General features: G+C 34.8%; 1 long non-coding RNA gene across 1 annotated transcript; it reads left to right on the top strand.

Annotated features, from left to right (window-relative positions):
* The first annotated feature begins 27,598 nt into the window (after window positions 1–27,598).
* LOC141278496 (uncharacterized) lies at window positions 27,599–111,226 on the top strand. The gene is made up of 4 exons (XR_012331257.1): window positions 27,599–27,832; window positions 55,008–55,053; window positions 107,053–107,102; window positions 110,421–111,226. It is a non-coding gene; the product is annotated as an uncharacterized lncRNA (long non-coding RNA).
* The last annotated feature ends 32,953 nt before the right edge of the window (window positions 111,227–144,179 follow it).

Consider the following 144,179-nt stretch of genomic DNA (forward strand, 5'->3'; position numbering starts at 1 on the left):
AAGACCCCACATGCCGCGGAGCAACTAGGCCCGTGAGCCACAACTACTGAGCCTGTGCGTCTGGAGCCTGTGCTCCACAACAAGAGAGGCCGCGATAGTGAGAGGCCCGTGCATCGCGATGAAGAGTGGCCCCCGCTTGCCGCAACTAGAGAAAGCCCTCGCACAGAAACGAAGACCCAACACAGCAAAAATAAATAATAAATAAATTTAAAAAATATATATATATTTATTGTCTTCATTTTTTGGGGACTGGACCCTTTTTAATGTCATCTGATGAGTATGTAGAATAAAACCCAAAATATCAGCATGAGCATTCATTTTATTAGTGAATTTTAATTTATTTTTATAAGACAATTTAAATTGTTCAAAATCAAAACTGTATAAAAATACAAACTAAGTCCTTCTCGCATCATTTTTATTTGTTTATTTTATAGACTTCCAATTTTTAAAAAGAAGAAATGGAGACTTTCTGGAAAAAAGATGATTGTCTTGAGAATGTGGGCTAATTTGTCCCTGATAACCATATTTTTGTATGTATACTTCTGAGAAGCTATGTACTAGAAAGTTCATAGTATTCTAATTTGAAAAGACATGACCCAATAGCTAATGGGAAAAGAAAGCATTATTGGGTTGGCCAAAAAGTTTGTTTGACTTTTTCTTGATGTTATGGAAAAACTCAAAGGAACATTTTGGGCAACCCAATATATACGAACTTTGTGGGGAGGATAGGGCTGGATTTCTGTTTCTGGATTTCATTTTCCTATGTCTCTTCTACTACTGAATAAGATAGTAGATAAGAAATAATCATTGGTTTAATTTAGTATCTATGATGTTTTATTATATATTATAAAAGAAAGTATTTTGTTTTTTTCTTAGACTCTTCTTATAAATCTTATAGGCCAGTGATTTCCTCATCTTTGTGAATTGCGTATTTTACCAGAAAGATAATGTCTAAAAGTCTATAAGTTTACAGAGTACTCTTTTTAAGCTCCTGCTTCTTCCAACACTCAGAGTAAGTTTATATTTTCATTACTAAAGAAACATATTTGCAAGGCAGTGTATTGCCTGCTATGACAATTATCCTTTCATTTGGAGGATGTAATGTTTCTGACTTGTGGTTGAAGCCTCAAACTGATACCAGTTACAGGACAATAGATACTGTTACTTTTAATGAATTACATTTAGTAACTGGGTTCTCTTCTTGCAGACTTGAAGCATGCGTTCACCTTTCAAATATTTTGGCCTGTCATTAGTCCAATGATTTCACCCTTTTTGTTCCCCTAGACAGGGTAATTTCATCAAAGTTTTCCCACATGGCCAAAGCCTATATTAGCTATTGGGTGTGCTATAAATTTAAAAGCCAGTAGTATTCCTCCCACGCCTTATATATACAAAAAACAGATGTAGTGATTACACTGTAATGTTCCTGGCTAAAGTAAATTTAGATGTAAGAATATAGCCTTTACATGTATTGGAGCAAAGTATGTCATTCTTTCTCATTTCACTTAAATGGATGTTTAATAAAATTGCTACTTATCAAAAGAAACTCCAGAGGAACACTAAATAAATGAGGTGATATTTTAAAAGTTAATGAATGAGGTGCCTTGATCTATGGCTCCATTATACTCTTTTCATTGAGTCACAGAGATCTTAAAACACAATATGTGATGTAAAGTGTAGGTAAGCTAATTTAAACAGTGCTTTAAAAAGTAGGCAGTGAAACACGTTTACCAAAGGGTTAAGAGTAAAAAGTCCTTTATTCTAAGATATTAAAAGGCAAAATATACTGTTTAAATTAATCTCCTTTTTTCACATAATTAAAAATTAAATTTGAATTGAACTGTGTTTAAAGTGAATAAGGCTATTAAAAATGTCTGGTGAAATGAAATACATTAAAATACTTTTAAAATTTACTTTAATTTTTACTCAGATGGTACAACCATATTTGCATTTGACAGAGATTGATTTGTGTTATATGTTCATGAGCATAGGTTTTTCTTTTTTAATTGAGGCATAATTGACACAACATTAGTTTTAGGTGTACAACATAATGATTTGATATCTGTATGTACTGGAAAATGATCAACACAATTCTAGTTAACATCTGTCCCATACATAGTTACAAAAAATTTTTTTGGCCTTGTGATGGGGACTTTTAAGATTTGCTCTCTCACCAACTTTCAAATATGCGATACAATATTATTAACTATAGTCACCATGCTGTACATTATATCCATATGGCATTTTTTATGAGCATAGTTTTATAATAAGTAAAGATCATGCTTTTAGTGCCAACTTATTTCACACAGGTGATTTTGAAAGTTCTTTCATTTATTTTGCATGTCTGTATAAATGATTTTAGCAGCACTACTAAAATATCTCAGACTTAGGACTCTTTGTTCACAAGTAAGCCAAGTTGAGCTATCATAAGCCAAAAATATAATTATTAAATGGCTGCTGGTTTGTTTTGTGCCATCTAATAGCAAGGAAGTGTCTTGCTCTTTAGCAGAGACTGGAAGTGGATCCTTAATGCCTGTTGAAATATTCTCTGTCTTCCATCTCTGCTTCTCCCTATGTACTTGTAATTTTTTCCTGTGCCAGACTGCTGATTCCAGTCTTCAGAGAAGCTGGAAGAGGGCCAATATACAGTCATGAGTTTACATTGATCTCCAAGGTCCTGGACTAAGCTAAAAGAATATTTACCAACACCAATTCTAATTTCCTGGGAGACAGAGTTCAATTAAGCCAGGCTGGGTCAAGTGTCCAACTATGTCAAATCAGTTAGGAGAGATAGTATCACTGAACTCCCAGGGACCCATCCCTGTGGGAGGTGAAGATAGTTCCAAGAGATGAGGAACTGACATAACATCCCAAGAAATGTGCATTTCAACCCTGTTAGATAAGTAGGAAGTGTAAATTTAATTTTTTCATTGTGCCAATTAGAGTAGGTACAAGAGAAAGACCACAGTATGTAAAATGTAAAATTAAGAAAGTACTTGTTCATTGAAAAACATTCTCTTTTACTGTATTACCCACTTCGTTACATCAGAAAGTTCTTAAATTCTTACAATGGTGTTCTTTAACTTGATCTACTGCTATTTATTTATTTATTTGTTTGTTTCTTTATTTTCTTAAGTATGCTTATGGACTGTTTGAGATGAACGAGAAAAGTAAATTTTGGACTTGGATTATCAGGTAAACTTATCCTAGTCCCAATATCCATAAAGTAATTTTAAAAAGGTATGAAGTAAACTATATAATGTATGGTACACAAGCCATTTTCTCAAACAAATTGTTCACAGTATGAGTATTTAAAAGGTGAATTAGGGGTTTCCAAGTCCAAAACGCCTTTATATACATATATGGTGATACCCAGAAGGGTAAAGTGGGATAAGAAGCCACATCTTCTGATTTTCAACCTTATATTAGCTACTTGTCCTATACTTATATTAAAAACGAATGAACAAATCTGTCATGCTGCTGTCAGTGAGATGCCCCTTTGAGGAAAGAGAATCTTGGGGTTTTAAGAATTAGTGCAGGGGACTCCCTGGTGGCTCAGTGATTGAGAGTCCGCCTGCCGGTGCAGGGGACACGGGTTCGTGCCCCGGTCTGGGAGGGTCCAGCGTGCCGCGGAGCGGCTGGACCCATGGGCCGTGGCTGCTGGGCCTGCGCGTCCGGAGCCTGTGCTCCGCGGTGGGAGAGGCCGCAGCGGTGAGAGGCCCGCGTACCAAAAAAAAAAAAAAAAAAAAAAAAAAAAATAGAATTAGTGCAATGTTTATTTTCATGTTAAAATTTAAACAATTGTCTGTTTTACTGATTCAACAAGTTCCTGATAAGTACTAAAATTGAGAAAGATATATAGAGCTATATTTGGCACATACCTATCTGAATTTGGAGTCCATGTTTTCAGCTCATTCACAGCTCTACATTACCTAAGAAAATTATGAGTATGCAGAAATGAGTCCACAGAGTGCCCAAAAGAAGTTTGTTAGTAAAATTCAGCCAAATGGCGATTTTTTACGGAAAACTGATATAGTAAGAATTATATTTAAAATGTACTTTTCTAGCTGAATTATTAAAATATGAGTTTCTTTTCAGGAATAATTATATTTTTGTTATGATTTAGATATTCGTAATTTCCTTTAACTGGGATTTTAAAGTCTTCCACTGTAGTGAGTTAATGAAGAGAATGAATGTAGCAATATTTTTCCTCACAAAGGTAAAAAATGTTTTCCCATCCATGCTCTTTATTTTGAGCACAAACGATCTGTGATAGTGGCAATGGTTTCCAGTACACATTGGCACTTAAGGGGTGGTATTAACACGTATGGTGGTCAGTAAACATTTTTCTGTAACATCAGTGCTGCTTAGAAATGTGATTTTGTCGATAAAGGTCTTGGACAGGATTTATTCATTTTTACATTTATTTTTAAAACTCAAATTATGCGCATGAGAACATTTAAGTGTCCTCATGTATAGGTAAGAAGCTGCACAATGGGGAAAACAACAGATTCTTAGTAATATATCTAACTCTCTCTTCTACTACATTTCTATGTGCCACTTAATAAAGTACTTTATTTTCCTAGGCATTATCGGTAAAGTGTAGAGGTTAAGACTCTTAGGTAAGAGACTAAGGTCTCTTCTAGTTCTAACCAATTATGTTTCTATGATAAATATTAATTACATATATAAATATAAATCCCAATTTATTAGATGAAGGTAAAAACTAAGGTCCCATTCTTTTGAAACTTCAAAAAAAAAAAAAAAAAGAACAAAAAGAATTGCTTCTGTGAAAACTAAATTGTTTTGGGAAAACTCCATAAAGGAGACTCTAAAAAATGGCTCTGAAGAATTTACCACTCACTACAAAATTATAACAATTATGGGTGTGGTTTATTTAAGAAAATCAAATGGTATAGACTTCCTTAAGAAATGACCTTGGTGTCAATGATTAGGGAATTAATGTATAAATCATGCACATTTTAAGTTAAAATAAAATATTAAGGTGTGCATAGTTTAAAAAATAATAAATAAGTGAATAGTTGTGTATTCCATTGCCTTCTATTGTAAGCTATCTCTATTCTTTCCTTAGTATCTTTCCTGTTGTGGAATTCCAGGAACTCAAGAAAGATTTTACAAACCAAGGATCCTAGAAACTATGATGTAATAGCTGCTCAGTTAATATTATATTCACTTCCTTCCCCTACTCATATTCATAGTAATGTTCTAACCTCCAAGCAAGCAGTTTAGAAGATTTGAAATTAAAAAGAAGAGAAAAGAGGAACATGAAACACTATTTTTAACTATGAGGAAGGCCACTATTTTTGAGGAGAAAATAAAGAGCTGACTCCCAACTTTTTAGGGCAGAGATGATCTTCCCCATCCCTCCCCTCCCCCAACTACTGCCCTTAAGATTTGGTTTTTATGAATGAGTGCATAAGAAATAAGCTAACACTACATGGCATTTTCAGGTTCAGCAATGAAAAGTAAGGCAAGAATGCAATATTGGAATGAACACTCAGGGCTTAGGAGATGGGAATTCCAGATGTGATGCCATCTACCAACTTTCCAGTGATATTTGTTAAATCTCTTTATTTCCCTACCTTTTCTTTCAATATCTGTAAATTAAGGAGTCTGAGCTAAATTTAGCTCACTTTTAACTATAAACATATTGCTTTTAGATGTATATCCATTATGTACATACAAACAGATATTTTTCTGCAAGTAGTTATTGTTTTTAATCCCCAAAATAGTTTTACCCATTATATTCTGGAATATGCTCAGGGAATGAAAATATTTCAGATATTTATTTAGGCAAACTACTGGGAGAAATGTAAACTTCCAGGTATTTTTTCTTTCTTGTGTTATTTGCTATCATATTATAAAGCATTATAAGCAAGATTTGCTTTTAAGATTACCACCCCAGTAAGTAAATTTGTACCTGTGAATAATTACAAACAGAGGAACGTTGCACCGTAAAATAAAACAAACAAAAACCATAAAGCCAACAGAAACAAAACAAGAAAACCCCTCATAAAAACCAAATTGAAGTAAAAATTCATAATAAGTAAAAGCTGTAGCATACACTTACACTCATGCAAAAACGATAGTACTATATGTCCTAGAGACACACAAGAAGGTGGACCTACTTAGTTTATTTATAAATTGTCAGCTTTTTTTTTCTATGCTTTCAATAAAATAAACTGTTCTGCTGAATAAGAGGGTAAAGAAGAGGCCTCAGTGAGTCACTTCAATTTGTTTCCACATTCTGACCAGTCAATAAAGGAATTTATTGCCTCATTAGACAGTTTCAGTAGATTTCTGGAAATCTGGGTGACCTAAGACAGAAAAGTAACCTGGTAAGATGTTTTAAAAGCAGTTGCAGCTGAATTTGTTTTTGAAATTGTAAGTTGCCAGTTAAACTGGAATGACATAGCGATTTGTTTCAAGAAACGGTGCCAGGCAGTGGGCTGGTTTCAAGGAGGAAACTGTCTGTTTTCAGCAAGTACTAAAAAGTACTGTAAATACTGGTACTAAAAAATACAATAAGATGACAGAAGCAGGATGATAGGAAGAGGGCAGTGGTCTCAGCAATGAGATCAAGAGTCAACTTCTGCTAAGTGAAAGCAATGAAATGTGGCCCCTTGAGACTGGATGTTAGTAAGTATATAGCCATAGCCAGAGATGTAATCATAGGTTGTTGCATCCTGATTTCTGCCCTTCTAAGGTCTTGCCCTTTGTTTAGCTGATATTTAGCTCTAAGTTCAAATGATACTTAAACTCAGACCTCCCTCAGACCAAGGTATCTGTAACCACTATACTCTGGTCGTGGGCTTCAAAGACTCATAAGTAGTCAAGCGAGGGTAGATTCCTTCCGCACACTTTACACTTGTAATGATCTTTCAGAGTTAGAGGAAACTTCTGTTTAACTTCTTTTAAAACAACTGAAAATTCGATTGGTGGAAGCTAAAGTATTTTTTTCGAACAAAAGAATGTTGAATTCACTTCAAAATGTAAACAATCCAGGAGGCAAAAACTTGTAGAGCAAATGATTTATTAGTAAGTAGGACGCAATGACTTGCTTGCCTAAACTAACTTTCTTTTCGTGTGTTTAGCAGATAAACACATTAATCATGATCAGTCTGCACTGTATCAATAGAGAATTTGATAAATTAATCAAATCAGCCATAAAATAAGGACATTTCAGGGAATTTTCCAGATAAAAAGAGTGGAAATATTTGTCTCCCATAATGAAAAAATAATGTGTGTATGTATGTGTGTCATATATATGACATTCTATTAACATATTTGCATATCCATAAATTTAGAGACTAATGGAATAAAAAGGAAAATAAAGGTTTAATCTGAACTCTCTTCTTGTTAGTCAAAAATCAATTTTTCATCATTGTTCTATGTTCTTCTTATAAAAGATTCCAACTTTAGGAGAGATCTTAGGATGTAAAAAGAAGGAAATATTTTCTCCACCATCAAATCTTTCAGTTCTCCCAAGTGACAATTCTCATGTCTGATGACTTGCTACCAGTATTTCATTGAATATCTAGAGAATAAAAGTTAAAAGAGAAAAAATATATGATGACAGGATACTGAAAGGGAAACACTGGGAGAAGAGACCTGTATTCCTCTCCCAGCTCTTCTCATCTCTCTGGACACAGTTCCCTCATCTGTGAAATGTGTAGGTTTTGGAATGAATGATTTCAAATTGCCCTTGAAGTTTTAAGAATATATGAGTCTAACTTGGTAATCTGGAGGAGATTAAAATCCACTTAAACTTGAAGGATGGAATTAAGAGCATCAAAATGGTGCCATTCCTCGTTACTCCTTTTCTAATTAACATTATAAAAATTCCAGATCTGAGACCCTGTCAAATTTAAAGGTCTGCTATTTTACATACAGTCTTCTACATCTAATTGTTTCTCCCTAAGAAAATATAATATCAGTTATTTTTTAATGATTATTGTTGACTATGATGTTCATTGAGGTTCTCATAGAGAGCTCAATTCAGCAAATATTTAATTAATGGTTATTATGTGTTGGGCAGTGAGCAGGCAATAGAGAATACCACCACCACTACCACCACTAGCCTCTTCCCTCCAAAAATGACAAAAAACAAATAGTCCTTGGTCTAGGGAACTTAGAGTGTGCCTGGTACATAATTGTTCAGCAAATATTTGTTTGATGATTGAATGAATGTACTGAAGGAGACATTTAGAGTATAATATTATACTCAATGTGTAATTTAGAGTATAATATATATAATATATATTTATTTAGAGTATTATATATATATATATATATATATATATATATATATAGCTATGCAGAGGAGTAGGAAAAGTTTGAGGAATCATGGAACTATTTAGGGAGTAGTTGACATTTGAGCTGAGTAGCAATCCACAAATAAGATTTCAAAAGCACATTTTAAACTGAGGTGGCATACCAGTTTATGGAATGTTTGGGATTACTGAACATACGTATTATGGGGAGTGGTCATAGGTTATAGGAAGTGAGGATAGAAAGGCATCTGGAGCAAAATTGCCAAGATTTTTTAATGCCAGGCTAAGTAGTTAAAACTTCATAGTATTAATAAAGGGTAGCATTTGTTTTGTAAGGGAAGGAACAAGATGACCAAATTGTTTTTGTGACTTGTGATTCTTTGGCATGCCCAGAGGATCTGGATTAAACATTTCAAGAGCTTCTCCAACATTTTCACCCATGCTTCAGCAACCAAACAAAGTCAGCTTTTACTTTCTAAAGTAATTTACTTTCCGTAAGTAATTTATGGATGTTTAAACTATAGCATTGAGCACACTGAGTAGGCCTTTGCAAATGCTACATCCGCTTGCAACTTTCTGGGGATTCTAACATCTTCTATCTCTTCCAGCCCCACCTCCCCCCACTCCATTTTCTTAGACTTGCAAATATACCATATGGGCCCAGATGCTGTTCATACACTAACACAAACCCTTAAGGGACAGAATTATAACCAATTTTATAAACAATAAAAAATAATATGGAAAGCCAGCAAACATTAACAAACATCTGGTTCAGAACTTGGTTTTGCCACTGACTGGCTGTGACTTGACCAGGTTACTTAAACTCCCTGCAGCTAGGTTTTGGAGGATAATGTCACCTTCTTTTCTAGGGTTGTTTTGAGGACTAAAAGACTTAATACAAAATATGACCTGGCGTATAGTAAGTGGTTCATAAATTGCTGTTGATATCGGTGTTGTTACTGTATAGTAGAGGAAGTTGGTACAATCTGTGTTCATCCCTTACAGTGCCTTCTTTCTCTCCCCATGGGTGATGCTGCTGCTTTTTTAGAATGCCCTTGAGTCCTTCTCAATCTCTACTACAAGAGAACAGTCTTCTCTTTGCCAATGCCTATATTTCAGTAGGCATCAATACCTGAACCTAAGAACACATTCAAATCACCTCACGTTAAAACACACTTCTTGTTCTAACCAAACTCATTTTTATTTTTATTTATTTATTTATTATTTATTTTTTTCTAACATCTTTATTGGAGTATAATTGCTTTACAATGGTGTGTTAGTTTCTGCTTTATAACAAAGTGAATCACCTATACATATACGTGTATCCCCATATCTCCTCCCTCTTGTGTCTCCCTCCCACCCTCCCTATCCCACTCCTCTAGGTGGTCACAAAGCACTGAGCTGATCTCCCTGTGCTATGTGGCTGCTTCCCACTAGCTAGCTATTTCACATTTGGTAGTGTATATATGTCCGTGCCACTCTCTCACTTCGTCCCAGCTTACCCTTCCCTCTCCCCGTGTCCTCAAGTCCATTCTCTATGTCTGCGTCTTTATTCCTGTCCTGCCCTTAGGTTCTTCAGAACCATTTTTTTTTTTTTTTTTAGATTCCATATATATGTGTTAGCATACGGTATTTGTTTTTCTCTTTCTGACTTACTTCACTCTGTATGACAGACTCTAGGTCCATCCACCTCACTACAAATAACTCAATTTCGTTTCTAATTATGGCTGAGTGATATTCCATTGTATATATGTGCCACATCTTCTTTATCCATTCATCCGATGATGGACACTTAGGGTTGCTTCCATGTCCTGACTATTGTAAATAAAGATGCAATGAACATTGTGGTACATGACTCTTTTTGAATTATGGTTTTCTCAGGGTATATGCCCAGTAGTGGGATTGCTGGGTCATATGGTAGTTCTATTTTTAGTTTTTTAAGGAACCTCCATAGTGTTCTCCATAGTGGCTGTATCAATTTACATTCCCACCAACAGTGCAAGAGGGGTCCCTTTTCTCCACACCCTCTCCAGCATTTATTGTTTGTAGACTTTTTGATGGTGGCCATTCTTACTGGTGTGAGGTGATACCTCATTGTAGTTTTGATTTGCATTTCTCTAATGATTAGTGATGTTGGACATCCTTTCATGTGTTTGTTGGCAATCTGTATATCTTCTTTGGAGAAATGTCTATTTAAATCTTCTGCCCATTTTTGGATTGGGTTGTTTGTTTTTTTGATATTGAGCTGCATGAGCTGCTTGTAAATTTTCCAGACTGCATTTTTATTCTATTTTCTTGTGCTTTCTATTCTTAAAATGGTAACTTTTCTCTATCTGCTTCCTGCCCATGCATTCATTCAAGGACCTTTTCTCAGGTTCCTCTTTTATGCTTGGCAGTCATTTCCTTATCTCAACATACTTCCCAATTTGAAAAAAAAATCTCTTTTATTAATGCTACTTCACATACCTTATTTTTAGAAGACTTTATTAATATTTATGGGTCTTTCTTCTTAGACTTAGTTGAGATTTATGCTTTCTTTTTAACCTGTGAAGACAAGATTGAGGTTCAGATAAATTAGAGAGATTGGAGCATGGCCTAGAACGTAGAGTCCTAGACTGGGTTGAGAGTTCTAGAAACGATCTTGGCCTCTATTCGCTGGAAAAGGTCATTTTGGAAGCCATTGCCTCATCTACTACAGCAGCTTTCTCCATCACCGACCGTGTCAGTGGTTTCTCTTCAGACCTATTTTGATGATGCATAAAATAAATCTAAAAAGTGCTTTAGAAGAGAAGTCACTGCAAAATGCAAGCTTTTCTTGATATTAGACTAAATTTAAGAATGATCCAGGATTTCAAAATCAAAATAAGAGTATGACAAAAACAAAACAGTTCTGTGATAGATTTATTATTTATTTTATTGAAGTGCCAAGGTCAACTGGATTTGAAATATTATGAGTAATATTAATATTATATAAAATAATGAGATATTAAGACACTGTTTGTTTTCCTCATTTTATAAAAGTTGTTTGTTTCTCCCCCCAACTCCCTCCACCTTTTCAATAAAACTAAGCAGTCAGGGACATCCTGAATAAATGCAAGAAAGGTGGATTACTATTATTAATTCTTCTGAACTGAGTTTTTAATATTCTTTCATTTAAGTCAGTGAAAGTAAGTTCTGTTTATCTGAGGTTTCAAAAATGAATAGCATTCTAGGATTGGGTAGACCCAAGGCACTTTGGTCTTATATTGCTCTGAATACCAAAATTCCTTTTTCTTTTTTTTCAGGATAGTTAAATCATCATTTGAAACAGAGCTGCGAGACTACATATGAGCTATAGATGATAATAGGTATCATACACCAAAAACAGAAAGGCACCATTACCTTAAATAGGGTGAAATTGTGAGATGAGGGGCAAAATAAATAAAATAGCCTGTTTGGAAGGACCTTTTTAAACTGAGTTACTCTTCCTGTCGAAAAATGTTGCAGATATATAAAATCAGTTCTTACTGGATAGTAAGTATAATATATGCTATTTATTTTCATTACAAAGGGTTTTTATTGTATCTGAAGAATTCCACAGAGGGCCATTAAAAATCTATTGTAGTGTTTTTAGTTAGTGATCTGCTCTGCTTCCCAAACCATGGTCATTTTATGAGTATTAGAGTTACACATGCATTTTTATTTCTTGCCTGGTCCAAATTCTGCATACTTACAAATAATTACTTGAGAGGGTTTTTGTTGCCTTGTTGGCCATTTCTTAAAAACACAATATAATTTATTTGAGCAAAATATAGTAATGCTCTTTAGAAAAATTTCTCTTATGTAAAAACTCAATTTAAACTTGAATGAAAGGTAATTTTTTTATTTGCAGTAATTGAAAGAAATGTACATTTCCAAAAGGAAAGGCTTCATAGTTAGAGTAGTAATAATTGAGTTTGATAACAACATTAGCATTTATCTCTGGGAAAATAAGTTCTCTGTGCCATGCTCAGGAGATTTCATTGCCTTTCCAAGATGTCCCCACTCTTCCACTTGGAATTCATGGTCCCATCCTCTTCTTACATTTTTACTTATTTTATACGTAATTAATTTTTTCCACATAAGCCCTTCTTCGTCCAGTTTTATCTTTCCACTTATGTGTATTTTCACCTTTACTTATATTTTTACTTTTTGGTAAACACATTTTACTCTCTCTAAACACTTTTTCTGTTGCTGCAATTTTTCTCCTGTCCTAAAGGTCCATTAAATTCCTCCTTTCTCTATAAAACCTTGTCTGGATGTGGCAGTCTTTTTCTTTCCAGTAAGATTAGACTCTGCTGTCTTGAACTAATACATCTTTGGGTAGAGCAGAAAGGGAGCGTACACCTGTTGAATGACCATAGTTTTCCATGGATTTTGCTAGGTGTTCTGTATAATATGTCTCATTTAATTCACATGGCAACCAGGGAATGAGGAACTACTGTACTTGTTGTAAAGGTGAAGAAACTGGGCAGAATGAATATAAGTAACTTTCCCAAGTTCCCTCTGGTAGAAAGCAACAGAGCATAGATTTATACCTTTCTCTCTTTTGCATCAAAATCTGTATTATTTGCACTCAGGTGTCTTTCCCTATATGTGTGTCTATTTCATTTTTTCATCTTTCTGACAGCAAGGACTGTATAATTTTTAACTACTAGGTAGCTGTCACATAGGTGACCACATAATGAGCCTCAAATCTGTATTTAAGTCCTTATGTAACTCAGTTGTCTTTTACAGTGTTTTTCTTATTTTACTCATTTTAAATGTGTAAATTTATAATTGGAAATAGTGTATTTTTTCCCTGTAAGCAAAAAATAATTCATACAAATAATGAAAGCTCTTTCAGAAAGTTTTGCTATAGTATTTTCAAGTTGGTTATGAACATAGAAGAGTTTCTCATGTTTCTCGAGTTTAATTTTTATTTAATATATTTTATTCTGTGCATGGCTGATAATATTTCTTAGTTTATAAGCTTTGTGTTCTCCTAAGACCTATTTTTCTCAGATCATTTGAATATTCATTGAGGAAAAATTAATCTTCAAAAAAGTACTTCAAAAACCATATCTAACTTTGAACTAAACTTAGGTGTGAATTTAGACATGCTTAAGAAAGTCAGTGTTTAATATATTACCTTGAATTTGGTATCATTTAAAAAGCAATTCATTTCTTAAAAATTTAAATGAAATAACATGTCTGAAGTTATTTTTCAGACCCAGCCTGCTCTTGTGTAGAGGGAACAAATTACAAAGAAAGTCTTTACTGAACTCATAAATATCCAGGTAACTTGTAGAATTACTGACAAGCAACTCAGAAGCTGCTCTGTAAATATTATCCATCTACTGTTTATCATTTATTCTAAGCCAAGCTCCTAAATAACTAAAAAAAAAAAAGCTTTAAGAGAATGGATACTATTTCTTCACAAGGTCTGCATAAATTTCTTTGTAACATGTCTTATAAGACAAGCAGGAGCCATCCAATATTACTTATGCTAAATGTTGGTTCTTTTGTCAACCATTACATATTAATTGTGTAAGATGAAGGCTCGAGCTGTAAGAAATTAAAACAGAAAACAGAAAACTTTGTTCTTGGTCTAATGGGATTTGCACTGTAACAAAGGAGACAAGGCATTGGCTTAAACAAATGGAGATACACTTAAAACATCTCAAGATAGCCTAAGATAACTGCGGAGAGAGCCTTAGATGAGTTCATTAGAGACTGCCATGATCTAGGATGGTTAGGGAAATAATTTCCAAGGAGGTACAGTTTGAGAGGAGTCTTTAAAGATGGGCAGGATTTTGTTAGATGGAAAGAAGGTGACACAGCAATTTGGGTGAGAAGAAAATTGAAAATCAAATTGCAGAAGTGCCTTAGAATGATGAAAATGAAAACTTTGTTCAAATAAAAAATATTTATTTTTTGTTTTTTTTTCTTACCTTGCATCTATCAGTTGACCACTGTTTTTGACTAGTACAGACTACCATGTTTTGATATCTCTTTTCTTTTATCAGTTGTAAGATATAAGCTTTGAATTCTTAGACACAAGTGACCCATTCCTTTGAGGGTCTGACCACTCAACGGGATCCACTGATCTTAGCTGCTAGATGGTTGATCACTTTGCTCACTATGAAACATCATCCTTTCAAGCTATGTCCTAATAGCATCAAAACCTTTAGCTTCTTGAGAAGCTAAAGTAGGAACACTACAGCTCACTTCCACGCATTCTCCAGCTGTGCCTGAACAGCTTGATTTCTCATCTATTTCATGGTGAAACAGAAATATTCTCAGACATTCTTTTTCCCTTTGAGCTACCAAGATTTTGGCCTGCCTTTTTATTGGTCATTTCCTGAAAGTGTTGGAGCATTTGACTTTCCTAAATCACTTTTCTTAGAACCAGCACATCCCAAAAATGGTCTGAGGGCTCTCCTTTGATTATGGGTAAGGATCACTTTGAGAGGAGTCAAAGAAGAGACTGGATTGAAACAGGAATCTGACAGGTTCCCTGTTGCATATTTTTAATTCACACACCCACATGACTACATCCAACAGAGGTGACCTGAATTTTCTCCTTTGATGTCGCATGCCATGAATTCCCATAGCAGGTCAGGAACAAAGAGGGCATTTTAAAGCTTTTTTCTAACATTGCCCTAGCAGATACTGACTGATTGTGTCCCAGGAACATGCTCCTGATTTTAGAATCATAAACAGCAGTAGGACTGAGTTGCTTGTAGAGTGATACAGTGACTTTGATTTCTCTAGGGTGGTCAAAACACAGCATGTGTGATATTTTTACAAACTGTGGTTCACAAAGCACATAGTTCTAGAGCATTTTGTTTTCATTATGTTCGTGTCAATGGAAACAGTTGTGCTTCCTGATGTCTTACTGAGATGACCTTTTTGGTAATTTTAGGCTCCTTTCCCAAGGATACTGCATGTTGCCTGACCCTTATTCCTGAGGAAATAAGTAAGATTTGGACTGACCTGTTGTGGATAATGTACTTTCTCTAAGAATGGCAGAAGGAAAAACATCAGACTAGGATGCTCTCCAGAAATAATAATGGAGAATCTCATCCTGTTTTGTAAACTCTTTGTACTTTGCTCTCTGTGTTTGGTGGGAATATTATTTTTAAAGGGCCATTATACTCTGAAAGACATAATTTTGCATTAAATTTGTTTTAGAGTTAAGGAAGATAAGTAAGACTTATTAACAAGTTTATAAAATTGGCACAGGTACACCTATAGATGATATGAAGATGGGAATGAATAACAATACTTAACTAGTGCTTCTCTTGAAGAAAATATTCTGGAAATCAGGTAAAAATAATACAAATAACTTTAGGAATGCATATTCCCTTTAAAAAAGAAACTGTTTTCTCTATCAAGTATGCTCTACAGATTCCTTCAAGAACTATATTTAATATCAAATTTAATAAATAATTTGTTTAGAAATATTACACTGTATCTAATATTTCATTTCTTTATGAAGAGCAGAATGTTTTACTAAAGCATACATCATACATTCATTCATTTAATAAAGTTATATTAGTAATATAATTACTTTTGTGGAAATATTTTAAAGAAAATAGAGAACATATTCCTATTTGATTTGACATAATTCTAAACAAAGGAGAGAGGATTAGGTTAAATAAGTTTAATATTTTTTTAAAAAAAATAACTTATTTTTATCAAATAAATATATGCACACATATTTAAAATGCAAATAAGTTTAAAGGTAAAACAATATCTAAAGAAATAAACCATTTTGCATCAGTGCAAGAGGGAAATCACTTTCAACTTCTTTAAGTTTTATTTTACTTCTATATTTTTTAAATAATGTGCATAGGTCTGCTTATGATTCCTCAACTTAGATCTTGTTGATTGACTTTTTACTGGTAAACATGAAAATTTAAAGTCTCTTAAAACTCCAAAATTTTTTTCTCTATTCTTCCATTATAGCTACATCACCATTTTAGTTTATTTCTGTCTTTTTAAATATGAAGACTGTACAAATAGAGTTTACTTCTGAGACTGGTGATAGGATATAATGATATTCCCCTCATTGTAGAATTTTTGTCTTCCCTTAGATAAGTACTTCATTTATTTTTCTTTTTTGCCCAGTTCCTCCTCCTCCTCTCTGTCTCCCTTCCTCATTCCTGCCCTCCCTCCCTTCCTACCTTCCTTCCTTTCTTCCTTTCTTTTTTTGCTGTCTTTCCCAAAGCTTCAAAATCTTTATAAAATGCTTCTCTATTCAATTTTCTATGTAGGCAAGTTGGTTAGATCATCTATAGCATTCAACAAGAATTTTTTCTTATTTTTTCCCTTGAAGTAATCCGTCCTGGGCCCTCTCCTTCCTCTTTTATCTTGTCTAGTTGCTCTCTAAAGTATCCTGCAAAAAGACGTCATTCAGGGTTTTTTTGGCTGTCATTCTGAAATTTACTTTTTTCGCTTTATGATGTTGTAGCCTCTTCTTTCTACAAATTATGTTCTCCTTTTACTATTTTTTTGTCTTTTTTTGCTGGAGCTTATGTTCTGGTAATCTTTTTTTACATATTTATTGGAGTATAATTGCTTTACAATGGTGTGTTAGTTTCTGCTTTATAACAAAATGTATCAGCTGTACATATACATATATCCCCAAATCCCCTCCCTCTTGCGTCTCCCTCCCACGCTCCCTATCCCACCCCTGTAGGTGGTCACAAAGCACCGAGCTGATCTCCCTGTGCTATGCGGCTGCTTCCCACCAGCTATCTATTTTCTGGTAATGTTTTGAAAGAGGTTCTACAGGTGATAAATGTTTTACAAGCTTGTACATTGAGAAATGTCTTTATTCTACCTGATACTTCATTGAATCTTTGGGAATAGAATTATAGATCTAAAATAATTTTCTCTCAGAAGTTTAAAAACATTTCTTATTACCTTCAAGCTTTTTATGCTATTGAGAAGACCAGTGTCATTTTGATCCTGATATTTTATATATCACCTACTTTTCTCACTAATAAAATTTTGAGATCTTTATTTCTGGTGTTATAGATTTTATCAGAATATGTTTTAGTGTGGGTTTTTCTTCATCCCTGGTCTTGGGACACTTGATAGATCCTTTCAATTGGGAGGCTCATGCTGCCAATTATGAGAAATTTCCTGGTATTATGTCCCTAATAATTTCTTCACTAACATTTTCTCTAATCTCCATATCTTGTATTAACATTTGTGAGTGCTGGATTATCTCCATTGACTATCTACTTTTAAAAGTCTTTTCTCCCCTCTATTTATTAATTTTTCTTTTTCAGTTTACTGTTCATTATCTTTTAACACTTTTACTAAATTTTACTTGTGATGCTCCTAGGTTAAATTAGTAATCATACTTCTTATTCTTTGCTTGTTTCTTTTATTTTTTTTCTAATTGCATCCTGTCTTGTTTCACCAAGGCAATATCTTTTCTCATATTTGGGGACATTGTTTATTATTTCTTTGAAATTTTAGTCTTCTCACTGCACATTCACTATTTCTCTGAGTTCCTTCATTCCTTTCACTTATTTTGTTTCCTGTTTTTTCCTTGATGGATTCCCAGCGATGATTCTTGACTTTCTAATCATATTTTTGAAGGTGGCACTGAAAACCTAATTAGAATTTTGTGCACAGGAGGGATGCTCGTCAGCAGGAAGGCTTCACTTTTGATCCATCAGGTTGGCAGTTAGCTTTTTTGGTGGGCAAGACACATTAACACCTGTATCTGATGTTATTTTTCTTTTGGCAGTTATTTACTCAAGAGAAGAATTCTTACTCTTTTGTTTGAGTATATAAACACCTTGGGACTTAGCTAGGGAAGGTTGGGGTTCAGAGTTCTCTGTGTACTTAGACTTTCAAGTAACCTTTCAATTTTTGGTACCATGTCTCTTTGCTGCCTTTTGTGTTATAGATTAGGACCGTTCCAGTCAATTTCTCCAGATACCATTTCTTTCCTTTAGAAGGGAGAAGTTAGTCCTCTGATTCCTTTATAGTGGATGTGTGACTATAGATAAGTGTCTAACTGCTCCTCTTACCGTTTTTCAAATAGTCTGTCTCTTTTCAAATCCTAGCCTCAACTCCACCTTTGACAATACCTGGATGTTTCAGTGTCTGAGCTTTTCTTGAACATTATTGTGTGGGTATGTTTGTTATTTGTAATTAGGATCTGCTATTTACCTTTGGTTTGTCTTTATTCCACTCTGTTAAATAAAATGCCACTGTTCCACCCACTTTCTGCCTTTATAGATTGTGGTTTAGAGTTATAAAAGTCCCTAGTCTTAGAAAGTATTTGGGTTTGTTTGGTAGACTGATAATGGCTTCCAAAAATATGTCCGTGTCCTTATTCCCAGAATCTGTGAATGTTACCTTATTGAAGAAAGAGTCTTTGCAGACATAATTAAGTTAAGGACTTGGAGATGTGGAGACTATCTCGGATTATCCAGGTAGGCCATAAGTGCCATCACAAGTGTTCTTATAAGAGAGAGGCAAAGGGAGATTTGACACACATAGCAGAGAATGTGATATGAAGATAGAGGTAGAGACTGAAGTGATGTGGCTACAAACCAGGGAATGCCAAGAAATATAGAAGCCACCAGAAGCTAGAAGAAGCAAGGAAAGGATTCTTCTGCAGAACATACAGAGAGAGCATGGCCCTACCAAAAATCTTGATTTTAGCCCAGTGAAATTGATGTTGAACTTCTGGTGTCCAGAACTGTAAGAACATTAATTTCTGTTGTTTTCTGGCACCAAGTTTGTAGGAATTTGTTACCGCAGTCACAGGAAACAAACACCGTTTGTATTAGAGTTTCTTTTTCTCCTTCATGCTTTGTGATGATTATTGAAAGAAGAAAGATGTAGGAAGATATTTATTTCACCTTCTTGAAACTGGAATCCTTTAATTCTTTAAGATAGTTTTATTTCTCATAATTCTATTCCTGCCATAAGGAGTATGCTCACTTTCAGAAGCATTGGAGCTTTCCCAGTTATGGAACTTTTAGCAGTGTCTTCATTTATTCCTCTCCTCTTATTACATAGTATCTCCTGTCAAATGGATATTACTCCTTTCCTTCTCTTTTCTTCCCTTCCCTTCCCTTCCCTTCATTGATTGTTTACTTGGTCTTGGGCATTGTGGTAAGCAATTAAATAGCAGTTAGGATCTGAAAAACAGCTCTTTATTGAAAGTTTTAGAACTGGAATCACAGAACTTTATCTCCCTTTGTGTTCAGTAGCCCATTGTATCCTCTTCTAATTGGAAGTTTAGGTTTGGTCACTGGGATTTAGGCTCAAAAACCTCAGGACAGTAGTATGTTGCCAAAGGTTAACTCTTTAGGATTATCTAAATCAATAGTCTAAATGTTAATAACAACAATCAGAGCTTTGGGTACAATATAACAAGGGTTTTAGAAGTTTCGTGGAAGACAATTTTTCCATGGACTGGGGATCAGGCAGTGGTTCAGGTGGTAATGTGAGCAATGGGGCTATGGGGAGCAGCAGGTGAAGCTTCGCTAGCTTGCCCGCCACTCACCTCCTGCTGTGCGGCCCTCCAGGGTACCCCTGGTGTATAGTAATAACTTGAATTTAGCACCACTAATCCTGGCAGGCTTGCCATTCTTGGCAATATCTCCTAACCCAGAATTTCCCCTGGGTAGTCCCAAATATCCTAGTCTAAAGCCTGAGAATAGTTGTAAAGAGGTGAAAGTAATCTTCATGTGTTCTGTATTTTTTTTTTTGGTAAGAGTTTCCACATATAGTCTTTCACCCATATTCGAATTAATGTCTTGGTACTATTGGAATTTTTGACATCAAAATCTCCAAGGAAGAGAAGGACAAACCAAGAAGAGCTACAGGAAAAGATAAGTTCGGGTAGGCTGGCCTTTTCACACCCCTCAAGCTGAAGCATGTTCTTCACGACCTGCTCATGAAAGTCCTGCTCTATCTCAAAGACATTCCTCTGTAAGTGCCCAATAGAGTCTCGACTCTAGCTCTTGCCTGAACTCTGCTACCCTGCGTGAGCCCTAATATGCTAGAGCACATCTGCCTAATGCTTCTAATTTCTTTTGCCTGAACTTGCTACTGCTCTAACTTCCTAGGTCTGTTTCTGGGGCCCAGGCAGATTTAGCTGCCAAGAGCTAGAGCAGTGATTTGACTGGATGGATTCTACTGACATAAAGGTGCATTGGGACTTCTCAGTATCCCATGTGTGATCCAAGACAATCTGAATAGAAGGACTGCAGTTCAGCCCTGGCCTCACAGAAGATCCGCCCCTGAGGAGCTCAGCACTTGCCTCCTATATATTTTCCCACAGAATCAGACTTCAGCTTTTACCTGTCACTAAGCAAGGCACATGACCCATCCCAATTTGTCCCAATCTGTGACTTTTCTCCATTTCCCTGTAGTTTTTAAATCTGTTTATTTTCTTTGATCTGAATCATACTCATACTTTCCAGCCACTTAGCTTTCTCAACCCCACCTGCCACTATCTCCAGTCCAATTAGACTATTTTCCACATTCTTTTCTAAAGCCTCTGCATATACTGATACAGCAACACATGTCAGAACCACTTACACATGCATTTCATATCACCTCTTCAGGAGCCATGTTTTCTCTTCCTTCCTAGTTCCTATTCTAGTCATTTATTTTTTTCACATTATACCAGTTCATCTCTTTCTCTGTCTCTCTCTCTTTCTCTCTCTGCTCTTTCTCTGTTTCTCTCTCCCTTTTTTCCTATTTCTAACCTCCACATTTTATTTCCTTTACTTGTTTTACTGTTTGTTTTTTTGTTTGTTTGTTTGTCTGTTTTAACAAGATCTTTAAACTATAGGGCCTCGACTTATTTTTTATATATTTATTGAAGCAACAAAAGTTGTTGAACTGGGTACTTTGGGCCAACCTGGACTCTTTTTCTTCAGCATGAGATTTTGCTTTTATGTTCCAATACCTCACTCAGCTTTCACTCTACATTAATGACCCATTTTTGTAGTGTTCTCTGTTCTCTTTGTTTCTTCCTTCCTTCCTTCCTCTCTCTCTTTCTTTCTTCTTTTACTTTTTCTTATTAAACAACCTCACTCAGCTCCCTGCTTGCTCACCCATTTTGCTACCCACATCCTAAACTATAGTAAGATTTCTTCTTGCTTTCCTGCTGCTGCCCCAATCCTTTGGGACCCATATAGATAGGGAGGGTCTCAGACACGAGTTATTTTAGATTGTCTGGGAAGATCTAATTAAGGGTCAAAGTAGTAGATGCTGTGAGAGGGCATTTGTCACTGAGTGAAGGAGATGACACTTGCCATATGCTCTCAAAGGAGAAAACAAAGGGTGTATACATACATGAATGTGATTTTACATATACTTTAAATTTTTTCCTATAGATTTAAGTAACAGGGTAGAAGCAGTGAGATGGAAGGGAAGGGGTAACTCTTCAATTTATTATCAAAAAGACTCCTTTCAAGTACTAACTGACTATATTTGAGAGAATAAATAATCCAAAATAAGTTGAAAGCTTCAAGGTTTGTGATAAAGGGAATGCTGGAGTATACCTAAGTTAGTAATGCCTGCCTCTCCTTTTGTTTAATTAATATTTTTCTTTAATAAAAGAAATACAGTTAAATTAAAATAATTTAGAAAAAAAGCAAAAAGTAAAACAATCCATGATTCTGCTATATAGAAATGACAGTTGTTATCAACATTTCAATACCTGATCCTTTTACTGTATTCAAAAACATTCACCTTACAAAATTGGAATCATATATTATCTGGAGTTTGTTTTATTCCTGCTTTTGTTTACTTAAGGTTCACAACTAAATAATAATAATATGAATAACAACTCCTAAAATAATGACTTTAAATGGCTGTATAAAACAAATTGATCTACTCTTATTTTCAGTTTTGCAGACAGTATAAACAACTTTATACAAAAATGTTGGTCTGTCTCACTTATGACTTTCTTACAAAAGAATCACTGTTATAGTACATCTTTAATACAATGTTACTGAGAATCATGTCTCAGCTCAGAGCCTTTTCACTGGCAGGTGCCTCTCTGGCAATGTTTTCTCCCATATATTATCATGATAGACCCCTACATTGTGTTCAGGTTACTGCTCTAACATTATCATATCAGAGAGACATTTCCCTGAGCATCTATGTAAAATGTCATGCCAACCATCTCCAAAATCATTCATTATCCCTTTAGCCTGCATTATTTTTCATGTTAGTATTCAACAGTATCTAACATGTTATGTTTACTTGTTTCTTGTCTCTCTTTACCTCTTAGAATCTAAGCTAAATGAGAGCAGAAATTCTGTCTATTTCGTTAAACACGTTCTCCCTACTGCCTCAGACAATGCCTGGCACATAGTAAGTGATCAATAAATATTTGTTCAATAAATAGATAAATAAAAAGAAAAAATGCAAGAATTTTGATGCATATAAACTAGTTGCTTTCCAGGAAGCTTGTTCCAGTTTATACATTCATAAGCATAGAATAACCCAGAATATTAATTTTAAAATTGTCAAATAATAGGAAAACTTTATACTATATCTCACTGTTGCTTTAGTTTTTTTTTTTTTTTTTTTTTGCGGTACGTGGGCCTCTGACTGTTGTTGCGGAGCACAGGCTCCAGACGCTCAGGCTCAGCGGCCATGGCTCACGGGCCCAGCCGCTCCACGGCATGTGGGATCTTCCTGGACCGGGGCACGAACCCGTGTCCCCTGCATCGGCAGGTGGACTCTCAACCACTGCGCCACCAGGGAAGCCCTGCTTTAGTTTTTATTTCTTTTATTTCTTCTTTGAATTATCTGTTGCTCTTCTTTATATTTTTCATTAAGGTTTTGGTTCCTTTAAAATAATGTGTAAGAGCCTACATGCATTGTGTTGTAATTTTTCATATTTTTATAGACATTTTCTCTCTTCCATAGCATGCTTTCAATTTTTCCTTATGTTTTATGACATCTTAGATAAAATGTGTGGAGTCAAATATTTCAGGATTTCTTCCAGAGAGCTCACCTACACTGTTGCTATAGACTTCAAACTTGTCTCCCTACCTTTTAAAGTTTGTCATCCTTATCACTCCTATGATTTTTTGGAGCATCATTTCTTATTTTCACTTCATTTTTTTCTTTATCCATTATACCCTCTTTTCTTTTTAAGAATGTATATTTCCATTGTATTTTCTTTGTCTTTATTTTAGGCCATTTCTTCCTTATAGGGGTCATGTCTTCAATAATTTTATTTAAAATGTCTGTTTTAATAAATGATGTATTCAGTCATTGCTCTCCTTTTGATAATGTTCTTTTCCCATTTTCTCTATCATATTTTTATATAGGCCTCCACTTTATGTTTGTTTTCTGTTTGCTCAACACTAAATTAGCCTAGATCTATCCAATGTCATGTTTACAACCAGATGACACCTGTTGTTTTCTTACCATCCACTTCTTGCTTGTTCAATCCCCTTCTTGTCACCCCAGCTTGGTGACAGGTTGCTGTGCAGATCTCCCAGCTAGTGACCAAGAAGCATACATGAAGTCTAACATTGCTCTCTTAAAAGTAAAGGTGTTCTCCTATGTCTCAAACCTTGTTGTTTCACAAGCAGGAAAAGCCACAGTTCTTAACATGGGCCTTTCTCCACTATCCTCCTACCTCTGCTACCATCTACATTGCTCTAACCAAATTTTGGAAAGAGTAAGGCATCAAATACCAGTCTTCTCTCTCCCTTCCAGTTTTCAAATACTAATGCCAAAATAGGAAAAGATGGTGCTGTGAGGATGCTACTCTATTTGTCCCAAGAAGTAGCACTTTCTTTTGATACCCAGTAAAATCACGGTAATCCAGGATTTTGGTAGAAAGAGCCCATGAATCTGAATACAGTTAATTAGGAAATGTTGAAATACTTTCTTGACTTTCCAATGAATAGGACTAGTCTGTCTAGTCCTGACACCTGTTGTTTTTTTCTTAGTCCAATATCATTAGCTTTAGAAGAATGGTAAAGAAATTCCCTCTATTAATCTTAGTTTTTAGGACTGTTGTAAGAGGTGTTTTTCTGTGTAGGTGTTTTAATAGAAAATTGGCTAAAACCACCTTATGATGGCAGACTGCTAATCAGGTATCTTGGAAAACTGGTAGTTTGATAGTTTTTCAAGCCTTTTATTTTAGTTCATCTCTTCCTCTCTCCAAAAGTGACTACCTTCCAAAGCATTGCAGGGAAAAATGCATAGATATAGAATAGAATTACTGTGGGAAATTTCAACACCACATAATTAGCGACTAATATTTTGTTCTTGTTATATAATGCTTAGAAATTGTCCTTATAACTTTATATAGAAATATTATATCCTATCATTTTTGAATGTTTTTTTAATTAATTGAAAGATAATTTAAAATTATTTTCATTTTTATTATGTATTCTAACTTAGTATCTCTAAATACAAATGATAAAGTTTTCGTGTTAAAGTTATCTAAGCTATTAAAATCCTTTACAAATTAGTTGAATTTGGCAAAAATTATCTGTAGTGTTTGATTAAATTGCCATTGCATACAGAGTAGTAGACTTTTTCTCCATAAAATGAAGATGCAACTGAGTAGGGTCAAGTTGACAAACTATTTTCAATAGTATTCTGGTAGTAACCTTTTTAATGTAAGAGACCACACTTTCACAAAGGGGATTCTTTTCCTAACCTGTGTGTAATTCAGAAACGTCTGTGGTTGTCTTAGTCAACTGGCCATAAAAGAAGACATTCTAGACTATGAAATCACCAAAGCTTTCAAATGCTGGTGTATGTTTTATGTTTTATATAGGTTACTAGTGACCCTTCTGCACTTATTAGAAACTCTTTTGTTTTGTGCCTGCAGAAACTCTGTTGCAAACGACACCAGGTCCTTGAGGTGATGACTGCAGACTTCTGCTGTTTAAGGCTGTTGACCTCGTTGACTGTTAGGAGCTAGTGGTTAGGTTTTTAATAAGGGAAAAAGAAAGTAAAACTTGTTCTTCATAACATATGAAAATAGAATATAGAATTACAGGGTGGCATTGAATCATAGAAGTTTTGAAGACTAGGTATCTTTCAAACAGTAATTATAATTCTTTTTTTTTGCCTTTAGAAATTAGAATTCTTGATTTTCTGCATCTCTATTGCCCACATAGCCCAAAATGCTCTAGAATAATGCTTGTTTTCAGTATATAAAAAAGCTGCAACTGAATCACTAAAAGGTGCCAAGACATTATTATCATTGTTGTTATTACTATTATTACCATCTAACTTTTTGTTTGTTTGTTTTTGTTTTTGCGGTACGCGGGACTCTCACTGTTGTGGCCTCTCCCGTTGCGGAGCACAGGCTCCGGATGTGCAGGCCCAGCGGCCGTGGCTCACGGGCCCAGCCGCTCCGCGGCACGTGGGATCTTCCCGGACCGGGTCACGAACCCGCGTCCCCTGCATCGGCAGGCGGACTCCCAACCACTGCGCCACCAGGGAAGCCCACCATCTAACTTTTTATTTAATTTTATTTTTATTACTACATGGGAGAAGAGTTTTGTGCAAGGTTTGATTTTTTTTTGAGATATAGTTGACATATAACATTATATTAGTTTTAGGTATACAACATATAATGATTTGATATTTGTATTAACTTATTTTACTTTTTCAACTTAATTAGAGGCAATGTCAACCCCAACCTATCAATGACTCTTATTGTGTATTGGAAAAAGTGGAAACCCGTTTCTGCCTTAATCCCCACCCAGAACTGATTTTAACATTCTAATTACTACGTTCTTTATTACTACAGTTTTCAAAACTGATCCTGCCCACTAGATACTATTATCTGATCCTGTTTCTCTCACCTGCTTTATTCATTCTTGCATCTTTGGTTTGTTTGTCTTATTTAAGTCAGACAATGTCCAATTTGAAGATAATTCCATTGGTCAACTAAAGGTTAATGGGATGGAAATGCTAAGTTTAGCATCTATATGCAGTATTGCCATTCCTATATAGGGCTGCACCAGATGATGCTTTGTGGCATCACCAAGTAAATAGGGTGAGAAAATGTGGTGTGGCGAATCCATCTTTGAATCATGGCTATTGGAGGGGGGCTGACTGTCTATAATTACTATAAAATATATGCTCTTTAATTGGATTGTACTATTCAAAAGGATGAATTTGATTTGAGATAAAATTCCCTGATATTTTTGTGTCACTAACTTACTGATAATGATGGTGGCTATTATTTTTAAAGTGTTTTCTTTGAGGAATATGCAAACAGTGTATGAAGTTTAAACAAACCTGTAGTTTTAAAAGATTGCTTTTCTCTTTAGTGTCTCACTTATTTTCTGTTATTTTGACTCTCATTCTATATATATTTTAAAGACAGGAAGCATTTTGTCTTAACTAGAGAACAAAACAAAATTCTAGTGAAAGTAGTTATGAGAATAAGAGAAATCATGCCATTAAGATAATATGTAATCTTGAAAGAGTTTTAAATAACTATTCCTATCTCCCAAAGTGGTAAGATTTCAATTTCCCTAAGCTTAGAGAACTTTGTTTATAGTAGTATAACTTTGCAGTTAGATATAATGTCAGTATCTTTAAAAAAAAGAAACTAAAATAAAACCTAGGAACCAAAGTGATTAAGTGATATCTGTGACTATGTGATGCCTTATTTTGTCATTTCTATATTCCCAGCTTGAAATTTAATATAAAAGAAATGCTTTGCTGCTTTGTTCTAAGTCCTGTTTGATCCAACATGGAAAAAATATATTGTTTTGAATTTCTTAATAGAAAAAAAAAAAAAGATCTTTGACTGAATTACTAGTTGCTCCTGCAAAAAGAAATTTGGAATTTACCTTTGGTCTATTTCACATCTTTAGCATGTTTTCTTTTAAAAATATTTCTAGGTACTAGTGTCTGCTTGATTTTGGTTATCTTAGCTGTAATAAGTAGCCTTGGGACCCCTGAAGGCACACCCCACACACTTATGCTGTGTGACCTAAGGTCACAAGTAATGGCTGCAAGCTAATTGATTGAGAAAGGCTTGTCTGGAGGGGCCTCTTTGCGTCCTCCCTTTACATTCCTAAGTTCTGTGAAAGAGTCACTAGCAGCTCAGCCTAGCAAGGAAGGAAAAAAGAGAGGAAGTTTCTCTGCGTTCTGATTACACTCTGAGTTCCCCTGTAGTGAGCTTACTTCTCTCCACCCACTTCTTACCAAGAACTCTTTCACTTGAAGGTGAACAACTTAAAGCCTGATCTCAGAGTTACCCAAAAAGTGATTTGCGTATTTATTGAACTGAAAGAACAAATTACCTACTTCAGGCTGTGCGAAGCGTATGGAAATTATATTAGAACTTCAGCAAAGTGCACAGCCGCATAAAACAGAAGCCGGGACTCAGACTGACAGGCAAATAAGCCAGCTCGTGGAAGGGGCCTCTGGGTGGCAGCTCTGGGCTATTGGGTGTTGGACAACTATAGGCAAAACTGAAATGGAACAGGGGCAGAAAATAGCACACTGTTACGCTACGCAACCGTTGCTTTCTCATGGTGAGTGCAGATTTAAGATATTATTTAAAGTATACTTTCTATGTTGTAAAACAAGTAAAGAAATCTTTTGTGCTTTGAGGGGAGTTATAGTAAGAGCATTTCTTAAAAGTTCTTAGGCGATTTGGTTTTGTTTCTGCTTGATCTCACATTAAACTTGGCAATGCTAACAGAAATACAATATTTGTATTGTCTTGCGTGTCCTTTTTCTTAAAGTTGTCCTTTTGTTTAAATCATGCTTCTCTTCAACCTGAATAAACATTGTTTTAGGCAAATCATGTGTGGAATAGATAATAAAGGAACAACAGTGTGACAGAATATATGTAAACATTTCATTTAGTCCAACTTTGTGTCACTTCTCCACGACTTCATGTTTTGCCGCCTTATCTCGGGAATATATAGCACAGTCTCTATGAAAAGAGCTTTGTGTGAGAATTCCAGCGAGTTAAAGGGTCAGGGCCTGTGTGTTATCTGACTGCCACCAAGACTCACTGGGGTGTCCTCTATTTTTAATCTAAAATAGGGGAAAAAGTGCATCTTTACATATTAAAAAGTAAGTGTGTTTTGATTCCAGCAGTTGCCTTCTTATAGTTTATGTGTGTTATTCCTGGCAAAGGATTGTTTAAGCTTCTTTTGAGAAGCAGCATGCAAACTTCTTTTGTTTCTTTTTGGCTTGTTTGCTCACATTTCACTGCAGAAACTTTGCACACAGTTTTTTGTTTTATGTTTTTTAATTTTAAATATCTTGAAACAATACTGAGTAGTTTTTATTTCAGTGCAAATATCTTGGAAGTTAGTAAGCTTGCTTTTTCTGGGAAAAAAAATACCTCAGAGAATAAATTGTGCTTAATTCCTAGTTTAGCCATACTTAAAATCCTGTTTTAAATGTGCTGCTTCTTAAAAAAAAATCAGAGTCTACAAGGAGTATTCCTAGAATGTTATAGACGAGATTCTTCTGCAAAAACTGCAAATTCAGTATTGTGAATTTAATAAGTGCCAAAATATTATTGCTATTGTTGACTTTGTTTAGAAAGCAGCTTTATTAACAAGGTGACTGCATTAGATGTTACCAAATGAAAGGTGAAAAATATGTCTTCCATACTGCTGATTTGATAGAATACAGAGGTCTGCATTGTTACTGTGTTTCATGCTCACTTAAACTTTTTAAAGAGCACCTCTGTAATACAAATTTTGAATAATAATTTTAAAAATGAAATTTACTAAAGTAAGCTCCTTATATTTTGAGACCTATAGCTTCTGTTTGATAAAGTAAATTAATAAATGGAAAAAATATATTGGAGTAATTGTGAAGCTGTAAAACTTTACAATAAAAGGAGGAAAGCTTTTAAGAAAAAAAGAATATGTTTTCACTTATGGGACAGTTTTGAAGTACTACTTAGCTCTTCTTTTCTAAAGACTTACGGAAAACTTAACTGTTGCAGAACTAAGTAATAGTCTTGACTTTTATGCTGTATATAAGAAGGATAATTATTTTTGATCTCTTCTTATGATTTGATACAAGCTTCTTTCAACAATTACAAAATGTGACTGACAAATCCCTTTCTAAGAGAACAAGTTCATTATGTTTGTCACCTGTTACATTCATTCTTTCTTTTGCCTACATACACAGCTCCTAGCTGTTTATTAGTGCTGCAGGAAGGTGAAAACCTTTTTTTAAGAGAAAAGGTTTAAAGGTTTATTTGCATGAACATTTTGAGGTTTCTAAAATTATATTCTCATCAGAATCACCCAGTGTTTTTAATAAGGTCTTTTGTTATGATCTCGATATGAATGGTCAGAACAGGAGATGTAAATTGTTTGAGTTTTTCTTTTAATACGTAAGTAAAGTTAAGGTGTGACTGAGGATTTTTGAAAGGCTTTGCCAAGACATAAGCCTTTTGAAAATTTCTCCCTTTGCTATAAAGACTGTAAAAATATGTTTACGCCTTACTTATTTCCTTCAAACCAATCCAGAGACCAAAAATTAAAGAGAACTTCATTATTCTCCTCAGTTATAAACTCTAACAACAACTCAGGAAGTCACCCTGCTTTGGGGAGGGGCTACAAAAGAATGGGGTTCCCTCTAATGGAAGTACCTAAATTGTGATAAACAAAAGATAGAAAGGTCTGCTGCTAAGTTTTACTCACACTTAATCTTAAACTACTATCTTCAGTCTTTTCCATTCATATTTACTTATTGATTGGTTGCTGAGGTGAAGACATCTTTTAAAAACTACTAGACCTAGAGTCTGTCATACAGAGTAAAGTAAGTCAGAAAGAGAAAAACAAATACCGTATGCTAACACATATATATGGAATCTAAAAAAAAAAAAAAAATGGTTCTGAAGAACATAGGGGAAGGACAGGAATAAAGATGCAGATGTAGAGAATGGACTTGAGGACACAGGGAGGGAAAAGGGTAAGCTGGGATGAAGTGAGAGAGTGGCATGGACATATATACACTACCAAATGAAAATAGAGAGCTAGTGGGAAGCAACCGCATAGCACAAGGAGATCAGCTCAGTGCTTTGTGACCACCTAGAGGGGTAGGATAGGGAGGGTGGGAGGGAAACGCAAGAGGGAGGAGGTATGGGGATATATGTATATGTATAGCTGATTCACTTCATTATAAAGCAGAAACTAACACACCATTGTAAAGCAATTATATTCCAATAAAGATGTTAAAAAAAAACTACAATTAACCATAGCATTATTTTAAAAAACATGATTTTAAGAAGGTATATATTTTCTTATATAAGGCTTAATTTTCCACAGATGTTTAAATTTTTTATTAGGTTAATAGGAAACAACGGAACTATGTTCACAAATTAATATACTGTTATGTCTCTTATTTCTATGTAAAACATATTGGTGATTCATTGTCCTTCCCTTACATTACTATATTACACCAGATTGCAGTGTGTGTGTGTGTGTGTGTGTGTTTTCACGTTTGCACTTATGAGGTCACAGACAGAGTGACAGAGTAGCCTGGACATATGCTAGGGTTATGACACTCTTTGACTTACTTCCTTAAATCTCATGGTCACTAAATATCAGGGTTTTTGCTGTACCCTGGTAGCAGTAGACATCTGTTGCAGTGAATTTATGCCTTCTCTATTGAGGATGAATATCATATTGGCTGTATTATTGTTTCAATTACATTCATCAATTTGCTTTTAAAGATGAATTATTCTATCAAAATATAGGGCAGAATTTATAGGATTAGATTCTGTCATCTCTGACAAATTATTTGTCCTCAAAGGCTTTCCTAGAGAGTGGCCGTATGGTTTTTGTTATTCTCCTTACAGGGAAGAGAGCATAGTGGTTGTTCATTTTTCTAGACACTTTGATCTTAGGACTCACATCTTTCTTAAATTATGGAAATTTTCAAAATTTTCTTTTCAAATATGGCTTCTTTTACCATTAGCTCTAATCTCTTTTTCTGGTACATCCTAGTATATATATGTTGAAGCTTCACAATATATCATACATATTTCTTAAATTCTCATTCATAATATATTATAACCTTTCTGTGCTACATTTTTTTTGAATTGCTCAAGAGATATCTTCCAATTTACTAATTCTTGTTTTGACTATATCCATTCCAGAATTTTTTTCAGCTGTATTTTTTTTTCCTGGTTATTCTAATTGATTCTTATACCACTTTTATTATTTCATCTCTACTTACTTTTTTGTACATTGTTTTGACATTCTTTCTTACTTTGTCTCTTCAAAGCTACTAACATGCTTATACTGAAATTCTGAAATTGACCTATTATTTTCATGTCATCTGGAATGACTTCATTGACTTTTAAAAAAAATTTTGCTGGAAATCTTTTTATATGATTTTACATGTCTTGGAATTTTGGTTTTCAAGCTTAACTTGAGTGAGAGAGATTTTAAAATGTTTTAAAAATTTCTCTCTCTCTTTCTTTGTTAGACCCACCCCACCCTTATTGTCATAGAGTAGGCCCTGCACACTCTCCATCCCCAGCTCAGAATCTCTGATAATGGGGATATCATGTATCTAGTCACCAAGTCAAATAGTAGTTTGTTCCAGTTGCTGACTGTCAGGTTATGGCTGCTGCCTTTGGCCTCCCTACTAAGCAGCTCTGTGTAAACCATGGGTCCAGGGAGGCAGTCAGTTATTCAGCTTCCTGTTATCTTGCACTCAGGTTTTAATCAGTAAACATGGCACTGATTTTCACTCCCTGTGGGGCAAGTGTGGCACTCTAGTTACCTTACAGATAGGGAAATGCTTGCCTCTTATTCCAACAACCAACTGGTGCATTGCAGCTCACCAGCTGGTGCGTTGCAGCTCACTTTCTATTTCTATTCTATCTCTAGTTCGCAGAAGGATTTGGCTTGGTTTTGATATCACTTTTATATGATCTCATTTATTACTGTTATATGTTGGAAGCGAAGGCAAGAGGTTCAAACCATATCTTGACAAGTTTCCCAACCCATGGGCTTTGGAATCAGAAAATGTGGGTTCAAATTCTGACTGATTTATTACCTTAGGAAAAGTCTTTAATTTCTTAAAAGTCTCCATTTCTTCCCATCAAAAATATTTATAGCAATGCTTGTCTCATAATGCCATTCTAAGCATTGAATGAGATAATGTATGGAAAGTAGTTAGCCCTGTGCTTAACTATATTAAATATGCAAATTCTAGGGAGTAAAAAAGCAACCAAAGCCAAAATAAAACCAGACTCTATAAATCATGAAGTGAATGAACGACAAAGGAAATGTAATTCTTGTTTTTTGTATTCTGAGTGAATGCAGCGTTATTATTTTTGATAGCTAAAGTTCTAAAGACGAATGCCAAGAGCGTGTCTAACAGATAGGTAAATATTCTGTTACAATATCTACATACTTTAGTAAGTGTAAGTGAATATATTTCATAGAATTTCAGTAAAGCATTTTGCAAAATGACCTTTTGGTATAGTTATTCTAAATCCAAAATAGAATTATTCTTAAGGACAGTAGAAGAGTGTGAGGTATGTGGCATGGGAACATGTTTTTGGATTGTTCTTTTGACTTTATTAACAGTTATATATAATACATGTTATATATATATGTATACAGTATACAAATTATACATATTATGTATGTATATAACAGTTATATATATATTACAGTTTCACCCAAGGATGGGTTTCTGTAATAGTGAAAAAAAGAAGGAAAGGGGGTCTTTTGTAAGGGTTTCAAAGTCTTGTTTTGTAGCTTTGTAGCCAATTCGTAATATTAGTATCTTTTCAAAACATCTGTTTTGATGGATTAGGGTTCAAATTGACTATATTGTCAAAGGGTATGTTTAGCTGGGTGGGAAATGAGTTTCTGAAAATCAAAAGGTTTTAAAAGATGAAGAAAAATGAGAATAAAGACAAGTGAGCCGCTCTTGGAAGTAGTCTTAGATTTTGAAAACAAAGAAAATAAAGACATGTTTCTAAGAAGCTATTGCCAGTATGTCCTCAAGTAGAACATTTATGAAATAAGCATTTTATTTTCCTTTCTTACCACTGTTTTTTCTCTATCATGTTAGTTCTCTCTTTCATTTCCATTTGTAGGAACACCTTCTGCTCATTTCTTAAATATTCATGAGCTTCAGTGCTCCTTCCTGAGCTGGCTTTTCTTTTACTATCCTCTCTTCTTTGTTCTCATCCATCACCATGACTCAGATACCATTACTAGCCAATCTCTAGCCCATTTCTCTCTCCCAAACTGTAAATCAGTATATCCAATTAGCCACAGGCACTTCATATTCAAAACATGTACAAATCTGAATCATCATCTCCCTGCCAAAACCCTTTTTGATCTCAGTCTGTCATACACCTGGTTGCCCAAAACAGAATCAGGATGTGAAAACCTGCCTTCCTTATACTTCTCTCTCCCACACATTTAAGCTTTATAAAATATTGATTCTATTTCTAAGCATTTCTATTTCTGATCATTTCTCTGATAACATCAACACATTTCCTACCATCTGACTGAGATTGTGAGCCACTTCGGAGTTGTATAACTCAAGGACGAGGAAGCTTGGGTCTGTCTCCAAAATTCTCATCTGGCATTGGTTGAGGGTTACTCCTGAGACCATTAACTCTAGAATTCCAGCACACCTCCTAACAGTTCAAGTATGTTCTTGGCTAGAGAACACCCTCAGGCAGAGAGTTTCAGGTACTTGCAGTAAAATTCCTTCAATGTGTAAAGTCAACATGAATGCCAAAGATATATGAGTAGTACAGCAAGAGCTTCTGCACTGTACACTTAGAGGCAAATGTGTTGCAAATAGCAAATCCAAATGTTTGCTATTTCAAACAGCACTGCACATAACATCATTTGTATGTGTCCCCTTGTGAGCATGTGGATTTTTCTTAGGGTCTGTATCCAAAAGTTAAATTACTGGACTGTGAGAGATATGTGGTCTCAATTTTAGGACTCTGCAAATTACTCTCCTAAATAGTAAAATTACTCTCTGAAGTTGCTATACAAATTTTTGCTTCCTTCAGCAGTTATTAGAGTACCCTTTAACCACATTTTTTTCAACCTTTAATATTGCCCAGTGTTTTAATTTTGGATATCTGTTGAGTAAAATGGTATGTTAAACTTCTTCAGTTTGATTTATTTTTATTCCTAATGAACTCAGAAAGATTTCCAATGAATTTCTGAAAGTAGGTGAGCAATGGAGACCTTGGCTATAAAGAGACTACAATACGCTACTCATTTTTTAATGTGAATGCAACTTTATTTATTGACAATTCAAATGCCCTCTTCGGTTAATTGCTTGTTATACCTTTGCCAATTCTTTGTTAGGCTGTTTGTATTTTTCTTGTAGACTTTCTGGCATTATTTGTTTATTGTATCCCATCTGCTTTACTCCTCCCCACCATAGGTACCTTTGCAGAGTGTCTTTTTGAATGTAAAGCAAATAAAAAACATAGATTTTTGTCCCATCTCATTATATACAGTACTTTAAACCATGCTTTGGTCATGTAATATACTGTGGAGTTATTTCAGGGTATGCAAGAAACTGTGATGCAAACTATGAGAGATGAAAACATGAACACAACACACAGTCTATCCATTGAAAACTTGGTCTTACAGGTGACTTTAAGAGAGTTATAAAGTGTTATGGGAATTTAGAGAGAAGATATTTATTTTCCCATTGAAAAATTAATATTTTTCAAAACAGTTGAGAATCATGCATCAGGAGATACAATTTATTCCTACGTTTTACCCAGCATCTTATATATCAAGTTTTCTATAGCTGTGGAAAGTTTGCAAATTTGTAATTAAAAAACATGTGTTTTAAGGGCCTACTGTATATCAACTGTGACAAGTATTAGTGGGGATGTAAAAGTGAACAAAGCAGATAATCCTTAAGTTCATGGGAAGTAGAAGCTGAGAACTAAATAACAATTAGGAAAGAGTGGATACAGTATAAAAGGGCATTCTGGGAGATATAGTATATTCATTGACAGGGCACCTGGGTTTCAGGCTGAAGGATGTTTGAGAAGTAAAGATAGCCAAGTAAGCATGGAGAAGGCTCTAGGCAAAGGAAAGGTGTGCAATATTATGAAATTGAGAATGTGGTGAGTTTGAGGAACTGCAAGTTCAAATTGGATGGAATAGAGTTCTAGGGGTGGTGAGTAGCTGAGAAGAAACTTTAGAGATAAGTACCGGCTCAGTTTTGAACAGCCTAGTTTGGATTCTATCCTAAGGACACTAGAGACCTATTTAAAGGATTTAATAAGGCTGTCAAAAGTCAGATATTACTTTAGATAGAAAAATATCCTGAGAGATTAGTGGTAGTTAAAACCATGACAATTGGTATATTTCTCAAGAAATTCCTTCATATGGCTACTATTGTTACTTAGAGGGTTCAAAACAGGTTTCAGGTTATCTGTAAATGGCCAATGTTTATATTCTGTGTATATATGTGTGTGTGTGTGTGTGTGTGTGTGTGTGTGTGTAATCTTCATTAAATTATCAAACTTGTCATTGACTAAAAAATTTAAGAATCACTAGGTTAAATTAAGAACCTAGTTGATTATTCAGTCATAAAAAAGTCAGAAATCCTGCCATTTGCAACAATATGGATGAACCCTGAGAGTATTATACTAAATGAAATGTCAAATAGGGAAAAACAAATACCGTATGATCTCACTTACATGTGGAATCTAAAACAACCAAACTCATAGAAACAGAGAACACATTGGTGGTTGTCAGAGGTAGGGGGAAGGGAGTGGGAGAAATGGGTGAAGGTGGTTATCTTCCACTTATAAAACAAGTAAGTCCTGGGGATGTAATGTATAGCATAGCAACCACAGTTAACAACAGTGTATATTTGAAAGTTGTTAAGAGAGTAGACCTTAAAGGTTCTCATTACAGGAAAAAAAATTGTTAACTATGTGAGGTGAGGTGATGAATGTTAGGTAAGCTTATTGTGGTAATCATTTCACAGTGTATACATACATAAATCACATCATTATGTTGTACATCTTAAATTTATAAAATGTTATATGTCAATTATATCTCAATAAAACTGGAGTAAAAAAAAAAACAAAACTGTAGTTGGCCAGAAAAGAACCCTTGAGAAAATCAGTATTTAAGGAACAGACAGCGGAAGAGAAGGAGTTCAAAGGGAAAAAGAAGAGTGGTCAGAGCAATAGCAGAGGCAATCATAGAAGTCAAGTGTGTTAAAGGCTTAGTAGCTATAAGAAAACGATTCCAAAATTAAGTCCTTTGAATAAAATAGAAGTTTATTTCTTTCATACTATAAGCCAGCCTATGTAGGCAATGGTGCTGTTCTGCTCCTCCAGGCCATTCAGGAACCCAGGTTCCTTCTGCCTTGTTTCCTTGGTTGGGTTGCAGGCATTCCTGAGCTCACTCAGGAAGAGATAAAGAACCAAAGTTCAGGGACAGCAGCCTGTCTTTAAGTTGAAGACAGCCTAGGAATTATATATGATATTTCTGCTCTGCTCATCTAAATTTAGTCACATAGCCACAAATGGATGTGAGAAAACTGGGAAATCTAGTTTCCACTGGGAGGCCATGAGATTAGGAAAAGGGGCAGAGTGAATTTTGGGAGAATAACCAGCAGTTGCCACACCAACTTTTTAAGTTAAAACAATACTTAGCGATTAGATTAGATTATCCATTTAATATGTTTATTGAGCAGTTCCTCTATTTGGTCATTATTCTATGCGGTAAGTGTACAGACATTTAAAAAAATCCGCTACCAAATAGCTCATATTCTAGAAAGGAGAGATAGGTACTAAACAAATTAACAAATAAATATGTGACATAATATTAGAAAGTAATAAGTACTAAGAAGAAAAAGTGAAAGGATAGAAGTGCTATTTTTAGCTAGACTAGCAAGGGAAAATCTATTATGTTAAAAACTGAAAAGCGTCCTTTGAAAGACAAAATATTGAGATCTCCCTCTTTGGGGAAGAATTTGCAGTTGAGTTGAAAGCCTAGAATATTGGTTGAAATAGGATGAGGATGGGGACATATGTATATGTATAACTGATTCACTTTGTTATAAAACAGAAACTAACACACCATTATAAAGCAGTTATACTCTAGTAAAGATGTTAAAAAAAAAGACATAGGATGAGGAAAGTTGCTAATTCAGAGATTCAGAGTTAAAGGAGAGTTATCTTTTTAAGGATTCGGGGGAGAAAATTGACCATGATTATAGCCTAACTAGAAAATGCATATAGAGATGAGGATATTGCATGTCCTAGTGCTGGAAGGGGGGGCATGATGGGCATGGGTGTAAATAGTTCGTATAGGATGACCTCATTTTTCCCAAGTAAGAATCAGGAAAGCTACGGAGAGTGAGAGCTTTGGAGGTTGTATCAGGTTCTTGATAACAATTATGAAAGTATGGAGTTATTGTGGGAAACCTCCTGCAAATATGAGAAGCCCAAATCTAAGAGAGAAGAATTGTGTCATGGGATTGAATCTGTGCCGGGTTTTTTCAGGGTGTGGGTAGTAGACAGGTCCACCAACCCTAGGTAAGAGAGGGTGAAAATGAGAGTGGTTTAAGTGATGAAGCATAACGTCTATTCCACATGGCAAGAGGAATGGTTTCCTTCAGGAGAGAATAACTAAGGAACCACATGCCCAGTTCTAGATTATGCCTGAGTTTGTAAAGTGACTGAGAAATGTGTTTCAGATTATATTTTTCAGGACAAGTTTCTTTTTTATTAACTTGCTATTCAAAATTCAGAATTTTTAATTTAGTTGACTTCCTTGTTTTTTTGTGTTGGATTGTTATGTAGGGTTGTAAATTCACTGTCACAGTTATGAAATTAGGAAGACAAGTCATAAAATTATTAAGAAATTAAAGCCTTAAGTGAACACCTATTGAATTATGTCATTTGGTTTTTCTTTAACATCTGCTGGTCCCTAGTAGAAATACTGTTTATACTTCATGGAATAACTAAGGAAATGGAAACTTTGGGGGAAAAAAAAACATGTAGTTTATAAGCTATTTATTAATTTACTAAATGTTTAGTATCATGTATGTCATCTTTCATATTCCATTAATCCACTGACTTAACCCATGAATTAAATCATAGAGCTGTCAGCCCTTCTTGGCAAGTGTATTTTTCTTGATAAGTTGATTCTATTTTTTTCCATGTTTTGTCCTTTATGTCTGGATATTTGCCTATGCCCACCTAAACCACATCTTTTTATCAGAAATGACATCAGTATAGAGAAATCATGGCCAGAGCTATCAGGATTTTTTTGCATTTTGAAAGTAATACCTTAACATTATGACATTTTCTGTTCTTTCAAGGCTTTTAGTTTCTTTTTATAAAACTATTTATAGTTTCTGTTAATTTTCTGGTTCTCAGATTAATCCAAGATATGTCTAATGTAGCCTTTTTGATGTATTGTTGTTTACTTGTCTCCAAGCAAGCCCATCTTCCTAGTATTTATTTTTCTATGGGATATTTTTTTTTAGTTTGTTTTTCCTCTAAAAGGGCACTAGAGTCTTTATGATTTTCTTCTGGCCTTTCAATTGCATTAACTTATTTTGTCTGGCTTCTCTTACCTTTCCTTCTGGAAGGTATAGCTGATTTCTGCATTCACACCTCATAATTTGTTACTTTGATATGAAATGCCTTTTTGCCTTCAGATCTCTGCACAATCTTTCATTACTCTGATTGTATTGCCATTTCTTGATGCTGTGAGTTTTTCCTACACTGTTCCCCGTTGCTGACACAGTCCACCACCCCTCAGCAGAAATTTCACACCAATTTCTGTAAAATACCTCCCTCAACAAAGAAGAGGTAAACATTTAAACCTCATAACTAAATACAGTATTCTTTGACATCAGTATTTTCTATGTTAAATTCTGATGTCTTATATATGCTGATAATTGACTTTCTTATTGTTCTCACCTTCTCAATATTTTCTTGTCAGTCAGATGCAAATTAGTAAGATTAGATTTCATATGTTCTTGAAGGCAGGATATCACCACAATGTAGCAAGATTTTTACAATCAATATTCATTTGTACTGTTTATGCACTAGAAATTACATAGGGGAAAATGTCACAGGAATATGGCTCAAACCATCTAGGTTTAGGACACTTTAATCAACATTTAGAATTCTTTTCTCCTGTGGATAGAAAAGATGATCAATGCTTGCTAAATGTTATTAACCTTTTAATCACTGTTATACATTTAGCAAATCAATTTAATCATCTATTGGGTGATTAGAAATGACTAGTTAGGGAGATCAGCTCAGTGCTTTGTGACCACCTAGAGGGGTGGGATAGGGAGGGTGGGAAGGAGATGCAAGAGGGAGGGGATATGGGGATATATGTATATGTATAGCTGACTCACTTTGTTATACAGCAGAAACTAACACAACATTGTAAAGCAATTATACTCCAATAAAGATATTAAAAAAAATGACTACAGACAGAAATTTAGAAAAGCAACATTGATGCTTGATACACATGTACAAACATACACAAGTAGATTGATAGACACACGTTATGGAAAGTTGTATTTTGTATTTATCTGCCTAAGTTACTGAAATACTTTGAATTAGATCAAGTCAAAATGAATTCTGTGATTTGGAAATTCCAGCACACACCACTAAAAATGAGGAACCAGAAGGTGTACTCCTTGGAATTTTTTTTTAAAGATTATTCATGAATCATGTAACTTTAAAATAATATTAATCTTTAGGAAAATTTGGGGGATTGACTTTCTTTAATGCTTTTAGAGCCAAGGGATTCAATTTTTTAAATAGGGAAAATTTTGCATTTATCATACATTTTGGAGCATCAAATCTTTCCCTCACTTGCTAGACACAGGGATGCAAAGGTAACTAAGACACAGTTGCCTCTTTCAAAAAGTTCTTGCATTTTTTAGTTCACTTCACTTTGCAGAAAGTGTGACTATTGTTTATAATGCTATTATATCCCATTTCTTTTTAATTGTTTTGCAATAATGACTACTGATATAGATTAACTTTTTGAGGGATTAGCCTAAATGCTTTAACTTGTTTTACTGGGAGGAGTGCTACGTGTTCCCTATCAGCAAACTAGGAATGGACTAGTTACATTCCCAATCTCTTTCCAGCCACTCTGGCAGGTACTTTGGGATCCACAGAGGAATATCTGACATAATTCCTGCTCACCAGTAGTTGAGTGGAATTAGGGAGAGTTAAGTAACAGAATTTCTTTGACATTTTTTAGAAAAGTCAGAATATAAAGACTCATTTAGAATATAAAGTGTTACCAAATGAATGCCATAGAAATACATAGCAAGGCGAAAACAGTCTGAAAGACTTGATAATAAATATTATGTAAGAGCACAGCACCTGCTAGGCCTTGAGTGATGGGAAGGACTGAGACATATGGCTATGGATTTAAAAGTCTAGCTGAATGGATTCAGTGATAGCAGGAGTGTCTGTAGACCAATTCCATACAGATGTCGCAACTCCCAGAAGAGTAAGTGTGTCCAAATGTAGAAACTGTTAGTTAGATCCAAGCAAAAGCTTGGGGATGGGTTCAGCACTGGAGAAAAGAAAAGATGGCCGTTCCACTTGAAGTAGGGTCATTCCAGCAAATCTATCCAAAAATAAGATCATTATGGCAATATTTATTATTTTTCACAGTAATAACTGGCTGATTAGTCTGCAGGCCTATGCTAGGAAGGCCACATTTGCTGACATAATAGATAAAGTCCCAGCATTTTAGAAGTTTAGGACTTACTCAGAGCATAGTCCAGGGCAGTACGCCTTGAGCAGCTTTCTGCTCAGGTTCATTCCTCTTGCAGCTCCACCAACATCGACTCCCACAGCCTCAAATTACGAGTTCACACATGAAAGGAGTTTACAGTTCTGACATGGAACATCAATCCTACCCACACTCTGCTCTCTTCAGAGCTCAGCCACATGGCCATCCATACCTTGTGCAAGTGAATCTGGGAAATGTGGTCTGTCTGTTCTCCCAAAAGAAAAAACCTCAACCGCTTATTCAAGTAACACACACTTCTATTGTGTGTACAGATCTCTGAGTCCGGTACTGTGGAGAGTATCTCTCAATAAGCAAGACATACCTTCTGCCTTCAAATTCTTAGACAGAACTATACGTAAATAAATGTTAATGCAAGGCCAGATGTATTGGGTTCTATAATAGAGGGATAAAGAACCTCTTACAAAGGAAAAACTTGCGAGAAAAGGCGAGATTTGAGCAGAGTTTGAAGCATAAATAGGGGCTCACCACCACGTAGAGGTGGAGGGTACGGCATGAAAAGTGACATGCGAACAGGCTGTATCAAATGGCTAGAGATGACAGTCTACGATAGGTACAGAAATAAAGATGTCTGAAAGATATTTGGGGACCACAACATAACAGACCTTAAACACTCTGTTTATAGTTCAGGAGCCATTGCAAAATCTGCAGCATATGCTTAGGAAAGAAAGCCGTGTTCAGCACACATTAGAATGGAAAGAAATTAGGGGTGGGAGTGGCGGGGAGCTATTTGAACTAAGGCAGTGGGAATGGAAATGAGAGAACAGTTAATGCAAAACATTTGAAAAAGTAGATTTGAAAAGACTTTGAGATTGTTTGTGTTGGTGAGTAAATCCAGTGATTTTTGCATTTCACTGACAGAGTGTTCTTGATGGTTAATCCTTGGGAATTATTTGATGAGTTCAAAGAGCACGTATAGTTGATCTCATTAGCTAAGGGAGTGTTAAAATCTGCCAAGGCAAGAACTTTGAGCAATGACATCTCTGGGGCCTTGAACTTGAGAGAAGTGCAACAGAGATATCTAACTTCTGTTGTAGCCACAAATTACCATATTTTGAAAAACAATTTCTGAACAAGAAATAATACAAGAATAGGTCACCTCCCATCCTTTAAGCCCTAAGTAGGCAAGTGTATGCCTTTTATCTCTAAGTAACTTCCCATGACCAAAATCCTCACTCCACATTCTCTTCTAGACTTACTGTCAGGATATAGATAGTTTTGAAATTATGCAGAAAGGTAAATAACTTTAGAGAGTTTGAAGTCTTCATCAGCCCTTTTAATTCTGTTATACTTCAGTGAAGAAGAGGGTAATACCAGAGCGCTTCTCAAGTGGCACATGAAGTCTCCTCTGTACGTTAAAGAATATTCCTTACTTAAAATGCTCTCTGGGAGTGAGGGCTTTGAGGGCCACTTCTCCCCATTTTTACAATGCAAGGGAAGTATTTAAATGTTTAAGGAGTAAAATAGCCTCTTCAACTCCCGTTAGACCTGCTAGCAACAATTTACCAGATGTAAAACATCAAGAAGTGTTAATGGAGAATATTTGAAGCCTGGTCTCCAGGTGCTCTGCCCTAAGAAAATTTTCCTATTAGCTACTGAAAATCTTAACCCCTCCAAGAAGACAGTCTAACCCTTGTTAAAGTCAAAACAGAAGATCCTCATCAGTTCCTGCAGAGAAGAGGTAACAAAGTTTAGATGACAACCATGGTGTTATAATTAATATGTAGGGACTTCCCTGGTGGCGCAGTGGTTGAGAATCCACCTGCCAGTGCAGGGGACACGGGTTCGAGCCCTGGTTCAAGAAGATCCCACATGCCACGGAGCAACTGTGCCCGTGCGCCACAACTACTGAACCTGTGTACCTAGAGCCTGTGCTCCGCAACAAGAGAAGCCACTGCAATGAGAAGCCTGCACACTGCAAGGAAGAGTAGCCCCCACTGACCACAATTGGAGAAAGCCCGTGCACAGCAACAAATACCCAACGCAGCCAAAAATTAAAAAAAAAACAAAAAAACCCTGTACTTAAAAAATAATAATAATAATTAATATGTAACTTTTAGATCGAAAATTTACTTTATTCCAAACTTCAGAGAAATAATCTTACTTCCATTAAGCAAATTATATGCTATGTTGAAAATAAGTTGAGACTACCAATTGGAAATACAATAGACTAGCAGAATTCAAATGAAAATGTATTATTATAAAAAATTTCATCTCATAATACAGTTTTCAAATGGGTTTAGTTACAGTAATTTATAGCATTTATGTGTTCTTAAAATGCTTTGATCTAATGTGTAGCTTTCCTTTTAATAATGGATAAATTTTCAAAATATTGAAGAGAGAGGAACAGGACATCCTAAAAGTGACTGAGATAACATTTGTTCATTCCTGTTCATTGACGGTATCCTTTTGATAAAGTGAGTGGAAAAGGACTGATTAGTTATCAGAAAATATGGGTTTAGCTTAGGTTACTCTCTTGTTGACCACAAAACTTGTTTGAGTTCTTATCCATGATAACCACTCTATCCACTGCATAGATTTACTCTGAGGACCAAATTATAATATTTCAGCATACATAGAGAGAAGTATGAAATACTCTTGAGGTCTCTCCAGTATTTTTATACTATGACCTAGCTCTACTGACTTAATCCCCATGTCCTATGTTGTGTCTTTTTGATCCCTCAAAAGCTCTGTAAAGGAGTCTTGGTACCCAGGCTACCAGTCTCAATTTTCACCACCTGGGAGAATGATACAGTTTTTGCATTTTAGTAAAGTAAAATACTGGGACAGTGATAAGGATAAAGAAAGAAAAAAATTGTATTCTATAATTGGTTGCTGCCATAGGGTTATTTTTTCCCACATTGCAATTCTTATTATATCATACCAGTCTACTTAAAACCATCCATTAATATTTTATAAATCTCTTGGCACTTATTTTGGTATTTCTTCAAAGTTATTTTATGAATCTGTGATTTGAGGATTAGGCTGAAAATGTGTAATGATTAGGTACTCTTCTTAAGGTTTGCTTGCTGAATTCAAATAAAACCACAATTCTGTTGTTTTTTTTTTTCTGATAAAATTTAAAGGCTAACTCCCACCAACTTTTAAATAATATGCAATTGAAGGAAAAAATTGTTTTGTTTGTTGATTTTTTTGGGGGGGAGGTATCCCTCAAAACCATTTCTCCCACCTTGTAGGATTGTACTACAAAGGGACTAACTGTTTAGGACACATAACTTATTATTTAAACAAAGCAACAAAAATTTTAAAAAAGGAAAGTTAGGAGTGAAAACAACTCTGGGGCTAAGTTTGTGTACGTAATAACTGGGTAAATCCTTTGGTGAAGTACATTGGGTAGTTATAGGGATTTGATATGTAAAATAGAGTGAATTTCATATGGACATGATTTGAACAGCCAAAATATTTATGATTAAATAAAACATTTCCCAATTAGGGGTTATGGGCATACGTTAAAGTAACAATAAATTTTGTCAAGTGTCTCGAAAGTCCTAAACGATTTGGTGGATAAGCAGTCAAAATATTAGGATGAATGAGTATATGTGAGAGTGTGTTTGGTTTGTTTTCCTATCCTTTTATATCTCCTTTAAGAGGTAAGATGTATCTTCTGGTTCTTTTACAAGGGTAGGATTTTCATTCACCTCTACTTTTTTTTTTCCAAAGAGAGAAACCTTAAGTTTCCAGATGTGTACAGAAAAGATTAAACATTTTAGCTACTATTTTATAATTTTTTCCTTGCTTGTCAAAAGCAATAATATTACCATCATTCAATGTGTATGATAATGTTGACAATTCAAAAGCTTTTGAGAACAAGCTTATTATTCATGGGAAATTTACAAATGACTGTTGATTCCCCTAGATTTCTAAAACAAAGCAAAATTAATTTTAGGTCCTACAGATCTAAGGTAACTGTCTGCAGCTTAATAAGCATCAGGAAGAAGATGAACTGAAAGGCAGGAAATGCAATCTAGCAGTGAAATTTGTTCAGTTATGGAGGAAAGTTCCAACGGAAATGGTGGAAGTACCGGCTTACCAGCACTTTGGATAAGTGAAATCCAGCTCGACAGAGGGCTAAATTGCATTCAGTAAGAATTTAATATTGCTCTAAAAATGAATGCCTCCCATATCGCTTATATTTATTTAATGAGTAGATTTCTGAGCTGAAACTTTGACATTTTACTGTCAGTTTTAAGTAAGTTGGGCAAATCAAGGTATGGAAATTGGACATATACCGTAAATGAAATTTTTTTCTCCCTGGTAGGATTTGGTTGCTTATGAATATATAGCAGGTTCTGTAATACCCAGAGGTCCTTAGTTCCAGTAACACTGAGGATGTAGTAGATGTTTAGCAAATACATGTAATTACTTAAATTGTATTGTAAATATGTATATAGTACAATCTTAAATTATGTTAGGAGAAGAACATGTTTGGTTTAGTGAAACAGATTTAGTCACAGTACAAAGCCTTAGAACTGGCGACTTAAAATGTATCTTTAAATTGGTAGAAATGCAGAAGAACATGCAGGTTAGAAATGATGGGATGGTAACTTAGATTTGATTATAGCAAGATTGAGCTAAGCAGCTGTTGAGATTGGATAATGATATGTGAGTTTCTCATCAGGCCTGTAACATGTTTCCACTAATACAGATTAAGAATGTCTGGATGAACTAAAATTTATCCCTGTGGCTTTTGCATAACATAATTAAGCCTTGCTAATGCAAGGTATTTTTATTAAGTGAAAAATGATGTTTAAAAAGTTATGGAAATGGCTACAAGATCAATTGAACTAAGGACAAACGTTGGCACTCATAAGAGTAATGCAAAAAAAAAAAATTGTCTATTTTTGTTATATAGAGTTTTCAGAACACAGAGTCTTGTTTATGTGACAGGCACATGAAGGATGGTTTCAATTATGCTGACCCTCTTGCTGGAGCTTGTGCACCAGGTGTCCAGACCACAAAATGGAAAATGCAATCTTTGTCTGCTTTACTTAAATACAGTACTGAGATCAGGCTGTCTTTTAAGTGCCTGATTGCTATTTAATTACAGAGAATTTCTTTTTAAACAGAACAACCCAACAACAACAAAAAGACAATACAGCACTCGTTTCAGAGTGGCCTGCTCCTTCCTTTCACATAGGAAGAATGTGATATATCTAATAACCTTACACTGCTGGGTTTATTAAGTGGTAGTCATTATCTGTTTTATAAAAGCTATCTTTAAAATATCTAATGGGAATATTTCTGTTGACTAATAAAAGCCAACTAAAACTATGAATGCAAAGTAATCATGTTCATTCTTACAGCGTTTTTATGTAAGGATTTTAAAGTAACCGTGATGTGGTAATAAAAACTGTTAATCTAGAGTGAAAACATGGGAATTCAAATTCCAGCTCTGAAGATGTGGCATGCTATCTCTAAGCAAGTTTGTTAACTTCTCTGAGCCTAGATTGATCATCAGTAAAATGAGGCTAATAATTCCTACCCTAGTGGGCTGTTGAGAGAATTAAATGAGGTGATTTATATGAACCGCCATCTTAAGAATATATTGATTGAATCTGAGTTTGAGAAATCACAAAAAGTCTCTCAAAGGAGGGAATATGAAATAGATTAAATGATATTTTTGAGAAAATACTACATTTGAAACTATCTTTTATTTATGATTGTGAATTTATCTTTAATTACAGAATAATCACTTCCTTTTCTTTTTATCTCCTTTAAGTGAATTATTTAGCTATCTCTTCTCTAATATTTTGAGAGAAGGTGAATATTTTTTAATATTTATATCATACTTCTAAAAGTATTTCTCATTTTTTTCTTAAGTCCTTTTTTGAAGATTTAGAAAAGCTTTTTTTATCTTTCATTGTCATATTAATTGCTTTTGAATAACCAGACTCATGGGCCCGTTTCCTTGCCCTTAATTTTTGTAAATAAGGACTGGCTTAGATATGTAGGTGATTAACAGGGCCCAGATATTTATATTACTAGGTGTATTATTTAAGAGAAGGCAGAAATATGAACCTGCCAATTAGCAGACCATCAGGACCCTTTTATCTCTTCTTCACCATCTAGCCCTTCTAGCACCTCCATGGAAAATAGATGCTTAAGATGTGGCTGAAAACAAGTGTGAGAACTGAATGGTTGCATAAATTTGATCAGTGAAACTTTCTTAACCATTATAACTTTTACCATTTTATTTCCTGTCAGAGGTTACAGTAATGTAGATATAGCACCAATATTTGTTTTCCACCATTCCACATTTATTTAGCACATTCCATGAGCAGGATAAGTAGGATAAGTTAGGTAAAGTGATAAAAAGGAAAGGAAGACCCATATCTTACAAGTATTTTATTTTATAGTATGACAATAAATATAAAAATAGAAAGCAAGATATGAACAAATGGCAAACATACTGCAAACTATTATCAGAAAAGAACTACTATTCTTTTCAGTAAGTTTTATACTTAACCAATTAAGATTAAACATTCATTTTGAAGTAAATTGTTTTACCTTTTAAAAATACATTAGTGCTGAATAGTGAATTAAGATGAACTCAATGTCACTAAAAAAGAGACTTTTTTTACAAGTGCTGTACTTAAAGTGCAGTGTTATTTAATAAATTATCATCCTTAACTAAAGACCTATTGTTCTATTAACCAATTGTCCTTACTTATTGTATAAATTAAGTTGGTAGGTATTAAAGAACTGAAATAAAATGTAGTTGAGTTCATCAAAGAATTATTGGAGGAGGAATTTTCATCATAGTTTTTAAACACATTTTATGAGTAGCTCTCTTTACCCTAGGTCTTTACACTGGGTGCTTTCATACTTAATTATCATTGTTATTATTCCAATTTGGAGATTGGGAAACTGAGGTTGAGAAAGATAAAGTCAGTTTTCTCAAAGTTAGTTTTCCAAGCCTAATGAACTTTGTAACTACACCCCAAGGGGGTGAGAGTTATAAGAAAAACTAAATCCTATCCTTTTCCAATCTGAAATCTACCAGAAATTTTTATTATCTTAAGAGTTTTTCTCTGACACTGAAGAACTTATAATTACTGATATTCTTTCACTAGACTTATTCTTGAGGAACATTGCTTAGAAATAAAGCTAAATTAATATTTCCAGAAGAATAAATAAATAACTTATAAGTACATAAGTTCACTACATTTATATAGTATGGGTATATCATAATATATTAAAACATTCCCATAATATTAGATGTTTATATTGTTCCCATTACTTCATTATTTCTAACATCCCTGTAAGAAATACCACTGTTTTTGCCATGTTTTGCAGAAGTGGAATTGCTAGTTAAAAGCTGAATTTTAAAATCACCCTTCAACAATTTTCTTGACAGTTTACACTTCTACCAACAAAGTCTTTAAGTCTCACTATTAAGAGAAAATGCAAGACATAGATCAATACATAGAATTAATCATATGTATGTTAAAAACCACATATGTAATTTTGTAACATAATAACTTGAATGATGTACACTAAACTCTTACCTCTAGAGAAAGGAATAAAATTGAAGAACAAGAGGAAGGGAAACTTTCTTATATCAAATATGTGTGTATTGTTTGAATCTTTTGCAATTAACATAAGTGTATACATAACTGTATGTATTTTAAAAATTAAAATAGAGACTCAAATGTAATTAATGTAGAGGTACAAAGTAAATTTCAGAGTTGTAATATGACGGCATTCAGATTCAAATATGTCTGGGCGTATTTTATGGTCGGAGACTTATATGTACTAGCATGTGAACTTATTTCTGTAGGTAAAAATGGTAAAATAATAAAACTATCTCAGTTTCCAGAACAAATCATTTCCATCTGTACCACTGGATAAGTGTAGTTCTGACTCAACCACATGAATAACATTACATATGTTTTGAAAAAACATTATGTGCTGAAGACCTGAAGCAATTCACATGCTTTGCCTATGGTTAGCTTTGGCAATAAGAAACAAGACAGCTAACAGAATTTTAAGCCGTATCTAGAAATAGTGCCAATTAAATTTAAGCTGAACATGCAGTTTATTTCGGTTGCTTTCCTTCTGCCTAAACTCTGAAGTTCAAAGTTTAACTTGGAGTTGTTTTCTCAAGTTTAGCTGTAGCCAAAGTCCATGAAATGGCTTATGTCTGTCAATAGTTGACCTAATAGACTTGTCCTGTGTTGACATTTTGTTCTTTTCATGCTAGACAGTTTATATAATATAGGTGTATTATTTTCAGTGAGCTCTACCTTAAAATGAGATTAGAAAATAAATCATGGAGAGTTTTAACAATTATTTGGAATATTAGGGGGTTTTGTAGAGTTTGGGGAGAAATCATTTTTACAGTAATTAATTCATTATTCTTCTTTATTCATTCCTGAATAGCATCAATCATTTATTGAACACCAACCATGTCAGTAGGGTTATCAAGACAAGACCAGTAGAGTGAGGTTAGAGGCATGAAATTAATGAATTCCATAAAATATTAGAGTTGCTATATGAGAACTTAGTACAAACAGGAGTAAAATAACCAAGAAGAATCCCTTCTACCAGGATGATCAAGGGATACTCATTTAAGTGGGGAAGGTCCAGCAGAATCTGGATGGTTAGAGAGATTATTCATGGTTAGAGATGGGGCCATATTTCTGATATAGTGCACTTTGAGAAGAGAAAAAAAACAACAACATCAAACAACAGGTCTGATATATGCTACTGCTAGAGCATGTAGGTAGGGTTTGGTGAGAGATAAGAATGCAGATAAGGAGATAAAGGAGGGGTCAGATCTTGGAAATAATCAGAAGCCACACTAAATTCCATGGACTTTTTCCTTTGGGTAGTGAAGGCCTTTTAAAGGGTTGTAAGCAGGAGAGCAACTGGGCTGTACAGTTTTGAAAGAGACCTTTGGAGGCAGTGCAGTGGAGGAATAGGGGAAGCACAATAAGAGGAATGATTCATTCAGGTAATGCTGAGACATAAAGCCAGAGCACATTGGGGGTGGAGAAGGGTTGATGCAGGATTTGTTAAGGAAGTAGTATTGACAAGAGTGGGTCAGTGATAAAATCTGGAAGATATGGAAAATGCAGTACCATGTGTTGATTCTCAGGCGAGTCATGAGTCAATGAGTGGACGGCGATGCTACCCACCACAGGAATAGGAGGGGAAGTTTGGGAGTGAAGATAAGGAGCTCAGTGTTCAGCCATGCTTTGTTTGAAGTGTATACGGGACAGCCAAGTGGAGATGCCAAGTAACCAGTTGAATATGTGGGTCTACAGGTCAGAATACAGAAGTGGATTAAAGATATAGATTTGTTGGTCATGAGCAGTTAATAAATGGAGTGTTAATATTACTCATGGTGTTGAGAGGATAAAGAATAAAATTAGCAATAGTGATGTGAAGAAACATCACATTTAAATGGAGGAGCCAGTAAAAACTTTTGCCGAAATAATCCATAAGATATCACAATTAAGAGTTTATTAGGGACCTTTGTGAGGTCAGTTTCAGTAACGTAGTGGAAGTGGAAACACCCACTCAGTAGTGCAGTAGAATTAAAAATAAACGGAAAAGTTCAAATGAACAAGTTCATATTCTTTTTTAAGAAGCTTAGCTGTGAAAGGGAGGGGAGGACATTAACTAGAGGGGCTCACAGGATAGAGAGATGTATTACTTGCCAAAATAAGAGATATATGAGCATTATTAATGATTTGTGGGAAAGGAGCTGGTAGAGCAAGAGGTTGAGAATATAGATATGGAATTACTCAAGAAGCACCTCAACACGATGCAGCAGAAATGGGAAGCTGGCTATTGTCCTTCGTATCAAGGAAACAGTGATTGATAAAGAAGAAATTATAGTATTTGACAGAACATCTTGTTTACCATGACTTCTATAACAAATTTTTTTTTTTTTTTTTTTTGCGGTACGCGGGCCTCTCATTGTTGTGGCCTCTCCCGTTGCGGAGCACAGGCTCCGGACGTGCAGGCTCAGCGGCCATGGCTCACGGGCCCAGCCGCTCTGCCGCATGTGGGATCTTCCCGGACCGGGGCACAAACCCGTGTCCCCTGAATCGGCAGGCGGACTCTCAACCACTGCACCACCAGGGAAGCCTTATAACAAGTATTTTTAAAGCTACGTAGTCAAATGGCCAAAATAGTAGTCTTTCCTCCCATTCTCCTTCTGCTCCACCACGCACAAGTATGTCTGTCTCTCCCTAGACCTGTTTTAAAAAAGAGCACTACAGTCTATCTTGTTACTCAAGCCAGAAACTTGAGACATCCTCTATTCTCTAAATAGTTAGTTCTCCAGACATCTCCACTGCATCTGCTTCTGTCATTTCCACTACTGCATTCTAGTTGAAAGCATCTATATGTTATGCTTGCACTGTAGATAGTCTTCTAATTTTCTCCCTGCTTCTCTAGAGCCATCCCACCCCAACTCCTGCGTCTGTTCTCCACTTAGCAGCCAGAATAATGCCATTGAAAGGTTAATCAAGTCATGTTCTTCTCTGGCTTAAACTCTCTATAACTCGTAGTGGGCATGGGTACATGATGACTACTGTCGTCATTATTAGGATTTTCCTTCCCCTTTCTCTTTTAGTGGCCCCTTTTCTTTCCTTTAACTGTCTAGCAAAGACATTATTGAAAGAAATTGGTCATCTTATTTCAAACATATAGTAACTGATAAACTTGTGGCAAATAGAGTTAGCATCAATGTGGCTTGTTTCTGTCATAAACACTTGGCCCCTAGTTAATGCCTTGTTTGAATGAATGGGAGTGAAACATTGTTTCTATCACCTGCTTTATTGGACTCTCCAATTCCCAGTCATAAGTAAGGTAATACTTAGAAAAGATAATCTTTGACATTTTTTTCTAATCAGACGACAGATAATATCAATGCATGCACCATTTGTTTCAAGGATATAAATAAGAATTAAGTTTTTAAGTAAAGAAAGAAATAGAACAAAAGAAGGATACTCTGATATTTTGAAAAATTCAAGTCTCACAACCAAGATTTATATAATGGTATTTATTAGGGATAAGAGCAGAACATAGGACAATAAGCTGTGAGGTTTTTCTTAGGAATGCACTAAATTTAATTCTAAAAGTGGAAGGCACTTCAGAAAAACCTGTAGAGATCTCATCTACTGGAAAAAGTTTACTCCAAGGAAGGTAGAAGCAAGTTGGCCAAAGTTAATGGTTACAAACATTGGTGGTGCAATTGATTATGTTTCCTAAATGTCATAATTCTGGAAAGATAGTATCTTTATTTCTAAAATTTTTATTATTATTCATTATTATTAGTATTTAACATTTTTAAATTTTATATTGGAGTATAGTTGATTTACAGTGTTGTGTTAGTTTCAGGTGAATCACAGCAAAGGGATTCAGTTATACACATATATAATCTATTCTTTTTCATATTCTTTTCCCATATAGGTTATTACAGGATATTGAGTTCCCTGAGCTATACAGTAGGTCCTTGTTGATTATCTATTTTATATGCAGTAGTGTGTATCTATTAATCCCAAATTAGGAGTTTGAAATTAAGATAGTATCTTTAAATGTTGGATGGAGTTGGTCACTAGAAGCAGAAGACACAGATTTCAAGTTCAGACAATTCTGTGAATATATATATATATTACACATGTATTCAGTAATAATCTATATTATTATAGTATTTTATATATTAGCATTTTATTTTTGTGATATCTGCCATAAAATGCCCCTTAGATGCTAAGTTAATGAGAATAAAAGAAACTCTTCTTAGCTTAGCTGTGAAGCTGTGGAAGACGTGGAACTAGTAATTAAGGGTATTAACCAACTTGGGTTGTAATCAAGTATGTGACCATGGGCCATGCTTTTGTCACCTCTTCTTTAAAATGAAGGGAACAGTTCTCCTCAGGCTTCCTCTGATGTGTCTGTTCTACAATTTGATTTTTTTTTTTTTTTGGCAAAGTGATTCACTAATTCAGTATATTGAATGTCATATTAAGGGAGTTTATGGGGAATCTGAAAGTTAACTGCTAAAACAGAAGCATTCTTAAGGGACCTGAGACAGTAGCCACATTCACAGACTGAGCTGTCTATCTCAAGGAAACCTAACCAATAATCATTTTATATTTAGTAAACATTCTGTATATATCTGTGTTAATTGTGTTACTTTTAGGCAGAACTGTAATTTTAGGCAGAACTTTGACTCATGTTTAGTACGTTATTTTGGGCTCTTTGTTTATATTTCCAAAGTCGTCAAGATAATGCAACTAAACAGGAAAGTAATTACTTATATCTTATTGGTAGGAGGCATGAAAATGGAGTAAGAAAGGTGCTTTAGTAGTCTAGAAATTCAATCTTTTATGCTTAAACTATGTCATCCTATTTTGCAAATGCCTACTATAAGCAGAACACTGAACTCATTACTAAATATGAAACAGTAGTTAAGAAATTATTTGCAGAACGGATCTCAAGGTCTTTATTTTGTTCTTCCATGTGGAATCTATTTACCCATTTGCACATGTGGAACTTTTAACTCTACAGCATGCTTTTAAGCTTCACACTGAGTCTGAAAGTTGAGACAGATTCAGATCAGTAAGCAAATAAAAGATTCCCTTTAAAATAGTCAATGGAAAAAATGTATTCTTTTCAATTTTTGAAGGATCTGTCTTTGCACAAAATATCTATCTGCATGTCAAAGATATTCAGATGTTTAGCTATGTATTTTGTGGGACAAATGTATTTCAAGGGTTATAAAAAGAATATTCATTGGAAAGCAGGCTTGCCTCGTAATAGAACTGCATTCTAAAATCTTGGTATCCTGGTTATATTTGCATTCTATATCACTTATATGGATGGAAATGTATATTCAGTACTTTAATGAGTCAATATAAGTAGAATTAAGTTTCATGAAGGCAGGTCCTTTATCTATCTTGTTCATTATACAGTGCCCAATTCAGTGCCTAGTATATATCAGACCCTTAATAAATGTTTTAAAATAACACCATGGAAAAAGATAACTAAAGCCTTGAGATTTAACATCTGGTCATTAGTACTGCCTCTAAGCTAAGATCTTACCCAAGCCATTTCTCCTTCACTGGGTCTCATTTTCCTCATCTTTTAAAAATAAAGATTTTTTTTTTTTTGCGGTACGTGGGCCTCCCACTGCCGTGGCCCCTCCCGCTGCGGAGCACAGGCTCCGGACACGCAGGCCCAGCGGCCATGGCTCACGGGCCCAGCCGCTCCGCGGCATGTGGGATCCCCCCGGACCGGAGCACGAACCCATGTCCCCTGCATCGGCAGGCGGACTGTCAACCACTGCGCCACCAGGGAAGCCCCAAGATTTTTTTTTTTTTTTTTTTTGATTGATGAGTGGTCTCCTGGTTTTATGAAAGTACCTAACAATTATAGTATATATCTGAATACCTTGTAATCCCTACCTTAAATATTTTTCCGCAGGTTATATAATTGCCAAACTTATCAATTAGCTCATGGATGTAAAAATTTCATAATATAGATTTTGTCCTATCACACTAAAACACCACAATGCAATTTTACCCCACAGAAAGTTTGCATTGAAAAATAAGAACAGAGTGGTGCAGTCTCTTGACTTTAAGTGAAATATAGACTCAGAGTCAGAATGAATTATTTCTCCAGGCAGCCTGGAGCAGTGCACTAAGGTGCATGAAAGGTGGTGTGTGAATAAATAAAAGGGCATGATACTTCCTGAGTTTAGACAATATTCATATTAAATGAAAATCCCATCTGGCTGCATCCTTGTGGAAATTTAGAACAGGTATACTCAAATATCATATGGAATTAATATATTATAAAATGATGTATAGAGTATGTGTTACTGATCCTCCTCAATTGCTCTCATTTTCAGATCTTTAGGAATTTTACTGGGATAATTCGAAGTATCTATCCAAATGGTAAGTAGAACTATTTATTATATCACCATATTTTTTCATCTGTAATTAATATAATTTTCTGAGTATTGAAATGAGAAATATGAATTACTATTCTTCACTCACATTTTAAGTTTATTTTTTTAAAAGGAGAATTGTGAAAGAACTTGCTTTTCTTTTTAAATTATCATATTGGAATGCAAATATATGGCATGTAAACTTGGGAACTATTTATAACTCTCCTCTAAAATCTGGTGTAAAGTAGTGTCTGGAAATTAATAGATCTGCTACAAGCAAATACAGATAGGTAGGATTGAATATAGAAATATATACATATAAAATTCTCTTTCCAGATAATTATGTTTATGTTCTTATATTAAAATTATAAAATATAATTGATGGGCTTAAATAGATGCATAAATTCTGTACCTCATTCATTTTGACATCTGAGTAAACTGGTCTAAACTTACTCTGGAGTCATCTTCATTAAGAGTTTATTTCCTCAAGTTTTGAGATTGGAGAAATGAAGTCATTATTCTTCTTGTTTATAAGCACTTGTCAGGAACTAAGGACTGTCATCCTTGAAACTTGCTTCTAAAGTTTGTGGTCATCATGGTGTCAGCCAGATGGGCTCTTAGTCCTTCCACACTATTGAATATAAGGGAGATGTCCAAAATGCAGATAATTTTACCTCTGACCTCATGACACAAGGAAAGTGCTTTAAAATTGCATTTATTATATTTTCTCATTACCCATGTTATATTTACAATGGACAGATATTAAATGAAGATAAATTTAAATAAGAACAAAACAACCATATTCATACCACCTAAGTATAACCAGTAACCCTTCGTATAAACCGTGAATGTTTTCAGTATGTGAACACACATTTTTTTGCAGGAATTTGAAAAGTGAGAGGGATAACAATGTAAAATTTAGGTTAACCCCATTTGCCCCCAAATGATTCTGCAACCTGGTTTTGAATCACTTGCGCTCTCTCTGCATGACTTTGGGCAAATTCTTATTCTCTCTGGGCCTTCCTTTCCTTATAGGAAAAAATGGAGCTAATAATCCATACCTAGTTGATAAGTTTGTCTTGAGGATTAAATAAGTTAATACAGATAAAGTGCTTAGAACAGTGCCCAGATGTTGCAAAATTATCCATAATATTTTAATTGTTTTCTTCTGCAAAGTCAGGTAGATGATATAAATTTGTACATTTTTTTTCTGTATCCTGATACTTCATTTAGCTCTTTATTAGTTGTGATTATTTTTCAGTTGGTTCTTTGTGGTTTCAGGCTGAAAATCATATTATCTGAAAATAGAAATGATTTAGACAGTTTATCTTTTCCTTTTTAATGTCTCACACACTTTTAAATTTCAAGTTCACCACTTATTGTCTTGACTACAGCTTTTAGTTCAATGTTAAATAACGGTGAGTAACTTCTTCCTAGTTTTATTGGGAATGACTCTCATGATGGTATTAAAGTATGATGTTGACTAAGTTTTATTCCTTTTCATGCTAAGAAGTTATCTTATTCTTAATGAACGAAATTAGATCATCAGAAATTTCTGTTGATGCTCTATAAATCTTGAGATATACAAATATTTTTTGAATCTGTTGAGAGGGTGATTTGGTTTTCCTTTCTTCATCAGGTGACTTGCTAATTTTATGTTATCCTTGAATAGCTGGAAGCTTATTCTTTTCTTACATACTTTAGTTCAATATTTTTTTAATTGAAGAGGGAATTTGAAAGAATGCTCAAAAGTGAGGATGGCCTATAGTATTTTTTTATTGCTTTTCTTCTTTTTGGTGCTGTTAAGGAAGTTACATTTACATTAGAATCTTTACAATATTCTCTGTGGATATATTTTCTCTATTCTAATTTGTTAATTCTGCTGCTTACCTAATCTATTTCTCATTCCATTTTTTAAATTCTGAGAATTATTTCTATCAAAATTTTTCTAAGTGTATCCTGGATTGTTTATAATAAGGTTTTAATATAATCAACTTTTTTAAATGTTTGGAGAATGTTTTAAAACAATATGTAATCCATGTCATATACTAAGTCAAATAGAGTTCTGTCAATTTAACACAAGTAATCCTATTGCTCAAATTTCAATATTCTGGTCAGAGATGGGGCTAGTTTGTGCAAATTCTACTGGACAGAGATGGGGCTAGTTTGTGCAAATTCTTAGAAAGCCCAAGTGATTCATTGGATTTACACTCTATGCACAAAGCTACCAAACATAAGCTGGTGAATTATATGATTCACACTTATTTAGGAAGGTGAGTCTTTCAGGAATGGGAAAGATTAACTACAATGGGGGTAACACTAGGGCCAGAGATAAGAATTAAAGATCTATTTAGATCCAGCATTAGGATCTTTTAGGAATCTGACTTTTAGAAATACTGTCTTGTCAAAAAAGGAAATGTTTAATATCCTTGCTCTTTCCCAAGGCTATTCCCTCTGTATTCCACTTTTCCTTCATCCAGAAAATTTACTCTATTAGATTTTCTTCTCAGTACTTTTTGACTCTCTATGACAATAACCTGTTAAATGTCTAGTATAATGGCTTTGTCTGGTGAGTTCTCTTATTGCCCTTCCCTTTTCTTTTTAACATTTTTACTATAGCTTGTAAAAGCCAAGATAAATTTCTGCCAGAATTTGATATTCAGTGTTTATCCAGCCATCCATCAAACATTTAGTGAAAATCAGCTATGCATTAGGAACTATGCTAAGAAGTAGAAAATGCTGTCTTCCAGACAGCTAGAATATTTAACCCCTACACTCAAGAGATCTTAATCTTCTGCTTGAACTCGCCAAGGTTCAGTATCTCCAGTTGGCATAGTATATTTTTAATTTGATAACCCAAAGATACCCAAAACTTCAATAAGCTCTGTCTTTCTAAACTGCACCTCCTACAGTTCATGTCCTTGTTGATTATAACCTCCTAGGCTCTTAATATATAATCTTTATTGAATTATTATTTTATGCTAAAGTCTTTGTCCTATCCCTAACTGACTTTCATCAAAATCCTATTGATCACATCTTTACATTTGTCCCAAACTTCTCTTTATCTTTGTATCTATTACCTTAGTTTTAGAACCACAAAATCTGCTCCTTGATTTTTTCTACAACCTCCTAACTATTTCTGTATTCCTCCTTCTCTTGTCCACCAACCACAGTGCCATCAAGGTTCTTCCTGAAATTTGTATGGAATTAATGAGATAGTCACCCATTCAAAAATTTTTATGACTTTGCATTGCTTAGAGGAAAAAGCCCAAACTCCTCAGCTTGCCATTTGCTTTTCTTCACAACTTGGTACCCAGTTCATTTCTTCTCAATTTATTTGCCATCCCCTCTCCCCACTCCAATGAATTTAATCACATTTGATTACTGTGTATTGTGGTTTCTTCATATTTAGACCATTTTCTGACACGTAGAGGGTATTCAAATGGTGTTTGCTGATCATTATTTTGAGAAGACTCAGGTTTATAATAAGCAGGAGCTTGTGATCTCCTGGGTGGGTCAGACTGAAGAGATATTGTTTAATTAGGTAACTTATGGGGGCCTTTGAAGTTTCATATTCGGGGAATACCATAGGAATGGGAACCATATATGTGATTTAGAAATGATCTAGTCTGGGCTGTGTTTTCTGGATGTTAAATTGAGGCTTGAAGTATCAGAGATTTATTCAGTATTATAGCTACAGCTGTTTAATACTCTGAGATTGACTACTTCCAAATCTGTGGAAACTAAAGTAAACCATAGTTTGAATCCTGAGTAAAAGTTTAAGAGACATGATGAATTGTAACTATTATATGATGCAAGTAGATTATCCTGATTTGATTCAAAATAGTTGTATACATAGACCACCAAATAATTCACCTCCAAGTCTATATTATTATGATTTTTCCTGATATTCATATTGAAGTATTTATGATTATGTAATTGTCAGTGTCCTTTGTTTTGAAGAATGTAATTGGATATTTGATTCTTAAACTCAAAGAGTAAGGCTGAGCTGGCTAGAAATAGGAAAGTCATGAGGATATCATGGAAAATTTGAGATGGAGAGATTGACATCAAGACTGAATGAATTTAGCAGTTATTTCACACAACTTGAATCAAGTAGTTGTTTTTGTTCTGCTTGTCTTCATCATATGAAAAGCAGCCAAGCTAGGTTTTTCTTATGATATTTTTGTTTAGTTGAAAATTTTGAACCAAATGTTAAGGCTCTGTAATTATCCTTGATAAATTTTAACTGCTTAGTCTTAGTCACTTCTTTCCAAGTGTCAAGGTTTGTTAACTCTTAATAGTGTCATATGTAGTATATTTCACACACATTGTCAATGACACAGTCTTTGAACACTTGCTAGATTGTTTTGACTATTTCAATAATGAAGGAAACTAAATTGATTGCTATGGTTGCACTGATTTATCAACCACTGTTGAAGAAAACACTATTCTCAACTGACTTAGTTACTATCAAGACATTCTTTTCCTATAGCTTGGGAAGAAAATCTTCAGCTTTCTACCTCTGTCAGCAGGGGAGAAAATGAATTTTTCTTTGTAGCTTTGTTTTATTTTACACATTTCTCTTGACTTTATAGTTTCATGAGACTTATAAGCCCTAGGAATTTATATTTAGTTTTATATTTAAACTTTGAAAAAAAATTGAGGTCCGAACTAAAGGTCTGCAAACACTTTTTTCTTCTAAAAAGGGGCTCTAGTGATCAAGGTTGACAAATATGATGTGACAGCTAATAGCTTAAAATGGTTCTAGCTTTCCAAATTTAGACTGAGTTCCGACTGTGGAAGGTTGGGCTTCTGTATATGAAAGCATACTTTTGGAGGAGCTTCAAGATGACGGAAGAGTAAGACTCAGAGATCACCTTCCTCCCCACAAATACATCAGAAATACATCTACACGTGGAACAGCTCCTACAGAACACCTACTGAACGCTGGCAGAAGACCTCAGACCTCCCAAAAGACAAGAAACTCCCCGTACCTGGGTAGGGCAAAAGAAAAAAAAAACAAAGACAAAAGAATAGGGACGGGACCTGCACCAGTGGGAGGGAGCTGTGAAGGAGGAAAGGTTTCCACACACTAGGAAGCCCCTTCGCGGGTGGAGACTGTGGGTGGCAGTGGGAAGCTTCGGAGCCGCGGCGGAGAGCGCAGCAACAGGGGTGCGGAGGGCAAAGCAGAGAGATTCCCACACAGAGGATTGGTGCCGACCAGCACTCACCAGCCCGAGAGGCTTGTCTGCTCACCCGCTGGGGCGGGCAGGGGCTGGGAGCTGAGGCTCGGGCTTCGGTCAGAGTGCAGGGAGAGGACTGGGGTTGGCAGCGTGAACACAGCCTGCAGGGGGTTAGTGCGCCACAGCTAGCCGGGAGGGAGTCCGGGAAAAAGTCTGGACCTGCCAAAGAGGCAAGAGACCATTATTTCGAGGTGCGCCAGGAGAGGGGATTCAGAGCACCACCTAAAGGGGCTCCAAAGACAGGCAGGCGTGAGCCACGGCTATCAGCGCGGACCCCAGAGACGGGCATGGGACGCTAAGGCTGCTGCTGCCGCCACCAAAAAGCCTGTGTGCAAGCACGGGTCACTCTCCACACCTCCCCTCCCAGGAGCCTGTGCAGCCCGCCACTGCCAGGGTCCCGTGATCCAGGGACAACTTCCCCGGGAGAACACACGGTGCACCTCAGGCTGGTGCAATGTCACGCCAGCCTCTGCCAACGCAGGCTCGCCCCGCATCCGTACCCCTTCCTCCCCCGGCCTGAGAGAGAGCCAGAGCCCCCGAATCAGCTGCTCCTTTAACCCCATCCTATCTAAGCGAAGAACAGACTCCCTCAGGTGACCTACACTCAGAGGTGGGGCCAAATCCAAAGCTGAAACCCAGGAGCTGTGCAAACAAAGAAGAGAAAGGGAAATCTCTCCCAGCAGCTTCAGGAGCAGTGATTTAAATCTCAGCAATCAACTTGATGTACCCTGCATCTGTGGAATACCTTAATAGACAACGAATCATCCCAAATTGAGGAGTTGGACTTTGGGAGCAAAGATATATATTTTTTTTTCCATTTTTCTCTTTTTGTGAGTATTTTTATGCTTCTGTGTGTGATTTTGTCTGTATAGCTTTGCTTTTACCATTTGTCCTGGGTTCTGTCTGTCCGTTTCTTTTTTTTTTTTACATTTTAAAATTTCTTTCTTAATAATTATTTTTTATTTTAATAATTTTATTTTACTATATTTTATTTTATCTTCTTTCTTTCTTTCTTTGTATTTTTTCTCCCTTTTATTCTGAGCCGTGTGGATGAAACGCTCTTGGTGCTCCAGCCAGGCATCAGGGCTGGGCCTCTGAGGTGGGAGAGCCAAGTTCAGGACACTGGTTCACAAGAGACCTCCCAGCTCCATGTAATATCAACTGGAGAAAATCTCCCAGAGATCTCCATCTCAACACCAAGACCCAGCTCCACTCAATGACCAGCATGCTACAGTGCTGGAAACCCTAGGCCAAACAACTAGCAAGACAGGAACACAACCACATCCATCAGCAGAGAGGCTGCCTAAAATCATAACAAGGCCACAGACATCCCAAAACACACCACCAGAAGTGGACCTGCCCACCAGAAAGACAAGATCCAGCCTCATCCACCAGAACACAGGCACTAGTCCCCTCCACCAGGAAGCCTACACAACCCACTGAACCAACCTTAGCCACTGGGGACAGACACCGAAAACAACGGGAACTTCGAACCTGAAGCCTGCGAAAAGGAGACCCCAAACACAGTAAGTTAAGCAGAATGAGAAGACAGAAAAACACACAACAGTTGAAGGAGCAAAGCCAAAACGCACCAGACCTAACAAATGAAGAGGAAATAGGCAGTCTACCTGAAAAAGAATTCAGAATAATGATAGTAAAAATGATCCAAAATCTTGGAAACAGAAGAGAGAAAACACAAGAAACGTTTCACAAGGACGTAGAAGAACTAAAGAGCAACCAAACAATGATGAACAACACAATAAATGAAATTAAAAATTCTCTAGAAGGGATCAATAGCAGAATAACTGAGGCAGAAGAACGGATAAGTGACCTGGAAGATAAAAGAGTGGAAATAACTACTGCAGAGAAGAATAAAGAAAAAAGAATGAAAATAATTTAGGACACTCAGAGACCTCTGGGACAACATTAAACACACCAACATTTGAACTATAGGGGTCCCAGAAGAAGAAGAGAAAAAGAAAGGGGCTGAGAAAATATTTGAAGAGATTATAGTTGAAAACTTCCCTAATAAGGGAAAGGAAATAGTTAATCGAGTCCAGGAAGCACAGAGAGTCCCATATAGGATAAATCCAAGGAGAAACATGTCCAGACACATATTAATCAAACTACCAAAAATTAAATACAAAGAAAAAATGTTAAAAGCAGCAAGGGAAAAGCAACAAATAACACACAAGGGAATCCCCATAAGGTTAACAACTGATCTTTCAGCAGAAACTCTGCAAGCCAGAAGGGAGTGGTAGGACATATTCAAAGTGATGAAGGAGAAAAACCTACAACTAGATTACTCTACCCAGCAAGGATCTCATTCAGATTTGATGGAGAAATTAAAAGTTTTACAGGCAAGCAAAAGCTAAGAGAATTCAGCACCACCAAACTAGCTTTACAACAAATGCTAAAGGAACTTCTCTAGGCAGGAATAACAAGAGAAGGAAAAGACCTACAATAACAAACCCAAAACAATTAAGATAATGGTAATAGGAACATACATATCGATAACTACCTTAAATGTAAATGGATTAAATGCTCGAACCAAAAGACAGAGACTGGCTGAATGGATACAAAAACAAGACCTATATATATGCTGTCTACAAGAGACCCACTTCAGACCTAGGGACACATACAGACTGAAAGTGAGGGGATGGAAAAAGATATTCCATGCAAATAGAAACCAAAAGAAAGCTGTAGTAGCAATTCTCATATCAGACAAAATAGACTTTAAAATAAAGTCTATTACAAGAGACAAAGAAGGACACTACATAATGATCAAGGGATCAATCCAAGAAGAAGATAAAACAATTGTAAATATTTATGCACCCAACATAGGAACACCTCAATACATAAGGCAAATATTAACAGCCATAAACGGGGAAATCAACAGTAACACAATCATAGTAGGGGACTTTAACACCCCACTTTCACCAATAGACGGATCATCCAAAATGAAAATAAATAAGGAAGCACAAGATTTAAATGATACATTAAACAAGATGGACTTAATTGATATTTATAGGACATTCCACCCCAAAACAACAGAATACACCTTCTTCTCAAGTGCTCATGGAACTTTCTCCAGGATAGATCATATCTTGGGTCACAAATCAAGCTTTGGTAAATTTAAGAAAACTGAAATCGTATCTAGTATCTTTTCTGACCACAATGCCAAAGGACTAGATATCAATCACAGGAAAAAAACTGTAAAAAAATACAAACACCTGGAGACTAAACAATACACTACTTAATAACCAAGAAGTCAATGAAGAAATCAAAGAGAAAATAAAAAAATACCTAGAATCAAATGACAATGGAAAACACGATGACTCAAAACCTATGGGATACAGCAAAAGCAGTTCTAAGAGGGAAGTTTATAGCAATACAATCCTACCTTAAGAAACAAGAAACATCTCAAATAAACAACCTAACCTTACACCTAAAGCAATTAGAGAAGGAAGAACAAAAATACCCCAAAGTTAGCAGAAGGAAAGAAATCATAAAGATGAGTTCATAAATAAATGAAAAAGAAATGAAGGAAACAACAGCAAAAATCAATAAAACTAAAAGCTGGTTCTTTGAGAAGATAAACAAAATTGATAAACCGTTAGCCAGACTCATCAAGAAAAAAAGGGAGAAGACTCAAATCAATAGAATTAGAAATGAAAAAGGAGAAGTAACAACTGACACTGCAGAAATACAAAGTATCATGAGAGATTACTGCAAGCAACTCTATGCCAATAAAATGGAAGACCTGGAAGAAATGGACAAATTCTTAGAAATGCACAACCTTCCGAGAGTGAATCAGGAAGAAATAGAAAATATGAACAGACTAATCACAAGCACTGAAATTGAAACTGTGATTAAAAATCTTCCAACAAACAAAACCCCAGGACCAGATGGCTTCACAGGTGAATTGTATCAAACATTTAGAGAACAGCTAACACCGATCCTTCTCAAACCCTTCCAAAATATAGCAGGGGAGGAAAACTCCCAAACTCATTCTACGAGGCCACCATCACCCTGATACCAAAACCAGGCAAAGAGGTCACAAAAAAAGAAAACTACAGGCCAGTATCACTGATGAACATAGATCCAAAAATCCTCAACAAAACACTAGCAAACAGAAGCCAACAGCACATTAAAAGGATCATACACCATGATCAAGTGGGGTTTATCCCAGGAATGCAAGGATTCTTCAGTATACACAAATCAATCAATGTGATACACCATATTAACAAATTTAAGGAGAAAAAGGATATGATCATCTCAATCGACGCAGAGACAGCTTTCGACAAAATTCAACACCCATTTATTATAAAAACCTTGCAGAAAGTAGACATAGAGGGAATTTTCCTCAACATAATAAAGGCCGTGTGTGACAAACCCATAGCCAACATCGTCCTCAATGGTGAAAAACTGAAACTATTTCCACTAAGATCAGGAAGAACACAAGGTTGCCTACTCTCACCACTAGTATTCAACATAGTTTTGGACGTTTTAGCCACAGCAATCAGAGAAGTAAAAGGAATCCAAATCGGAAAAGAAGAAGTAAAGCTGTCACTGTTTGCAGATGACATGATACTATACATAGAGAATCCTAAGGATGGTACCAGAAAACTACTAGAGCTAGTCAATGAATTTGGTAAAGTAGCAGGATACAAAATTAATCAGAAATCTCTAGCATTCCTATACACTAATGATGAAAAATCTGAAAGTGAAATTAAGATAACACTCCCATTTACCATTGCAACAAAAAGAATAAAATATCTAGGAATAAACCAACCTAACGAGACAAAAGACCTGTATGTAGAAAATTATAAGACACTGATGAAAGAAATGAAAGATGATACAAATACAGGGAGAGATATACCATGTTCTTGGATAGGAACAATCAATATTGTGAAAATGACTCTACTACCCAAAGCACTCTACAGATTCAATGCAATCCTTATCAAACTACCACTGGCATTTTTCACAGAACTAGAACACAAAAACTTACAATTTGTGTGGAAACACAAAGGACCCCGAATAGCCAAAGCAAGCTTGAGAAAGAAGAACGGAGCTGGAGGAATTAGGCTTCCTGAATTCAGACTATACTACAAAGCTACAGTAATGAAGACAGTATGGTACTGACAGAAAAACAGAAATATAGATCAATGGAACAGGATAGAAAGCCCAGAGATAAGCCCACGCACATATGGTCACCTTATCTTTGATAACGGTGGCAAGAATATACAGTGGAGAAAAGACAGCCTCTTCAGTAAGTGGTGCTGGGAAAACTGGACAGGTACATGTAAAAGTATGAAATTAGAACACTCCATAACAGCATACACAAAAATAAATTTAAAATGGATTAAAGACCTAAATGTAAGGCCAGACACTATCAAACTCTTAGAGGAAAACATAGGCAGAGCACTCTATGACATAAATCACAGCAAGATCCTTTTTGACCCACCTCCTAGAGAAATGTAAATAAAAACAAAAATAAACAAATGGGACCTAATGAAACTTAAAAGCTTTTGTGCAGCAAAGGAAACCATAAACAAGACCAAAAGACAACCCTCAGAATGGGGGAAAATATTTGTAAATGAAGCAACTGACAAAGGATTAATCTCCAAAATTTACAAGCAGGTCATGCAGCTCAATATCGAAAAAACAAACAACCCAATCCAAAAATGGGCAGAGGACCTAAATAGACATTTCTCCAAAGAAGACGTACAGATTTCCAACAAACCCATGAAAGAATGCTCAACATCATTAATCATTAGAGAAATGCAAATCAAAACTATAATGAGAAATCATCTCACACCGGTCAGAATGGCCATCATCAAAAAATCTACAAACAGTAAATGCTGGAGAAGGTGTGGAGAAAAGGGAACCTTCTTGCACTGTTGGTGGGAATGTAAATTGATACAGCCACTATGGAGAACTGTATGGAGGTTCCTTAAAAATTAAAAATAGACCTACCATACAACCCAGCGATTCCACTACTGGGCATATACCTTGAGCAAACCATAATTCAAAAAGAGTCATGTACCACAATATTCATTGCAGCTCTATTTACAATAGCCAGGACGTGGAAGCAACCTAAGTGTTCATCAACAGATGAATGGATATAGAAAATGTGGCACATATATACAATGGAATATTACTCCGCCATAAAAGGAAACGAAATTGAGTTATTTGTAGTGAGGTGGATGCACCTAGAGTCTGTCATAACGGAGTGAAGTAAGTCAGAAAGAGAAAAATAAATACTGTATGCTAACACATATATAAGGAATCTAAGAAAAAAAATGGTCATGAAGAACCTAGGATTAAGACAGGAATAAAGACACAGACTTACTAGAGAATGGACTTGAGGATATGGGGAGGGGGAAGGGTAAGCTGTGACAAAGTAAGAGAGTAGCATGGACATATATACACTACCAAACATAAAATAAATAGCTAGTGGGAAGCAGCCGCATAGCACAGGGAGATCAGCTTGGTTTTTTGTGACCACCTAGTGGGGTGGGATAGGGAGAGTGGAGGGAGGGAGACCCAAGAGGGATAGATATGGGAACATATGTATATGTATAACTGATTCACTTTGTTATAAAGCAGAAACTAACACACCATTGTAAAGCAATTATACTCCAATAAAGTTGTTAAAAAATATAAAATAAAATAAAATCATAGTTTTATATATCTGATAGTTTTCTTGAGAGCATGTAACCTAATGCCATGTTATATAAATATGGTACCAGAAAAGTTCAGTGAAGTATCAAGTTCATGAAGCTAGTCAGTGATAGATGAACCATAACAATAGTGATAAATATATACAGATAAGCATGACAAAATCTTTCACAATAACTTCAGATTAATTATAAAAAGTGAACTGGGTCAAATCAGACTGAGTACAGAAGAATTAAAATAAATATCTCAGTATTAAAAATAAAATGAAATTTTGTTTGATGTAGGCTTTTTTTTGATGTAGGCTTTTTTGAATTTTTAAATAAAATTCTGAAATAGCATCTAACAGGTACTTTTTTGTAAATGAGTTGTTAGTTATCATAACAGCAAATATTAACATTGATTTATTTTCATTGCAATATATTTTAAATATTATTTTGAAATACTGTTATTTTTATGTGATTCAGAGGAGAGTAAGCTATTTTTATTGAGAGTTTTTGAAAGACAAATTTTATAGTTTTGTTTCAGAGTAAAAGTTATTTCAGATGATGAATATGATGATTTTGTCATGTAAGATGTTATAAAACATAAATGATTTTAGCTATAATAGAAATTTGTCATTCATCAGATTATAGTTGATTGTGGCTAACTCTAATGTGAAGATGTTTTTCTCATTCCTATGGTTTTTTCACAATACAATGCTTGTTTCTGTATTTAGACTTATTTTAGTCTCCCTTGTGTTTAGAATTACCTATTTGCTAGTCCCCTAAGAATGATATTATGCTACTAGAGAGGTATCATTCTATCTGTCTTTCTCTCTATCTGGAACCGTGTTGTTCAACTTTGGCTGCTCTTCAGAAACAACTGAGAATATTTTTAAAATATCCATGGATAGATAATAAAAGTTGATTGTCGTGATATTTTATGTGCATCTACCTATGTCAAAACTTATCTAATTGTATACTTTAAATATGTATGGTATTTTAAAAAGTAAAATATAATGTTACTATATGACCACAAATCCCCCTACTCGGTGGGGGAGGAAGAATAATCAGGTCTAGTTGCAAAGATCCTGATTTAATTGGTTTTAGGTGGGGCTCAGGAGCTGGTGTTTATTAAATCTTCCCAGATGATTTTAATGTCACTCCAGCATTGAGAACCTCTGCCCTAGCACTCATCAGCTACTTTGTATATGGTAAATTCTCAAAAATGGCTGTTATCATTGGTGAATTGAATACATTTCTTCTTTGTATTCATTCATTCATTCATTTACAAGTAATGAAGCTTCACTCATTGAAAGGACTAGAGGTGTACAGATTATGCCAGAGGGACTCCAATAAAGGAAGTACATTTGTTACAGAGGATGGGTTCCAGGACCCACCAGGGATACCAAAATCTAAGGATGCTCAGGTCCCATATTCTACCCTTCATATCTGTGGTTCTGCATCCAAGGATTCAACCAGCCTCAGGATGATATAGTGCTGTAGAAATTTTTCAGTATGAAAAACCATGTATCAGTGGACCCATGCAGTTCAAATCCGTGTTGTTCAAGGGTCAACTGTACTCTCCAAGTAGACTTAAGCAGAATGTAGCTATGCCACAGTACTTTAGGAATACATCTGAACTCAGACACATCATAAAACCCCATCTTCATGGTAAGTTATGGTCCATTTTGAACAAAGACTGACAAAAATTGACAGATTGATCAGTTTAATGTATGGAATTTAAGGCACAGCTTTTATTGTGTTAAGGGTTAAAGGATCTATTTGTTGGGAAATTTCAATTTTATATGATATGTCACAGTTTATAAAACACTTTCTTATTAATGGTATATGATCAATGACTAACATTTCTGTCTTTTTAACATAGACTTTAATGTTGATATCCCCAGCTTTTCTTTTTTATGTCAAATTCACTCCTTTAAACATCAGTTTATACATGAAAATTTCATACAGTTTTACTGTGGTTTTGCTTCAAGGCAACAGTTTTGATAGTGTCACCATTTTTGTCTGTGTGACAGTATTTGTGCAGTTAATTTACCATTTAATTTAATTTCCTGTTATGAAAATGAGTGGATAACAGAAAAAACTAAAGAGCTGATATTGGTGATTAGAAATGTAGGAATTAAAAATGGACTGTAATTGATTTGAAAATGCCATCACAGTTTGTGTCAAAAAGACAAAGTTATTTACTTTTAGTCCTTTGGGTATAACTTTTATAATTTTGACCTTTGGGAATTTATATATTTTGTGAGTCAGAATATTCTAGGTTATGCTGCAGTAATAAGCTATCCCATATTTTATTGGTCTATCTCAATAAGGGTTTACTTTTTACTTATACTATAGAACAGAGAGTCTTGTTCATGTTAAAGTTAGTTGAAGTCCAGGCTGATGGAGGGACCACCTTGACTGATAGAGCAGAGAGAGGGACTCTGGTGAATGGCATGCTAACTCTGAAGCTTCCCATCTGCTCACATTTCATTGGCTGACACAAGTCATACAGGCATAGCTAATTCAAAGGGATGAGAAAGTATATTCCTACTAAGTGCCCATGAAGGAGGAAAATTGGAGCATTTGTAACCAAGTTCCAGTGAGTATCACAATCATTTTCTACTGGATGAGATAATTTTAGGGATAACTTATTTATGATCCTGAATGACAGGAAATCTTTTCTTCTCAATATAAGCCTGTATTGCAAAGCAGGTAGAATATTATTGTTGCTCCTTCTCAGAGAACCTGAGAATCAGAAGGCCTGGACTGTGTCACTATACACCCACAGTTAGTGAAAAGGAGACGGGGGTTTATTTTATCTCTACAGAATAATTGCTTCTCCACATAGTTCATTGATAGGAATCCTATACAGTGTTTTTCTACTTTACATTCTATAGTCTTTTTTCATAACTGCTACTCATTTTATAATCAAATAAACAGCCAATTTATGATAAGCATACATTTTAGGTTTAAAAGTGTAAATTTATAACTACTACTATCTCTTTGTTTTCTATATTTTCCTTTTGATAATTTTTAACATAAAAATTACTCCAGCCTTCTGCCCATCTTTAGAGTTTCACTAGAAAATTATATTCTACTAAGTAATAAAATAAAACAAACCATTGTCACCAGGGTATCACTGTAATATCACAGGTTATAATGTTATTGTTCCTTAGTAAGATTTAATTTTGCTTGAAATCCCAATCTTTCAACCAACAACATGAAGAAACAAGAACAACCTGCTAATGCAGTGGTCCCCAACCTTTTTGGCACCAGGGACCAGTTTCATGGAAGACAATTTTTCCATGGACGAGGGATGGTGGGGATGGTTCAGGTGGTAATGCGAGCGAAGGGGGGGATGTTTCAGGCAGTAATGCGAGTGATGGGGAGCGGCAGATGAAGCTTCGCTCAGCAGCCAGCCGCTCACCTCCTGCTGTGCGGCCGGGTTCCTGACAGGCCGCAGACCGCTACCGGTCCCCGGCCTGGGGGTTGGGGACCCCTGTGCTAATGGACAGTTTCTTAAGAAACAGGAAGGAAGTTTTTTCAATATGCAAATTTCAGCTGATGGAGGGTTATTTAATGTAATTATACTAAACTGGAATATTGGTATTTATTTATTTTTAATTTTATTTTAAAATAAATTTTAATAGAGATGAGTCAGAAGACCTAATGAGTCAAACACGATTTGTAATTATATATATATATTTGGTAAACGCTATGAGCATGGAGTTAGAAATTTGGAGATTATATATAAAAGCCTTATGGAACCAAATATTGTGGGATAGGTTCATAATGTATCAGGTTTTTCAAGTTCACTTTCTACAACTTTACAAAGAAGCTGTCAAAGGAGGGATGAATCAAGTTTTCCCTAACGTCACCACTCTAATTTCCATGAAACCAGCGTGGTTCAAAACTACAAACTGGGCTGCCAACCTTTTTCTTTCAAATGTTTAACATTTTAGGGAACACGTGGATTCCATTCTATTTTCTTTATTAAAGATCTCCATTTTATAAAGTGCTTTATTATGATGTTTTATTGCTGGAGATTCAATGGAAAAAAGGAGTGTTTCATCAACGTGAAGTAGTAATGAGACAATATTCATCGTTTGATGCACAAAACAGCCTATTGATACGTCATTCTGCTGCTAATACAGTAGAGTATTAGGGGTTAACCTCCCTGCCCCTTTAGAAATATTACAGCCATGATTTCTGAAATATAAAGTCCCAGCCATTTTGTGCTCAGAAATCTGACGGCATCATGAGACACCAGTGGAAATAAACCATGATGAATAGTTTAGCTCCATTTCCTCTTCCTTCTCCAAGTGCCTATGTTTCTCATATGTATATCCCTTTCTTGGATTTATCTCTGAAGTCTGTGGGAGATAACTTCCTCCCATTGCTAGCCAGCAGGGGGGCCCATGTTTCCTTGTTTTGGAGCAGCAGCGTATTTGTTCTACCCTGTTTACAGCCAGCGGGAGCCCTTCTTCTTCCGTATAGCTCGGCTTTTCATCAGCACAGAGGGAGATTCAAAATCAGAAATGATCTTAATTAAATGTTTTTTGTATAGAAACACCCATTCCACACCCGTGGTCTTTCGAACTCTTTGGAGGTGTCCCTCCCCACCTTCTGCCTTGGTGAAACTGTAGACAATAGACTTCATCACAAAAGGCAAGGATAAATATTTATCAGGGCACAAAAGATGTTTAGAGAACCTACATTTATTTACATTCATTATTGTGAACATGTTTAATCATGTGATGTGCTATCAAAACTGGCTGAAATATTTTCCTCTATAAAATACTTTCAAATAAAATTTTCTTCTCCAAGAAAATTATAAAAATGAATTTAAACATCCAGAATAAATATTTAGAGAATATTTATTTTAGGGTTTGGGTTTCCAAGAATATCTTATGCTACAATAAGTTATTGTAATACCTGTCTTTTAGAGGAACTTATAAGTTTATTAGCTTTATAATATTAATATTTTCAGATATGAACCATTTTATACTTCTTAGTGGTCTATAAATTGTATAAGGAATAAGTGAAAATATAACCAGATTTTAGTTGGTTAATTAACCAGGCTTAATTAATAATGAATTTTTTTCTTATAGACAAAGTCCTTATTTTTCTGTTTTTAAAATCACAATTAAAGGTATCCAATTCAAACGTAAACTTTACAATGCCTTTTTTTGGGATATGAATAGAGTAAAAGTTTATATTTGTTTAGTTGTAAAAAATTATTTTCCTCTATCATGTAAAGAGCATAATCATGATTAGGGAGATAGGATCTAATTAGTAGATTATTCACAAATTTTAATTGAATAAATTTTTTTTAAATTATATGAGGCATTTGAAATAATTGTTTAGGTAGCTACCAAAAGTAGAATTTAGCAATTAATCTTACTCATTAAAAAACACATTTTCAAGAAACAAAGAGAAACTAAAGTTTCTAGATGGAAAATTTTATAATAATTATTTGTTTTAAGAAGAATTTAATTATCTTACTAAAATGGAAATATCTACCACCATAGGAGAAATGTTATATTTAGATGAAATATAATTTTTTATTTAGACATAAATTATCATTTTAAATTATAAATACTCCTTATTATAATTTTCACATTTTCACTTCCATGTATTGTTATTTATTGATTCAATAGTCACAATTAAGCAGTAAAACACTATTTTGAAGTAGAATTTTTCAACAAATACGTTGTATTTAACAATGGAATCATCTGTTGAAGAATTGTGAATATATTTGCATGATTTTTCTCATAGTTTTTGAACTTTTTTTAAGGTTAAGTACTTGTTTCTTTTTATAAAAAAAGTAATAGAATAATAATTTGCTTAATCACTATAAACTTTTACACTTGGGTGGAACAATTTTGCAAAATTCAGATTCTTTTAGTGATGATCTAATTTTTCAAATAATGGTTTAGTGTTTACACAGTGACTATGATGAAAACTTCATTTACAGATATTTGGTCCTGTGGATTGGGGACTGTTTTTTTTTCAAAAGGCATTGTTATATGTGAATTAGACATGCTTATTTTATATTCTAATTTGATGCCTCTAAAGCCTACCTTTGTTTAATTCTCTGCTCTCTGAGGTTTTCTCAGGGGGAAAAGAAATAGAAAGTCACTCCTTTAAAAGATATGTTGTCTTACAAGAATAAAACACCTTTTGAAATGTTAGTGAAGTACTGGTATTTTAATGCCCTTCATGTTTTGTGATTATTTTTTTTTCCTATCTCAAAAGCAGTTGATTTTGAATTAAAATTAAATATATTTGAATCTACATTTTCTACTACTACAAAAGGAAAGAAATGATTATAATTACTGCATTTGGAGATTTTTTTAAAATGTAGCTTCTCGTTTAAAAGAACTTATTTCCAACCCTAAGAAGTTGGTTATTCTGTGTGCATTTATCAGATAGACCTCATATAATTTCTTGTATCTCTTAAGGAAGTTCCTATATAATAGACAAAGCATCCAAGAGCACAAACCTAATGAAAAATATGCTTTTGTCGAGATGGTTTCACTCCAGTAACCTCAGAAATGTTGGCAAGTAATTTGAGTTTCAGTGATAAGATTCTGCTTCTGCCAGTGATGGCTCTGGCCATTTGATAGGTTGAGTTTTTACAAGAACAACTTGCTGTTTATAGAAAGCTTAGGTCTTAGGGGATGCATCCCTTCCCCCAAGTTTAGATTTTGTGTGCGCATTAATAAAAAGGATGATTTCTGTTTTGGAAGATGAACAATATATTTTTAAAATAATTTTAAAATATATTTTTTTAAAAGGAAGACTATTTTAGCCTTCTAAATTGTGTCTTCTACATTCATGTGGTATTGCTGAATTACTAAAATTTGCTTTTGCATTTCCTGCTGGAAATTTAAATTTTCTTAACAAATCTTTTCTGCTCCAAGTAAATGTAAGTAAAGGTCATTAAAATATGGTGTTTCAAAAATAAAATTTTTGAAAAGGTTCAGCTCTTAAGTTCTGCAATTACCTGTAAAACTTTCTATCTATGAACTTACTTTTTGTTACTGACAATTTTGTGTAAACAATGGGTGGCTAAAATATATGTTTAGCCAAAAAAAGAAATTATTTGCAGCAAAATGAGAATAGCCACAAATAAAGACTGGTCTGTCAGGGTTCCATTGCCCAGCTAAGAATGTGAGCTGCCACTAAGTAGGGACATGAACACATCATTTAACCCTATGAGGTCTCAGATTCACCATCTGAAAATAGAGGATTGGATAAAGAAAATCACAGTACCATTTTATAATTCTAGATGACAAGCTGCAACATCAAGTCTTTGACTTCTTCAGATACGATAGAGGACTTCAAAATGTTATTACTCACTAGATTTGGTATGAGCATATATATAAAACATTGATTCTTTTAACTTTTTGTTTTGAAAATAATCAAAAATAAATCATGAAGGGTAATTCACTATGTTAATATCATATTTTATAAAGCTTGATATTTTAAACTTAAGTAAATGAAATATGAAAGTCCTCATCTTATTAGTTCTGTCATATTAGTGTAAGTTTAAATTCTGTGACAATCCATGTCTAGATTAAGACAAACTTATTTTCAACCCTATTCTGAGTGTTTCAGATGAAGATAAGATCATAGCAAAATTCAACTTATAGCACTCTTAAAAGGTTAAACTTTGTTGCTCTTTTCAAGGATAAAATAATTTCACTGTCAACTTAAAAACATTTCTTTTACTTAAAAAGATGGAATTTAATTTGAATTATGAATAAAGAAATGTACTTATCTTTTTAAAAAAATTGTCATTCCTTTCCCAAAAATGTACCATTTTGTGCCAAATCTGAAAGCAAGGACACATTTAATGGTATATGTAATATATTAAGTTGCAGTTTCAAGGCTGATTCAAGAACAATTGAATACACATCATGAAACTTCCTTATTGATGCTCAAGCACTTAGTTAGTAATGGCTTGAGGTATAAACACCATTATCTAGATACATATTGTCAAATTTAGAAATGCATTTGTGGTACTATAATGAATTTTATACGGCATAATTTGCTGAGAGATTTGTCATATTAGGTTCTATGGAAAGCTCTCAGGAAAATACTGCCTTTTACCACAAAATAAGTTTTTTACATCTATACTGTGGGGATGTAAAAATGGATAGCAAATATATAACAAAAAAAAAATATTTGTGATGAGGTGACTTTTAAAATTTTTTCTAATTTACACCAGAAATTCTATATCTAGTAGTATTATCTTTAGTTACTTGTGAACATCTTGAATTATTTTGACATTTAAAAATATTATTCATCACTAATTTTGTACAGGAAATTTAATGTATTTAATCTATCCTTATACTTCCATTCTGTGTATTTTTCCAGACAGTCCTTCCAATCACTTTTAGAGTTTGTCCCTTTAGCAATTTCCTCTTCTATTGTCTTTTAGTATAAAACTTTAGTATAAATATTAATATCATCAAGTCAACATACAGAATGCTTATTCATCTTTGTTTTTTTCTATTACTTGCTCTATTTGCATGAAAATGATATAATCAAAATTGTCAATATATTGTCTGTGTAACAATGTCTCTCCATTGAAATATTTAGTATAAAGCCATGCTGTACAAATTCAAGGGTAAAATAGATCTAGATCTCATCCTATTAGTAATTCTCAATAAATAGTGTGTGACTATTCCAACTGACATATTGAAAGACAGAGATATTTCTTAGAGGGTTCAGTCACTTGGCTAAGCTGATCTTCTAGTAGTATGGTAATTTTTAAAAGTGTGACCCCTTTTGATAGAAATAAGATGAACCATATTTCCCATGATTTTCAAGTAGTTTACAATTTTTATATGTTTACCAGTATCTATTTCTATGCGCTTTACACACAATGTCACAAAATTTGTTTGTTTCTTTTTAAATCAATATTATAGTTTTTTCAATGTTTATGTACAGGATTTATAGCAACAACTGGAATGAAACTTCTTTGCTTTGCACTCTCTATTTAAGATGCTTCATCTCAAATAAGCTCTGCATTACTAGTGATATTAAAATTTATTAAATGGAAAAATTCTCTTTCAGTTATCAGATAGCTCATTTTACCACGTTATTGGTGTTCTTGCCTTCACACAACTCAGCCAAATTACATTAGATATAGTTATCTATTTAAAAAAAAAAACCTATGGATTTAAAGTGGAATATCACGAAAGACCTTATCTCATTATGCCACAGTATATCATGGCTGAGAATATATCAGATGAGATAATGCATTAGATCTCTGCTTTCTAGAGACATTAGCATTAAAATTAAATATAGAAGAAATTAAGTCTGAGTATTTGATGTGAGTCCCAAGGTTTATGCCAAGCATTTTAAGCCATTGCTAGAAGCCAACTCTAAACTGTAAATGAAGAGATTTAGGATTCTACTGTGTCCACTATGGTAGAACTTCTCAAATGAAAATGAGCACAAGAATCATCCAGAACAAATTATTTTAAAAACAGAATCCTAAACCCACCCCCAGAAATTGAGATTTTTAAATAAATCTTCAGTGTGTCTTTTGAATTTGCATTTCTTAGCAACAACCCCAAGTGATTTTGATATAGACCATGTTTTAAAAAAATATTGTTTAGAGCATACATTTTTAGGTGTTTTTTTAAATTATTACAAATTCATGTATTTTATCCAGCAAAAAATAAACAAATCATTTAAAGGAATCTAAACTCTTACAAAATCACATACTGTATGTTAAGGAATAGCATCTTTAAAAAACAGAGATTTAATGACTGCCATACTCTTGAACCTGAGCACCAATCTTTTTGTCAGTATTTTTTGTCATTATCTGTTACTATTTTAGAATGTGCTATTGTAGTTTTCTGAGGTGACTCAGATTTTAATCATACTTTTCTCCTAGTACCATACAGCAGAAGTGTTGCAGAAATTTTAGGTACTTCTAGAATCTAGACTGTATCTCCCAGACTCACATTCATAGAAACACGCAAAAAATTTTCGGGCAAGTTGTTTCACTTTGTGGTTCAAAAACTATGACTGCAATAGATAGAAGTAAACTTGAAGCATAATATTTTAGAGCTTAAAGATGCCTCAGAGAATGTTGACCAACTGCTGTCCTATAAATGAATTCCTTCTTTAGCAAAGTGCTGGGCACATAGGATGTTCTAAAATATCACTGAGAGCAATACTGGATCATGTTTTAAAACAGTCCGTTAGAAATTCATGTGCAAGTAACATTTCAGTGGTTTGAACTGAAGCACAATTACTTGACTCACACTACAAGAAGCCTAACGTTAGGCCATAATTAAGGCTAATATTGAGGCTCAGGGATGCCCTTTATATTCCAGGCTCTTTCCCTCTGGTCCATATTGGGGCCTCCTACCATCATGCTTGCACTTTCATTTGATAGATGATTACTGCACATCGGGGCCCCATAGCCTCATGTTGACTGTCTAGGAAGGAAGTAAAGAAAAAAAATGGACTAAAAGTAAGACTATGCCATTAAACTTGGGAAAGGATGTCTAATTCTACCTACATATGACTGGACAGAACTGTGTCACTTTGCCTTCTCTGGCTTTATGAGCTGAGAAATTGAGTAATCTTACTTGAGCACACTGATGTCCCAAACTAAATCAGGGTTCTGACAGGAAAAATTGGGAATTTATATTGTGTTGGCAACTGGAATTACCTGCTTCTGCAGCTGGTGTATGTGTAAAGGAAAAATGTATCCAAAAGCCTCAGAATAATTGGTATAGACATGAAGATAGAATTCATTATTTGCTTGTTATGTGCAGCATTAACTATTTGGCACACTGTATTATTTAGTTTTTTTTTTTTTTTAATTTATTTATTTTTTGCTGTGTTGGGTCTTCGTTTCTGTGCGAGGGCTTTCTCTAGTTGCGGCAAGCAGGGGCCACTCTCCATCGTGGTGCACGGGCCTCTCACTATCGCGGCCTCTCTTGTTGTGGAGCACAGGCTCCAGACGCGCAGGCTCAGTAGTTGTGGCTCACGGGCCCAGTTGCTCCGCGGCATGTGGGATCTTCCCAGACCAGGGCTCGAACCCGTGTCCCCTGCATTAGCAGGCAGATTCTCAACCACTGCGCCACTAGGGAAGCCCCACACCATATTATTTAGAAGGTGTAGTCATGAGTCTTCATGGTGTCCCTCTCACCCAAACATGACAAAAAAAATTGGGGCTGGTGATTACCTGTCATAAAGGAGGCTAAACTAAGAGGAAAAGGGAAAACTTCCTTAAATCTTGAGAGAATAATGGTGGATGAAAAGTGGTAACAAACCCCAAAAAACTGCAAAAACTTTAATTATTGGCATTTCAGTGTGGTAGTGGTCAGCAAGAAGGTGATCATTGTGTAACCGACCTCTATACTGTTTTTATTAGTTTAAATATATGACTGACTTTGAGAAAGTCAAAGTGAAATGACAACGGCTCCACCTCTGAGTGACTCCGATATTTTATGCCTTGTTCAGCAGCAGACAGGAATTAAAATGCTACAAAATGGGAATCTTCAACCTTCTTTTCTTCTTACAACACCATTGGTACCTCCAAAATTTAAGTTTTTCCGAAGTGGTCTAGAGTGGAGGTAAGGGAGGTGGCATGGAAGGGGGGTGTCAGTGTTCTCTGACAGCTTCCTCTAGCAAGCCTAGAGAGGTTGGGCAGAGGTAGGAGGGAAACCTCTTTCTGACAGCCTGTTGAAATTCAGATTAACTTGGAATTCATCAATTCAAAATTAATCTTGATTATTACTTTTATGCCATAGCTTAGTTACTTTATAAGTTAAAGTTTTTTTTTTTTTCTTTTTGTGCCTAATCCTAGAAAGAAACACACCTGTACCATGTTGAAAGCATACACTTATTCTGAGGAGAATAATTGACAAATCTCTCAAGAGAGATTTTCCACTGCAAAATGTAAATGTAATTTTTCATGATGCACAAACCAACACTACTCATTAAATATATTACACAACAGTCTTAAATACTTAAATAAATATTAGTAATATGTTGGTATATATACTATCTGTGTTTCTCATGTATCCTAACCGTATTCTATAGACAAATGAATATTTTTTAAAAAGAGTTCAAAAGAACCTGCAGTTGGGATATACACACAAGGTCTTAATGGAAAATAAGCACAATAACTCTGGAAAATACAACAGATCATTAAGAACATTTTGAAAGACATTTTGTCTATGTTAAACAAAGAATCCATTTCCTAGTTACATATTTACATTAGAAAATGGAACAGGTGATATTATTTTTCCATTGCTTGAGTAATTTCTTTTCACTTAATTGATTTTCTTCTGTCTTTGCTATCAGTTTGTCAGATACATGTGGTTTATTACTTTTATGGGGCTCAGATTTTCAAACATAAGAGTTGAACCTCTTTGCCATAATTTTATATCATCTGATTTCAGATGTATAATATAGAGAGATAGATATGTGTGTTTTTACATCATTATGTTTCCTGCAACATGAAGCAATATTTTATATAAGAGCTCTAGGTATTCTATAATTATCACTTGGACTGAAAAAGGCAAACATTTTCATTTGAAGATATTTTAAAAATCATTTTTCAAATAAGTATATTTGTTTGGATCGCAGAGTTCCCAGATTTCCTCCCATGGAGCTTCAGTAGTATAACCAGGCTAGACAAGAGCTATTTCATGGCACAACTGGGTAGCTTTTATTATGTATTTCAATTAATGATTTGAAAAAACCTTTTGAAGTTTAGTTTAAAAACTCTGTTATCATTGTAGTAGAGCAGCTCTGGCTACTTTTCTTCAGCTGATTACCATTAACGAATGCTAAGCCATTCCCCAGGATAATAAGGAACAATTAGGGATTGCATTAACCCTTGAGGTTCTATGCAAAATCAGGAGTAGCAGCCTGATAAATAAGAAGCAACCACTAAAAGTATTGGGGACCGAGTGAGGAAGAGCAGTTTTGTCAAACTCATGTCAATCCTATGGTTTATGAGGAGTGCTAAAGACTTCATTGTTTATCATGGTGTATGTTGTTACTATTGTCATTAGTGTCTATGGGTGTTTTCAGTTAAGAATAGGAAACTTTGGAATCTGTATTTCTTTCAGGAGGAATCTTACTAACTTCTGAAGGAATGGGATGTAGGGTGAGACAAAGATTCCCTCATTAGCTTTCTGATATACAATGGCAGTTCTAATGTAAGAGTGGTCATATGTGCATATCCCATTTCACCCTTACAGAAGTCTGTTAAACTCCTCTACACATTCAGGAGCATTAGAATAGCTTCAAGCAAATCTGACTTGTTTATCTAATTCCTTGTATACTATAAGAAGAAAAATAAACCAAGACTTTACCCTGAAGAGCTTGACGTTCCAAAATATATAGTATTAATATCTTTGAAACCATACAGTTATTACCACTGTTGCTTTGATGACTTTTTTCCCATGATTTTTTTTTTTTTACTCTGTCCTGATTTTACATAGTTGGAATCATAGTATACAAATAATTGTATCCATTTTTCATATAAGAAGGCTATTAATCTTTATGAATTCCACTCCAATTTGGTCACTGGCTTTCACCTTTTTACAACAATATGGGTAGTGTTTATATGATATATGACTCTGATAATTACCTAGGTATAAGATGAAGGAAAGAAATGTACATTTCTATAAAATTGTGTCAGTGATTGAGCCTAAAATGGAATCTTTACTTCAAAATATTCAACCTTTAGACATTTTTATTTCTATAAAAATAATTATTAGAAGGATCTAAAATATTCTACTCAATCCAATGTACCTCATGGAAAGTTTAATGCATTTTGAAATTAGTGAAAATTTTGGTATGCCAAATGTAACATTTGACTCTCAATACATTCTTACATTTGTATCATATATTATATATATGATATGCATATATGATACACATTTCATATATGATACACATATACATATGGATAGGTGCCACATATATGTATCATATATGTGTACATGTGTGGCGTGGTATGGGTAGGTATATATGTATATGGAAAGAGAGATAAATACTTCTTAATAGATTTCATATTGAAATCTACTAAAAATAATATGAAACCATGATGTACCAATATAAAAGTAACAGGGAAGAGAAAATTTTTCAACAAAAACAAAATTTAAAAACCAGAAATAAAGCCCATTTCATGCTTCTACGTGTTTGTGAACAATACTCACTGTCATTATATGCCAATTAAAAATAATGAGATATTTTATAAACATCATGAATATTGTGTTTAACTTTTTAGAATACAGAGTTTCAATAGTTAATAGACTATAAATAACATTTTGTAGAAGTTAATGATCATTTTTAGAGTTCCATCCAGAGAGATTCAACACTTTGCTAGAGTTGATTTGAATTATGATTAAAATTATGAAATATTGTCTCTATAAAAATTGAAAGACTTATACATACTAGATTCAGCATTAAATCTATTAGAAGCTCTGGTGCATTTTTTAGGTCTAATGTGAATTGAAATACTGGTTCAATTAAAAAAAAACATGTTAATTTGGTCCCTGTACCATGCCACTGGGAGTCACATTATTATAATATGTCATAATCTTTAAAATTAAATTAGAGTATATTCTTTTGTGATAAAATTTAAGTAAATTGCATTAGACTGTTTCTGAGTCTCCAACAAAACTACACATTCTTTCATTTAACATAATTTAAAATAATATCGACGATGTCAATATTTGGAGTGAAATTCAAATTGTTCAAATTATTCCCAAAACATAGAATTGATACATTATTGCTTGGTTTAAACATACTTTCTTTAATGTGACATTAGTACTAAAATGTAATCTAAACCATGCTTTGGAAGATCTGCTGCTTCTAAGTTTTTTTCCATTTTAATAGATCATTTGAAATTGATAATTATCAGCTTCCTTGAGACAGAAGATGCAGTCACAAACCTCACAGATGCTTAGTGATTTCCAAGGATAAAATGATAAAAATAATTTAAATTACTAGGTTGTAATTTGAATTATACCACCCCTTGGGAAGCACAGCATATCATGTAACTCTGAGGCATAACATTCATTAGAATAGTATTTTATCATAGCATTTTTTTTTTTTTTTTTTTGCAGTACGCAGGCCTCTCGCTGCTGTGGCCTCTCCCGTTGCGGAGCACAGGCTCCGGACGCGCAGGCTCAGCAGCCATGGCTCACGGGCCCAGCCGCCCCACGGCACGTGGGATCCTCCCAGACCGGGGCACGAACCCGCGTCCCCTGCATCAGCAGGTGGAATCCCAACCACTGCACCACCAGGGAAGCCCCTATCATAGCATTTGTAGAACATTTTAACCACCAAGGCTAAAAATAAGATGTTGGGTACCAATTTTTAATTATCTGGACTGCCTCGCATTGGGGAACAGGTATTTTCAAGGGTAAATAAAGGAAAATAATTTTCCTTTCCATGTTCTCTTAAAATCTAGAGAGTAATAGACTTCTTTTTTTTGAGGATCATGAACAACAGAAATTTATTGTTCACAGTCCTAGAGGCTGAAAGTCCAAGATCAAGACACCAGCATTGTCAACTTCTGGTGAGAGCCGCCTTCTTAATTCCTGGCAGGTGGCTTCTCACTGTGCCCTTACATGATGTAAATGACTAAAGATCTCTCTGAGGACTTAAAAATGCTTATAAGGGCACTAATTCTATGTATGAGGACTCCACTCTCATGACCTAAGCACAACCCAAAGACCCACCTCCTAATACCATCATCTTTGGGGGAACACAAATATTCAGATCATAGCATGCTACCTTCCACTGTATTTCCAATTATAAAATGCAAAGTTGGATTACCACAGAGTATTATTCTTTAACCATCATCTCTGTTTCCTTGAAAACAAAATTGCCCAGACTGTAGCACCTGTAACCATACGCCTTGTAGGATGCTTTAGGAACAAAGTCCACGATATCCTGGTTCCCTGTTGAGTTGAGAGATCCAATGGGGATGCCACCTTTGCTGGGATTTCAGTATTTATCACAGGCTTTTCCTACAAAATGATATCATTCTAGTCTCCATACCAAAAAATTATCAGTAAGGCTGTTGGACACATCATTTATTATTAACGTTTATTTTTGCTTCTTCTGTATAACTTCATCAAAATTCATTTTGAAGAACTGATTTATCAAGTTTATGTGTGTTTGCATGTCTGTATATCACAAAATTTAATATAGCTTTATTTTACTAATTTTTTTTTTCAATTTGGGAAATAACTGATAACAATAATTTCGAAGAGTATCACTAATACAAAAGCTTCTCCCCATGTTTTTGTGTTGGTAGCCCTCTTAATAATTAAATATGAATATTTTTAAAAGCCAAATCAATCCAAGGGAAAAAAAAGGCTTTCATCTTTTATTCTCTGTGTTATTTTTCTTACTGCTGGCGTAGAAGCACTTTCTCAATTCTTCCATTTATTTTTATAAATGATGGATAAATTATTTATTTTTAAAATTTCTTATGTTTCTGTTCCTGTTTTTAGTGTTACCATGCAACTTATTTTGTATGGATATTTGCCAGAATAAGTAGTTTCAATGAATAAGATGTTTGCCATGTCATCTTTATTCAACAATTTCTTAAAAAAGCCATTTCTTATCATATTGTACTTGGTTACAAGTTATCCCTATGCTTTACTGCCACTGAAAATCTCAGTTAAGTGTACTTATCTTACATATCTTACATAAGATATAAGATATGTAAGATAAGTACACTTATAAGCTTACATATCTCTGGGGTGTTCTGAATGGCAATTAATGGCTTAGAAATAGAAAGTTTTGTAATTCAAACCTAGGTTTTCACAGACATGAGATGCATCAACATTGCTATTAACACAATAGAAAACTTGTCATAAATTATTGCTCTTAAAATGTCAAATTTGTTAACGTCATTGAGAGAAATATTTCAGAACTAGTTTAAGAAGAGAAAGCTAGCGAATTACCTTCCACCGCAAATGTAATAGTTTATATATCCATAGAATAAACAGGAATTGTTTTGCTTTGTTTTCCAAGGGGATGGGAATCATTCATTATGGCCTATCCTGCTCTTGGACTTTCTTAAATTTTCTTAAAGGTAGAGGCTTCTAGAAACAAACTGGCTCCAACATTTGATGTTTCAATTCCTTAGAAATGCTTCCATGTGAGTAATTTTGTGACCCTATCCTCTTAAGTACTGGCATTCTCCTAAGATATATGTTTAAAAAAAAATTAAACTCTCAAAAAATCTTCTAGTTAGAGTAAAAAATGATAATTTTGATGAACTAATTAGCAATTATTTATTAAAAAATATTCTGCCACTGTTTCTTCTTTCATAGTTAAACTTAAGCATTACCAAATACAACTTTGGGAATGATTGTCAGGAAAGATGTCATTTAAATTTTACAAATAATATTTGTTATGATGATTTGTGCTGGCATTTTTGTAGTTATTTAGCAAGAATATATAGGCCAATATAAGACAATTAACCTTTATTGCTGGGTATTGCTTAGGAATGTGCTACTCAGTTAAAAACATCTTTGAGTTCCCCCTAAGTATTTTGTTGAAGTATGCTCATAGATGATTTTTATTATGTCATCTCATAGAAATTACAGAATACAAAAGAGTCTCCCTTTTTGTGTAGCAATTAGAGAAATAGAAATGCATGTAGAAATAAGAATATAAAATAAGCCAGAGTTAAGTGGAAAATAAATCTAGTCCAGTCAATACACCTGTATTGTCACTGGTGGTAGCTTGGAATGTTATCTTCTAGGATTTTTGTATTTAATAGGGAATTACTGAATATCATCTCTAACCTAATGGACTAAATGAATAATGGAATTCTAGGCCCTTATGGTTGCCTGAAGAAGGAAGGCATTTGGAGGCTGACGTTGCATTTTGTCCTTGCTGCCGAGATCAGGGAGGTGATATGTGCTTACTTGATTAAGTCATGAGTCTTCTGGGCCAACTCTACTCTAACGTATGGTTTGGTGTATAGGCAAGACACGCATACAATAGGCTTAAAAGCAACTCCCTACCTTTACCTCTTTATAGTTTCAATTCATAGTGTTGATCCTAAATAAGCAAAAGTTTGGATCATCCATGTTTTATGATTAGATACCCAAAATTTCTTTCAATCTGATGTCAGATGATGCACTGCCTACTAATAAACTATCCAGTGGCAGTAATTTTTTTTCCAGTGGCAGTAATTTTGATATAATACTCTACCCTTATTCTTGAACTATTTAACTGTGTACATGTGCATGTGATAATTCTACCATATTGCTTGCTATTTCTATTTTTTTCCCTAACGTCATATATATGTATATCTCTGGTTATACATATTTAAAACATTCTTTTTAATACCTTCAGTACAAAGACATATTTAAATACATCAGTTCCAAGAGCCTGAACCATAATAGCATTTGTAATAGCATTTTAGTCTCAGTTGGTGTTGATTTTTTAAGAGTACTTTTGCCTCAGAAACATTCTTTTTAGATCATTTGGTATATTCTTTACATTGCAAACTGAAGAAATTCAAAGTCATTAGAAAAACATTTCTATTTAACTGGGTCTTCTTCAAACTACAACCATATTACCTAAAAAAAGTTAATAGTTAACTAGATATTTTCACATTTCTAGTTCATGCAATGAGCTAATTTTATGAAAAGGAGAAGCCAAAACTTTTTCTCTCTATGATTTGGCTTCATTTATTACAAGAGATCTCAAAGTAATTGATGGAAAATGAAAACTAAATGAAATAATTAAATAAGCAATCTAATTTTAGGTGTTAATTCAATTCTATTTCTAATCAATTTTCTGTATTTTAAACTTCATTTGCTTTCTATCTCCTTATTGCCTGCAGGCTTACATGTCTCAAATTATGGGTTGGATACATCCCTGAGTACTTAGCATGATGACACAAGGGAAAAATGCCACTCAGAGAGCTAGACTAATACATTTAACAGTTATTCTGTTATTTGGTGGTTTCAAACTCCAGATGGCCATGTCTAGTTAATTTGATTGTCTTTGCCTGTAAGTTAGAAATCTGCGCTGTGAAATAGTATGACCAGAAAAGGATGAATCTTGATTTACGCAATATGACCTTTTGCTTCTGAGATATTTTTAATGGAAAGAAAGGGGTAGGGTATCAAAAATGGCAACGTTGAGCAAGGTAAGTGAAAACCTTTTTAATGTGTCTTGGTCAGTAAATTATACCAAATGGACAGGTATAAAACATATTGACTTTTATACTGATGCAGGTACCAACTTTTCATGTGTTCTACCTACACATTTACGAATCTGAGAAAAAAATTTAGCAGAAGAATTCACTGAATTGGCATGTAAGGGCCTTTTCTATAAACCATGAGGTCAATTGTCAATCCCTTCTTGAATGATTAATTATCTCTAAAGCTAACAGAGGTGCTTTTGAACCTAAGTACATTTTTTAAGGCAGGAAAGATACGTAAAAGTACATGGGAGGCTGACTATTAGCATTATAACAAATATCCTCCAGCATAAGTGATCAGGATATTGAATTTATGGTAATTGAATTTAATAGCTTTTGTCAGAAAAGTATTTTCAAATATGAATAAGTAATTTCTTAACTAACTACTCCTCTTTGGCAAGTACTTAGATAAAAATTAAAAGTTTTAAATTTGCTTTTAGGATGCCACTTAAAAGAACAGATAAATTTCACAGCCTTAATGGATTTCTTACTAGGAGACAAATCTTCCATAAAAATTCCACTGTAGCTTTTTGCATCCTCAAATTCACATGAAGTTAATATTTAAATTAATCTTGACCATCTTTTACTTTTCCTTTTTGAAAAATTAGATATTTAGAAAAAATTGGTGAAAATTTCAACTGCTCAGTTCTAAATATTTCTGCTGGCCAAGTCTGTAGGGAATAGGGGACCATTTTAAAAGATAATCACTAACAGATTTTTGAGATCCCTTTTACTACAGATTGCTTCATAATAAAACTAACATTCACAGTTGAGTAATATTAATGCATTCGCCTTTTTCCTTCTAATCCAACTGCATTAAAACACACGTGGAATGGCAGTTCTACCTGTCATTTGAAATAATGCTTAGTAGTTTGACCAATTTTTAAATAGTGGCCTGATTAATTGTACTAAACATTGGACATTAAATCAAGCTTGTGCGTGCACATGTGTGTGTGGGTTTGTGTGTGTGTGTGTGAATCATCACTGCATGAGGTTCTTTATAGCACCGTCCATTCTTTATACCTCTCATGCCCTTGGAGTTTTTGTGCATACCTTTGCTCCTCTGTGGCTAAGCACACATCCCTAAATTATGATTGCAAGTGGTAGCAATCTGCCTTATCAATATCTTGAAGATGGGTTAAGTGAGGCTGGATTTGTGGACTTTGCCTTCGGCCGTGTCAAGAGACCAATGCTCTCTCTCCTTTGGGAAACTGTGATGAGGAGAAGCCATGAACCGTTGTGCTTCCCCACTCCCATATCCTATTCCTGAATGATCAGAATATGGGGTTTCAATTATTTATTGTCTTATCATTCCAAGGATAGATAAAAATCCATGTTTCTCAATTATCTTGAAAACTTCCCAAACCTCTTACTTTGGTATGATATTTACATTATTACTGACTTTGAAAGAGCCAATTTTGTAATGCTATTGTATCTGATAGTACGCTTTTGCTTTTAAATGTGACAGTCTGAAAGCTTATTCTGAAAGCTGCTTCCAGTGAAATCTAATTATTCTTGGTTAGGAACGTTCTTTTGGTGATACCACCAGCCTCCTGGGTACTAAGCATGTCTGATGATAGGTGATTCATAAGCACAATGTGACATTTCCCAGTGAGCTGTTTTGTCACAGGTTATCCATTTTGTGAGATGTGTTATTTCATCCTGAGGTTCAATGTGACTGTCATGTTGCTGGGCAAGTAGCTGAGAATGTTGTATAGCTTGTCAAAACCATAACACCCTTTGAATCAGAATACATAATTTTCAAATCAGAGCATGTGAAATTTAAATGAGGATACCACCAAGTCACAGCTAATTTCTTCCTTCCTTACTTGGTGAGCTGAGGTCCAATGTATGAGCATTAGACTACCATAATAAGCCCTTGCAGATAAGTTAAATCAATGGAGAGGTGTATGTTCTCACTAGGGCAGGCTCTGTTACCCGTTCTTGTGTTAGATTACTGCTGGACGAGTTTAAGAAGGCAGTCTGTTCAGGTGGCAGATCTTGGATGAACTGTGACAAATGCAGGAGACTGTGTGTGTGTGTGTGTGTGTGTGTGTGTGTGAAATTCCAATGTTCATGTCTCTAGGCTTGCTTATTTTATCTTCCCACCTTGCAAGTTAGTACACCTATTAAAATGTGAATCTGTAATTTCAGTACAATTCATTTTAATAGAGCAACTTAATTGCATGAGGTCTATAAATTCAGAGGAGTTGAAGATTAGAAACAAAGTTCCAGCATCAATACAGTATAGGTATTCAGACCATTCTTAAAAATAGCTCACTTCTTTAACTAATTTTTTTTGTGTGTGTGTGGTACGCGGGCCTCTCACTGTTGTGGCCTCTCCCGTTGCGGAGCACAGGCTCCGGACGCGCAGGCTCAGCAGCCATGGCTCACGGGCCCAGCCGCTCCACGGCATGTGGGATCTTCCCGGACCGGGGCACGAACCCGTGTCCCCTGCATCGGCAGACGGACTCTCAACCACTGCGCCACCAGGGAAGCCCATAACTAATTTTTAAATAAACGTTGGAAATTGAAGGTAGAAATATCTTGTCAACATAGCATTCCCTTTAATTAAATTATTTTGAAATTAGCTAAAGAGCATTTACAAAATCTGAATTAGTTGAGAGCATAGTTTTAATACTTCCCCTTGTGTTAGTATTTGGAGTTTTCTTTTACATTTGTTTTCTCTATTTGTCTTTTTGTTTGTTTGTTTTTTAAAATGATTATGTATTTATGCTTATATGGATAGGTAGCGATGTGTGTATGTGTATACAAAGTCATCCTGACAGTAAAATCAAGCCAATGAATGTTTGAATTAAAATAAAGAATGCAGGGCTTCCCTGGTGGCGCAGTGGTTGAGAGTCCGCCTGCCAATGCAGGGGATGCGGGTTCGTGCCCCGGTCCGGGAAGATCCCACATGCCACGGAGCAGCTGGGCCCGTGAGCCATGACCGCTGGGTCTGTGCGTCCGGAGCCTGTGCTCTGCAACGGGAGAGGTCACAACAGTGAGAGGCCCACGCACTGCAAAAAATAAATAAATAAATAAATAAAATAAAATAAAGAATGCAGAAAGGAAAGACCGCTGGGTGAAGATAATGGTAAGCTTCACATCTATTTAAGTATAAAACTAAAACTTAGCAACTAAAGGTAATATTTTAACAGAAATGACAATGTTAAACCTAGAGAAGGTAAGTTTAAGCATATTCACATTTTAAAATTTGGAAGTAAGGGGCGAGATTGGTACGTATGAAACTGCTAATATCGTCATACATCACAGCAAAGAATCATACAGAATCATACCCTTTAGCATGTAGTTTAAAAAAAAGATAATGACCTTACTTCTTAATATTTTTCATAATCTTAAACCAAAAGGAAATTTAAAGAAATAATATCTTTTTTGATAAATATTAGAAATTCATCACTGTCTTCAGTTTCATTCTTTTGTTATACTTTATTGAAATTAAATTTAATAATTTAAAAAACAATATTTGTAATGATTCAATATTCATAAAGATGTCATTTGTCATCCATTCATCCATCCATATGTATGCTTTGAAAGATGTCTGAAATGAAGTTCCCCTAATATCAATTCTAGTTATTTCTGCATGAGGATTTTGAGTATTTTGAAACATTTTGCTATACTTTCATTTCTTGACAAACAAGGTTTTGAGTTCCTTACACTGAGCATGACTCCTAGTAAAAAAATAATTAAATGATTTTTCTGAAAAAAAATACTAACAACAAATATGCTAACATATCATTGGTGGTGAATTCTGGGTATGGGAATATGTATGATATAAGATGGCTTATTTACTTCTTGGTACATTTCAGTATCTTTTTCAATTTTAAAAAATATGAACAAAAAAAGTAAGATACACAGGACATTGTAGAGCCTCCAATGACAAGACTCTACAATGGACAAGGAATGGTATTTCCAAGAAAAGAAAAGAATTGAACAAATTGTTTCATCATGTGGGGCTATGTTCTGCCTGTTAGTCAGCGACTCCAATAATATTTCCATTCCTGAGGGAGCAGATTTTGAACCTTGTAAAATGAGGTGGAATTTTCCATGAGGATGGAATTCATTAGCACAATATCTGCATTCTATGAAAACATCTGGTGATTTTGGCCATACTATCTTGTGTTCAGGCGTAATTTCCTGCCAAATAACAAGGCTAAGTTTTAAGAATAATTCATGATTTTTCTGTCCATAGAATTTTCACCAAGAAAAGTATATTTGCATTAAAGGACTAAATAAGTTGCATTATAATTGTAACAGTTTTTAAACTTTTCTGAAACATGTATAACTTTTTTCGTTTTAAATAGTAAATGTCACATTTCTTAGAATAAGTAAGTCCAGTTATATTTATAAACAAAGCCTCCAAAAGGTTCCATATATATTGATGCTTGAGAAGGAAAGTAATTCTACGTGTTTTTTCCACTCCTTTTCTACATAATATACTATCTTATCAACATGATTTAATGTCAAAGAGAATGAATAGAGTTAGTGCTCACAAATGAAAGAGAAATCAACCTTACTGACTTTGAGGTGAGATCTAGGAAGAAAGAAAATACAATGAGGTACATTTTATAACTAGAAATGGTGAGGTAATTGAAAAGTATTTTTAGAAATAACCACCTTCAGTGTTTGCATTGAACATCTTCAACGTTGCATTTTCTGTGGTTTGTTAACTTGTCATAAATATATTAATGAACTGTTGTATAGCTAATTTAGAATCAACAGACTGTTAACTTAAAGAGAGCAGTAATCGTTGAATTATCTTTTTGTCCCAGTTCTTTGCATAGTTTCTGTCATGTGGTGGGGTCTCACCACATGTGAAATAAGTGTTCATTGAAGTTGGAGTTGACTTAAACGCAGGAAAATAATTATTTCCAATGCAAGATTGTCTATTATTTTCAAATTGTAAGCAAGTCAAGAAATTGTCCTGATCTTAAAACACAATAGCAGGACTTCCCTTGTGGTGCAGTGGTTAAGAATTCGCCTGCCAAGGCAGGGGACACGGGTTCGATTCCTGGTCCAGGAAGATCCCACATGGCATAGAGCAACTAAGCCTGTGCACCACAACTACTGAGCCTGCGCTCTAGAGCCTGCAAGCCACAACCACTGAGCCCACGTGCCACAACGACTGAATCCCGCACGCCTAAAGCCTGTCATCTGAAACAAGAGAAGCCGTGACAATGAGAAGCCCACCCACTGCAACAAAGAGTAGCCCCTGCTCGCCACAACTAGAGAAAGCCCGCATGTAGCAATGAAGACCCAAAGACCCAAATAAATAAATAAATTTATTTAAAAAAACCAAAACCAATAGCTTAAATGGATAACTGAAAGATTGTTATAATAGTCTATTAAAACATAACCCATTATTATGACCAATATTAAATATTATATTTATATATATTCCATTTGTAATATTAGCAGAGATGAGGAGTATTTCTTGTTAGTTACTTGGACCTTATTATTACTTATCATAAAGTAAAAAACGTTGATTAATTTCTTATTTTCCAATACCAATTCTTCTCCTTGACATTAGACTATGTTGATGAGATAGTTTATTATCTGTAAAGGATAGTTGATTTCAAGTAGCAATTATGATGTCCTCTGTCCATTTGTAACTTTGCATTAAGGGTGAGGAGGCCATCTGAACTCTTGGAGCTTGTTTGCATATTGTAAAATGGGGATGATATTATTTGCCTTTTGCAACTCTGAGGGCTGTTATAAGAAGTAGAAGAATTGTGAGGGCTGTTATAAGTAGAAGTATTAATGAATGGATTGTGAAAAATTACCTCCTAGTGTAAGGGTTTTGACCATCAGTGGATCTGGGTAAAAGCTAAATTTTCTAATTTCCATGATTCTGTTTCACTAGTCAAATCTATTTCCACTTTGTTTTCCTCCTCCATTTGGTCTGGTTCTCACTTTAAAGAGTAACATTCTGTTTATTTACAGAGATGCTCCAATTGAACCCTCTTCATTAATACCTGCCCCATCCCCCCCACCCACCCCCAGGAATATGTCTAAGGTATCTTTCGTTAATAATTTTTAAAATATAGTTTTCATTGGGGGGACTCCTCCCATGTATCTTGAGGTTAAGTAATTTCTATTGCTGCATGCGTTGATTACTTTTAGATAAAAGTTCACAAGTTTGTGTAAGTGATTGAATGGAAACTCATGAGTCAGCCCTAAAAGGAATTTTATGAATGGATAATACAATTCCCTCTCTCTAATAAAAGCATTGTACATCTCACATTTAGTTTATATTGATTGCTTTCTGACACAGAAATAAACCAATCTTTATATTATGCAGGATTCCTTGTTAGTGGTACTATCAAGAATATAAATCTTCCCTTGTGACTTCTATTACTGTTCTTTTCCCCAACCTGAAGTGACCCTAAGCAGGTTTTTAATTAAAGTAATGTGAGCCACTGACTGTATCACCTCTTTTATGCATGATCAGGTTACCATAGCATATATTCCAGCTCTCTTGTAAACTTGAATTTTATGGATGGGTAATAAAATCCTTCTTTTCAAGGTTTGCAATTTTATTTCCACCTTAAAAAAAGTGGTGTAGTCTTTGACAGTGCTTATATAATAATGTGTAAAGTGTAAAGGAATTCACATAAAGGTGTTTTAGATGGGGTTTGCAAATGTGGACTTTTAAGCCCCTTTTAATTTTTCAGCCTGTTTAGAAAATGAAGCAATACTGTTTTTTCTACACAATTTATATGTGATAGAATTTTATTTTAATCTCCTTAATTTGAAACAAGACTAAATGGTGGAGTCCAGCAGAAATATTTTAGATTTTAATCAGTACTTCATTGTATATAGGACTAAAACCCTCAGTCTTTGGAAGGATGCCTTTAAGAATATCAGTGTACATGAAGATCATCAAATGATAGTCCCACATAATGCATGTTACCCTGTGTCAGCACAGGTGGTAATATAGGATAGGGCTTAAGAATGTGGTGTTTGGAAGTAGACCAATGTCCAAAATTGATGGCGCTTATGACCTTCAACAAGGTAATTAATCTTTCTAAGACAGTTGATTTATCAGTAAAACTGAGAATAATTATATTATTACTTTTTAGGCTTGAGAAATTAGAGATAATACAATTAATATAATGCTTATCACAAAGGGAGCACTCTAGAATGTTAACTATTCTTAATTATTTATTCATACTTCAAATGACTAAAGACTTTCCCTTTTGCTCAGTCCTAAATAGGAGGCTTCAGATAGTTTAAAAGTTGGTCTGTGAACGTGTTAGTCTCTTGGACCCTCCATAGGTTACTCAAAACTAAGTCTTTTTTTATTACACATTGTAAAATTTTAAAAAGTTGATTAACTTTTCACCCACTGTCCAATACCAATTTTCCTCCTTTTTGTATAGAGCACTGTACACTAACCCAAGTTTTGCCTGTAGTCCTAACACTAACGAAGCACTTTCCGGTATGCAGGCCTCTTACTGTTGTGGCCTCTCCTGTTGCGGAGCACAGGCTCCAGACACACAGGCTCAGTGACCATGACTTACGGGCCCAGCCGCTCCATGTCATGTGGGATCTTCCCGGACCAGGGCACAAACCCATGTCTCCTGCATCGGCAGGTGGACTCTCAACCACTGCACCACCACGGAAGCCCTAACGAAGCACTCTTTGATAGCACTTTGAACTAGCTAAATTTCTGTGCCAGGTCTGCCCATATCCCAAGTTGGTTCAAGAAATTCCTTACATTTCCTTTTTTTTTTCCCTATAATGTTCTGTTACTTTTCCAGTTGAGGCTGTTATGTGACATGCTAGACTTTTAGATGGATACAGGTCTGCCTTTGTTCAGGATTGGCTGAAATACTTGTCCTTTCTTTCTTTCTTTCTTCTTATAATGTAAAATTGGAAAGCTTTTTTGATTGAAATTACCGAATAAAGGTTGAAATAGCATTGATTCCTTTAAATACTTTCTTCACACTCCTTTAAAATACCATATATGTATATATGGTATGTATGCATATATATGCATATATTTATTTTAAATCAGTAGATGTCTACTGTTGATTATGTAACATGATATATATATATATATCATGTTACATATATCATATATATATATGTATATTGTTGGCAATTGCTGATTTTAAACAAGGAACTGAATTTAAGAAACAATTTTCCTAAGAACTGATTTTTTTACAGGATAAGTCATTCTTAAAACTCTCAGTGATGGACTAAATTTACCCATTTTTAAGTAGAGATGCTGAATGATGTACAGGAGATATGAGCTCTTGGCTTGAAAACAGAATACTTGCACTCTGGGCACAGATGGCATTCTGTCTTAACTTAGAACTATTATTTATGTCTTTTCATTCCAATTCTTTCTTTATGAGATAGACTTATGAGTCTAAATACCCCAACACAGAGAGACTGGACACAAATATGTTTTTCATTTTGTTTGGCCTTACGTTTCTTCAGGTAAATTGGGTTGTACTTAATTTATGCAGGATACTGTAGTTTATATTATTAAGTGTCATAATAACAAAGTTAAATTAAAGAGTTAAGCAGAAGTCTAACTACTAAGAACCTAGTGAATTGCATAGGGAACTCTATTCAGTACTCTGTAGTGACCTATATGGGACTAGAATCTAAAAAAGAGTGGATGTATTGTATGTATAACTGACTCACTTTGCTGTATATCAGAAACTAATACAACATTGTAAATCAACTACTCCAATAAAAAGTTAGTTAAAAAGTAAATAAAATTAAGGAAAAAATAAAATAAACAAAAGTCACTCTTCTCAAGCTTTCTGAGACTGTGTCTCTTAAAATCATATTTTATCGTAGAATTCTTTCTCAAATAAGTAATCCTCAAGGAGCTGAGTGGATTGCGCAAAGCTGTCTGAATGAGTTGGGGAAGTTTTCTCACAGGACGTAATAATTGAGCTTGGAGAAGGAATTTTCCAGGTGAAGAAAGAGGACATGGCATTAGAGCTACAAGGACTATAATGCAGGAGTTGGGAGCTGGAACTAGAGATGAAAATTCTATTACCTGGAATGTTTTGAGCTTCCAGTATTAGAAAGCACACTTCATAATGCCTTAAGCAACAGTAATAAAGACACCCACATACAGTGGACCAAACAAGGTAGAAATTTCCTTCTGTTTCAGTAAATGTCTTGAGAAAACCAACTAGTAGGTGGCTCTGCTCCATGAAAACATCCAGGGTCCCAGATTCCATCTATCTTACTGTCCACCATTTTTCCAGACTGTATGTAGTTTCCTGAACTGTCTGTATGTTATGAAGTTAACAAAATACATGCAGGAAATAACTGTACTTTTTTTTTTTTTTTGGCACAAATCTGATTTTGGAGACACCTTTTTTTTTTTTTTTTTTTTTTTTTTCGGTACGTGGGCCTCTCACTGTTGTGCCCTCTCCCGTTGCGGAGCACAGGCTCCGGACGTGCAGGCTCAGGGCCGTGGCTCACGGGCCCAGCTGCTCCGCGGCACGTGGATCTTCCCGGACCGGGGCATGAACCCGTGTCCCCTGCATCGGCAGGCGGACCCGTCAACAACTGCGCCACCAGGGAAGCCCTGGAGACACCTTTAATGTTTCCTAGGTAATTTACAGTTCTACATACTGAGAAATGCTGCCTTCAGTTATGGTTTGTCCGTTCATTTCCAACCCTTTGGTGTCAGGAAAATGCTTAAGTTTGTCATAGAACTTCTGTAAAGTTGGTCCGCAGAAAAAGATGTACTGACTAAGAAAAAAAAAAAAATAAGGTAAGCAAGAGATACTGAAGACTTTTGTGCACATTTGGAATTATAATTTCATTGACCTACAAGAGTTTTAGTATTTATATAGTCTTATGGTGACAACTGTAATTCGAAAATGAGAGTCTCAAAATGTGGCCGTCAGGTAATAGTCACTATCTGGACTAAAATAAAAGGAACTAAATGGAAGCATTGATTATAGTTACTGTTCAAAAACATCCAAACCAGGAAGGTAGTCTTTTCATTTTTAAATCAGATACAAATTAATATTGGGGTGCACTTGGGCATTATGCACTAGATACTCTTTGGAAAGGCAATTCATAGGACCCTAATTGAATTTTTTGGACTGTAATAGAGATAATGTCAAAGTGCCAAAAAAAACAAAATTAGCAAAAGTAAAGGCTCTTACTAATTTGATTTTTACTAAGGGAAACCAAGTGATTGAAAACTTGAGAGACTGAACTATTTCCATCATCAAGTTCACAATATGAAGGGAAAGCAAAAACACTTCCACTGAGGAAAGGTACCTTTTTTTTTTTTTTTTTTTTTAATTTTGACTTTTCCAACAGCAGGAAAAGAAGGTGATGAACAGATTTTTGTCTTCAAATTATTACTATTGTTGTGGTTGTTTTGAGCAGAATGACTGCCTACTTGTGCTCTATGTCAATAAATAACCAATAAGAGGATTTAAATATACAAAGTCATTTTTGAACAAGAAAAAGGCAGAATACGTCTATTTCCATATCTGCTAACATAAAGGATTGTATTTTTATAGCTGGTAACATTGCCTGTCTACATACATGGAGCAAATAATATTCTAAAGTCAGTTTCAGGGTTTTTTTTTTTTTTTCTAATACTATTTGAAAATAAATTTTGCCAGTTATTTTTGTTGACTATCTTAAATTCCAGACATTTCTTTAAAATATTAATGTGGACTACATAGGGGAAAAGGTATATCTACCTTTGCATGGCTTTTATAAACCCTGTATTGTATACTTTAATCCTGTCAGCAGCATTCTGAGGGCAATTAGTTGAGTCTCCTTTTTGCACATGAGGATTTTCAAAACCAGACAATTTTAAAGAGCTGATGCTTTCTTGATTCCAGTGCAGAAATCTGAACACAAATCTATGAGGCACCTAAGTCCCAAAGCTCCCATTTCCCATTTATAAATTTGTAAAAATCTGAGTGATATGAGGTCTATTTCTGCTAAATGATGCTTTATGCTCATATCCATATTATTATTATTTTATCATACAAGAAGAGCTGTTATAAATTTAACGAAATAAGGTCTTCCATTCATTCAATGGTTTAGTTTTTACTGTAACAGTAAAATATTTATTAAATGCCATTTAAGAGCCCTGCTACATGCTGGGGATACAGTTGTGAGCAAAACAGATATGATTCTTGCTTTCATTGACTGAATGGCTCTTTGGGGATCTTTTGGGTTATACACTATAGGTGAGTAGAACAACTAAAGCAGCAAGTCAAAGTGGATGATGTATTTTTTCCTTATGATTTCTCAAATGCAATTTAAATGTATCTTCAGAAAAATAGAAATGTAATGGTTCCAAGGAATGTGTATTCGCATAGAAAAACACGTGGCCTATTTGTTTTAGACCCCAAAACAACCTTCTGGTAAAAAAAGCGGTTTTACTTCCCTCCTTGCATCCGCTGCCCACCAGTCCGTGAGTAGATGCATGTGTGCACACACAACAGCAGAATACAAACACACCCAGACAAAAAACACTGTATAAACCTAAATGTGGAAGGACAAAATTGTTCCTGTGGATTAGGCTTTTTGAAAGTTCAGTGCTCTTATTCAGTTGGTTAACATGATCATAATCTTATTTTCTTATGCTTAGAAAATTTCAAATTGTAAAATCCTCCTTACAGTATATCATTACATTATTACTTATTACAGTTATTACTGGAGATTTTTGTGAATTTCCAAGAACTATAAGCCCTTTCATAAGAACTTATGTGCCGGTTTTTCTCTCCATTTAAAAGAAAATGGTGTAAAATTTGTACTTTCTCTGAAAAACACCAGCTTCTTAAATAAGTATAATTCACATGACAAGTGAAATAAATCTGCTAACAGTAATGTAGGGCTAATGTAGAAAACATTTAGTGTTTAGTGTTAATTTTGTTATAAGAGAATCAAAACATTTCATATATTTATAACTAAGTTAGGCTATCATAATTTAGTTGGCAAAGAAATCATACATATAAAATGAACCAACATGGACATTTAAAAAAGAGAAGAAAAAGCTTAAAAATTGACATTCCAAATGGGTGATTTCTTTACAAACAGAGAAAAATGCTAAAGAACATAATAAAAATAATTGAAAAAATTGGGCAAAATATAAATATTGGTTTTCATGTCAGACCATAAGCACAAAAGGAAACAACAAGGCAGATTTCAATTTGGAATTAAATTTTCCTTAAAAAAGAATTGAAAAACATTAAATTTGGTCTTTAATTTTTCCAGGAAATGAAATGCTATAATGTTTGTGTTTAAAATATTACTGATTGACTAGTTTATTCTTTTTTTTTTCTTTTTCTTTTTTTTCTGGCCGCATAGCACGGCATGTGGGATCTTAGTTCCCTGACCAGGGACCGAACCCGCACCCCTTGTATTGGAAGCTCAGAGTCTTATCACTGGACCACCAGGGAAGTCACTGATATGACTAGTTTAAATCTATTCATAGATCTTACTTGAGGTAATAGCTTTCCTGAGAGACAGGAATATAACAAACATTTTTTTCTTTAGAATGTGTTTTATCATTACTCTAATTGGAATTATAATTATTTGATGAAATTCAATTAGTGCTTATTGATAATGAGCTTAACACAGGATGCATTATAGCTGGGCACCCAATTGTCTAATCTACTTATGCTCCATAATACACATGCTGGGAAATGAAGATAGGGAAAATATAATGATGGCAGAGCATAGTGCTACCAAAACAATAGACTTTATTCCCTTTAGAGCTTATTGTATTTGGGGGTTCCATGGAAAAGAATAATTTTTATAATTTATTGCACATTGAGAGTCATGGGGATCATTTCAGAAAGCTCTTTTTTTTTCTTATGGTGGAGCCTGTGTTCTAGTTACAAAATTTTAAGATTTCTCGTGAAAATGTGGCATTCTCTCAAAGAGGCTACCGTGGAACTGTTGCCAAGTATGAGCTGTAACCCTAGAATGATGAGATTGCCTCTGTATTCTCATGTTCTTGTGTGTTTTCCCATTCAAACATGTTTTAAAATTTTGAAGTTTTACAGAATATGTAGTCTGTTCATGATGAAGAATCACCCAGATGACACATGGAACGTTGAAGCTGTCATCAATGTAGGATGATTATTTAGTGATCTCAGCTCCTCTGTCATCCAAGAATTAAGTGCCTCAGCAGCCAGATCCCCCAAACTCATGAGAGTATAACAATGCATTAGTTAGCACGTGCAAAATATCTGAAAATTGAGAGTTTCTGCATAATTTAACCATGTCAAAGACTTAGAATGAAATTAATCCACTGAGCAAAATGTAATATACAAGACTGATGAACGAACATACACTGTGTGTCAGGCATTACTCTAATGGCTTTACACATATTCTCATTTAACCTTACAACTTCTCTAGGGGTTGGGAATTATTTTCAATCCTATTTTACAAATTTGTAAATAGAGTCCAGAAGATAAGGTCTAGAGTCACAAAAGCTAATTGTTGATTGAATTGTAATATGAACACAGGCAAGTCAACTCCAGATTCTGTACACTTAACATATAGCTATACTGCTAAATAAACCGTGATTGTTTTAGAGTTTAATTATATTCTGAAGGTGTTAGGTAACAGGAGTGTGGAGTTGAGATAATCACTTGGGATCTTGAGACACTGCAATCACCAGGTTTAGCTGTTTTGGATAATGTGATCAATTCTGAACTCCATACACCAGGAGTCCCCAACCCCCGGGCCACGGACCCATAGTGGTCCATGGCCTGTTAGGAACCGGGCCTCACAGCAGGAGGTGAGTGACGTGCAAGCGAGCAAATGTTCGTCTGTATTTACAGCCGCTCCCCATCTCTCGCATTACCGCCTGAGCTCCGCCTCCTGTCAGATCAGCGGCGGCATTAGATTCTCATAGGAGCGGGAACTCTACTGTGAACTGCGCATGCGAGAGATCTAGGTTGCATGCTCCTTATGAGAATCTAATGCCTGATGATCTGAGGTGGAGCTGGGGCGGTGATGCTAGCACTGGGGAGTGGCTGCAGATACAGATTATCATTAGCAGAGAGGTTTGACTGCACAGAGACCATAATAAATCAATTGCTTGCAGACTCATGCCAAAACCCTGTCAGTGAGTAGCAAGTGACAATTAAGCTACAACTTACAGAGTAAACCGGACATAAGCAACAATCTTCAGGTGTCACTGTCTCTCATTACCCCCAGATGGGACCATATAATTGCAGGAAAACAAGCTCAGGGCTCCCACTGATTCTGCATTATGATGAGTTGTATAATTATTTCATTATATATTACAATGTGATAATAATAGAAATGAAGTGCACAATAAATGTAATGAGTTTGAATCATCCTGAAACCATCCCCCTCCCCGGTCTGTGTGAAAATTGTCTTTCACGAAACCAGTCCCTGGTGCCAAAAAGGTTGGGGACCGCTGCCATACACAGCTGTTTTTCTGGGTAATACATTTTCAGCTGCTTCTCCCCTCATTTCTGCTGTGTCAGTATAGTCACCCTGAGTTTCCTCATAGGTGCTGTAGACTAAACCTGAACACAGCCACTCTGGCCAGGGCACTAAAAGTCTTGTTATGCTCTATCCAGGGGAGGCTAGAACAAGTTCCTTTAACCTCTCATCCCTGAGTAGAAAACTTTTATAAAAATTCTTATCACTTGAAACTTCATGATTAAATTTTGGACTTTCATTGTGTCTGAAGCCTCCCACTGTCAATGTCCAGTCCTTATGCAATATCTTGGGCTCCTGTTGCTCTTGCATCAACCCAATCTCATGGCGTCTAATTGAAACACTCTGCATGAAACTCTCGGTTACCCAACTTGGAACTTCTACCTGAAGTCTGGTCCTTGGCCTGCTGTCTTGGCTTTCTTTGTCCAGGCTTTCATACAGAATGGTGTGCTAAAGTTCTATCCGATAAGCAAAATAACTTTTATCATAGTAGTTCTTAACTTGATACACTCTTTGGCTGCAGAAGGTCTCTGGAACCCAAACATTGTGTACAACATTCTGTGCATATTCATAAACACTTTTTTTCTCAAAGGAGTCTATAAGCCAAAAATATTTAGAATCACTGCTACTAACAGAGGCAAAGCAAAAGGGAACAGTGATTTATTTTTTGAGACTCTTCGATTAACTTTTCTAAAAAGCAATATGTACCTAGAATTAGTGTTTTACATGTTCAGTAGCCATATGTGACTAGTGGCTACTGTATTAAACACACAAGTTGATAGCAATAAGTGACTTTTTATACATACAAGTTTAAAATATGGTGGCAAAGAGAAGTATTCCAGTTGGTTTTTGGTGGTTTGTGAGAACTCAGTGCTGAGGATCACACTAAGAGTAGAGAAATATCTACTAAGAAGGCACATTTAAAAATTATTTTAAATGCCTGAAAATAAGAAATTCTGGTGTATTTGATCTATATCAATGTTATATGGGATTTTTGTTTTTAAAGATCATGTATGGAATGTGATCTTCAAGTGGTTTAATGGTTTATTGGTGGTGGTGAAGTGACTCTTTGTGGAATACAATAAATTGTATAATTTAATCCATTAGGGATTTATAAATTCTGGAAATGTGATAATATTCTACCTACCCTGAAGCTTTAAAAATGCTGGAATCAGTAAATATTGTTATGAAACCAGTAACAAAACATGCTAAATAACTGGTAAATATAGCTATAAAGCCAAACAGCAATATTATGTCATAATTAGTGGTTACAGAAAAGTAGGTAGTAATATATAATGTATATGAATGTACCTGCTTTGAGTAAATATGATAAAAAAAAGTGTAAAAATTACATAAGCAATGAAATTAAGTAAATTAGAATATATGTCTGCCACAGTACAAGTAGAACAACAAATATTTTACAAACAACTGTTAGAAAGCACAGGATAAAATACTAAATTTGAAGGAAATGCACATGTTTCCAAATATTAGAAAATAAGGAGCATCAGGAGGAAAGAAGAAAAGGAATGAGTGTTAATCAAACTGATAGATCATTGGCTATCCCTATGAAGACTGTATTTGCTGAATCACATGGCTCTTAGCTCATCTTGTGTGTACAGATTTTATCTTATTATTTTTCCAAGTGGTGACCTTCCAGGATGTTGTTCTACAAAACTCTTAGGAAGCACATTTCCACATGTACAACATTGAGCCTGAATCTCACATTGCAACAAATTTCAGTTATGTCACAGATTATGATGGTAAAATTTTTATATTTAAATGTTTTAGGGAAAAACATCAATTCTAACTCCAAAGAACTTGTAAGCTATGGCTCTTCATATTTGTAAGAAACCTAGAGCCACACTGTGATCTTTTCCCTACTATGCTCTGCTACCAGGGTGCATCATCACTGCTAGTGACCCTACTATTGAGATCCTTAAATGCAGGGTAATATTTAGGTGTGTTCTGTAACACCAATAAATGCTTCATATTAAAAGGCATTTTGGAAAAGTTCTTAGCAAGATTGTTTGAAAGTATTGTAATCAAAATGAAACGTTTCCTTGAACAAAAATATCATATGCCTAAAGAGAAAAAAATATATTGATAGTTAATTTGTTGTTTCCTTCTTGTTAAAGGGTCTTTGCCCTTCATTTTATAAAAATCCCACTATTTCTTAAGACTCATGGTCTTAAGGAACCATGTGAAAGAAACCAGGAAATCTGTAAGAGTAGGCATAGGAATCATTATGCTTTAAATAGAGCAAAGGATTTTTCTTTAATTTTCCACCCTTACCAAATTCCCAAACTTTGTCAAAGAAAATACAGGGAAACTATCCTCATTACCATCACTACCACCATCACCACCACCACCACCACCACCGACGCACACGCATCCACGCACGTGCGCCCACGTGCACAAAGGGAGAGAACACAGAAAGAAAATGAATAAATGACCGAGATCTTCATATAGGAAAGCAAAGGAGTTTGAATTGATAATGCTCATCATTCTGCTCTATCAGGTGTATGAAAAGGTGGACTTTGGGGTCAGGCACCATGGATGAATATCCCATCTCTACCTCTTACTTGCTATGTGATGTTTGACAAAGCATTTAACCACTACAGTCCTCACTTTTAACATCTTCTAAATATGGAGAAAATCATATAGCTCTCTAATGATCTGAGGCAAAGATCTTATCATGTCTTATTCTCTTTTCCTGGATGTAATTAATTTACCAAGCACACAATATGCATGTGAGAAGCAACAGTTAAAAACTTAATTAAATATTGTGTCACACAACAACCATTCCCAGAATAACATAGGTGCTCAGTGTTAACTAGGATTATTTTGGTAATGATGATAGTTATGTTTCCACTTGCTAAATTATTCTTAGTAAGTTAGGCATAATTTATACTACCCTTTCTGTGAAATAAATGTATTCAATTTCTATAAATCATGCTTTTTCCCTCCCATAATCTAAGGATTTTGCCTTAAATTTGGCTACAGAAGTTCTTTCAGAATGCTCTATATTTAGAGTTTACTTTTGAACTGTAGTTATGAGAATTAAGTGTAGGAGATTATGTTTTGCCAAACATATAATCAAATATAGGCATACCTCGTTCTATTGTGCTTTGTTTTATTGTGCTTCAAAGATATTTGTATTTTTTACAAATTGAAGATTTGTGGTAACCCTGTATGGAGTTAAGTCTACCAGCACCTTTTTTCCAACAGCATTTGCATGTCTCCATCTCACATTTTGGTAATTCTTGCATTATTTCAAACTTTCTATTATTATTTTTTTTGTACGGTGATCTGTGATCAGTGATTTTTAAAAATTATTTTATTTTATTTATTTATTTTTGGCTGTGTTGTGTCCTTCGTTGCTGCACACAGGCTATTGTACACTTAATAGACTACAGTATAGTGCAAATATAACTTTTATATGCACCAGGAAAGCAAAAAAATTGTGACTGCCTTTATTGTAGTATTTGCTTTATTGTGGTGGTCTGAGCTGGCCACCACATATCTGGCATATCTCCAAGGTATGCCCGTGGAGCTGCCTGGACTCTGCATTTGAGCCTGTTGTGACCTAATTCTCATTTATTTTTGACACAGCACACACGGTCCAAAGGCCTTGGGACTTTTGGGGAGCAAGCCTCTCCAGAGTTAAATGAAGCTGAATAAGCAACAAAAATAGAGGAGAGGGCTTCCCTGGTGGCGCAGTGGTTAAGAATCCTCCTGCCAATGCAGGGGACATGGGTTCAAGCCCTGGTCCAGGAAGATCCCGCATGCCCTGGAGCAACTAAGCCCGTGAGCCACAACTACTGAGACCACGTGCCACAACTCCTGAAGCCTGAGCACCTAGAGCCCGTGCTCCGCAACAGGAGAAGCCACCGCAATGCGAAGCTCGCGCACCACAATGAAGAGTAGCCCCCACTGGCTGCAACTAGAGAAAGCCCATGTGCAGCGACGAAGGCCCAATGCAGTCAAAAATAAATAAATAAAATAAATAAATTTATAAAAAAAAAAAATAGAGGAGGAGCATCCTTGGCAAATATGTATTGGAAACTGCCATATTCAAAATATTTCTAAAATAATTTGAGAGTTTTTTTCAAACCAAGAAAAATATTCTTGTGAAAAATTTGTTTTGAAGTTTTGGGGAAACCATTGTGTTTTAACTATTTCTTACCTGCTATTGGGTTTTAACCAGCATGTAATTTTTGATATTACATAAAGCTAAGCTAATACTTTGAATTTATTGGTAGATGCATTTATATCTGAAAAGTGATCGATTGTTGAGTAAAATCAAATTAGCAGCATTAATGTTACAATTTAGAGACAATACTTTCTTATAGAACTATGGCAAGGATATATATTACATAATGTTCTACAATTTTGGAAATGTACTTATACTGAGTAGGCACAGTTTTAGTCATTTTGGTCCATTTTTAGCATCTGTATATTTCATTTATAAACCAATCATGTATTAATTTGTCAAAGGTCTTCCCTATTTGTCTTTAAAAAGTTCTTTAATAAGTGGATTTATTTCACCAATTACATTTTAATATATTTCAGGACAAACCTTATATTCTTGTATTTCATTATATCTATTATTATCAATCAAGATTTCCCTGTTTTGTTTGATTTGGCTTTTTTCATATGCACAGTACCTATACACAATATTTATAGCAACTAACAGGTATTGAATACCTAACATTTTTCAAGCACTCTTCTGGAAAATATGTGGTAAATTATTTAATTCTCACCCTACTCCTTTGAGATTACACCTATTTTACCAATGAAGAAACTAAGAAGAAGGTCTAACAACTTGCCCAAGATCACACAGCTAATAAGTGGCCATGCTTTCTGGGAATCCCACAATTTGATCCCAGAGTCCCATGATTTTAACTGCCTTTGACGTTCTAAATCCATTTTTCTAAATATGTGTGTATCAACCCAAATCTGAACCTTCCTGAGAAGGAAGTACAGAGAGAAATGAAAAAGGGAAAGACTGGGTAAAGGAAATAAAAGTGAGAGTGTGGCAGTTACAAAAGTTACAAAAGTCATTAAGTCATTTAGCTGCCTGAAGCCAGTGTGAAAACAAAGTGTGATAACACACAAACCTCTTGTGTTGTGAGTAGAGGACTCATGCCTGTCACTCTTAAAATATCATATAACAGAGTCCTCAGAAACATCCTAGCATCAGGATGAGATACTGTCCTTTCTCATACTGAACTCTGAAGAAATTTTCAGAAGTTTGTTAAAAAATCATTTATGTGAAGGTGATTCTAAGAATTAGGATTATGTGAATACTAGGGAATGTAAATTGGTGGAACCACTATGGAACACAATATAAAGGTTACTCAAAAAATTAAAAATAAGACTACCATATGATCCAGCAATCCCAGTTCTGGGTATGTATCCAAAGAAAATGAACACAGGATATTGAAGAGATACCTGCTCTCCCATGTTCATTGCATCATTATTCACAATAGTCAAAATAAAAAGTGGTTGCCACGGGCTGTGGGGTGGGGTAAATAAGAAGAGGTTGGCAAAAGGGTACAAACTTTTGGCTATAAATGAAAGAGATCTGAGGATCTAATGTAAAACATGGTGATTTTAGATAACAGTGTATTGTAGAATTGAAATTTGCAGAGAGAATAGAGTTTAAAAGTTCTCACAAAAGGAAGGAAGGAGGAATGAAGGAAAAAATCTAAATGTAGAATTCTGGTACCTTTATTGAACTGAAAAAAAATTTAGGGAGACTAGAAAAGTGTCATGATAGTGATGATGATCATAATCATAATGAAGATTTGTGTCACATTACTGGCAGCAACTTCAGTTGACAACCTTTTGATGTCAACGATGTTACTCCTATTTTGCAGCTCAGAAAGCTGAGGCTTGGACAGGCCAAGTGACACATAAGGGCAAAGAACAAGTAGGTAGCTAAAGCTCATTTGTGTACCCAGACCTTTCTCTAAAATCCATGCTCTTCCTCATTACACTTTAGATTTTTTTTCTTTGTACTATAGACTTTTTTTTTTTTACTTGGAAGGAAAATGACTCTATGAGATATTAAACTTAATACTCTTTAGTTCAGGTATATAATCAATGATGTTGGTTAATGACAGATTTACAAACTGTCCAGCAGATGGGTGGTAGGCTTAACACCTTATAATAGAAGCAGGGATTCAGACTGAGATTCTTGTCCACCTCATCTAGCTCTACAAGAAAGGAAGAGATACAGGTAAAACAGAGAACGCAGCTCTGGATTTATTCCAGTTTGCTATTTTTGTTGTTGGATTTAATATGTATACTAATATGCCTGGGCTGCTATAACAGAATACCACAGACTGGGTGGCTTAAGTAACAAGACATTTATTTTTTCACAGTTCTGGAGGCTGGAAGTCCATGATCAAAGTGATGGTAAATTCGGTTTCTGGTGAGGACTCTTCCTGGCTTACAGACCTCTGCTTTCTTCCTATGTCCTTACTTGGCCTTTCTTCACTGTGTGTGTGTATAGGGATAGAGAGAGAGAGAGAGAGAGTGAGCACCCTCTCTGGTGTCTTTTCTTAAGAGAACACTAATCCTATGTCTGTGAGTCTATGGTTACCAAAGGTGAAAGGAGGGGGAGGGGTAAATTAGAATTAGCATATGCACACTACCATATATAAAATAGATAAACAACAAGGACCTACTATGTAGTACAGGGTACTATATTCAATATCTTGTAGAGACCTATAATGAAAAGGAATCTGGAAAAGAATATATCTATATATCTCTCTATATATCTCTAAATCTCTATATATCTATATATATATCTATATCTATCTATCTATCTATATATATCTGAATCACTTTGCTGTACACCTGAAACTAGCACAGCATTGTAAATCAACTATACTTCAATTGAAAAAAAAAGGGCACTAACCCTAACAAATCATGGCCCTACCTTTGTGACCTCATTTAACCTTAATTACTTCCTTAGAGGCCCTATCTCCTATTACAGCCACACTGGGGGTTAGGGCTTTAATGTGTGAATTTTGGAGGAGCACAAGCATTCAGTCCATAACAATTGGGAAGCCTCAACATGTCTCTGAATTTATCTGGAGACTGTCTAAAAGCCTTGTTAAACCTCATACCATGGAACCACATTGATATCTATGTTCTGAACGTAAATACACATGTCCAGCTTAGCCTTCTCAATTTCTTCATCTCTTTATCACTTCCAGGCTGTTTCTCGGGAATGAGTCCTCTCTCTGTGGCTCATAGGGTTTCCAGGCAGAGATAAGGTGGATGGACATAGAATATGTCATACAGAGTGAAGTAAGTCAGAAAGAGAAAAACAAATACTGTATGCTAACACACATATATGGAATAAAAAAAAAAAAAGTTCTGAAGAACCTAGGGGCAAGATGGGAATAAAGACACAGACCTACTAGAGAATGGACTTGAGGACACAGGGAGGGGGAAGGGTAGGCTGTGACAAAGTGAGAGAGTGGCATGGACACATATACACTACCAAATGTAAAATAGATAGCTAGTGGGAAGCAGCCACATAGCACAGGGAAGATCAGCTCTGTGCTTTGTGACCACCTAGAGGGATGGGATAGGGAGGGTGGGAGGGAGGGAGATGCAAGAGGGAAGACATATGGGGACATGTGTATATGTATAACTGATTCACTTTGTTATAAAGCAGAAACTAACACCCCATTGTAAAGCAATTATACTCCAATAAAGACGTTAAAAAAAACAACAACAAAGTACTATTAGCTCTCACCTTCCAAGCCTCAGAGTAAAGCCTCAAGCATGTTCAATTTTGCCTCTTCCTTCACCATATTACAGAGTGCAGAACCCTAATTAATGGGACAAATACCTTAGAAAAAGAATGAGGTGCCCTACTCTAGAACTGCAGTAATATTTTGAAAACACATATTTTGAAAATCAAACTCTTAAAGAGAATTGACCAAACATTAATTCCTGCTTCTCGGAAAATACCCATCACAATAGAAATTGAGGTTTGGTAATTCAAATTCTGTACTAAAATATTACTATGCCTTTGGCAATTAATGGAAATAGATCAACACAATAAAGTTTTGAGATGATATAATTCAGTAACACACAGTCTTATGAATAAAAATTATTGAATTTCACAAAGTCCTGTTTAACTATTAAACTCATTGCTATAAAGTTAGCTAATAATTAATGAGCATAATTCTTCAGCATAATTATGCTGAAGAATAAAATTGAATTTTATTTTGTATTTGTAGTTTCATTGTGTCTTTAATGAATTTCTAAAGTCATAATACCTAAGTAGAATTCTGTGAGGCACTGGGATATTTAATATAAAACTAAATTTACTTTTGTTTTGAAATTTTATTAAACTTCTGTGTGACTTAAATTTTATGTAAGAGAATTCTTTGAGCTACTGATTTCTATGTTTCACATACTAAAGTGATACCTATGGATATTGAGTAAATGAATGTGCTGTTTATGATAATAACTATGTTTCAGATAAATTGAGTGAGATAATACATTTCTATGACTTTATGGTGTGAGTGGTTAAGGAGCATCTTGTGTTCCTTTTACTTTGCTTGTTTTTAAGAAACTCTAAGTGGGAGGCGGGGTCTGGGTGTGTGTTCATGTAAATTTATCTTAAATATTACCTAATAGAATTTCTAGATATATGGTGATAAAATTTGCATATTTAGTCAAATTACATTTATTTATGTATAGTTTAGGAATATTTGTTTTTAAATGATAGTCAACTTTTTTGACATATGCAGGTACAGGAAAGAAAAGTTTAATGAAAAGTATCTTGGTACAATTTATGTGCAAAGAGTTTAGAAGTTAATATTGCTTTACCGACCAAAATAAAATGAGGAAACAAAGACTTAAGAGGGTCAAGATGTTAATTAGAGTGGAAAATATAACTTTTTATTCTGAAATGGACCTGCGTATGTTATAGCAATTTGAAAATCTGAAGCACAAATTTGAACGAAATGTTAAACTTTTTTATTCCTTGTAAAATCATTTTCAAGTTGAAATGGAAATTAAGTGCATTAAAGACTTTTTGAGCAGAAAATAGTAGATGTACTTCAGGAGCTACTGGATAAATTTCTTTCAGTTTTTACAGGAAATACATATTGTTTACTATTCCTGATAAGGTTAAATAAAAATGAAGCACTCAGGTTTAAAAAAAATAGACTGGAAAGAATGTAACACATTCACTTCTTAGGTCTTAAGTCATTTTTTTTTTTTTTTGTTCTTTTGTTCTGTAATTGATTGCTAGCATCCCCTTTAACCCACCTTAAAGGGCAGGCAGGAAATTCATGTTTTCGTTCATCAGCCTATCCCTCTGAAAAGCGTTCGATATTAAAACAGTTTGCAAGGAGCAAAAGCAGAGGAAACAAGAGGCCCAGCTAGCCTGTAGCAAGGTTAGAAGATACACGCAAGATTGCCTGAAACATACATCGAGAGTCTTGTTCCTGTCCAGTATTTGCATGGAGCTATCAAGTTAATTAGGGTATGACTCTGTTCGCTTTCTATGTGACCTTTTCTTATATCTGTGGCTCTCTCGTTCATGTGGTGTCATAAAGCTATGGAAAAGTCTTTCTAGCTGTTTGACACAAACTAGAAAAAATTAAGCATTGATATTTGCTTTTGCCTGAAGGTTTTACAGCAGCAAATTACTGCAGAGGCAAAGTTGATGTTGTGGTAGATTTGCTGTGGGTGTCAGAATGTTTCTTTTGTCTTTTAGTTCCCCGCCTTCCCCGATGATCAGGTGCGACCAAGAGAGTTGTGCAGAGAGGTGGCGGACTGGGGGCGGTTCAGGAAGAGGTTACATGGCAGAATTCCCACGAATGCTGGCGAAGGATGAAAAAGATAAAGAAATCTTGTTTTTCTGAACTAGAGGATTCTCTGCATGACTTCCCCACTGTTGGGGTGATGAGCTTTCAGGCTAAGATTTTATTAACAATTCATATGGAGATTGAGGGCAGCGGAGGAGCAGATTCTCACATAAACTTGATCTGTCCATGAATGCTGTTCTCTGTTTGCCCTGACCCTGCCTGGCTTAAGACACTGCCTGTGAGGCCAGTGTGCCAGACACAAAGAAAGAAATGAAAAGCAAGCACATTCCAGGAGTCTGCACAAAAGACCGAGCAGTTTCTAGTCATCTCCCCAGAGAGGATCTTATCTCTGCATGGCCAAAAAAGTCTAAAATGTTTTCATTTGTGTACCTAAAGTTTTAAAATCGATGTGGCTCTTTATTAGGCAATAGTCTATAGTGATGTTGTGTTAGGTTTTAAAGTTTTGTTTTCAGAACTTGTTGAAACTAGAAAAATATTTGCAAGGGTGCATTTTCTGAAGTTTAGCTTTAGAAGTCCCTGGCCTTGAATTGTTTTTACTTCGTTGATGGGTAGGTACATTGCAAAATGAATCCTTTCCAGCTTTTGAGAAGCCAGAACAACATTTTAAAGCTTGACTTGACTTCATGATGCCTTGTGACACTGCCACTCTGAAACTTGGGGCAGGGTTAACGCATGAGATGAAGTTGACATAGGGGCACAAGCACAGCCTTACCCCAAGCTCCTGAGCACAGACGGCAGAGCTACATTTGAAAAAGAAGCAAGTGGAGAGAAAAGTTTGAATGAGACAACGTGCAAGGGAGACTAGGGACTTTTAACATCGTGATATTTCTACAATTATTGGCAGTTCACTATATCTAGATGCATTACAACAGGATAATGACAAGCTATAGCAAGATGTTTCTCTGTAATTTAATATACTAGGTTTTATTGTTTAACAAATGCACATTCTGGAAGTATAATATATTAAGGTTTAGGGGTTAAAAATTTGACAACCATAATTAATTCTATTGCTAAATTACATTTCCACAGATGCTTAAAAATCCGGACTTACAGGCTCTTGAATTTTGTTTACGTGTTTAACCGTTCAAGTTGTTTCAAACTTTTATGGTTCCTGAATTAAATAACCAGTAGAGGAATGTAGGCAAATGCTATTAATTATGATAGGTTTTGTTCCTCTCATTTTACAGTGGTTTTATTTCCATGAAATTAACTGTTGTGCTTAGGCTAATTGTCAGTAATTGGTGACAAAATCACTTCATTGTTTTTCTATAGCGTGGTACTAATTAGGATCTTTGCAGTATTGGCTCAGCCATGTTCTATATTTTACCTTCTATATTGAATCATTGGTAGATAATATCAAGTGCAACTTACAAAAATCTATGAGATAAAATGTTTCTATTAATAATTAAACAAGTCTTTTAAACAGCTTGTAAATTAATTTTAAAATATTGAAATTGAAGGAAGCTTTTATTATAGATTTAGTCAGTTTCATGAAACATCAATTGATTTTTCTGATTTGAATTGAATCCTCTTGGAATCATCCTTAAAATATCACAGTTACAACTTCAACTGCTTAGCCACATGCATTTTTATTATTCTATTTGTGTCTGCAACATTGAAATTAGCATTGCTAAAAGTGTTTTGGTAAGGTATCACAGGGCTGGACCCATTGTCTTTCTTTTCATGCCTGATAGCTATATCGTAAAATATAGCATATTGTTTATTCTTGTTTTCTAACAAACTTTTTCTGTTTTTTGCCACACAAGAATGTTTTTTGAAGCAGTTATATTCACATGAAAAAATATATGAATAGTTGAGATTCTAAGAGCTTAGTTTTATGTTTTTCTCTTAAATATAGAAAAGTATGTTCCATGTAGGTGACAGGTTATAAAGAAAGAAAATGGGAGAATATTCTATTTTGTGAAGTGAGGTTTAATGCCAATGGCAGAAAATAGTACAACACTGTATATCCCATTAAAACAATCACAGTCAATACTACTTCGCTCATTTTTTTCCTTAAAAGAATTCTTCTCAGCCAATTCCCCTGTGATTTTTATAAATTTGTAAGTTACAAAAGTTTTCTAATACTTTGAGGTATAGCCTCCTTGCTTCTTTTCCTTATTCTAAGATACTTTTACCAACTGAGTGCATTTTGCAGTTTACAATGCACTCAGTTTGTTTTAAATGCCACAGTAATGTATAACTTAGAGCTTAGTGTCTCACAGTCTTGAAAAAAGTTTTAAGAAGCGATTAGAAAAATAATTACCTATTAAAAGGTGAAGATTGGTTTAAGCAGGGAGAGAAGAAACTGAACTTTGAAATTGAAAGCATTCATTGTTAGCCCGACACATATGCACCAAATCTGAAATTAGAGAAAACTCATGAAATACGTATCTTGGCAAGGGGAATTGTTTAAATTTTCTAAAGCTGTCAGCCCTTTTTTTTTTTTTTTCTGTTAAAGAACAACTTCAAATGGAAAACTTCACCTTTTGTACAAAGTTGAAATGTTTTATTTTTGCAGGATTGTTCTACACTGTACAAAACCAGAACAACAGCTCAGGGGGAGGGGGAGTGCACAAATGAAAATCTTTCTATCATGTTAGAATGTTCATAGCAAAGCTCAAAAACTATAAAAATCTATGGTTGTTTCCTTGAAAAAAAATCTTTTGATTTGCAGCAGTTATTTGAATAACCATTCAGTTTCTTTTGTAATGTGTTGTAATAAATGCACGTCTCCTAAATGAAGAACACTCATGAGGACACAAAACTCAAACATAAACTGTGTTTAGATGCTGCATTTCAGTTGGTTGCTCCATAGGATTAAACAAAGTTCTTTTTCTCTTCTCTTCTCTTTTTTTTTTTTTTTTGTAGAAAATAAATTCCCCAAAGTAAAATGCAGTTTGTTCCTTTTTCACCTTATTGGTGGATATCCAATATATTCTCTTGTTATCAGTTTTAAATATATAGAATGTGAAATATTAATAAGTTTGAGACTGACTTCTAGGTTTAAAAATGAGAAAGTATTATAAAAGTTACTTTGGGAAGATAATTTTTCTTTTTGATTCATCCTGTCTTATCATAGACTCTGGAGAGTACAATAGGATGGGGTTTTCTTTCTTGAGTATTCTAAGTGTACACAGAAAACACAAGAGAGGAACTAGAACTCTGGTAATACTGTGAGCCACATCCATGGGCATTTGAATCCTATAGTAAAAAAAACAAAAAAAAAAACAAACAGAAAAAACTAATAAATCCAGTCTGCTTCTCACATAATCATACTTGACAACCATAGAGACACTGCTGGGGCTAGCACGGGTATCAGTTAGCATCTTTGACTGCTCTGGCTCAAGAAGTCTTTTATAACTGTAATCGGTTTCTTCATCACTCCAAGCTGTGCCAACACCCCTAATTAGCCATAGTCTCATTTTAAAAATTAAAAACAACCCACATGCAATAACATCAACAACAAGAAGTACCCACAGCCATATAACTACGTTCTTTGTGTGAACTCACACTACATACAAGTTGCATTCAGTTCCTAGCCTCTGAACTATAAGGGCCATACATGGGGTTAATCAACTGCCCCAATGGGAGGTACACACACAATTAGGATGACCAGATCCCACTCTGGTGCTACGAGACTTTGGTAGTGTTTGTTATATTTTACTGTGTTTTTTTTCAGTGATGTGCTTGTTCATATCAGCCTCACTGTCTTACTGTTAATTGTACAACCCACTAACTAAGGCAAGCAGCAATAAATGGAATTTAAAAATGATTAGCTTGGTGCTCTGTGGCGACCTAGATGGGTGGGATGGGGGACAGGGGAGGGAGGTCCAAGAGGAAGGGGATATAGGTATACATGTAGCTGATTCACTTCATTGTACAGCAGAAACTAACACAACATTGTCAAGCAATTTTACTCCAATAAAAAAAAAAAGATCAGAGGTAGAACATATTTACTCCAAGTTAGTTTTAGTTTATGTTGCTCAAATAAGTTTCACATTCCATGAAAATTGTCCTTTTCCAGGGTTACCTTCCTGAAGCCCTTCGGAAAGTGGGCAATGACTACATTAAAAAATATAACCCATGATAAAACAACGTGATAGTGTGCTTGAGGTGCTTTAAATTTTACTTAATTTAGAATGTAGAGAGTAACAATTTTCTGTCTTGTAATATATGCATACATGTCTAAAGACATATACTAGCCTTCCTATAATATTCACCTTTCCTGGGGCATTATTCCGTGTTGAGTCATATGAATGGCTGTGTTGAGCCATACCGCAATCTGTAACTTTGAGAAATTTTTCTAATATCAAATACAGGCCTCAACAAGTAAAACGTGGATAAAACAGATTCATGAATGCATGCCCTGTGTCTTACCTGGGGGCAGGCAGCCATCACTTCCTGCTCCAGGTGCCTAATGTTTGCAGGTGAAATGAAACTGTGTATGCTTTGCCCTTTGTTCCATTTGGCCTATTGTTTTTATTTGCAAATATGATTGAATTGAAAACTCATTTGCTCTGGAATCCAGGAGTAATCTCCAACTAATGATTATTTTGCAAATTACCTATCCATCTATTAGCTAAGAAAATAACTTTTCTTTTTAACAGCAAAGTCTGGCTACTTAAGATTTTATCTCCAAGGATGAACATAGAAAAAGATCAAGCTCTAAATCACTCTTTGGGTGTATCTTCTAATTCTCTCTTTAAATTACTTAGGATGAGATGTGACATTTATAGTTTGTCATATTATTCAATGTCTCATTTTAAAAAAATAATTTTAAATAAAATAAAAAATCATAAAGATATTAGGCACTAAAATGTGCTATAATCTTGCATTATTGAAATATAAAAGAGTAAAATTATGTAGAGTATCTCTGGAGGTACATATCTTTCATAAGGTGTCACGTGGCCATGGAAGGAAGCTGTGTGAAGACAGAGCAGTCACCTATATCTAATTAAGTTGCAAAATGATACAGAGAAAATTTACTAGAATGAAGAAAAAAATCTGCCTTTTTGGAAACTGCATTAAAAACTTAATTTTCTTTTCAAATACAGACTTTTGTTCTGGGGATAACTTCTAACAAGCTCAAGATGTGGACTATTCAATGAATTATTACAACATATAGCCTAGAGTATGGCCACATTGTAAACTGTCAAAGGTACAGAAACAGCCGAGCAGGCCATGTGATTTTAGTTAACACACTCAGAGTGAAGTGAACGTAGGCAATTCTTAACCTTGATTTTTACATGTGCAGTTTTGTTCTTTGGTTTCTTTCTTCCTTTCTCTGATCGATTCCCAGGCAAAGCCAGAGTTCTTCAGGAGAAGGCTGAGATTATAACAATGTCAGCCTTTGCTTTTAGCAGAGTGATGAGGTTATCAATAATGCATTGGAGATCTCAGGAACCTTGTACATACGGACATCACAGCTGACCAGCATTTATTGTAGGACTTGCAGATTTGAGCTGAGATGTCACCACATCTGCTTTTGAGCCAGCCATCGATGCATTCTCAAGAAATCTTGGGGGCGTAGGGAGAGCTGTAGAGATTATGTAACTGAAACACTGCATTTGAGGAGGTGATTCAGGGGTGAGAATACATCTATGAAATTGCTTTTTTAAAGAAGCCTATTCAATACTCCTCTAATAACCTTCTGCCTCCCCAGTTCCCTTCTAACGTTTATAAGTTTTGTTGTTTCTCTGACAAGCTTATTCATATCCTAACAGCTTGCCTGGCAGCAGGGTTCATGTTCTGTACTTGGGCTTTCTGGTCACGGTGGTGACTGAGAGTAATAGAGAGGAGGAATAAGAGAGTGTGGAAATGCAAAGCTGTCTCTTGTTACATTTTATCGATCTCATTCTGGTGTCATTCAATTAAGACAGAAATGTGATGGATAGTCTCTGCACAGATTCCTGGGTTGCTCTCCATCCTTTGCAGATAAAGCTTTTGTGTTTTATTTTTGAGTGGGGGAGGGGTGAGGAAAGGGCATGGGCAAATGGGAGAAATCAAAGATGCTATGTGATCTGAATTACAAATCAATGTCTCTCCAAGGGTGCTCCAAAATGTCAAACATACTATGTTTATATTTTCACTTATTTTCTCATACACAGAATACTTCTGTTGATGTATTAGATAGGTTACTAGAATTTAAGGTAGGGCTAATTCTTGCTTATTATTTTCAAAGACTGAGGAACTATCATCATCCTCCTGCCAGCTCAAGATAATTAAAAATGAGCAACATGGAAAAAGACTTGAGTCAACTCATGCCATCTTTGAAGTCTGAGAAAATGAAAAATTCTCTTCTCATTTTTTTTTTTATGGACCTGTGATTCTAGGTTGTCCTTTTAGCAAATATATTTTAAAGCTGGTAAGACAAAAATAGTACATAAAGGGTTTTTTTGTTAATAAATAAATCATTCTTATTATCGCCTATGCTACAAAGAAGTATGCTGTCGTGAGTTAGATACCAGAATTTAGTACTACAATATAAATTCTGATCCTTACTCCTGGTGACATGCTTCCCCTTAACTACATCACTCCCTCATATTTGCTGCCACTATTATAATGACAGTGATGGTAGTTCATGGATGTGAGAAGCTGTAAAACCAATAACTCATGTATGCAAAGTGTTTTATTTGTTTAAAGAATTAAAATAATTAGTGCAAACAGATATCATAAAAGCAGGTTACACTAAGCAAACTCTCTTGGTTCCTCCCAAAGCAATACCAGATTTAAAATGAGCATTCATGATTTTCTAATCAAGGTTACAGCTTCTGATAATTAATGCACACTGAAAGGCAGTGTGGAATAAAAATATAAGCAGGACTTTTAATATCAGACAAATATGTTGATGTCCAGGCTCCCCTAGGTATTTGGTATATGACCTTGGATAAGATACCTACAACCTCTAGTTTAAAACTTAATTACTTTATCTGAAAAATAACCAACAGAATTACCAGATTAAGTATATGAAAATGTCTACTCCATGCTTGTCCTATGTACTTGGCACACAGGAGGTATCAAACACGTTTACTTTCATCCTGAATCTCCCTATATGGTTTTGACACTGAGTAATTTGATCCTCTAATAAGCTTGCTCAGTCATTAGGAATGTAAACTAAGAAAAGTAATACAGTTGGACCCTACCACTTTGAGTCCAAAATTTTTTCCAGATCCTAATTCATAGAAGCTAATTTACCAATCTGTGATATTTTATTAAAGAAATTCCCAATTGTTCACTAGAAGTTTGTCCTAAAACTTTCTTTGTGAAAGGAACTCTGTGTATTAGATCTTAATGCAAGTTGTATTTGTCAAAGATGTTTTAACTATCATGTTTTAACCTTAAAGTTAAAGAGCATCAGTAAACTAAAGCAGTTATTTACTAATTTCATAAAGGTTAAGGGCACCCGGAAATGATTTATTTGGGGATTTAACTGATAGTTAACATCATAACACACTCAGTAAGCTAAAAAACACAAAATCTTGTATTGCTGGCGCATGCGTAGCCTTATAGGCATTGTTAAAAGTTAAATGTATGTATGTGTGATGGGATTTGACTCTCTTCATTTTCACTCCCTTCTGAAATCATGCATGCTTAAATAGAGTGTTTAAAGAAAATCATCTTCATGAATCAAGGCTTACCACAAATACACATCAAGGTGGAATTGGCATTTATTAAAGACAAATACATCTATAAAGGATAGGTAGTAAGAAAAATATATTTTTCTCCATGAATAAAACATAGTGAGTAACTAGATTCTTTCTGGTGAAAGGAAAGTTTTATCCTAAACTTTGCACTTTTTTTTTTTCATTTATCTGCTTTGTGTGTGCAGCCTCTTATATCCTTTCTGAAAACTACCAACGCTTTGCTTGAAGATATAATGAACTAACAGATTCCTACAGTCTCACACAATCATTGTGCATTGAATCAGCATTACACGGGAATATATGTATTTGTGTATTTGGATGGGTGACTAAGACAGTCAATTAACTCATTTCATAGGCGGTACGAGAAGTGCTCCTTGATGTCCTAGGGTAATGATCAGTTTTCCCCCCAGTAAGGTAGGAATTACCATGCTGTGTTTGGTCATTCTCAATCACCCTTTGAGGTATTTCAGGTCCAATTCGGGGGATGGAGTGCTTTTCTACTTTCCTGGGTCCAAGGAGGTGCTACTGAAAAACAACTTTCGAAGTTGCACCACATTCCATGGCTGACCGACAGAATTAAAGTATTTCAGAAGGTAGACTTTTAAAAAAATTACAAGTAATTATAATTTACAGAAGCAGAGACCCCTGTACTGAGATCTTACCTTATGCATTATAACTTTCCATGTTCAATTCCATGAGAGCATATAACCTAAGCCTTGTGACAATATTGCCTCCTCTTAAATTGTTAAAGAACTGCTTTCATCGCAATTTACAAGATAGTTAAGCACCAGTGGCCAAGGACATTTTTTTTCTTTAAAAAATTCTTTGCTGCCTTCAGCTAAATTGAATTCCTCGTTGTTGTTGTTTACCTTCTACTTCTTTATAGGCTCTCTTTTTTATTAGAACGTGAGCATTGTGAAGTAAAAAAACAATTGCAAATGATCAAAGAATATCTGTTAAAGTAATCATGCTGACAGTACTAAGGGTGTCCTCAGGAAGCAAGAATGTTGCTGTATTGTCTCCATTCCTATTTTATGATCATTAAAGGGATTTCAAGGAAGATGCCACCCTTAGTCCTTGGCTGTCCCTTCTCTTCAACACTCACACTTAACATTACAGATTACGGAACAGGAATCTACTCTATAAGCATGCAGTTTGAAGCATCTGTTCTACATTTGTTACTGAACTCACATGATGTTCTGGGCATTTTGTTGATTGCAGGGTGTGAACAGTTTCAAATTGATACCTATATACAAAGTAATACTAATGTTTATCATCATTTTGTGTCTATTGTTAGATTTTTCAGGATCTGATCGGTATCTCTCTCTCTTGGTCTATCTTCTTTTTCCTGGTTCTTAGAGAAACCTTAACCTTTATGCATGGCTTTCTGGCTGTAACAACATGTTTTAGAATGCTTCTTCAGCAAGCAGTCCATGACCACATAACTCAAATAAATCATTCTTTTCCAACTTAAAAAGTCTTTCCTAATAGTATTTTTGTTAATGTTCCAGACTAAGACAACTCCAAATTGCTGTTCTCCAGCTGAAACTCTGTTTCAGTTAAATCCATTTTCTAGGTTGGCTCATTCTCATTCACGCTCGGTTTCTTTTCCTCTTTTATTTTTCACGCTTTACTCATCACCTCTTCTCTAATTATGTTGGCAACTCTTTGGAAACGTAAAATTAGAGTTTTAGACTTGGCATGAACCCGAGGCCCACTAAGGTCATAATTGCTCATATTAAAGAGAAAATTTAGAAAATGTCCTAGCCTTGTGAAAAAACCTAGATGCCTTTTTAAAGAATCAACACTATCATCTTATCTTGGAGTTTGCAGACAATTCCTCGTCCTATTTATCTTTCTGTTCATGGTGCCTAGCACACAGGAGGGGGTCAGTGAATGCCTGTTGAAATAGGCATACCATATTTATACCATATTTGAAGATATTTTTAACACAAGATGAGTTAAATTTTATCTTCCCAAACACAGATGTGGTAATTATGCATTTTTCTGATCATGAACAGGAGTTTGAATGTTTTATAACTATGTCTTGATAATTCTTCATCGAGATTCTATTGCTCTAGAGGAAAGAATCAGGGCCCTATTTTTTCTGTTTCCCCTCAGACCATTTCTAGACAATTAGTATTAGCATTAATATTTTCATGATTTTTATATTAGAAGATGCAAACTTGTTTGCTGAGTATGATTCTTTTTGAGAACTCCTGGTGGTTTGCTACACATGGGAATGTGACAAGCTATTTTGATAGTGGGATTTTGAGAAATATTATGCTAAGGATATAAGATATACACCCAAAGCACACACATTAAAACATACTAGAGAAGAAAAATAGAAATTTTCCATGTTGACAAAGCTTCTCACTGTACTCTCACCAAGAAAGACCATCTCTCTCACCAAAATCTAATTTTGCCTTGTAGGTTTTTCTGTTTTGTTTTGTTTTCAGTCACTAATGAGAATAATATCAGCTATTTGGCTGTCCACTTGAATTACTCAGTTTAGTATTGAACCAGATTGGTCTCTGACCACTAGGCACAGCACGCATCCTAAAAGATGGACTTATAACAGATTGAATCAAAAGTGTGGGAAAGGGAGGGGGAATTATCTGGACATGCTGTGTGACTTGAGAAAAATAATTTTGGTGTTTCTATACATAATTGGAGAAGTCTTAAAATATAGACATGTACTTCTTGCCTCATTTCTGTCATGTTAGATATTTCATGGTTTTTTTTTTTTTTTTTTTTTTTCCCCAGTGAAACAGGTTCATAAAGATGAAAGCTCGCTCACTATTTTAGGCTGAACCTTGAAAAGGATTTGCACCTCAGTTGGGCATAAGTGTTCCAGGGCTCTGTTGTATTTGGTCAAAAACATATTTGATCATTTTATCCAAAGGTTATAAAGTCCTCTAAGCTTAACTCTTACAAATTCAAGTTTATAAGAGACTTTTTGATAGAAAAAAGCAAACTACCATGGATATATAGACACATATACTATGTTTGCTGGTCAAAGATTTTCTTCTCAGTATAATAGACAATTTGGGAAATGATATTAGTGTTTGTATGAAACTTACAGATTATAAAATCAAAATAAATAGTGTACATTAACCCTAATGATATACCAGATAATTATGACCTGAAGTTCCAGTCAGGTGGCGAGGAGTCCTCAACTTGGTTGGGGAAGAGTTTCCTTCAAATGGACTCTGTTATCGCCTCCCTTTTTAGTATTCATTTAGATCATTCACCATTTATAGATGAAATAAATCATAAGAATGCTGATGTAGCTCAAAACAGACAAAAATAACTTTGAAAAGTAAAACTCCAAAGAACAAACCAGTCGCCAACAAATCAAAGCATTTCACTGGCACAGATGTATATTTTGATCCTTTTTGTTTGTTTGCCTACTTGTCTGTTTTTGATTTAAGCAGGTAGCAGTTTACCTAGCAAAGTTTCAAATACAAAATAAACTTGGATTAGATTATCTGTAATATTGCTGCCGGAGTTTATGATTTCACAAATATATAACAGAAGTCACCAAACAACTATACTATTTTGTGTCCTTTCTGAATTTTGGAAAGTAGACTTTCTGATTTTCTTTTAATCAGCAGAAACGAATCAAAGGCCTCTTATGTGAGCACTATGGTCAGCAAAGGGTGATTATGAGTGTACAGAAGTCATCACTCTTAAGAAGCTTGCAATGCTCCTAGGGAGAAAGCACCTAGAAATAAAAGGAAAGCTAAGAATTGTAAGTTGGTTCTAAGTGCTCAAGAAGGGTTACAAGGGATACCTTCTTCAGACTTAGGAAAGATTTGGGCTCTTTTTTAATGTGACCTGGAGCCGTCAGAGAAGGCTTTTGGAATAGATCTGTTTTGAAAATTGTTCTGAAAGAAAATTAGAGATGGAAAAACCACCACCACCAACGACAAAATCTCAGCGAACTGTATTTCTGTTCCCAACCTCAGGACCATGGGAAAACACACATTTTACATGGAGAAAATGGGCCTATTAACAATTGCCCCTGGGCATCATAGAGATGATCTATGAGCAAAAAGAAGATTAATATTCATTGCATGTTGCTTCTCTGGCTGGACTTAATCACTGGTTTGATGATCCAAATCAAACTATGTGCCCCAATGAATAATTATGTAAATATAATATAAAATGGTAGGGGCACTTGTGTATTTGTGGGTGAGTGGATATGAATAGAGACACGTTTTTTCACCTCTTGCATAAATATCTCTCTCTCTCTCTCTCCCTCTCTCTCTCTCTCTCTCTCTCTCTCTCTCTCTCTCTATATATATATATATATATACATATATATCTGCCAAAAACTTTTAGGTCTTTTCTGATTTAGTTGAAATGTTACAGCCTCAAGATGGTACGGAGACATGTATAATATGCCATAAGAAGTAATAATGTGTATGAAACATGCTTCATTTCCCACTTATCTACTTCTAAAGTCCTGCTCCTTTCCAATTTTCCTTGTCTCAGTCAATGGCACCAACATCCACCAAGTACCTCAAGCATAAAACCAAGGTGTGATCTTGGATTTCTCTCTTTTTCTGATACCCACATCTCTTCCATCAGCAAGTCCTGCCAACTAACTCTGTTCCAGTATAGCCACTCCCCCCTAGCTCCAAAGCCTCCAGTCTTCCTTGAGTCACTGTCATCTCTTATGGAGGCTGTTGCAGTGGTCTCTAACTGGTATTTCTGTTTCCACTCTTCCCCCTAGAGTTAATTTTCCAAACGACAGTCAAGGTGATTTTTCAAAGCCCTCCAGTAACTTCTCAGAAAAGAAAAAATCCCAACTCCTTACCCTTGCCTGCTTGAGCCTGCATGATGAGATCTCTCCCTATACGCTGACTTCACCTCCTACTACTTTCCCACTTGTGCATTCTGTCCTCGTGATGCTGGCATTCATGGAGTTCCTCTAAAATGCCATGCTCCTTCTAGCCTGGAACACTCTTTCACACAACCTTCATATGAATTTCTCCTTACTACATTCAGGCCACTACTAAACTATAACTTCCTCAGAAAGGCCTCTGACCTCCCAACCACTACTTCCAACTCATTACTCTCTATTCCCTTACCCTAATTTGTTTTATGTCATTAATACTTGTCAATACCTAGACTCATGTTATATATTTGTTTATTGTCTCTTTCCTCGATGTAAGCTCCATAAGAGCAAATAATGTCTCTCTTGCTCATCTGTAGCATCTAGGAGAATTCAGGGCACATCAGAATTATTCTATTAGTATTTGTTGAATAAATTTGTTAAAGAAAGTGGAGCATAGTTTGCAAGACTTCATCTAAGTGAGAAATTTTTCTATAGCCAGGAAAACCTGGATTTAAATCTCAGTTTGGACTCATGCATAACTTCTGGATTGGGGGAAATCACCAAACACTTGAGTTTTCTTTTGCAAAAATGAGAATAACTTTACCTATCAGGATAATTTGTAGAGAGGATTAGAGGTAATGAGCAGTATAAACACAATAGTTGGCCAATACAGATGTTTACTAATAATAGTAATAATAATGGTGATGATGATAAATATAAGAGTAACATGAACGTTCCCTGAATTCTGGCCAGTCTCTCACCAAAGAAGCAAAAACCCAAAAATACCCACCCTTCAGTTTATTATCAGGCACTTCTATTAGGCACTTGAATATGCACCCTTGGGAAATAGAATAAGAACCAAAGCTTAAATAGTTTAAAGTCATATGGGACAAAACAATGAAAAATACACAAGAGAGAACAATCTTACACTGGAAAAGAAATTGATCCAATGACCTAATGTATCTTTTTACTATTTCTAGGCAGAGCATGTATGTTTAATTCATAGAATTCTTCACTGCTTCTGTGTTGGAATACACTTAGATGAAAATTGCATTCCTATCAACAAAATTGGATTAAAAAAACCTCACACACCAAAGATTTCAGTATTGAAAAGTTTTTCTATACAATATATTAAAGTTCATTGACTAGATTAATCCCCACTTGCACTTTGTGTGAATTATAAAAAGGTGCCCTTTCCTCTGTGCAGAGGCCACATGCACATTTGCAGGTGTAATTGGACTCGTGCTTGTGGTTTGGTAAGCAGAGTATGAGCTGGATTTCAGCTTCACTCGCTCCCTAGCCAGTGTCCTTTTTAGAGAACCCCACCCAAACAACCATAGGCAGGGGCCCTGTAAATATTAGACAATGAATACGATGACAGAATAGGATTCTGAATAAGGTGAACTGAAGATAGGTCCATGGTTTCAGCTCAGTTACGCTTTCCTTCAACTGGAAATTTGAACAGTCTGCTGAATAAATGAGACATATGGTTTCTATAACAGGAAGACAATTATAATCATGTCATATTTAATTATAGCTCACTGATTATTGTTAATTCAAATTCTAAAAAAAAAAAAATGCTATTACCCAAGTAGCATGTTTGTGAATTTTTTTGTTGTTGTTGTTGCATTGGTTCTTAGTTGCAGCAGGCAGGCTCCTTAGTTGTGGCAGGGGGGCTCCTTAGTTGCGGCAGGTGGGCTCCTTAGTTGCAGCTCGCAGGATCCTTAGTCATGGCTCACTGGCTCCTTAGTTGCTGCTCGCGAGCTCCTTAGTTGCGGCATGCGGACTCTTAGTTGCGGCATGCATGTGGGATCTAGTTCCTGGACCAGGGATCGAACCTGGGCCCCCTGCATTAAGAGTGTGGAGTCTTAACCACTGCGCCACCAGGGAAGTCCCATTTGTGAATATTTTAAGGCTAAAACATATTTGGATAAATTTGTTGTGGTAAGGAGGCCAGGGTAGGAAAGGGAGGAGTTGATCGGGAACTGAATTTGAGTCATCCCTCTGCTTAGAGAGTACCTTCAAGCTCAGTTTAATTCTGTTGATCTTTATTGAGCATCCACTCCTCTGATGGAGAATACAGTTGTTAACAGTTTCAGACCTTATGAAAGCAACACCTGGGAGCACAGTATCTGTATATGTATCAGGGTACAGTCATATCAATGCCTTAACAAAGAATGCAGGTCAAAGGAAGAAAAGTCTACATACTAACAGGTAGATCAGAAACGTTTTATGGGTGAAGCAGTCTTTCATTTGGAACCTTTCAAGGCCAAGACCACTCTGTCTTGTTAATCTTAACATCCTAGTTGTCGACATTAAGGCTGGTCCTTTGAACAACTGGAAAAACAAAAATGTTCAGCTGGAGGGAAACAACATGAACAAAGGCAGAGATGAAAAAACAAAGGTACAGCTTCTTCAGGGAACAGTAGACAATTCATTCTGGCGTGAGGGCAGGGAACATACCTGGAAAGAAGGGCTTGAGTTGAGCTCAACAAGATACAAAGGAGTCATGATTTAAACTCGATTCTATAAGAGTTTGTTTTTTTCTGTTTTCCTTTCTTTTTCAAAGTAATATATTTTCCTTGAAGGCTTTCGAACATGACCAGGTCTATAAATTATAATGAATGCTTTGTCTTATGTATGTAGAATGGATCACTTGAGTGAGGGAAAGTGAGGATGGTATTTAGGAAAAAAATTCTTGTGTAAGACCTTGGAGAAGCAATAAGGACTTAACGTGAGATAAAAGTGAAGATAATGAAGATGAAGGCTTGGCATCATGTCGGAACTGTTCAGAAGAAAGAAAAAATGGAGAAGAAAGAGTTAATGAGGATTCTGAAATTTTGTACCTAAGTAAACAGAAAAATGATTTTGTGATGAACAGATTGGGTAAAGCTAAAAACCATCCTTGAGCTCAGTTAATTTATAAAATAAATTTTTTCTTAAGAACAAGGGCAAGAAGGTCTACAATGTTGAGCAAGTTTGCCTTTAGATTTATTGTGGATTCTTAGCTCCTTTATAGTTCTTTAAGATAATATTAATTCCTATTTATTCATTAAGCTTCAAGACATTTTATGTAGTCATATATTTATTCACATATTCCTGTTTTATTTCAGATAATTTAATCAGATTTGATTTGCAAATGTAAGTGAACTCATACATTTAATCAAGAATAAGTAAGACATAATACTGAATGAAAGCCCTTTAATGCTCATATTTGAATATCTGTCTTTTTCAGATATCATGTATACATATTTCCCTTTTAACTCTGCTGTAGCAATGATGATTTACTTTTTAGCTTTTTTTTTTTTTTTTGCGGTACGCGGTCCTCTCACTGTCGTGGCCTCTCCCGTTGTGGAGCGCAGGCTCCGGATGCGCAGGCTCAGCGGCCATGGCTCACGGGCCCAGCCGCTCCGCAGCATGTGGGATCCTCCCGGACCGGGGCACGAACCCGTGTCCCCTACATCGGCAGGCGGACTCTCAACCACTGCACCACCAGGGAAGCCCATACTTTTTAGCTTTTTATTTTGAGATAATTTTAGGCCTAGAGAAATGTTACAAAATAGTGCATAGAGTTTCCATATATCCTTGACCCTGCTTCCCCTAACATTAACATTAATATCTTATATAGCCATAGTTCAATTATCAAAACCAAGAAACTAACATTGGTACTGCTAATTGATCTTAATGCTATTAGTCTCTCAATAATTTTTATAAAAAATTAAAATGTATATAGAAAGAAGAATATTATAGCCGACTATTTATATGCTCTGAATGCTATTTTAAGCTTTTAACAAATAAGAGCTAATATGATGGACTATATACACTGTTAGCCAATAGTTATGAACACAACCTATCGCAGATGATCCTAGCACTCTATAATGCACAGTTTTTATGCTATTTATTTAGGGTTCCAACAAACAATTTTGACCGATTTTAGCTGACATAAATGTTTGCAAATAATAGAAGTTTGCAAAAACCAAAAGTTAAAAAAAAAAAAAAAGAAAACAGAGTATTGCCGGATGTAAAATGTCCAGTTTACTAGTGGCCAGGAACACCATCAAGGAGATGGTTAAGACAGTGGAAACACATCAGTGGGCAATTAAGGATTGATGGAAATTATTTGACATTATTAAGGGCATTATTCATATCCCTGGAGCCTAGGAGGAGTGGCCAAAAATCTGTAAGGAAAAGAAAATGAGATTTATGTTTGGTGAGGACTTTTATATCCATCTTTTGGCCTAGAATTGACCTACTCCAGTGAGACTTCCAGCCTTATTTCACCACCCAGCCTTGTTAAATATCTTCATCCACCCAAATGCTCAAGCCAAAAACCCAGAAGTCATCCTTGACCTCTCTTTCTGTAATTTTGCAAGTCTGATTCATCAATGAGTGCTATTACTTTTACCTCATAAATGTATTTTTAAACCATCTCATTCTGTTCACCTTAACTGCTACCACCCCAGAATGTGGCTCTTTCCTCTCATACCAGAACTATTGCAATAACACCCCAATTTTTTTCTTGGAATTTATCCTTATCCCTCTCTATCCTCTTCCCCATAAATAAGCTGGATTTATATTTTTAAATCATAAATCTCATCATGCCACCCCTCCCTTAAGATTTTTCGAAGTCTTTCCACTGCACACAGATTAAAAACCTTCTTTTTAAAAAAAGACCCACAATACATCCAGATAATGGAATACTATTCAATGCTAAAAAGAAATGAGCTATCAAGCCATGAAAATGCATAGAGGAAACTTAAATGCATGTTACTAAGTGAAAGGAGCCAATCTGAAAAGGCTATATACTGTATAATTTTGACTTTATGGCATTCTGGAAAAGATTAAACTATGGAAACAGTAAAAAGATCCGTGGTTGCCAGGGGCGAGGGATGAATAGGTAGAGCACAGAGGATTTTAGGGTAGTGAAGCTATTCTATATTTTGATACTATAGTATGTATAATGACATGTATCCACCATTATAGCATCATACTATAGTATCACACATATACTATATATATCATATATATCATATAGTATGATACTATAATGGTGGGTAGAAGTTATACGTTTGTCCAAACCCATAGAATGCTCAACACAAAGAGTGAATCCTAATGAACCTCCAGTGATAATAATGTGTTAATGTAGGTCCATCAATTGTAAAAAATGTCCCACTCTGGTGAGTGATGTTGATAATGAGGGAATCTGTGCATGTGGAAGCAGGAAGTATTGGGAAATCTCTGTACCCTCCTCTCAGTTTTTCTGTGAACCTATAACTGCTCTAAAATATAAAGTCTGTTTTTAAAAATGTCCTAAAGGCATTGCATCAACTGGCTGCAGCCTATCCATCTAAACTCATCCCTCCTTTTGCCCAGATGGGATCTGCTGCAGGTAAGATGTCCATGGCCCAGGAAGCAAAAGGGAGAACCTTCTCTCCTTCCCCATCTAGGGCTTGCATTTCTCCTTTAGCATCTTGCTAAGGGCAGTTTCTAAAGCATAGGAACAAAGTTGCAGTAGGGAGAAGAAAGAGTTATCAGGAAGTTCTAATTTGACTGTTATTGTATTAAAGGGGCTTCCCACTGTCTAATGTGGGTAGTTGTCTTAAGCTCATAGGGTGCTTTTGGACGTGTGTCAGACGTCCCCATTGGGAACATTCAACTGCACTTCCTGTGTATGGGGTAATAGATTTTTCTCTCGTAGCTGCACCATCGTCAGCTTGCATTTTTGGGGATCTATTTCACACACACTCTCGTGGTCTCCACCTCCTCCTTCCAGGTGCTCCTCTAGGCAGCTTCTCTTCATGCTGGAACTGCATTGTTCCATGGGCCATATTCACGCATTTTTTGCAGGAACAAACTCTGGAAATTCAAGCAAATAGCAACATTGTAGAAAGCGCTCCTTTAATCTGACACTAGGGCAGCTAGCTCATCCATGTGAGCTATTTATCCATGTGAGCTAAATTGTGGACAATTTATATTGTCCAGCTAGGAGTCAAAGGCAATTTCACTCTGTCTCCAAACTTCAGCTCTCCAAGTGTTCCTACAGAAATTCCCTCACTAAAATTGATTGGAGGGCTTCCCTGGTGGCGCAGTGGTTGAGAGTCCGCCTGCCGATGCAGGGGACACAGGTTCGTGCCCAGGTCCGGGAAGATCCCACGTGCCGCGGAGCGGCTAGGCCCGTGAGCCATGGCCACTGAACCTGCGCGTCCGGAGCCTGTGCTCCGCAACGGGAGAGGCCCCAACAGTGAGAGGCCCGCGTACTGAAAAAAAAAAAAAAAAAAAAAAAAAATTGATTGGAGGGGCAGAGACGGTGCTCCCCAAAGAAATCTTTTTCAGAAAACCCTCTCACAACTCCTCATTCCGAGTCTTTTCAGTGTGTTCAGAGTCACCTACTTTCATATTCCTACAAGGAGGTCTGTCTCAAAACTTACTTTGTGGTCTATTTCATATGTAGTTACCTCAGTAAAAACCTTTTAATGTAGTGAATTGATATTTACATAAAATAGATAAGATCTTATATAAGGTGACAATTTTAATTCTCTGGTTTTTGATTTGATTTATCAAGTTGGACATTTAAAAGGCATTTCAGTATATAAAGAGAAGTATAGATGACATATTGAAAAACTTTTTAATGGAAACCAAAATATTGAATGCATTTATAAAAGTATACTCTTGACATTAGGTGAAAAATTCTACAGGTAAGTGTATTAAGCATTCCCTGTAGCATTATTTTCATCTTTTACGTGGTTTAATATAAATCTGTAGGAAGGGGTGAATCTAGATATTATTCTTTTAAGAGGTGAAAGATATTTGTTTGGTGAGAAATTCACTAAAGGGAAGCCCCAAATAAAAATGTCAACTATAGCAATTCCATGGTAATTTTAAAGCATGTTGCTATTAATCATGTGTTTTAATATCTAGAATTTACAGTCCTGTAATGATTTATCTTTAAGGGGCTGATAAAGTACAATAAAACTTGTGATTAAGTATCTCAGTCAGCAGAAACACCTTGTAATTTAGCTTAATAGTAGTGTTTTATTAATTTCAAAGTTGTGGTTTTGGTCATAGCTTACTAATATTGATTCCAACTGCTTATCCAATATTTAGAGCTCCTTTTGGTTTTAATGAACATATTTTATCTTTCCAAAATCGATCTAATCAGTTAAAAAATTCTTAAAACTTAAATGACATATTAATTGAATATTCCTGGTTATTGTTCAGTAGAAAATAAAAGAAAATCATATTTATTTGTAACATAAAGAAGTAATCTATATATGTGTGCTATTCAATTCATCAGTTAATAAACTGAAAATACCTGATTCAATCTTTTGAGTGTGTTGTGATGCCCTTAAAATTTTCAGTTGAATATTTAAACAGCTGATACAATTAAAATAATCTCATTGGTGAACTATTTTACCATGTGAATAGTCAAGCTCATAGGATGCATGTTCTTGATAGAGAATGTTACATATCTTGACTTCCAGAAGTAGATGCCTTACCTGATAGCCAAAATAACCCAAGTTAGCACTTGCTTTTAGGAAGATACTTCTTTCATTAGCTCCTGGGAACAAAAACCATAAACTAATGTCCCAAGTGTGCAGTTTTCAGTTAAGAACATTTAGGAAGCCTGAATTATTCCCTAAATGATACAGGATTATTATTTTGATATTGTTAACAACTGCTGCTTAATACATTAGGTTATAAGTGATGGTCCCAGAATTTAGGGAGGTTAAAAAAATTTCATATTGCAATGTCTCATTCCGGAGAGAGTCTACCGCAGGAGGCAACCACTACTCTGGGAATAAGATCCAAACTCCTCCCCATGAGCCTTTAAGTCCTCGAGTGGTGAGTTCCCTGCTCCTCCATCCCAGCTGGCCTCAGGTCCCTCCTCCTCTGATCTCTGGCTGTGCTCTAGTAGCCCTGATCTCTATTTATTGCTTCAAATATGCTGCATATCTTTCTGCCTTGGGTCCTTCACATTCTAGTGGAGAAACTAAATGCTGTTCTTCCCATGACTAGGTCATTCTCATTTTCTAAATCTCATTTCACACATCGCCTCTGGAGACCTTTCCTCTTGGCCTTTCCTGACTACCTTCTCCATGTAGGAACTTTCTGCTCCTTGTCACTTTCATTATTCTCCATCATAGCATATAATCACTATTTAAAACTTTGTAATTACATATTTAGCATCTGGAACATTGCTAAATAGATATGCAATGAATATTTGTTGAATGGATAATGTCCTCAAAACCTGGGAAAGCACAAAGGCAATAAAAAAATGTTAATTGACTAAATGAATGGATTTAAGACCAAAAGACTACTTGACATAAAATATTGTCAATATCCATTTCACTTTATGAGTTATTTCAGAAATGATTTTTTTGACAACAGACCTCTATTAAGTGATTCACATCCCCAAAGAACAGTTACCAGTTTACTGAAAGTTTTCATGGCTTATCATATTAATCTTTCAAACTGTATATAACTTTTTTTGGTCTGAATCTATGGAAGAAATAACACTCTCTAGAAATACTGTCATGTTCCAACTTTTAATCAGCTTTTTTTAAGTAAAATATGAGCGTAAATTTCAACTTATTTTCCATTTTCAAAACAACGTTTCACAAATACACGCAACTGAAGAGTAGTGGCTTTTGATAGCAAAGACTATAATACTCCAAATATCTCAATTGTATTTTTCAAGTCAGGTAAAAATTGAGAAGTGTAAGCCAGTGCACTAGGCTCCTAGAAACAGATTTGAACTTGAGGCTTTACTTTGAGGAATAATATTGACTAAGATATATTTTTTCCTAAAACCACAGTGACACATATTTTCTTTGATTAGAGAACAGTATAGCTGATAGATTGGGTTGTACCTACAGTCCAGATTAACAATGAAAGCATATAAAGTTTTTTTTGCCCACTTAGGATATATTTATTATATTTATATATAAAATTTGAAATTTATCACGTGCATAAATTTTATCAAAATGTAATTCATCCAGTGGAAAAGTAATGGTAAATTATAGTGATTAGATTTCTTTAAAATCTCTTCAATATATAAAGTATCATTGGATATATTTAAACTGAACTTCCATGGACAAATTTTAATGTAAAAAGGAAAAATAAATTACATTTAGCCCTATTTGTTTTTCAAATGTTAAAGAAAAATGAAGAAACAAAGGAAATACAGTTAGTGATACTGATCTTCCTTTAGCAAATCCTGCATTCCAGATAAACTTGGATAGAATGTGAAGGATGAGCCCATTTCTGACTCGAATATGAAACTTAAAATACATAAAATATTAACTACTGTGTCAGGATGCAAGTTTAAAAGCCATAGTTTTTAGGAACCCCCATATGACTTCAGGAACATTTAAAAACAACATGAGAGTTAAAACCAAAGCTAATAAACATATACAAATCAGCACACAAGGGTTTTTAGTTTGCTTGCCCACATTTAAACATAAAGTGATTCTCATCTTCCTTTTATGTTTTGACCCACCTACTTGAAATGACTTTTCTGCTTTTTAAGAAATTGTATTGTGAATGGCCCAAGCTAATTGTCACTCTAAAATGGCTCTAAAATGCCTTAGTCCATCCTGGTGTCTTTCTTCTGAATTGCTGTCTGAGGCTTGGCCTACCTAACTTTTACCTTCCCATTTCGAATTTGCTCCAAGTTCGTGGGGACCCAGAGCGTGATTTTTGCAAGTCATCTTTGGGTGTGGTGCCTGCTCAGTCTGAAAAAGGTAGCCTGGCAGGTAGATAAGAAAGAAGGGGAATAGAGTTAGATGTTCTCAGTGGTGAAGGCCATCAAGCATAAGGAAACACAACTCAACAGTAGCCCCACTCAAAGCTATTTAAGACTATCAGAAATTGAGTTCTGGAGGTGAAGAAGAATGTCTTCTAGGCAGTGACAGTCTGGAAACTTTGACTTTGGGTTCATTGGCCTGAACTTGTTTATGCAAGAAATATAGCGCAAAAGATACCCCTTTCTGGTCAGAAATATTTAGGACCCCTTAAAACATAAGAGAGTACCTTCACATCTCAGACCTTATTTACAGGCTGTGTTTGAGGAAAGCCCAGCTTTAGGAACAACTTTCTATCACTAGAAAGGGAATTTTATTAATCATAGTGACAATAAAATCATCACTGGCTGGTGACAGAGAAGCATGTCCTCATAATATTTTGCAGAAAAAAAAATATTGAAACAAAATTTGAATTGTATTTTCCTTAGTGGAGAAAACTTTCCCAAAGTCCAAAATGTCAGGGTCATGTAATTTGCATAAATGACATAGTGTTTTGATAAAACAACCAAAAATTATTTGATTTAAATTTGAGTTACCCTTTTATGTGTACCTTTTATATGGAACAGGTAGAATACATTTGAATAACAAATATGTTTTAAAAATTATACCAGAGAGAATTGTAAATTGTGCTCTTTATGAAGAGATTCATTTATCATATATTTGAGGAAATCAGGAGATATGTAAATTGAAATGCTTGAAACTGATGTGTAAAAGGAAAATATCCTCACTTATAAAATAAAGGAAAAATAATTCATTCAACTACCAATAGTGTTGGTGTACAGTGGCTTATCTTGTGCTTTCAAATAATTTATGAATGTAAAGATTATCTTAGTTTTGATATTTAAAAATAATTGAAATGATGGTTCTATTATATGTAAATGGAATACACAATTGGCACGTTTCTTTTGTTTACTGAGCTATGCTTTGTGCAAGAGAACTCCTAAAAGCAAATATTTTGGTAATTTTGAGGCAAGATAAAGTTTATCAGAATTAAGTCTTTTATTGAGAGATGAGAGGAAGGTGGCATTTGTAATAAGGATTTCATATACTAATTTCAAGGTAGAAGTTTTGCTGTGCATAAATTTTTGGGGGGAATATCAAAATGGTTTTATAGTAATGTCTTGCTCACATTATAGTCAATGAGAAAGAATCCTTTTTTTGTAATGTTTTCATTGTTTAAAAAGAATGATTTTTTTTTAAATGCAACTTTGACAAAGATTGTACTATGAATTTTTGGTTGTATCCTATGTTGCAGTACCAGTTTAGGCATGTTTGCTTTAAATGACCATGTACACTAATTAGAAAGAAAACAATTCACCAGGAGCTATATCAAATACAGCCCTGCAAATGGTATGAGCTTTTTCCAAGGATCCATATTGTCTTTGGACTTGGCTGTTGTATTATACTTTAAATGGCATTGATTGTGTGGTTGTAATGAAAGTAACAGATTGATTTCTATCCAGTGTTACAAACAGTAAATAGAAAAAAGTTCCTGTCTTGACCTGCATTCATAACCGATGGGATTTGCTGGCTTTAGACCCAATCCTTAATAAGAGATAAGATGCAAATGTAATAAAACTGGCTTCAAAGTTTAAGAATCTTTTCAATGCTCATCAAAGATGTTTCTTTTTTGCATTTAGATGTGTTGTATTGATTAGATCACAGTCACCTAGGAAATGTTACATTCTTTAAATGCTATTCATAATTTATCATGTAATTAGCATTCATATGTGCCTTTATAAACACATTAAGATTATTGAAGTGGAGGTTATAACATAGTGGTATAGTTTTTAATTGTCTTTAAAATTGAATTGCCTTTTTTGGTTATTTAAGTGAATGATGATGGTTTACTTTAGATTTGACTGATTATTTTTGGTTAATAAAAATTTTTGGCTGTGGAGTAAATTTTTACATTCCAATATAATAGGTAAAGTGTAATATTAGTATATTGTAGTAGTGCATTGTAGCAGTATTTTTTCTGGAGGACTATTCCTGCTGAATATTCATTCAGATTTATAATTGTATTATTTATTAAAATATGAAATACTTGTTTCCAATAGTGAACTCTTAGTCTTTTCGCCTCATTCTTTTCTTGATAATTTAGAAGATAAGCAAACATGAATATTATAATTGCAATTTTTACTCTGGTAGTCAGGATTTTATAAGACGTTTCCCCTATTCACCCTTTGTAAATAAAACTCAGGCCCACAAAACAAAGAATTTAAAATACAAAGTACAGTTGGGAACTTCACTTTGCTATAAATGAAGGAATGAAAAAAAAAAAAGGATAAAAAAGTAACAATTCATTTGTAAGCAACAGTTTCTTCACACATTATGTGACTTTCTTTTGGATTTGTTTTATGTTTTGGGTAAAACAGTTTAGTATAATGATGCTTAGATGAGATAAAACAAAACAAAACAAAATTAAAAAAAAAAAAAAAAACTAACACATCCGACTGCCGATGTTTCTCAGTTGTAGCTTCCAAGAGCTCTGTATTCTTCCCAGCCCACTTCATACCCTGCAGGTTGTGGCAGACAATTCACAGGAAAAGCTTAGACATCGAGCTTGCATGCTTCTTGACTCCATTTTAAACCTTTTGTTCACACCAGGGTGGCATTTTTTCACACTGCATGTGGCAGTTTTGACTCCTATCCAACTTGTCGTATAAAATCAAAGTCTGTGATTTTTTTTTTACATTCACAGGACTGCTTCCTGAACTGTACTGCTGTTTGTGTCTTTCCTAGCGATTGGTGCAGAACTTTATAGCAAAATGTGTTTTAGGGAGGGGGAGGAAGAAGAGAGCAATATGAAAAATGTCCTGGCCTAAAACACAGGAAATAAATTTTGAATAAGACAGAGGTTGACTCTGCAGAGATCGTACATGAAAATCAAATACACTTATCACTATTTTAATTATTTTTTGCAGTATACAAGTTACAAGTTGTATATATATACAAGTTAATTAAAAATATATTTAATGATATCACTTTCAGGTTGCAAATGACGTTTTTTAAAAAGCTGTCATGTGATTGCAAAAGAAAAATCTCATTCTCAAATTAATATAATTATTTTCTTATTATTTTATAATATTCAATGAATACAAATGAATTTTACTTTTAGATATGATCATTCAACATACCTTACTATTTGATTTTAAGTTTAATCATGAATAAAATAAAACCTATTAAAAAATTATACTATGGAACACAACATTTAAATAATTTCTGTATCAGCTTTATCATTCTTAGTTTTCTTCTTTCCCCTTTGCTTAATTAAAAATATCATTTTAGTCCTCATTAATTTCCTTCATACTTTCAAATAATAAATTACACAGATATTTCAAATGAATTATATAAAGTCATACTTATGAAATAATAGCAGAAGTAGAAAATTTTACCAAATGCAAAAGTTGTGTGCCTTGGCATGTTTCTACAGAGTAATTATTAAGAAAGATATGAAAACTATGAATAGGAAATTTCTGTACATGATCTGGCAATAGTAAATATATATATAGATATATATATTTATACTTGTCCTTTGGAATTCTTATTTTGTTTAAAGATTATCTTTTATTTGTATTAAGTATATAAAAATATTCTAAAAATATTCCATAAACATGAAATAATCCCTAGAAATATTTCAATATTAATTTTGTAGAGGGTATAAGGAAAGATTTCCATTTTAATCAACAGATAAATAATGACTATAAGATTTCCTATATTTTCTGAACTTATACAGTAGTCACATTCTTTTATTTTTAAATTACTATATTTTGAACAGTAACAATTCGATCACAACATAAGGAGAAATGAAAATTCAGTTAATAGAAGGAAATATTTAATGCAGTAATAAGTATTTCTTAACAGTGTTAACAAATTTTAAGGTAAAAAATCTTATTGCAAATTTTATTAAACTTTTAGCTACAAAGCCAACTTAATTAATTGAAATAACTTTAGTTAATTCAAGTTGTATACTTGATATATTATAAAGAACAATGTTATTTTAAGAAAAAATATATAAAAGGAGTAGCTGTAGATTATAGTTTTTATTCCTTCTTCTAGGGAATACCTACATAATTTTAGTGCCTCTGAATTATTCATTAAAGTATTCGAAGTATGAAATGTATCTGTTATATTGAAAAAGACCTCAATTTAGAATTTAGATTTTTCTTTCACTTTCTGGAACAACAAACTGTGACTGACAAAAACATAGCAGAGAAATAGCACTTTATTGTAAGTTCTGTAATAGTAGATTACTAGCGGACAGAACAACCCCTTGCTTTTCCTTTTACAAATAGAAAACTACTTTAACTACAACTCCTATAAAGTATTTGAAAATAAAGCAAAAAAGAAAAAATATTTCAGGAATAAGTAAATCCAAATTGTTGGTGTAAATAAAATGCTATTTAAAACAAACAAGATGCAATGGATTTAGTAGTCTGGAATTTTCTTGTGATGCATAGATATTTTATCAAGCACAATTTTTTTTTTAACCTGTCTTTAGTTAATTAAAATCTGTCCTCATTAGAAAAAGAAAGAAAATAAAAAGTATTTATACTTGAATACAAAAGTTTTATAAAGATCAAATAAAATTCTGTCATTAGAAACAAATGACTGAAAACAAATAAAATATCCAAATAAACACATACCTATTTAATTGAAATTTGTACTAAGTCCTAATTTAAAACCTAATGGCATCTGGAAATCTAATAAACCATTTGAAATTAAGAATATGGAAAAGAGAAAAATAATCATCATCTAAAGAAATTTTTTATGAAATAAAATTTACCTACTTTTGCAGCTCATGTTTGTTGAAAAAAACGTATGACTTTATTTCATGTGCATGCCAAAGAAGGTAGAAGTATATTTAACTCATCATTTTTCATTATCTAGCAAGAAAACTCCAACTTTTATTGCTTTAAGTTTCTTATTTCCTACCCTCCCCGCCTACTCCCTCCGTTTCTTCAGACGCTCTTCTGTCCAGCATTGCTTCTGTTTGAGGTGAACAAAGTAAGACTCCCAAGCAGACACACGCAAAATAACCACCACCCAGCTGAAGAGAAATAGGTTTTCTGCCTTTGACCTGTCCTTATATGTTAATAAAATCAGCTCATACATTCTGCCACCAAATTCAGCTTGGAAGTAATCCTCTGCTACTTAAGGCTGAATGAAAAGAGTACTCATTGTGAATTATGTTTCATCTGTCACAATAACCTTCTTTATTCTGTCATGGACCTCCCCTTTGCCTGTGGCAATTAGAGAAAATAGGTATGCCTTGAAGTATGAGATAGTGGATTCTTAAAACAAAAACTGATACACACAGACAATGCTTGCTAAGCAACATATTGAAAAAAAGCATATGAAGCATTTTGAAGTGATTCTGATTTTTTTAAGGACTCAGTAAAATAATACATTTTAGAATAAGCAGGTGGGATTGTGGCTGTCAGTTATTGTTAACATCAGTTATTGATGAAAAGCAATGAATTAGAATTGCATTAAAAATTAAATGTCAACATATTTTTGTATTGTATACTTTCTAATTAAATCATGCCATAAGATACATATTACAAATATATGGTATTTATTTAAAATACCAAATGAGAGTAATAAATTTATGTGCCTTTTAGTATATTTCAGTACTCCAGACTAACATTTTCACAAATTTTTTAAAGGAGAAAAACAAAGAAAAATTTTTCCCTTAACAGAGCTTAACAAATATTTTATTTAACTTAAAATCAATGTGATTATTTGATTTACTTACTCTTACAAATCACTGAAATTACCTTGAGGCAGTTCAAGTTCACCTTTCTGGAATTAAATCTGTTAAATGATAGACATCATCTAATCATCTTCTTGAAAAGATACCTCAACTTTTTGGCTTAACAGGATACAGTTATATCACTTCTAGTTACAAATGAGTTAAGCTAGATCTTAAGCTACAAAAGACAAAAAAAAAAAAAAAAAAAAGAAAAAAAACAAACATAGTTGACAAAAAAGAAAATGCTCCTTCTCGTACCAAAAGAAAGTCACTGCTGATGAAGTAATTCAAAAGTCATCATAACAGTTGCTAAAATTGAAGCACATAAACAATTTAAGCTATCAAGAAATTCATAAAGTCTGAAGAAAAAAATCTTGAGACTAAAAGGAAAACCTTTTGGCCCACTGCACAGGTTGGGCACAAAAGTGCTTGCTAAGCTATCTATTTCACACATGCAACGACAGAAGGTTCGATATTCATTCGATCGATGAGTGAAAAGGCACAATGGCAAAATCAGACAGACTTCTTTTGAAATACAGATCTCCAATGTCCCCCTACAGTCTACAGATGCACGGCTGGTGGCGTGGCTCAGACGGAGCAAGGGTTACATCAAGGCTGTTCTCTGGACCGTGCAAACAGTCTAGACCAATGACCTGCAGCATCATGCCCTTTGAAGAAGAGGCAAGTTCGGTCATGATGAAGAAAAATCAAGGCGTACCCCTTTTAACAATAGGGAGCAGCTCGAGGCTGCAAAGAGGTAAGCAGGGGTAAGAAAAAAACGGCATCTGCTTCCATGGTTACAGGCCAACTATGAGAACCTTGCTTTTCAAGGGAGTCTGTTCTCAGGCTCCCTCACAGGGTATGTCATGCATTATAAGCAAAGGCAGGTTGAGCTGAAATCCGCATAGTTATTTCAGAGTAAAATGATACGGAGCACATGGCTGGCAGAAAAAAAAAAGTCACATGACTATTAAGAACCAGACTTGGGCTATTTCAGAATAGAATTTTTTTTCTTATGCCAGTTTAAGTAAAGACAGTAAATTTGTATAAAACAAACAGTGATGATAAACATGATTTTCATTTCTCAGGCTCTTATGTAAGTAGAGGTCAAGGGTCAAGATAATACCTCCCACACCATGGCAGGACCATACAGCCTATTGTTAAAATAACTTTCTGATGGATATCATTTAAAAATATTTCCATTTTTTTGCTGGACTATAAGGTAGAATATATGATCTTGTGAATATCTTTCTCTGTTCTGATTCTCTTTGATTTCCTGCCCTGGATCTTCCCATGTTTACGTTCATTTCTGTGGTTAGACCTCGTGAGGAAAGGTAGGAGGTTTGGTGAGAAACTTCCTCGGTGTGGCAGTGAAAGCTAAGAAAGTGTGGAGTTTCCTCTGCCTTTATAAATATAGTGAATTCAAATCTATGTCAAAATCATGAGCCTTTGATAGTAGTTCTATTTCTAATTCATGCATTTATATTTTATTCATTGCTTGATACATCGATGAGTCTATAGATTTTTTTTTTCTTTTTCTGTGAGATGGTTAGTTGTTAAAGTTGAATTTTGTGATATGATACACTAGCAGCTAATGCTATTTGAATAAAAATTTGACAAATATAAAATGCAGCATATTCTGTAATATTAAGGATCAGTCTACTATAATAACTATGAAAAATGCAGACATATGAATAATTAACATAGATAAAACATTCCTGTAACAATGTGCCATAACTGAATATTAGAAGAGCTCATATTTGGTTTTCTTCCAGTGATGTACAATTAACTCTAGATGTCCCATGCAGTTTATCCTCGGAACAATTTTTGTTTGCAAGTGTGTTTTTAAAATTAGGGAATAAAAAAGGAAAGAAGGTTCCAAAGGGCAAGGTATAAAACAACTTTCATTACATTTATTTTTCAGAAGTTATGTATGTTATTATAAATGAGCACCATATGGTCTTGTTGTACGCAGATATTCATTTCAAATACTTACCTTGAAAGAAAATTACCTTGTAGCTTTGTGAAAGCAATTAAGTGTTGGTGATCATGATAGCAACAATTTTGTGCTCCCAACTGAGAAATCAGACGGTAATTTTCTGATGTGTTCCTCCGTACTGATGGTGTGTTTTAAGCTAGGTTCACGACTAAAGGTATGCATGTGGTTTTGTTTCTTTCAATGTGATGAGATACATTCATTTCTGTGCTTGCATGGTGAGGAACTCATATAGGGTAAAAAATGAACTACTGAAGTGTTACTATTTTAGTATATAAAAATCCATACACTATTATAAACAGTGAACACATTATCTTAAGCAGTCATGTTGTAGTTTCTTTAAATAATTTACATACTGCTAAGATAATTCACCATCAGAGTTTCTTTGATGAAACAACAGATCATACCTGCTGCCAAAGGTCAAGTGCCAGCTATTTCTTCTGTGGAAAATCTACCTCTCAGTTCTCCAAAGGAAAACAACAAAAAAGCAAATGCACAAAGGTTTACGTATTGCATGATAATTTGTGGGTTGTGGTTAAAGGAAAGAGAGGCTATTGCATGGAATCTGTTGCAAAATAGCTGGATTCTTGGGGGTTTTTTTTGTTTGTTTTTCAGTTAACATTGAACCATTAGTCTTGCTCTTTTGTTTTTCAAAACATACTCAATTTTATGAATATTTATGTGTGTACATAAATTACACTAACTTGCCAAATGTGGATATATGTTAAACACTTGGAGATATTCTCATAAACTCAGATGGATAGTTATTAAAATGCTATTACTTTAACACATTAATATGCAGACAGACATTTAATATTGAGTACTTATGGGGAAAAAGGACAGCTTCTTTCCTTAAGAAAGATTCTCTATATGTGAGTATTAAATATCTGAGTCCATATTACATATGTCCATACTACATGTAGTTTGCAACAAAAACTCCACTTATAGAACAAGGCATATTAGATTTAAACATTCCCTAGAATTAAACGTTAGAATAATTAGTATACGCTGCCCTCCCCACTACAAAATCAAAAAAAGAAGGACTAAAATTGGCCTTGCCTAACGGAGACTTACTCATGTAAGTGAAATAAAAGGACTGAAATTTTCAGTGCTTTGAACATAGTAGATGCTCAACAAAATATCTCTCTAATAAATGAATAAACCTGTAATTGCACTGAAGAATCAATTACCTAAGTATAATTCAATCTCATGAAATGAGGAACAGAAACTTCTCTACTTACGTGTGTATGGTTTTTTTTTTTACCTTTTTCTTATGACCTTTCTATACAAATAAGTACTTTTTGTCAATAATCTGAGATTACTGAATGCCTACTATATGTCCAGTGAGACTTGAAGTGTGTAACCAGAGCCACATTTCCCTAATGGGATTCTATGAAACACTACTATTCTGAAAGATGTTACTAGATGTTCTGGGACAAACAAAAATCCAGAAGTCAAATAGATATGAGAGGGGTACCATATTAAACGATGTTAAATAGATTTCTCATATAAAATACTTCTTAGGGCATTCAGAAAACGAAGTATATAGTGTATCCGTAAGAGGAGCGTATACTTGACACTACTTTCCAAAGTTATTTAATCAACTTTGTTCATAAAATAGTTATTAACGTAATATGACCTAATTTCAAAGATATGCCAAAGCTGGCTAAAACCAGCTTGGATGAGCCAATTGTTAACTATCTCTTCCTAAATTCCGTTTTTAAGAGACATCATTTTCTTGCTTGAAATCAGCTATGGCAGAAGTATTTGCATCACAGAAATCATCAGATCAGAGCCTTTTTTTCCTTTTTTTCAGAACTGGTTGTTAAACATTTACTGGCACACCATTATCTAATTTCTTCTCTCACTCCATCTCTGTAGGTAAGTTATGACCACTAACAGGTCAATAGGTTCAGAAGTTTTCTATTTATCAACCTGTCTAAAATACAAAACTTTTTAAATCAATTATGAAGACTAGACATAAAAGAGATAGGCAGCCATGGAAAATAATAGACACTCCATTTTTTCTTTAAAGTTTTTATATCAGGAAGTAGTATAGTTTATCTGTCTGCTTCTCTAATTTAGCTGAGTAAACATCTATGTATATATTCCTTTATACTTTTTCTAACAAAATATTTATATAGTCTGATATATAATTGTCTAATCATTTCTGAGTGCCTGACAACAAATTTCTGAAAATTGCCAGACAGTTTTTAAATGTGTCTCTTAGACTTGCTTCATTATCGTCCAATTTTTATAAAACTGAGACAAGGTATCATGAAGTAATTTATACTTTTGTATTGAATATCATTTAATTTCAGGCATTTTATCAGTCGTATTAACCCACTTGATCTCTTGAGTGAGATTATTAGGAGGAAACAAAAATGCAAAATCTATGAGTAGAGATATTGAAATACACGTTTTTGACAGACAAGCCACTTAGTTCCCATTTGATATTTTACCTGTTAAATTACTGTGAGTAGGTTATAGCTGAAATCTTTAAATATTGGGTGGATTACAAGTATAGATATTTGGTTAAATAATATATGACTTAGAATCATAAATTGATTAGTCTTTGGCTTTATTGCTTGAAGAATGGGTTCTACGGTAACAGGTTTTGAAGGGTTTCTGGGATCTATTTTGTGACAGTAAGTAGGATGATTTATAGTATGATTCTAATTTACCTTTCCAATCACATGCACCCAAAACACTATGCACTTCAGCTTATATGGCTCTCAAATTAGTTAATTAATCTGAGTGTCTATTTTGGGGCCACGTATTATGCTATTCATTGGAAATCCAAACATGATTAATACATGGTCTCTGCCCCTCTGGAGCCCACAATCAAGTATGAAAAGAAAGCAACTAAAATGTGCTGGTATCATGAGGGAAAACCATCTGAATATAACTCTGTCTACTTTAGATCTAACATGCATCTATATCATGAATGCCAAGAATTCTACGAATTTAATCCCAGCATCTCATAGACTTTCTATATTCTACTCTCATCACATAATATGTGTCACAGAGAGCTTCATATGCACAAATATAATTATGAACAGTACACTCAAGATGGCCAGGACATGATTCTTAATATATAACCAAGTAAAGAGTAAGTGGAAACAGATAAATTACAGTAACTAGCTGTACATTCTATTTATAAAAACTAGGAAGTAGTATACTCAAAGTCAAGATGCTCAGAGAATATTCTGCCATTATCATAAGATAAACATCATTATCATAAGATATCAGACATTCAACTTAGGCAATATTGTGTGTGTGTGTGTGTGTGTGTGTGTGTGTGTGTGTGTATGAAAAGAAATATGTGTTGAATACTCATTGAATAAGATATTTCTTGTAGTTGAAAAAAATCATTTGAACATACTAATATCATGCTTCTGAGAAATCGAAAGCTAATCGAAAGTTCTCAAAGGTTTTACTTTGTTATCGTATCAACCATATTGGACATAATACACAATTTTAGCATTGGAAAATTCTCTTCCCTATGACACATAATATGGAACTCTTTTCTCCTTCAAATATACTTCACAATTGTGAAAACATATTAATGCAAAATATTTACACATGAAAGGTTTCC

Source organism: Tursiops truncatus, chromosome 4 (genome assembly GCF_011762595.2).
Source record: "Tursiops truncatus isolate mTurTru1 chromosome 4, mTurTru1.mat.Y, whole genome shotgun sequence".
Lineage (NCBI taxonomy): Eukaryota > Metazoa > Chordata > Mammalia > Artiodactyla > Delphinidae > Tursiops > Tursiops truncatus.